This window comes from Bos taurus, chromosome 6 (assembly GCF_002263795.3).
Source record: "Bos taurus isolate L1 Dominette 01449 registration number 42190680 breed Hereford chromosome 6, ARS-UCD2.0, whole genome shotgun sequence".
Lineage (NCBI taxonomy): Eukaryota > Metazoa > Chordata > Mammalia > Artiodactyla > Bovidae > Bos > Bos taurus.
Window position 1 is genome coordinate 20,755,600 of NC_037333.1, and position 144,179 is coordinate 20,899,778.

Genomic DNA, 144,179 nt, shown 5'->3' on the forward strand with positions numbered 1-144,179 from the left:
AACAAAACTTCAAAGCAATCTTAATTAAAATACCAACACAGTTTAAAAGAGATGTTAAGTTCCTTATACATGGAGAATTACTAAACACAGGAAACCTACACTTTTTTTAAAAAAGTAAGTGGAGCAGGCTTATAAAGGAATTTTATCAGAAGGCTGAGGTTGCTGTGTTATGGAGACAAGGGGGAAATGCAAAACCACCAGGAAGACTGTGCAATAAGTACTATTTCCAAGATAGAGCTCAGAGCCAGAGCCTGGGGTGAGTGGACACCATGGCCAATATGCTTCCCTTGTGCCCTCCTGCTGGGGTCAGCTGTGAGAAAGCTTGGAAGAATATGATCTTCACACCAGCTGGGAAAAACCTGTTCATGAATCACTGAAACTTCCATGTTATACTTTTGTCAATCTCTTATCTACAAATTACGGTTGAGGCAATTTGCCTCCAGAATTAGAGAAAATTGGATTTCAGACTTTAAGGTCATGGAAGGTCTAATTCATAGTCCTAAATATCACTCCCACCCCAGGTACTTTTTACTTACTATATCATTTTCCTTCTTGCATTTTGTCACAATTTGTTTCTCCCACTCGATGCTAAGCTCTATGAGGGCAGGGACTTTATTTATTACTATGTCCGCTTTGTCTAGCATAGTGCCTGGTGTATATGGTATCAATAAATATTTGTGAATTGAATGAATACAAGCAGCATAATCCTGTATTGATTCAAAGGTAAATGCTTACTATAAGCCAGTCTATGTATAAGCTGCTAAACCTGTAGCAGTGAACAAGGCTGGCATTTTGAGAAGGTAGCAAGCTAGATCTAGTGAGATAGATAAATATGCAATTGTAATACAATGTGTGTGATACATGCTTAAATAAGGTAGGCACTAGGTGTTCTGACATCTCTACACAAGAAGAGTACAGATTTGGCTTTGGGGAAGGGAGAACAGTTTTCAGGAGAAGTGACGTTTCATCTGAAATCTGACAGGTGATCAGCAGTGAGAGAAATTAAAAGAAAAGGGAGGGCAGAGAATTTTAGATATTTAACAGCATATGCCAAACCTAGAACTGAGTGGACACTTGAAATATTCCAGGAAAAGCAGGTAGCTGGGGTCAGACCATAGGATCATGTAGAAACGAAGGGGATGCTAACTGCTATAAGAAGTAAACCACAAGTTCTAATCCTGGGGCAGGGGTAGGGACCGTCCTCCATGTCATAATCCAGGAATGTGCCTCCTTTGTCTTCTGGGATGATCCTTTCCTAAATCCTCACAGTCCTCTTTATTTAGCAGGCAGAAGCAAAAAAACACACCATGGGAAAGATACATCCGTTTTAACCAGTCTAACTCAGAAGAGACACATTATTCTTTTTTTTTAATTTATTTTTTTTTCTTCTTTTTTTTCTCTTTTTTTCTTTTTCTTTTTTTTATTCCTTTATTTCTCATGTGTTCCCCATCCTGAACCCTCCTCCCTCCTCCCTCCCCATACCATCCCTCTGGGTCGTCCCAGTGCACCAGCCCCAAGCATCCAGTATCGTGCATTGAACCTGGACTGGCATCTCGTTTCATACATGACATTTCACATGTTTCAATGCCATTCTCCCAAATCTTCCCACCCTCTCCCTCTCCCCCAGAGTCCATAAGCCTGTTCTATACATCAGTGTCTCTTTTGCTGTCTCGTATACAGGGTTATTGTTACCATCTTTCTAAATTCCATATATATGCGTTAGCATACTGTATTGGTGTTTTTCCTTCTGGCTTACTTCACTCTGTATAATAGGCTCCAGTTTCATCCACCTCATTAGAACTGATTCAAATGTATTCTTTTTAATGGCTGAGTAATACTCCATTGTGTATATGTACCACTGCTTTCTTATCCATTCATCTGCTGATGGACATCTAGGTTGCTTCCATGTCCTGGCTATTATAAACAGTGCTGCGATGAACATTGGGGTACACGTGTCTCTTTCCCTTCTGGTTTCCTCAGTGTGTATGCCCAGCAGTGGGATTGCTGGATCATAAGGCAGTTCTATTTCCAGTTTTTTAAGGAATCTCCACACTGTTCTCCATAGTGGCTGTACTAGTTTGCATTCCCACCAACAGTGTAAGAGGGTTCCCTTTTCTCCACACCCTCTCCAGCATTTATTATTTGTAGACTTTTGGATCGCAGCCATTCTGACTGGTGTGAAATGGTATCTCATAGTGGTTTTGATTTGCATTTCTCTGATAATGAGTGATGTTGAGCATCTTTTCATGTGTTTGTTAGCCATCTGTATGTCTTCTTTGGAGAAATGTCTATTTAGTTCTTTGGCCCATTTTTTGACTGGGTCATTTATTTTTCTGGAGTTGAGCTGGAGGAGTTGCTTGTATATTTTTGAGATTAGTTGTTTGTCGGTTGCTTCATTTGCTATTATTTTCTCCCATTCTGAAGGCTGTCTTTTCACCTTGCTAATAATTTCCTTTGATGTGCAGAAGCTTTTAAGTTTAATTAGGTCCCATTTGTTTATTTTTGCTTTTATTTCCAATATTCTGGGAGGTGGGTCATAGAGGATCCTGCTGTGATGTATGTCAGAGAGTGTTTTGCCTATGTTCTCTTCTAGGAGTTTTATAGTTTCTGGTCTTATATTGAGATCTTTAATCCATTTTGAGTTTATTTTTGTATATGGTGTTAGAAAGTGTTCTAGTTTCATTCTTTTACAAGTGGTTAACCAGATTTCCCAGCACCACTTGTTAAAGAGATTGTCTTTAATCCATTGTATATTCTTGCCTCCTTTGTCAAAGATAAGGTGTCCATATGTGCGTGGATTTATCTCTGGGCTTTCTATTTTGTTCCATTGATCTATATTTCTGTCTTTGTGCCAGTACCATACTGTCTTGATAACTGTGGCTTTGTAGTAGAGCCTGAAGTCAGGTAGGTTGATTCCTCCAGTTCCATTCTTCTTTCTCAAGATCGCTTTGGCTATTCGAGATTTTTTGTATTTCCATACAAATTGTGAAATTATTTGTTCTAGCTCTGTGAAGAATACTGTTGGTAGCTTGATAGGGATTGCATTGAATCTATAAATTGCTTTGGGTAGTATACTCATTTTCACTATATTGATTCTTCCAATCCATGAACACGGTATATTTCTCCATCTATTAGTGCCCTCTTTGATTCCTTTCACCAGTGTTTTATAGTTTTCTATATATAGGTCTTTAGTTTCTTTAGGTAGATATATTCCTAAGTATTTTATTCTTTCTGTTGCAATGGTGAATGGAATTGTTTCCTTAATTTCCCTTTCTGTTTTCTCATTATTAGTGTATAGGAATGCAAGGGATTTCTGTGTGTTGATTTTATATCCTGCAACTTTACTATAATCATTGATTAGTTCTAGTAATTTTCTGGTGGAGTCTTTAGGGTTTTCTATGTAGAGGATCATGTCATCTGCAAACAGTGAGAGTTTTACTTCTTCTTTTCCAATTTGGATTCCTTTTATTTCTTTTTCTGCTCTGATTGCTGTGGCCAAAACTTCCAAAACTATGTTGAATAGTAATGGTGAAAGTGGGCACCCTTGTCTTGTTCCTGACTTTAGAGGAAATGCTTTCAATTTTTCACCATTGAGGATAATGTTTGCTGTGGGTCTGTCATATATAGCTTTTATTATGTTGAGGTATGTTCCTTCTATTCCTGCTTTCTGGAGAGTTCTTATCATAAATGGGTGTTGAATTTTGTCAAAGGCTTTCTCTGCATCTATTGAGATAATCATATGGTTTTTGTTTTTCAACTTGTTGATGTGGTGTATAACATTGATTGATTTGCGGATATTGAAGAATCCTTGCATCCCTGGGATAAAGCCCACTTGGTCATGGTGTATGATCTTTTTAATGTGTTGTTGGATTCTGATTGCTAGAATTTTGTTTAGGATTTTTGCATCTATATTCATCAGTGATATTGGCCTGTAGTTTTCTTTTTTTGTGGGATCTTTGTCAGGTTTTGGTATTAGGGTGATGGTGGCCTCATAGAATGAGTTTGGAAGTTTACCTTCCTCTGCAATTTTCTGGAAGAGTTTGAGCAGGATAGGTGTTAGCTCTTCTCTAAATTTTTGGTAGAATTCAGCTGTGAAGCCGTCTGGACCTGGGCTTTTGTTTGCTGGAAGATTTTTGATTACAGTTTCAATTTCCGTGCTTGTGATGGGTCTGTTAAGGTTTTCTATTTCTTCCTGGTCGAGTTTTGGAAAGTTGTACTTTTCTAAGAATTTGTCCATTTCTTCCTCGTTGTCCATTTTATTGGCATATAATTGTTGATAATAGTCTCTTATGATCCTTTGTATTTCTGTGTTGTCTGTTGTGATCTCTCCATTTTCGTTTCTAATTTTATTGATTTGATTTTTCTCCCTTTGTTTCTTGATGAGCCTGGCTAATGGTTTATCAATTTTATTTATCCTTTCAAAGAACCAGCTTTTGGCTTTGTTGATTTTTGCTATGGTCTCTTTTGTTTCTTTTGCATTTATTTCTGCTCTAATTTTTAAGATTTCTTTCCTTCTACTAACCCTGGGGTTCTTCATTTCTTCCTTTTCTAGTTGCTTTAGGTGTAGAGTTAGGTTATTTATTTGACTTTTTTCTTGTTTCTTGAGGTGTGCCTGTATTGCTATGAACTTTCCCCTTAGGACTGCTTTTACTGTGTCCCACAGGTTTTGGGTTGTTGTGTTTTCATTTTCATTCGTTTCTATGGAAATTTTGATTTCTTTTTTGATTTCTTCTGTGATTTGTTGGTTATTCAGCAGGGTGTTGTTCATCCTCCATATGTTGGAATTTTTAATAGTTTTTCTCCTGTAATTGAGATCTAATCTTACTGCATTGTGGTCAGAAAAGATGCTTGGGATGATTTCTATTTTTTTGAATTTACCAAGGCTAGCTTTATGGCCCAGGATGTGATCTATCCTGGAGAAGGTTCCATGTGCGCTTGAGAAAAAGGTGAAATTCATTGTTTTGGGATGAAATGTCCTATAGATATCAATTAGGTCTAACTGGTCTATTGTATCGTTTAAAGTTTGTGTTTCCTTGTTAATTTTCTGTTTAGTTGATCTATCCATAGGTGTGAGTGGGGTATTAAAGTCTCCCACTATTATTGTGTTATTGTTAATTTCTCCTTTCATACTTGTTAGCATTTGTCTTACATACTGCGGCGCTCCCGTGTTGGGTGCATATATATTTATAATTGTTATATCTTCTTCTTGGATTGATCCTTTGATCATTATGTAGTGACCTTCTTTGTCTCTTTTCACAGCCTTTGTTTTAAAGTCTATTTTATCTGATATGAGTATTGCTACTCCTGCTTTCTTTTGGTCCCTATTTGCATGGAAAATCTTTTTCCAGCCCTTCACTTTCAGTCTGTATGTGTCCCCTGTTTTGAGGTGGGTCTCCTGTAGACAACATATGTAGGGGTCTTGTTTTTGTATCCATTCAGCCAGTCTTTGTCTTTTGGTTGGGGCATTCAACCCATTTACGTTTAAGGTAATTACTGATAAGTATGATCCCGTTGCCATTTACTTTATTGTTTGGGGTTCGAATTTATACACCATTTTTGTGTTTCCTGTCTAGAGAATATCCTTTAGTATTTGTTGGAGAGCTGGTTTGGTGGTGCAGAATTCTCTCAGCTTTTGCTTGTCTGAGAAGCTTTTGATTTCTCCTTCATACTTGAATGAAATCCTTGCTGGGTACAATAATCTGGGCTGTAGGTTATTTTCTTTCATCATTTTAAGTATGTCTTGCCATTCCCTCCTGGCTTGAAGAGTTTCTATTGAAAGATCAGCTGTTATCCTTATGGGAATTCCCTTGTGTGTTATTTGTTGTTTTTCCCTTGCTGCTTTTAATATTTGTTCTTTGTGTTTGATCTTTGTTAATTTGATTAATATGTGTCTTGGGGTGTTTCGCCTTGGGTTTATCCTGTTTGGGATTCTCTGGGTTTCTTGGACTTGGGTGATTATTTCCTTCCCCAGTTTAGGGAAGTTTTCCACTATTATCTCCTCAAGTATTTTCTCATGGTCTTTCTTTTTGTCTTCTTCTTCTGGAACCCCTATGATTCGAATGTTGTAGCGTTTAATATTGTCCTGGAGGTCTCTGAGATTGTCCTCATTTCTTTTAATTCGTTTTTCTTTTATTCTCTCTGATTCATTTATTTCTACCATTCTATCTTCTAATTCACTAATCCTATCTTCTGCCTCTGTTATTCTACTATTTGTTGCCTCCAGAGTGTTTTTAATTTCATTTATTGCATTATTCATTATATATTGAATCTTTTTTATTTCTTCTAGGTCCTTGTTAAACCTTTCTTGCATCTTCTCAATCCTTGTCTCCAAGCTATTTATCTGTGATTCCATTTTAATTTCAAGATTTTGGATCAATTTCACTATCATTATTCGGAATTCTTTATCAGGTAGATTCCCTATCTCTTCCTCTTTTGTTTGGTTTGGTGGGCATTTATCCTGTTCCTTTATCTGCTGGCTATTCCTCTGTCTCTTCATCTTGTTTAAATTGCTGAGTTTGGGGTGTCCTTTCTGTATTCTGGCAGTTTGTGGAGTTCTCTTTATTGTGGCTTTTCCTCGTTGTGTGTGGGTTTGTACAGGTGGCTTGTCAAGGTTTCCTCGTTAGGGAAGCTTGTGTGGGTATTCTGATGGGTGGAGCTGTATTTCTTCTCTTTGTTCAGTCGCGCTGTGGGGAGGGAGGGAGGGATGCTGCAAACAAATAACACTGGCGTGCGCTCGCAGTGCCTCAGCCACACTGGGTCTGCCCCCGCTCACGGCGCATGTAGCCTCCCTGCCCACTCTGCTCGGGCTCTAGGTTGTTCTGCTGGGAACAATCCGAGGCTGGCCCGGGGTTGCAGGTACCTCCCAGGTCCAAGCCGCTCGTTCAGGCACTCGGGTAGTCCTCAGAGGCGCAGACTCAGTTGGGCCTGAGTTTTGTGCTCTTCCCAGGTCCGAGCAGCTCAAGTGATGAGGTGTTTGGCGAGCGCCAATGCTGCGACTTATCGCCTCCCCGCCACTCGGTTATCTGGGTGTAAAAGTGTAAAACTGGCGCACCTTCTCAGGCAGATGTTAACCGTCCAGACCCCCAAAAAGTTTTAGTTAGCAAAGAAGCCTGCTTACAGTTTTATAGATAATGTCTCTCTGGGGCTGTGATTGCCCCCTTCCGGCTCTGGCTGCCTGTCACCAGAGGGGGAAGGTCTGCAGCCGGCTATCTCTGTTCAATTCTTTGTTCCGTGCGCGGGCCTGGCGGTCTTAGGTTAGGGCTGGCTTTTCGCGTGGTAGATACCCCACAGTCTGGTTTGCTAGCCCAAATTATTTCGCTCAGATAGTGCTCAGGGTATTCAGGCCAGATTCTTACTCTAAGCGGTGCAGCCCACGCTGCGCCTCCCTGCCCAGCCCCCGCTTGCTAATAGCGCGTGCAGGCGTCTGCGCTGCTTCTCCGCTGGGGGAGTTACTGTAGGACTCACAATCTTCGAGTTTTAATTGTTTATTTATTTTTTCCTTCCTGTTATGTTGCCCTCTGTGCTTCCAAAGCTCGGCACAGATTCGGCAGTGAGAAGGTTTCCTGGTGTTTGGAAACTTCTCTCTTTTTAAGACTCCCTTCCCGGGACGGAACTCCGTCCCTCCCTCTTTTGTCTCTTTTTTTGTCTTTTATATTTTTTTCCTACCTCCTTTCGAAGAGTTGGATTGCTTTTCTGGGTGCCTGATGTCCTCTGCCGGCATTCAGAAGTCGTTTTGTGGAATTTACTCGACGTTTAAATGCTCTTTTGATGAATTTGTGGGGGAGAAAGTGTTCTCCCCGTCCTACTCCTCCGCCATCTTGGCTCCTCCAATTTATTTATTTTTAATTGAAGGATAATTGCTTTGCAGTATTGTGTTGGTCTCTGCCAAACATCAACACAAATCAGCCATTGGTGTGCATGTGTCCCCTCCCTCTTGAACCCCAATCCCAGTTGCCTCCCCATCCCACACCTCTAAGTTGTTACAGAGGTTTCCTGAGTCATACAGCAAATTCCTATTGGTGATCAATTTTACATATGGTAATGTATATTACCGTGTTACTCTACTCTCTCCATACATCCCACCTCTATTCTTCCCCTCCCCCCACCCAATTGTCCACAAGTCTGTTCTCCATGTCTGGAGAACATTTTTCTTGTTCACCTTCCATTGGTCAGATTTTTGTCACATGGGTACCACAAATGGCAAAGAATGCTGGAAAATGTAGTCTAGCTCTGAGAACAGTTGGAAAACAATTGTTTAAAAACATTTTGTTTTGCCATTTTTATACAATTTTTAAATGTTACTTTCCATTTATAGTTTTGGCAATTGTTCATACTGCTGCTATGAACATTGGGGTGCATGAATCTTTTCAAATGAGTGTTTTTTTGTTTTTTTTTTTTCAGATATATACCCAGGAGTGGAATTTCTGGATATATATTTGAAAAAAAAAATGCAATTGTGATCTGGCCATTTCAACTTAATAAATTTAGAAAAAAAAATGTAACTCTTATGGAATAAATTCTTGGTCTTTAAGAATGAAAAAAAAATGTGTTTTAATGAACGTTTAGCAGCCTCTGCCATGGATGAAAGTAATACTTAAAAACAGTAAAGTTGGAGAATCAGACTAGAACTAGTTTATAAAGGATATTTTTGTCTTTAGACTTTACCCTGAAGAGAATTAAGTGCTACAGAAAAATTCTTAACTGAAGTATAATAATATCATATTTGGACTTTAGCAGAAAAACATTTATTTCTGCTTTATTGACTATGCCAAAACCTTTGACAATGTGGATCACAATAAACAGTGGAAAATTCTGAAAGAGATGGGAATACCAGACCACCTGACCTGCCTCTTGAGAAACTTGTTTGCAGGTCAGGAAGCAAGAGTTAGAACTGGACATGGAACAACAGACTGGTTCCGAATCAGGAAAGGAGTACTTCGAGGCTGTTTATTGTCACCCTGCTTATTTAACTTATATACAGAGTACATCATGAGAAACGCTGGGCTAGAGGAAGCACAAGCTGGAATCAATATTGCTGGGAGAAATGTCAATCACCTCAGATATGCAGATGACACCACCCTTATGGCAGAAAGTGAAGAAGAACTAGAGAGCCTCTTGATGAAAGTGAAAGAGGAGAGTGAAAATTTTGGTTTAAAGCTCAACATACAGAAAACTAAGATCATGGCATCAGGTCCCATCACTTCATGGCAAATAGATGGGGAAACAGTGGCTGACTTTATTTTTTGGGGCTCCAAAATCACTGCAGATGGTGATTCCAGCCATGAAATTAAAAGATGCTTACTCCTTGGAAGGAAAGTTATGACCAACCTAGATAGCATATTAAAAAGCAGAGACATTACTTTGTCAACAAAGGTCCATCTAGTCAAGGCTATGGTTTTTCCAGTAGTCACGTATGGATGTGAAAGTTGGACTATAAAGAAAGCTGAGCCCGAAGAATTGATGCTTTTGAAGTGTGGTGTTGGAGAAGACTCTTGAGAGTCCCTTGGACTGCAAGGAGATCCAACCAGTCCATCCTAAAGGAGATCAGTCCTGGGTGTTCATTGGAGGGACTGATGTTGAAGCTGAAACTCCAATACTTTGACCACCTGATGCGAAGACCTGATTCACTTGAAAAGACCCTGCTTTCCCTGCTGGGAAAGATTGAGGGTGGGAGGAGAAGGGGATGACAGAGGATGAGTTGTTGGATGGCATCACTGACTCAATGGACATAGGTTTGGGTAGACTCCCACAGTTGGTGATAGACAGGGAGGCCTGGCATGCTCCGGTTCATGGGGTCTCAAAGAGTCGGACATGACTGAGCGACTGAACTGAACTGAACTGAGACAACATATGCAACTGTTAATAATAAATTGGATAGAGCCAACTTAAAAATAAGTAATAATGCAGATTCTAGTCTAGGCAATGGTGGCCTGGATGGGGGTAGTGGCAATTACGTTGATTATAAAAGAGGTGTTACAAAAATAGAGCTTTTCTTGGTATGTGAGGGACCATGAGGAAGAGAGAGGAGTCATTCTTTTCTCGCTTGAGACAGTGGCTAGACAGTGGTGATATTTGTTGAAACAAGGGACAAATAGAGGTGGGCTGAGGAGTGGAGATATAGACGATAGTCTCAGAAAGAATGAGACTCTTTGATGACTGTGGTATATTAGCTTCCTCAATTTCTAATTCCTGTGTTGTATTTATTGTAGAACTCAATTGATACACTTTCATTGTTAGTCCAAATTGTGGTATTCACTGACTCAGATCTGATTGGCTATTTTGAATCAAAATTTCAGTAGAATGGAAAGAAAAACGTATACAAGAGAGTATCTAGGAAAGGTTTTGCTTCAGGGACGTTAATATACATGCTACAGGAATTTGGTTAAAGCCCACTACCTCCATTTTATAGTTATGTCAAAGCCAATATTCTAATAATATGGTTCATAACCTGTGAAAGTAAGCTCAGAAACATCTATTATATCTTTTTGGAGGTCTGTTTGTGATTCTTCCTTAAAATATGTTTCCAATGCATTCCATATTTTTTTATATACAGACCATTAGAAAAATAATGCTGTATGTATATGTACGTATACAGTATTGCTGAATTGACAGAAAGTTATTTCCTAATATTGACTTCGATAATGGAGCAAAGAGGCTTACTGAAGTATAAAAATTAATTATAAATGAAAGTATATCTAAAAAGCTTAGGTTTATCCAACAGAAGTCATCCCAGGGACTGAACAGTTATCTGGCAAATTAATGTAGGTGAACAGCCAGTTTGGATAACATTTTTCTGTTGCTACTGCTCTCAGTTTATTTCATACAAAGGTTTGGTGATAAAGAATCCACTTGCCAATGCAAGGGTTGCAGGTTCGATCTCTGGGTCAGGAAGATCCCCTGAAGAAGGAAATGGCAACCCACTCCATTAATCTTGCCTGGAGAATCCCATGGACAGAGGAGCCTGGAGGGCTACAGTCCATGGAGTCACAAAAGATTAGGTTGTAACTGAGCAACTAAACAACAGCAAATCCAGAGCAACTAGTTAATTCAAATTATTTTTGCTGGAATTAATTATTCAGAAGGATGGTACATATACTAACATCATTCCTAGATAAGTAATCCACTTTCTTTTAATTTTAACTGTCCACAACGCATTGTTATAAAGACTATAGACTCCTTAACAATGAAAATGAAACACAATTCTCTGTTTATGAACTCAGTTTATACATGGTACTTGTGTGTTTGTTGTATTACTTGACATTTGACAACCTGTTCCCAGGTCTTGTATGGGTTTCCTGCCTTCAACTACCTCACATTGCCCTTCATGAAGTTAATGAGGTAGTATGCATAAAGCTCTCTGAACCAAAATGAGAAAAGGATTATCTAGCTACAAGAAGACATGATAAAGTAGCCCACCATGATGAATGAGATTTTGCTGGAGGAATTTTGGCGGGATTTGTCTTGACACTTTAACTGCTATCAAACTCATTTCTATGAAGGAAAGGACATAAGAGAAACAGGCTGTTCCACATTTTGTAAGTCAACCCCTTTTCTCCAGGTATTATTTATAGGCAGATTGGAAAGATGATAAGAGGGATTTTTTTTTTTCTTAAAGAGTTGTGACATTTTCAGTCCATATGTGAAGAAAGTTCTTCAACAATAGGGCAGCCGCCATTGTCTTGTGGCTCCTGGAAACATAAGGAAATTCTAACTGCAAAACTAAATGAGTGTTTTGTTTGGATGTAACTGGGTTTGTATTGCTCACACTCAATCCTTCATTGACTTTTGTGAGTATAAGGCAGTAAAGGTTCATATCACTCTTCCCCACTGATCATACTAATATTTAGTTATAGCTTCATTTGATGAAGGCTTATTTTTATATGACATTTAAAGTAGAGCTGATCACATCATTATTTGCAAGAATGGACAGTGTGTGTGTGTGACTATCACACAAAAAGAATTCTGCAACAGTTTTTCTCTGTTACCTTCTAGACACATGGAAAACAATTTCAAATTGCAGAATAACTCAGAGGTAGAAAAGGAGGGGCAGAGGAGAATTTACCAGCATTTTGAATGGGGTTGTATTTGACTGCGATCCTCAGGAGATTTGAGTCAGGAATTTCATCAAGCACGATCTATAGAAACCAAATATTCAGTAAGGCCAACAAGTTTACCATAATGTTTTAGCCTCTCCTGAGCACACTCATTGGTGTGGTTATGTTGTAGCAAAGAAGCAGAATACCCTGGAACTACAGCTTTCTGCTTCTGCATGGATTACACCATTTTATTGTTTTTAATATTTTTAAGATTTTCTAAAATTTAATTTGATTTAATTCATTTTTATTGAAGTATTGTTGATTTACAATGTTTCAGGTATACAGCAAAGTGATTCAGTCATATACATATATATATATATATATATATATTCTTTTTCAGATTCTTTTACATTATAGAGATTTCATCATTTTAAGCAAATATTTATTTATCACCTAGTTTGTGTAGAGTCCTGCATAGGCTGGGGTGATATATTTTGTCCCTGTCTTCAACAGGAATTATAATCCAGCTGGTGGGCGAAATGTTAAATTAACACTAAATGTTAAATGAAAACACTAATTACCATATTCTAAAGACCAATTTAGTGTCTATAATAGATACCAAGTAACTATCTCCTATCCCATTCTGATGATGAAAATTGGCAGCTCAGAGCACTGTGTTTAGAAGGATTATGAAAGTAATCCTGAGTTCCAAAAAAAAAAAAAAAAAAGTACCTCGGTTAGTTTTTGATGTCTGTCCATGGTGAGGGAGAGAGAGGTTCAGCCTTATCTATGTACAGAAATGTACAAGTCACAAATTTCAGATGTCTGGAAGTTAATAATATTTAAAAATTTTATTCATTCCAATACCGAGTACTAAGCTATCTAATAGTCTCTTGTGAGTAAAATATATGCCATATTCGTCTTCACGGCCTCATTGGTTTGTCCTTTCTTGTGTGTGTCTTGTGTATTTTTTTTTAGGTTGGCTTGTATTTGAATTTTGATAAAGGGTACTCTTGAATTCACTTGAACATCTTTCAAAACATATGCACTCTCACACTGGATGCCAAATTGCAGTGAAGGCCACTGCAGTACATTTAGGTGTGGAGACTCAGGGGTGTTCTGGGGTAGAGTGATGAGAACAATTTGATAAAAAGAATGACTTGATGAAAGGTGAAAAGACAGACAAATGTTAACAATGTCCAGGGACCAACGAATTGGAGCAGAGGATTCTTGTAAATAAAATGTAAAGATAGGATTGCAATATTAGTTATGTTTCAGACAGTAGAAATTCTTGAACTGTATGTTGACCAGCTGGGCATTTACTATCTTGTGTGCCATGGAGACATGTTGAAATTATTTAATATTTTAGCAGAGGAGTGAAGTGGGCAAAGCTGAACTGAAAGATCTTATCAAATCTTGTAAGGGAAGATGAAGTATCTCAGTGTTGTAGATAAGTAGAATTTTTTGACTGCCTATTATGAGACTTTGCATTTCAAAGCTTTTACTGCATGCAGTCATTAAGTTTTGATAAACTAAATGCCACTTGGTATGTGTGTGTGTGTATATATATATAATGATGAATTTTATTGAAATTAAGATTTACTATAGTTAAATACTTTTGTTGTTATGGGCTCTTATAATTTTGGGAATATCTATCAAATGTATTTTGATTAGGACAGAAATTTTAAACTGTTCCTTGAAAATCTAGCCTCCTGCATAAGTAAGTACTTCAGGAAATCGCTTCAGACTCAATTGGAATTTTGCCGATTCTGACTTGGAAGTATCATCCAGAATCCCTAATATGAAAAACTTGCATTTACCAAAGCAGCAACTTTGTAGTAACTTGTTACTTGCATGATAATACATGTGAACTTACATTTACATGCCTGCTTTGGTCATGTACTGTGTACAGTACTTCTCCTTCCAGTTCATTGGGAAAAATATTGGTTTTGCTGCCCAGAACATTAGGGAATTGCCAGAGTTAAGCACGATTCTAGGCTGGGTTGCCAATCCTTTCTCTACCTACTACGTTTGTACATTTTATGTACCTCCTTTTTCATTCAACAAGTGCTGTTTGAAAAGCTACTTGTGCACCTTTTGTCTTTCAGCTCTGTTTCCACCCTTTATTGTTCTCCTTTGTATACCAACTACCTTTCTAGACGCCCTAGTCAGCTGGCTTTTCCTTTGGTTCTGCCAATGGGAGGCATTAGTTGGAGTTTGGAAGACAAAAGGAAAAGAGAAGCCAGTCCCAGTCCCAGCTGCAGGAGATGCTTCCTGCGGTAGCCAGTGGCAGGGAAGACAAGCTTCTGCTTAGGTAATGCTTTTCTAAGAGCAGAAGCAGCAGCACCTCCAGAGGGATTAGCGCAAGCTTATGCTCCTGGGTCTCCTTCTTCAAATGTGATGTAGTTCCAACAGTGCCAGAGTGGTAGTGCCTGGGCTCCTGGCTTCAGCTGGGTCTCTGGGTAATGCTCTTCTCTGTAGTGTATCACCAGCCCCAACTTTCTTCTTTTAGTTCCAATAGCTCTTTCTAACTCCCTAGTAAGGAGTTCTTGACATTAAATTCCCCTCTCCTGGAAACACCTTGAATGGCGTGTTATTTTTTTTTTTTAATCTGATTAGACATTGACTGATTGATGTGTCAGAGCAAGATTGTGTATTAGAGCTAATGGTGAGTGAAAAGACTGAAAACCAGACTTCACAGAACTAGAGAACACACCGAACTTCCTATGTAATACTTTAAATATTGTCTAGGTTATTCTCCTGTATTAGAATATAAGCACTATGTGGGCATTGTGCCCACTATTCTGGGCATTATATAGTCCTTTTGTTTGTAGAGCCTGTTACACACTGGCTGAGATGTAAAGACACCCAGTAAATGCTCTTTAGTTGGATCCATGGAAGTATAAAGGAAGGTGATGGGTTCAATGCCTCTCTCTATGAGAGGCAACTCACTTGCCATGTACTTCCCTTTCTTCTACTCTTTCCTTCTTCCTTATATTTGTGATTTATTTAGCCAAATACTGTATTCTTATGGGCCAAAATATTGAGATGGGGGGGGGGTGGTGGGGAGAAATGAACAGCAAAGAGGACTAACTCAAACAGAAATAAATAACATTGCATTTTAAATCTCTGTCTAGGATATTGATATCTCTTGGAAGAAAGGGCACAGAACTTGTGGAACAAAGCCTTTTTCTTTTAGATTTGCACAAAATGTCAAGATATGAAGCTGCCCTTTTATGATGCAAGCTCAGACTCTTCCTACATAATGGTTTGATGCTCAGTTTTGAATTATCTCTAATACCAGGTAGGAGCAGAAATGGTTGAATACATATTAACTTTATTTGGCTGGGTGGTGAAATTTACATCAGTGATGTTGATTGCAAAATAAAGATTTGATTATTTTAACTACCATGTTGGAGAATCTATTAACAAAAGGAACATTCGCAGTTTTCTTGGCTAGATAGACAAATTCAGGAGAAATTCCAATAGTTATTTCTCAGACTGTTTTAGCCATGGTAGAAGCAGTTGATATTTAATGAAGATAAGAATGCTGCGGAGTATAATTCTTTAAATATTTCATGTTAGATACAATTGTAGTGATATGATCAAAAAAGAAATGCCAAAAAGATGATGAAAATTTATCACAGCATATTTTTTCCAACTATGGGTGTAAGGATAATAAACAAAAACATTACCATTTTTTTCTTTTTGTCATAGACACTCATATGCCTATGCTCATTTTTACTGCACATTTTGTCATTGCTGTTGCTTATTTTACTACCTGTTTTACTTGGTTTAGGCTTAGAAGCCAATGTATTGATAAGAAGTCACCTTTGAAAATTATCCTTTTTACCTTGCCTTTTAGTCAGTTTTCTTAAAAACAGTTACTTTTATTCAGCCCATTTAGAAGCATAGGGCTTAACACTACTGCCTAGGTGTTGCTTCCCTCCTCCCTACCTTTTTTGGGGAAAAAATTTGTTAAAAGTCCTCATTAATAAAACTCCATCATAATTCCCCTTACTATTGCTGAAAGATTATAGCCACCACTTCACAACATTACACCTCCCTGGGAGATGCAGAAAACACAGATAATGTTTGTTTTTGCAAATCTCTAATTGAAGGGTTGAGAGAGGGAGGGATTTGGAGAGGGAGGAATTTGTAGACAGATTAGACTGCTGGGGATTTCTCCTGTTAGATCATAACTGTTTGTGTTATATACCCAGTTGAAAATTGAGCTAGCTGGCTTGTTTTCTCCACACTGGAGGGTCGAGAAAAAAAGAAATGACTCTAGTGGGGCAGCATTTCATAAACATTTACATTTTATTTATGGGTTCTTGGTGGTAACTTTAAATAAAGTTAGTACTTGGAATTCCATTTCCTCAACAAAGAACTCAGAAAGCAGTTTGGTGTCTTGCGCTTTGAACTTTTTTTTTTCCTTGTAATAATTCTGAAGTGCTGTTACAGATCAGTTAAAAACATACCTGTGGGTTAGCATCTCTAAAACAAAATAAGCGTGCATGAGAAAGTGCCTCGAAAGGGAGTTTCCAAGGTAACTTGTGCTGAGGAGTGTAAGAAGTTTAGTTCCTATTAAAATTATTTTAAAATTCAATAAATAAGTAGAAAAAAGAGTATTTCCTTAAAAGAGTACATCTCTCTCTCTCTTTTTTTATCCCCAAACAGTTGAGTCAATATCACTCAAAATAAATCCTAAGAAGCTTGGGGTATTTTTGAAGGCAGATCCCTAATGACCTGAAGGTTACCAGCCATATGCTTCCTTTTTATCTTCCAGCATCCAGCCCCATCTCCCTGATCTTATGCTACAGCCTCACACCCCATCCAGGGTAGGCCTGATAAGCAGTCATAGAGTGGTTTCAGAGGTTGTCAGGTGGATTGTGCTGTGCTAAGTGAAGTGTGTAGGGAAAGCAGAAAAGTAAAAAAAGAAAAAGAAAAACTGGAGTTATATGCCAGTTCCTCAAGCTTTGGTAGGTTGACAGCCTCCCAAGGCAGCAGAGGTGAAGGTGGCCCCAAATGATGGTCTCAGGTGAGCCCTTTCTTGATGTCACTCCTCTCAGGGATCTGACCCCAGCCTGGCAGTGTAAAAAGCCAGATGAATGTATGTGTGGCTTACTGGCCACCTCCCTCTTCCTCATTCACATTAATCATGATAATCCCATCACTGGTAATGATGGAGAACCTTAGTTGTTTCTGGGCCCTGCACCTCCATGCCCTGAGCCTCTGAGTACTAACCTGAAAACAAAGAGGAAACAACCCAGAGTCAGGAGGCAGGCTCCTTGTCCCCTGCACGCAACTCTAACCTAAGCCTCTTTGCACTGGGCTGGCCAAGAAGCGACATATTCATCAATGAGGCTGAGTAACACAGAAATTTAATTAACCACTTTCTTGCCCACATTTATCTCTAAATATCTCTACAGATATAAGAACAAATCACGACATGATATAATTGCATGATAGTGATAAAATTAATTTATGGAGTTATCAAGCAAAGAAAAGAAAAAAGGAAATCACTCATGCAATAATTTTAGTGAGAATAAATTATATGAAAAAAGACCATCTACAAAGGTGCTCTCATCTACTAGGAGAAAATGACTTTGCTTTCCATATATTATGAGTGTTTTCTCTTGTACATATAGGAATCAAATAAAATAAACACCATTTGGTTATAGAACTCTGAAGTTGCCAATTTAATTTCTAGTTGGGTCCCCTCCCCAAAAATAACACATCATGAGCCTTAAAATGCAATACCTTCCTGTGACTCTAAGTAAAAGGTAAAAATAACATTTCACTCCTTAAAGCTTTAAATTCCATCTTGTTTCTAATCAGTTGTCTGGAGTGACTATACAAGGTTACATGGACCTGACTGATTTATGAATATAATTTTTGTTTTAATTGAAACAGCAACATTTAGGTTCCACCTTAACAGTGCACCTTAAAAGATTATCTCGGTTATTTCACAGGCACCGAGCCGGCACTAATAGTCCAAGGCAGATATTGAAAAGCAGCACAGGGCCAGGCAGATCTATTAGAAATTCCCATCCACGCGCCTCATACATATTGATTTCTGACACCAAGCAGCAGTGAAAGCCCCCGTGGGAATAATATATTTAGCAGGGTTCGCTGCGAGGAGGTCACAGAGTGCATACAGATTAGCTTCAGAGGACCAAGGCTCTGGTGTTGGAGCCAAAAGCTAGATTTTATATCATTTTAATCTGAACTTTTATAATCCTTTTAGTTCTTCTTTCTCTGGATGGCAGAGAGAAGGCTCCTTCACATGTATCATGCATCTTTTTCTTTATTCCTCCTATAAATGTGCAAATGCCGTTGTAATGGGGAGGAATGTTCCTTAGCATAAGCAGCAGAGCCCCGACCAGATTTGCTTTTATAAACGGTGGTCAATTCAGATGAAGACATCTTTATTTAAAGATTTCTTTCCATGGGGGAGGGAAAAAAAATCACAAATCCGTATCTCCAGTTTAAAGATTGAAGCCTAAGACCTGCTCTTACTAAAAGAACCATTCCTCCCCTCCCCCGCCTCTGATGCTAGGGCTCATTGAGCAAAAGTTGCCTTTATACTGTTACATCTGTGAACACAAAAATCTAAACATTTTTTTAATTACCTTTCTGATGAGTAGGGTATGCCTGCTCATTATGCAAAGAAGTGTTGTGACTGTATCAGATAAAGGTGTCAGAGGAGAGTCAAACAGGCATTTTGGAGCCTGGAGAGATGCCAGCAGTGAGAAGGGAAAGGTTAAAGTGGACACACTCTGACAGAAGGGTGAAATACATTCAGACAACAAAGGGAAATAGGAGGTTTCCCTCAACAGACACAAAGGCGTATTGTCTTCCTCTAGACTGCATTTAAATTTTAGGTGTTCTATGAAAAGTTCCCATGATTACCAATAATCAGAAACAATGAGTACATCTTTTGCATCCCACTTATTTCTCTGGCATCGACAAGCATAAAAGGCTGGAGAAAAGGAAAACAGTGTAGGGATAAGCAAATAAGACATAGCTTTGAAAATATAACAATAATTATAAGGAAAAGGTGAATTTGAGTTTTATTTTATTAAGATTTGTTTATAACAAACAAATATATTTATACTATTAAAATTTGTTTTACCAATAAGGAATAATTAAAGTATCCAATTAATACCTGGAATTTTGCCTGTCCAATTACCTAACTACAATATGTCAGGCATTCAGATTCGTTTTTCAGGACTGTCTCGAAGATATTACGTGAACTTTTATTTTCTAATATGTTCAAGCTGAGCATGGACCAATAAAAGAGAGCCAGTAAGTTTGGCAAAGAAGAAACAAGGGAACTAAAAATCTCAAACAAAATTTTTAAAATGAACATATACTTAGGGTAGAATGCCTTGTCAGAAATGCTTGGCCAGGGTGCTGCCTAAAATCCATATTTAAATCACACAGTGAGGTAGTCAAAAACGTTAAACTTTGAATTTGGCTTTTTTATGGAATTATAAAGATCCTAAAAGTTAGAACAGACCTAGAGTTATCAGCAACTAGAGAAATGACAGAATTACGAATTACCGGATGCTGAATAATCTGAGAGCCTCTCAGTCAGATTTTTCTGGTCTGAAGAGATGGTACCAACACACTCAGATTAAAGGAAGCAGATGCAGAAAATCAGAGGGAACTGGATCACCTAAGCTAGCTGACAAAATAAGAGGGATGGAACTCTGTAGAAGTTCCTTCCGTTAAGAAAGGACAGTGTGTGTGTGCGTGTCTATGTTCACTCTTGTGTACTTGGTAAATTGCAGTGTAACAAAACAGGATATCTGGTATAATCAGTCACGTTTGCAGGCACATGGTGATCGATTTGAGAAAAGTCCAAGGTAGACTTTGACCTGAGACTAGATCATGTCAGTCTTCCGTAGTGGAAGTGAGTAAAAGTCGCTCAGTCATGTCTCAATCTTTGTGACCCCATGGACTATACAGTCCATGGACTTCTCCAGGCCAGAATACTGGAGTGGGTAGCCTTTTCCTTCTACAGAGGATCTTCCCAACCCAGGGATCGAACCCAGGTCTCCCACATTGCAGGCAGATTCTTTACCAGCTGAACCCTCCCTTATTTGGGACATTTTTGTATGTTGTACTGATTTCTATAATAAGTGACCGTCAGGCTCTGTGGATGCTCTTTAGCTGAGGGAGATGCCTTCTGGTTAGAAGAGGAGGAGTGGGCAATCTTGAACCTAAAGGAGCCTGGGATAAGCCTTCAGTCAGCAAGGACACACTCAGGACTGGGTGCAATCCATCAAGAATGCTAGAGAACCCTGTGGAAACAAGCTCCTTTATCACAGCACCAGGTAAAATCCTTGTGCAACATATGGCAAGGAGACCTTGAATATAATATCACCCATCTTTCCCAGTTGTCAGCACATTTCTTAACTTCCTTGTACCTAGATGTCAGTCAAAAAATATTAGATGACTTGAATAAATTATATTAGACAGAAATTATACCTGGGGGACAGAGACCAAAAAATAATTGGCAAAAAGCAAAAAGACAACAAAACAACAGATAGCAAGTCATTCATCCAGCAGTTCTGTCTTTAAGGTGTCCGACATCCTTCTTGACTGCTTCTTTCTGAACAGACTGTGGATCTGTGCTAGGTAGACAGTCTGAGACTGATGAAGCTGTTCATTTTTGCCTGAAAGGGGAGGGGCATATTGTCCCTCTCAGAAACAAGCTCCTGTTAGTACAGGGCAGGGTTAGTACAAGTATTGATAGCTGATCTCCTGAATCTGACTGGAGTTCCACTGCCCAGGTGTCAGTTCGCAATTTACATTCCATTTTTCACCCTGAGCCCACACTCCAGAGCTCTCTGTCGTATAATCCCACCTGGCACCAATAGTGCTAGCTATCTGTCCTGATGAAAGTTTAAAAATGGAATGTTACATTTCTTCCACTTGCACCTCTGAGCTTGTTTTAGTAGATGAATGGGGGATGTTACCTATTCAATGGCTAGTATCAACAACAGAAGAAGCGCCTCAGAGAACTAATCCAAACCTTTATGTCCCCTCCCCTCTAACCAGACAAGTAACACATCCTCCTATTTATTATGTTGCATTTATTTTTATTATACATGTTGATGAAACTCCCCAGCAGGGGAGGGGCCAACCACAATAGCAGGTGTTGGGAAGCTGGTTTGGTTTCCTATCAGCATTTAACCCCCCCAGTCAGACCAGAGGCTTCATCCTGCTGGCCATCATTTATAGGGCCTCCTTGGTAACTCAGAAGGTATCCTTGGGCTTAATGACAGCAGAATGCAGGTGTTTGCAAAGCATTTTCCCATGGGAAGAAAATTCAGGGTTTTTATTCACTGAATATACTATATAATCGTGGAAATCCTGAAGAAACGTGTACCTTAATTTTAATTATTTATATGAAATCTTTGCCTCAGTCAAAAGAAGAGGGGTGGTGGAATTTTTTTGGATGATTTTTTTGAAAACATAATACTTGATTTCTACATAGTTAAGGAAGTGTAAAAAATAAACTAGAAATTAAGTGGTGGGATTATTCCTGAAATTAATTTGGGCTCCCAGCCTTCCTAGCTGGGTTACATATTTCCTTTATCTCCACGAAGAGCTTAAAAATAATGGGCAATGTGTGTGAGGAAATAAAATGTGAAGGTATTATAAACCGAGAGCATAAACTATGTGTGTGTGGTCTACAATTCCAAATTCTGACAATGTCCACAGTGTAAGAGTAAGATGCAGAGAGAATATACAGATGCCTTTGTGAGCAGGAAACGGGGAAAAGTCCCTTTTAGTTGGGGGCAAAAATATGCATTTACTTTCAGCCGAAGTAGACACACTTAAATCCCTGCTGAGCGCTGGGGAAGGGTTGGATGAGCTGTCTAGAAAGCATTTTCTCTCTCTTTATGATGTTAGAAATCCTTGGACTGCATTGTGCATTGCAATGCAAGGATTCTGCCGTGTAAGAGCACATGAGGGCATTGAGAAAGGCTTAATGCGTTCTCATTAGAGGAGGACGGGGAGGGGGAGGGGAGGCGCCTTGGGGGACGGAGCCGAACTCAACCACTCTGGGAAGCCTTACAATTTTGTGCGTTCTCACTTCAACTCCCTCAATCCCCTAGCTTTACATAGCTCTTTCACAGACAGTTCAGTAAAATTCCTCCCAAGCCTCATGTAAAGAGAGCAGTGTTGTATATCGTTGCTTACAGTTTAACAGTTTGTTTGCTTGGGCCTTTTAAATATTTTTTTCCCTTCCCGGGCTGCCTCCACAAACCTTCTTTTTCACATTCACTTCTAATCAGAGGAAAACTGGAAAGGAAAAGAGGGCCATCTGATCAATGAAAGAAAATCTAGATGCTTTTATAGCGTTATTAAGCTCTGCAGAGCCGCCAGAAAGGAAAGTCCAGAAGGCGCCGGAAAATGGGTTTTATAATTGGGATTCTTCATAGCTGGTTTGATAACTGTAATCTTCCAGACTAATTTGCTTCACTTTTTTTTCCTTTCCAGTTTGCTTCTTTTCTAGGAAAAATCAAAAATAGGCTCTTTTCAAGAACATTTTTTGATTGGGGATTTTTAACTTAGAAAGATGACCATGTGGGAAGACTGCCCATGAAGACCAATTCATCTTATGATGAAGCCTCCTACAGCCAAGCAACCAAGTGAAGATAAGGTCCCTCAGGTATAAAGTGTTGAAAATAGCTGGTGACCCTTTGTGTTCTTTAGCTATGGTCCCTCCCGGAGGGACCATTGGAATTTTGTGCTACAGACACAGGGCTAGTCTACTCACTCTTGATATCAAGATTTCCTAAAGTAGATTAATAACCCAGGGAGTGGGGGGAGTGTGAAGTTCACTCTAGCCATTTCAGTTTTGAAATCTCAAATTACTCTAACAATTTTCTACTTGGAAACAATTATAGAAATACAGATAGTATGTATTCTCACAGAGAAAGCCACCAGACTAACTAGACTGCCCTTTGTGATTCTAGTGAAACGGGGTCTTTGGATCCGCTGCTGCTGCCGCCGCCAAGTTGCTTCAGTCGTGTCCGACTCTGTGCGACCCCAAGGAGCACGGCAGCCCACCAGGCTCCACCGTCCCTGGGATTCTCCAGGCAAGAACACTGGAGTGGGTTGCCATTTCCTTCTCCAATGCATGAAAGAGAAAACTGAAAGTGAAGTCGGTCAGTCGTGTCCGACTTTTCACAGCTCCAAGGACTACAGCCTACCAGGCTCCTCCGTCCATGGGATTTTCCAGGCAAGAGTACTGGAGTGGGTTGCCATTGCCTTCTCCGACCTTTGGATCTGACCTGGATATTTTGTTTTGATGAGTTTCCTAAGTATGGTCTCACAAGATTCACATTTATTGTTCCTGCCTCTACTGAAAAAGTGAATAGTTTCCAGCATTTATTTATTTTAAAAAGATCTGGCAAATCTGTCAGTCAACCAGTATATATTTGAAGCTCAACATTCTGAGATTTTTTTCTTGCAATCCTCTAGTTTGGGGAAATTAGCTAAGAACTGTTTGAATTTTTTTCTGGAATGAGGGTGGAGGGAAGAGGGGTGGCAACTGAGTACTAGCTGTGACTCGGCTGGTAAAGAATCTGCCTGCAATGTGGGAGACCTGGGTTTGACTTCCTGCATGGGGAATATCCCTTGGAGAAGGGAAAGGCTATCCACTTCATTATTCTTGGGCTACCCTTGTGGCTCAGCTGGTATAGAATCCCCCTGCAATGTGGATTCACATAGAACCTGGGTTCGATCCCTGGGTTGGGAAGATCCCCTGGAGGAGGGAAAGGCAATCCACTCCAGTATTCTGGCCTGGAGAATTCCATGGACTGTATAGTCCATGGAATCACAAAGAGTCGGACACAACTGAGTGACATTCACTTTCACTGAAATAGGGAGTAGTGAAAATTTTCAGACAAAATTCTATCCTTATTAATATAATTGGACACCTGTTCAATGAGGGGTTTATGGGATTGGGGAAGAATACAAGCATTTGGTAACTCAAAGTAGAAATGATCGCCAAAACTACTGGCTACTGACCAATAGAAACATAATTTCTAAGCTTTCTGAAGGATGACTATTTGTGTATCTTATTATCAAAATAGCTAAATACTGGACTCAGATGGGGAAACTAAGTTTGTACCCCATTTACATAACTGCAGTTTCACCAAAACTGTGCTACATATACAGCTGCCATTCGACTGAAATTAGAATGACATTACTATTATGTTTTGTATACGCCTTTCAAATTTTTATAATTGCATGTTGCTATGCATTAAATATGTTAAACAAAAACATGTTGAATATTTTAATAGGATGGATTTTATAGTTTTGGCCAAAAAACAATGTTGACTAATGTTTATGTATGTATTCTTAGAGATATAATTAAATTGAATATAAAAAATTAAAAAATTAAATCAATTTTTGTCCTCATTCTAACATTGTTTCCCAAATTATAACTTGTGCTGTGTGTGCTAAGGCACTTCAGTCATGAACTCTTTGCATGTTGAACTGTAGCACTCCATGGACTGTAGTACTCCAGGTTTCTCCGTCCATGGGATTCTCCAGACAAGAATACTGGAGTGGATTGCCATGCCCTCCTCCAGAGGATCTTCCTGACCCGGGGATCAAACCCATGTCTCTTAAGTCTCCTGCATTGGCAGGTGGGTTCTTTACCACTAGTGCCACTTGGGAATCCTAATTCTCATTATTTGAAGTTGAGCAATAATTTTTATTCCCATATTTTCAGAAAAGGTATCAAACATGACAAAACACTTTATCCAGTTAACTGAAAGCAAGCCCCAAATAAATGACAATGTAGCAATTCCTGTTATCTTAAAATATTAGATTAAAAAGTTTAAGGCAAATAAATAAATGACTAACATATATCTCTCTTTATTTTGAAATTTTCAATGCTGGCTATTAATTTATTAACTGTTGATTTAATGTAAAAAGAGAGGTTTTGGCTTTTGTTTCCTTATGATGATAATACTAATAGTTAACATACATTGAGTACCAGGTTCTATGGTAAGAGTTTTACATATGTGATTATATGTAGTCTTCACGTGGTGCTATGTGGTAGTACTATATTCTAATTTTAAATTTGAGGAAACTGTGGCATAACTAGATTAGATAATTTACCCAAGTTTGTAAAGTTCATAATTAAAGATATCAGGATTGAAAGCAGTTCCATTTGACTTCAAAGTTTTGTGCATTAATTCTCTAAAGATTAGAAAATATCATGAATCATCCATTTTATGCTATCCATTAGAGTAACTTTTCCTCAGAAGGTAAACAAAATTTTATCACTGATTGAATGGAAGCTTTTAGCTAATCTTTCCTCTTGGATAATCCATTTATTTATTTGTTCAAAAAGTATGGGGCACTGATGGTCTGGGTAATGTCACACTGCTTTAGGTATTGGCATGCCTCAAATCTAAATGAACAGCCTGAAAAGTGTCTGCTTTTATTGTATTAATATTCTATAGGAGAAATATTTATCTCCATGGGAGATAAATAATTATAAAAGTGAACAAATTTTTAAAAAAGATTGTGTCAGAGAATGATAAGTAGTTTGAGGACAATAAAACAAGATGACATCACAAAAGGTTTGGAAGGATTTATCTTAGGGTGAGTTCTCTGAGCAAAGGAAGAGTTCTCTGAGCAAAGACTTTAGAGGCACAATCTAAATGAAGAGGAGTCAATCACCAAAGAATCTGGTGAACTGGAATCTTCTGAGTTGTAAAGGCCGAGTACTGTGACCCTGGAAGGTCTAGCTTGGTATGAGTATACTGTCTTGTAAAGCATGGGAGTAACTGCATTCTATCTTAAGAGCCATGGGAAACCTCTAAAGGATTTCATTTAGGGTAATGCATGATTTGTATTATTATTATTACTTGAGGAAGCTTTCTCTATTACTGTGTGGAAATGGATTTTGAGGAGCAAAAAGAGGGCGTTGACACCAGGAAATGAAAGCTCTCCAGACTGTGTTATCTTCAACATTATATGTCAAATTACATACTATTTATAATGTTATGTCATAATGTTATGTTATGGTGTCTTCAATTATAGTCACAAGTTATGCCCAGTGGAGTTCTATGAGACAGGATAGCATAGTTGTTAAGGTCACAGAACCCTGAAGCCAAACAAACGGGGAGTAGAATCTTAACTCTTAACACTTTATAGCAGTGTGATCTTGCAACTTTTATTAACCTCTCTAAGCCACAGTTTCTTCATATGTAAAATCAGGATAACTAGAGACTCCATTGACCCCACCTCACTGGGTTGTTATGAGGAATAAATAAATTTGTAAAAAGCAGAACAGTTCTTGGAACCTTGTAAATCCTATAAAAATGTTTGTTAATTAAATACAGTAAAATGTGTGCTTGGTATCTCACCTCCAGAGGACTGGAGAAACTCTTTGAGAGATCAGAGAGGTGGGTTTCCGTCCTGGCTCCTCTGAATTTTGCCTTTTATTGAGCTCCCTGATTATATGTGGGCTTCTTCTGAGTGTACCATGCTGATCTGTTCTGGGCTGTTCTTTGTTATTTCAGGCCCCGCATTCCTAACCCTTAGCAGATGCATTTGTTTACAATTGCTGTTAAACGCACAGTTTTTATTGGAGGCATTACCACGGAAGCCTTCCTTCCTTCCAATGTTCCCCGTAGAATTCTGGCTGCCAGCTTCCTTCGTTACCCAGAATTGGCTGCGTGGCCTCCCAGCCCTGTGGCCCTGGGCACAGACTGACTCCTCAGCCAGCCTCAGTCTTCCGCTGTCCTTGCCTTCTGTTCTGTGTTAGTGGGGAGAGTTACCTCTCTGAGCAGCCAGGTCTGGTCTAAATAAATTGCTCTTGGCAGGAACCGTTTAAAGCCTACTGTTCCTAGGAGAGAGTCCCTGACTTTTTCATGTCATGACTTTATGGAAATGATCATGTATTATAGAGTATTGTGAGAAAATGGGCACAGCAGTTCAAGGTCTGAGGTGATACATGCTGGGATCTGGCTAACTTGGGTTTCTCTTATCACCTGGAGGCTGAAAAGATCACAGGTATAATCCAGTCACAGCTCACCAGTGAATCTCAGCACAAGGTGGGGAGAGTTCTGACCTATAGGATAAAATTGAAATCCTCTGGCATTTGATCTGTCTACCCTTCCAGGTTAATTCCTAACTGTTCACCCTTCACATGCATGCTAAGTCACTTCAGTTGTGTCCGACTCTTTGCGACCCTATGGACTGTAGCCTGCCTGGCTCGTCTATCCGTGGGATTTTCCAGGCAAGGATACTAGAGTGGGTTGTCATGCCCTCCTCCAGAGGATTTTCCCAACCCAGGGATCAAACCTGAGTCGCTTATGTCTCCAGGTGGGTTCTTGACCTCTAGCGCCACCTGGGAAGCCCGTTCATTTTTTAAGCATTTAAAATCCTACCATTTTAATTACCTCTGGGCCTTTGTTCTCCTGAATTTCCTTTCCTGGAATGCCCACTGCTCCCCTTCCTTTTGAGTTGACCCTTAGCATCTTTATGTCTTTGTTCAAGTGCCACAATTTCCAGGAAGTATCATGAAAGTCTTTTCACTCCCACATAATCAAGCTGGTCAGTTGCCTTTATTTCATACTTTCTACTCCCTATTCATTCATTTGTCATATCTCTTAACACACCATCTTAGTAAGTAAACCCCCTAGTAAGCTAATCTTATTCATGAGTGAGGGAATCTTCCTTTTGAACCTCTCGAAAAATTAACACAGTAATTAGTGAACAGTGAGTGCTCAAATTGTATCTGTTGAATGGAAACTTGGATGCCCCAACCCTTTTTAGATTTACTAATTATTTTCCCCAGTGATGGAGCTCAAGGAATTTCCATTAAACCACTCCTTGTCCATACAGGGTAATCTTAAATTTTTTTGTTATTTTACAAGTGAAAAAGCAGAGAGGTTAATGATGTGCCTCAGGTCATGTGGAATAGGCAGAATGGGGGCCTGGACCTAAGAAATTATGCACACAAATCTAGCAAACTGAGATCCCTTTAGCTCAGATAGTAAAGAATCTGCCTGCAATGTAGGAGATCTGGGTTCAATCCCTGGATCAGGGATTGATCCTCTGGAGAAAGGAATGGCAACCCACTCCAGTATTCTTGCCTGGAGAATCCCATGGACAGAGGACCCTAGTGGGCTACAATCCATGGGGTCGCAAAGAGTCAGACACAGCTCAATGACTAGCACTACTACACTACACATAAATACAAAAGTTATAAAACTATCTTTTCAAATTATATTAAAGCACCTTTTGTATTGGGCTTCCCAGGTGGCTTAGTAGTAAAAGGATCTGCTATCAATTCAGGAGATGCAGGTTCAATCCCTGGGTTGGGAAGATACCCCAGAGAAGGAAATGGCAACCCACTCCAGTATTCTTGCCTGGGAAATCCCATGGACAAAGGAGATTGGCAAGCTATGGCGGATATGATTTAGGTGATTTAGGCAGACATGATTTAGCAACTTAAAAACAACAACAACCTTTTATATTGGGCAATGAAAGGGAACAAAGAAATAATATCAATAGGTATTTTAATATATTTTGTCAGTTGTCTGTTATTTCATTTTTAGCATACTAATTAATGTATCTTTAATAATTATTTTAAAGGTAATCATCCTTTAGATAGTTTATAACTGGGTTTGGATAATATTTAACTATTGGGAAGTACTTTTGGAATTTTATTAATAATACTTTCAAAATTCACAATCTCAATAATTTTAAGAATCTTTCCCTACTATTAGAAATATGTGGAAATTGATTTAAATTTATATTTTTAATTAAATTTTTTATTTTATATTGGAGTATAGCCAATTAACAGTGTTGTGATAGATTCAGGTGGACAGAAAAGGACCTGAGCCATACATGTACATGGCTCCCCCAAACTCCCCTCCCATCCAAGCTGCCGCATAACATTGAGCAGAGTCCCGGTCTTATACAGTAGGTCCTTGTTAGTATCCATTTTAAATATAGCAGAGTGTATCTGGCTACCTCAGACTCCCTAAAGAATATCTAAAATAAAACAGTAGTTAGTAACTTTGCTTTTTAAAGGTTGTTTCTGAATAATATCTTAGTTAAGAATGTTCAGTTTAATTTTATAAGTTAGTGAATCATTGGCCAAGATTTTTCTCATCCTTTCTTTTTCTCAAACATATTCATAATACTAAAATAATGATTATGGTCTTTTCTGACAATAACTTTATATTTGAAGTCCAAATTTGAAACATTTGTAGAATTAACTTTTTTGATTTATAAAATGCTTGATTTTTATATTGTATTTGGAATTTAGAAAGCAATAGCGATATTAGTGGGATTTATAATTGGCTTGAAAATAAATTTGACTCAAATGAAAATAAAAAATTATATGTCATTAGTTTTGGTTTATTTCTTGGCCCAAAACAAATGTAACTTGCTGTTTTAAAAGTATCTGTGTGCAAATATATCAAAAATATTTTTAATTTTAAAGTAAACATTATTCTGCTTTAGGTAATAAGAAGGGGTAGCTCAGCTTGTAAGAAATCTGCCTGCAATGCAGAAGACCCTGGTTCAATTTCTGGGTTGGGAAGTTCCCCTGGAGAAGGAATAGGCTACGCACTCCAGCATTCTTGCCTGGAGAATTCCCATGAACAGAGGAGCCTGGCAGGCTACAGTTCATTGGGTCACAAAAATCAGACACAACTAGGTGACTAAACACACACACACACCTTTATATGCTTTTGACTTATTCCTCTGTCAAATATATTATTGTGGGATAAATGTAATCTTATTTATGCTGTATGTTTTGCCCTTTGAGGTCTGTGTTGATAAGATAAAATCACAAAATATAGATACAATCATTTCAAATAATTTCAATTTATTAGAAAAATTTTCATAATAACTGGAGACACTTTTGTTTTTTACCCATCTTATTTTTCTTTACTTACATTCTTGAATTAAAAATAACCACAAGATTTTTAAAAAATAACCTCTTTGGAGAGTATATCAGATTGGAAGTTAATGCATTTGATATTCCTTGAACAAAGACATAAAAATGACTTGGATTCATGTGAATATGTATCAAGAAAAGATGAACCCAAATGATTTGATGAGTAATTCTCTAATTATCAATATCACTTTCCCTGTGAATAACCATGTAGTGTGTAAGTGTTAGTCGCTCAGATCAGATCAGTCGCTCACTCGTGTCCGACTCTTTGCAACCCCATGAATCGCAGCATGCCAGGCCTCCCTGTCCATCACCAACTCCCGGAGTTCACCGAGACTCACGTCCATCGAGTCAGTGATGCCATCCAGCCATCTCATCCTCTGTCGTCCCCTTCTCCTCCTGCCCCCAATCCCTCCCAGCATCAGAGTCTTTTCCAATGAGTCAACTCTTCGCATGAGGTGGCCAAAGTACTGGAGTTTCAGCTTTAGCATCATTCCTTCCAAAGAAATCCCAGGGCTGATCTCCTTCAGAATGGACTGGTTGGATCTCCTTGCAGTCCAAGGGACTCTCAAGAGTCTTCTCCAACACCACAGTTCAAAAGCATCAATTCTTCAGCGCTCAGCCTTCTTCACAGTCCAACTCTCACATCCATACATGACCACAGGAAAAACCATAGCCTTGACTAGATGAATCTTTGTTGGCAAAGTAATATCTCTGCTTTTGATTATGCTATCTAGGTTGGTCATAACTTTCCTTACAAGGAGTAAGCGTCTTTTAATTTCATGGCTGCAGTCACCATCTGCAGTGATTTTGGAGCCCAGAAAAATAAAGTCTGACACTGTTTCCACTGTTTCCCCATCTATTTCCCATGAAGTGGTGGGACCAGATGCCATGATCTTCGTTTTCTGAATGTTGAGCTTTAAGCCAACTTTTTCACTCTCGACTTTCACTTTCATCAAGAGGCTTTTGAGTTCCTCTTCACTTTCTGCCCAACTCTTTGTGACCCCATGGACTGCAGCCCATCAGGCTCCTGTGTCCATGAGATTTTCCAGGCGAGGATACTGGAGTGGGCTGCCATTTCCTTCTCAAACTATGTAGTACATTCTTCATTTATTTATTTTAAAAATAAAGCAAATATAGCTATAAATACATAAAATTTGCTTTAATCTTCTTTATTTGCTTGTAAATAAGTTACCTTCTATCTTTCACACTCTATGAAACACTCAGAAAACTCTATCAGCTTAACTTGAAAATCTATCTAGAACACTAACCACTTGCACCATTTCCACTGCTACCATCCTAAACCACCTCACTATCATCTGTAGCCTGGACTATTGCAATAGCCCCTAAGTGCTCTCCCTACATCCCATGGATTTTTCCTTGCCTATGGACATGTCTGCTTGGCACCCAGAATAATCCTTTCAAAACAGATTCAGTTCCTGTTATTCCTGTTTCCCTTCCCAGTAACCCTGTCTTGCTTGGAGTAAAATCAGAATGCTTACAATGGTCTAGAAGGTCCTGAATGATTTATTTATTACCTAATACCTGCCTGAACTCATCTTCCCTCACTTTCCCCTTGCTCATCATCTCAAGAGCAATGACGTCTTATAGTCATTCTAGATTCCTCATTCTTTCCACATCATGCCAAGTACATTTCAACCTCATAGTCTTCTCTTTGCATATACTCTTCTGTTATACAAACAGCCATCTCCTCACCTCCTTCCAGCTTTTGTCCAAATGTCTCATTTTCAGTGAGGCTTTTATTGAATACCTTACTTAATTTAAAAAATATTCCCGCCCCAACTAGGAATTCTTATTCTTCTTCCTCCAGGCTGTATTTTGTTGTATGGCACCTCCGATATTCTTAACTACAATATTTGCTTTGCTTATTTATTTTGCTTATTGTCTGTCTTCCATCATAGAATGCAAATGTTATGGAGACAAAGCTTTTGATGTGTTTTATATTTGTCTGGAACAAAATAAATGCTTAATACATATTTGTTGAATAAATGGATGGATGAGTCAATGTAAAAGAGAAGAAGCCTTCAGAAAATGAAAATGCTTGAATAGGACTTGATGATGTTTATTGAGCGAGTGAGTTTAATGAAAATTCTTTTGAAAGAATGCTTTGTGGCAACCCTTCTTTGAGTGGTTTCAATATAATTCTTAAATAATAATTATTTTTTAAATGATTTTCTGAAATGAAAGTTTATTTATTGCCAGTCTTCAGCTTGAATCCGGTTATATCAAAAAGATGGAAATGTGATTAATAACACCTGAAATCCTTTTTCAGTGAAAATTGAAGTGTGGGGTTCTGATGCCCCAATATGCTGCTGGAATTTGCTTTTTCTTGGATCTAGGAAAGAAAGAAACTGGCACACTTGCCTCCCTGCTGCTGTCATGTTCAGCGTGCTCACTTCACAAGCTCCTGCGGATGAAAGTGTAATTGTGTGGAAGGTGAATTGATTGCAATTAACCTCAGGACTTACCCTCAGGCTGGGATATTCTACCTCCTTTTCTAGGAATGTGCCACCAGTGCTGTAATACATGGCTGATGAATACATATATCATACGGGGAAACACATATATTATGGGATAAAGTACATAAATCATGTAGAAAAACATGCATTATACTGAGATGATCAAATTATAAATGAAGCACATAAATCATAAGATTACACTGTTGAGTTGTATCAGGAAACATAAATTATATAGTGAAACCCCAGGGTCACTAGAGAGTTCACTGAATAATGAAATGAGCTCCTATAACTTAAGGAAAAGTGGAGTAACTCAGTGAAAAACCCATTGTGCATTACGTTGAATATTCCATTTAATTCAATCTAATTTCCTACATCTCTTGTACCCAAGGAATCAGCATTGTACAGCATGAGAAAGGGGAATAAACAAACAACGAATGCAAGATTGAATGATGATGTGCCATAAGCACACTCAAAAATATAAACTTGCAAATATAATGAACATTTATAGCCAAGTTTTAAGTCAAAGTTGGAAAGAATGGTGGTTCCAAAGTCAGCTACAAATAGCAGAAGGACAATGTCTCACTCTAAAATGAAGAATGTCTTGAGTCACAAGGAGAAGATCCTAAACAGAAAGAAGAGATGAAATTAAGATTGGCTTGCTCTCAATGTAGATAGGCAATTGAAATTTAGATTGATTCGTTGAATTAAATAATGAAGAACAAAATCACTTATTTTATATTATCCATATAGAAAGACTTTGCTTGCCTTCCTTTGGGAATCATTTTTCACGTTTGACTTTGTTTTTCCCCCTTTACTTCTCTGTACTTTTGTTCACACATGTAGTCACAGGATGAAAGAGAAGCAAGATGGAAAAGAGAATTCTTTAACTTAGTTTTGCTTTTTAAAAGAAAGTCGAGAGCTGGTAGAGACCATTCTGCAAGGCTTTAAGAGAAGCTCAGGCTACAACTGACTTTCACACTCAATACAGGACAATGATACAAATAGGACTGATTTTGCAAAGTTTCTCAGCGCAACGGTCATCTGTGTGAATTATGTTCTCACTAAAGCAAAGGGCTGGAATTCACATCCATTCCCAGCTCTGGTGAGTTAGGGTTATGGTCAAAGCTCAGTGTACTGAGGGATTCCTTAGTCATAAACAAAGTGTTTGACCCACTCTGTTCCTCAGGGCCATAGAGAGCCAGGGTGGACTGAATTTATACAGTGGGAATTGATAGTTTATTGCTGACCCTGGAGGGGCAGGGGCACTGCCTCACATCCTATTTCTGGCTTTTCTTGGCATTTGTTACTGCAGATAAAGGTAGATTGTGTCAAGATGTGCTGCTGGTCCTGGAATACAATTGTGTCAAAATGCAAGTGCTAAATTTTATCTGAAGGGAAGCCATAAATTGGCACCCCAAACACGCCCTGCCTTCCCTAAACATCATATTTCAATTTCTCACTGTTACCCTTCTTGAGTGCTGGTTACCACACCAGTAAGGATGTTAAAAGATAAACATTCTGTTAATTGTGTATAAGTAATTGTAGAAGAAACGGTAGCACTAAAGATGCACAGAACTCCTCTGTTTTGAACAGCAAGTGACATAACAATATATTAATTGTAATCATAAAGAGTTAATCCAGAAAAATGTTGAGTTTGCTATTTGTAAATTCAGCTTTGGCCTGCTAACCAAAGCTGGTTTGTCCCTAAAACATTCATAAATGGTTAAATCTGCTCGATATAAGGATAATCATTTTACTGTATGATCTATGTGTTTCATTAGTTGAGGTACACATTTTGCTATAATAAATGTGCTTCAGTAAATGATCTATGCATTTCTTTCTGAAATGTATGTGTTTCACTAGGAAAGGTATGTGTTCATCAACTATGAATAATGTTCCTAACGGCTCCACATTATATTACTTGGCTGGTATCAGCACGGCATTTCACATCCATTCCCTCATGACCGTGAGCACCGCATCCGCCAAAAAGACACACATCAGCCCTTGTCACTCTCAGGTGTTGGATGCCCGTGTGCGTGAACTCCGCAGGCTTGGGAAACACAAATGGGGTAGTGGGGGGAGGGGTCATTTTGTAGGTGAATATGTTTGTTAAATGAATGGGAAACAAGGGATTTTTCTAGTCCTGCCCTTTTACAACCCAGAGGAAGGAGAAAAACAATCTAGCAAAACACAGTTGAGATTTTACTGTTTCTCATAGGCAGACTTCCTTCCATTTACTTCAATTAAACATCATGGGTAAAGGATGAAATTATATAATTCCAAATTAAACATTAAAAATAGTTTTATACTTAGCTGACTTATATATGAAAATTCCACCAGTTTCCTGATTTCAGGATGAAGTGAAATTGGCTTTATAAAGTGAAATTAATTACTTAGGAAGTTAAATAAATTCTCCTTCTGTAAAAGGTGTTGTTGGTGTAGATGAGGGGTTTATGTTGTGCTTAGTCACTCGGTTGTGCCCAACTGTTTGCAACCCCATGGACCATGGCATGTCAGGTTCCTCTGTCCGTGGGATGTTTTTCAGGCAAGAATCCTGGAATGGGTTGCCATTTCCTCCTCCAGGGGATCTTCCTGACCCAGGGATCAAACCCCAGTCTCCTGCATTACAGATTCTTTACCTGCTGAGCCATCGGGGAAGCCCTGGTGTTTATGTTAGTTTACAATTTAAAGGGAAAAGAGTTTTTCTTAGGTATTCCAAAGCATATAGTGATTGAGTTTGCAGCATACTAAATTTCAAAGCATTTACCCAATTGAACTCACAACCAATTCTTTGTTGTTCCAATCTATATGGAAGCAATAACAACATTTTTAGATTATCTACAACAATCCTTTTTCACCAAGTATATGAGTTTCTTATGTCCAACTATCAATGTTTTGATTTTTAGATTATCTATAACATTTTTAGATTATCTATAACAATCCTTTTTCACCAAGTATATGAGTTTCTTATGTCCAACTATCAATGTTTTGAAATGTGCTTGACTCTCAGAGATTACCATTAATTTCATAAGTGTAACCTCTCCATGACTTTTTTTCATTGTGATTTAGAGCCTCTGCATAAGATACTTGTTAATATTACCATGAACAGACAGAATGAATTGTAATCTCTTCCTCATGTAAATGTGTTAATTATGACAGACTCACTTATTTTTCACAGATTAAAACTGTTTTGTATATGAACTTTCCATTTAAAAATAATTTTTCAATAAACACTGAACACTCTTTTACATATGACACCAAATAATTCATTATTCATGTCTCCATTTAGTGACCTAATTTTCTCTCTACTTTACATCTATCATTGTAGATACTTCTTCCATTTATACCTGCCTTTTACATTTTTTATTTACTGAAATGCCTGAAACTTGGGGGTTATTTTTCACTATTATGGGAATTAGGAATTTCTATAGATCTTATCAGCCGGAAAGTCATTTATCTTATATTTAAAACATTATATAGGGATAGTCTACATTAAGTATTGCTAAAATAATTAATTCAGTGCTTTTAGAGAATTACCACGGAGAAGAGAATGGCAATCCACTCCAGTATTCTTGCCCGAGGAATCCCATAGACAGAGGAGCCTGGCGGGCTACAAACTATGGGGTCACAAAGAATCGGACACAACTGAGCAACTAATACTTTAGAGAATTAAAATTTTTTTAAACAACAGAATATTTTGATGTTACCTTTGCTCTTATTTTTTGAAGAATTATAAACATGCACATATGAAAAACAGAAGGTTCTGGACAAAAGCAATCTTTCTGATAAAATTCAGTTCAGTTCAGTTGCTCAGACCTGTCTGAATCTTTGCGACCCCATGAATCACAGCACACTAGGCCTCCCTGTCCATCAACAACTCCTGGAGTTTACCCAAACTCATGTCCATTGAGTCAGTGATGCCATCCAGCCATCTCATCCTCTGTCATCCCCTTTTCCTCCTGCCCTCAATCTTCCCCAGCATCAGGGTCTTTTCAAATGAGTCAGCCTTTCACATCAGGTGGCCAAAGTATTGGAGCTTCAGCTTCAACATCAGTCCTTCCAAAGAACACTCAGGACTGATCTCCTTTAGGATGGACTGGTTGGGTCTCCTTGCAGTCCAAGGGACTCTCAAGAGTCTCTCCAACACCACAGTTCAAAAGCATCAATTCTTCAGCGCTCAGCTTTCTTTATAGTCCAACTCTCATATCCATACATGACTACTGGAAGAACCATAGCCTTGACTAGATGGACCTTTGTTGACAAAGTAATGTCTCTGCTTTTTAATATGCAATCTAGGTTGGTCATAACTTTCCTTCCAAGGAGTAAGCATCTTTTACTTTCATGGCTGCAATCACCATCTGCCATGATTTTGGAGCACCACCCCCCAAATAAAGTCTGACACTGTTTCCACATCTATTTACCATGAGTGACAGGACTGGATGCCATGATCTTAGTTTTCTGAATGTTGAGCTTTAAGCCAACTTTTTCACTCTCCTCTTTCACTTTCATCAACAGGGTCTTTAGTTCTTCTTCACTTTCTGCCATAAGGGAGGTGCCATCTGCATATCTGAGGTTATTGATATTTTTCCTGGCAATCTTGATTCCAGCTTGTGCTTCTTCCAGCCCAGCATTTCTCATGATGTACTCTGCATATAAATTAAATAAACAGGGTGACAATATACAGCCTTGACATACTCCTTTTCCTATTTAGAACCAGTCTGTTGTTCCATGTCCAGTTCTAACGGTTGCTTCCTGACCTGCATACAGATTTCTCAAGAGGCAGATCAGGTGGTCTGGTATTTCCATTTCTTTCAGAATTTTCCACAGTTTATTGTGATCCACACAGTCAAAGGCTTTGGCATAGTCAATAAAGCAGAAATAGAAGTTTTTCTGGAACTCTCTTGCTTTTTTGATGATCTATAGGATGTTGGCAATTTGATCTCTGGCTCCTCTGCCTTTTCTAAAACCAGCTTGAACATCTGGAAGTTCACAGTTCACATATTGCTGAAGCCTGGCTTGGAGAATTTTGAGCATTACTTTACTAACGTGCAAGATGCAGCATTAAAAATGGTTGGATTCAGTCTATGTATGAAACTGGGTCAGCTGCTAATATTTTAGGGACATCCAGAAGCCATTAAATAAATAAAAATGTTGATTTGTACATAGGGATCAGACACAGTACTTTTCTTCAATGCATGTTAGACTAAGTATTTTTTAGTGATTTTATGAATCAAGTATGAGTAGTATTATAATAACTTTCTCTGATATTTTGAATATCACCAACAAATTCCTTGTGGTAGCCTATAAGTTGTTGCTTAAATGCAGAAGCACGGAATTGCACTAAATGTGGACATGAGTTTGAGCAAACTCCCGGAGATAGTGAAGGACAGGGATACCTGACATGCTACCGTCCATGGGGTTGCAAAGTGTTGGATGTGACTGAGTGACTGAACAGCAATACTTGCAGAAATTCTCACAGTTTTTGAAGTCTATATTGAATTTCCTTCTAGAAAGTTGGATTAATATCCTTAATTACATACTGCATTTTAGTTAGAGTAAACCCTCACTGGGCTCATATCAGTCATATGCAAGTTCATAAGCAAGTGTCTTGAGATCTGAAACAGTTTGCATGTTAAACATTTAACCAATTTAATTCCACTTTGCATGTGATTATGTATTTAAGAAGAATCTCTTTGGTAAAGATTCCTTAAAGACCCATACTGAGGTTGACCTGAACTCTAAGTACTCCACTTTGTGATTAATAAAATAATAATATATATGTAAGATTTTCAAAGATATAATATTTTATTCACAGATTTCCACCACCATACAGCTCCTGTACACATATATCTGTAATATATTTGTAATGAAAGCGAAAGTCGCTCAGTTGTGTCTGACTCTTTGCGACCCCACAGACTATACAGTCCATGGAATTCTCTAGGCCAGAATACTGGAGTGGGTAGCCTTTCCCTTCTTTGGGGGATCTTCGCAGCCCAGGGATCGAACCCAGGACTCCCACAATGCAGGTGGATTCTTTATCAGCTGAGCCACAAGGGAAGCCCAAGAATACTGGAGTGGGTAGCCTATTCCTTCTCCAGCAGATCTTTGCAACCCAGGAATGGAACCAGGGTCTCCTGCATTGCAGGCAGATTCTTTACCAACCGAGCTATCAGGGAAGCCTTTTAGATATTTGTAATATCTAAAGATTATTCAAAGAATAATTTTTTGTTTGGTTTTTGCTTTAGTACAGATTCACTGTGATTAACCTGTTTTACTGGTATCATGAGGACCTATGTAATGTTTGCTGAATCCCAAATGTGATCTAAATTAGTGCTCTCTGCACAACATCTAGTTCTGGCTTTGTCTATGACCTGAATGTTTTCAGTTCTAAAACCATAGTATCTTTTCTGTGGCCTCCACAATACTTTTAAAGCTATGTCATAAGCTTTGATACCCTCCCCCCTAAAAAAAATCTTCAACCACTCTGAGGTGAAAAACATATGTTGAATATTAAATACAACTTGAGAATTCCTTTAAAAATTTGTGCAAATGACAATACATTTTAAAATAGGGTTAAAATCAGGTTATATTAGACCAAACACACCTTAGATTGCTAGAGTTCCACAATGACATTTTGGTCATCAACTGCAGCCATTATCTGGGGATAAATCAATTTTCAGCAGCTGTGGACAGCTATTTGAGTGTAGAGCAGAGCAGCTTAACTGTGGAAGCATGTTATAAGTTAAAAGGCCAGAGTCCTGCTGACTACACATCAGGAATTTTTTTTTAAGGCAAAACCATAACACAACACTGCCTGACTCAGAAGGCATCAGGCCACTCTTGTTAATTCATCCAACCTAATAGCTGGTTTGAAATGCTTTCTTTTTTAGCTTCCTTGTTAAGGATGGTGCATATTACAGAAACTTGTCTAGATCCTTTTTTTTTTTTTTTTTCCTTTTGGTAAATAATTCTCTTTAGAGGTTCAGTTAGTGCTTCTGGCAATGGCAGAACTAGCACTTTTACGGTCTTTTAATCTCTGAAAAAGATTGTCCTTGGTTTCTTTAAAAGGTCAGTATCGGGTACAGAGTTTTCAACTGTAAGCAGAACGGTGCTGTACTAAATACAGGGTTTGCAACAAATTAAAATGAAGGTGACCAATTTACCCCAGTGATACATTAACTTATTTACAACCTACAGTTTGTCATCTTTTTACCTTTATTTTTCTCACTTGAAACAATAGTAGTTTGTTTTCTAAGCTTCAGACCTGGAGTTAGGGAGTAAAATAATTTGCTATGTTGTGTTTTATTTTAAATTTCTGTATTGGTATATCTAGAAAATGGATAATGGACAGAGAAGAAAGGAAAGGTCTTTATAGAAAAAATAGCTTTCTGAATTAATTTGGAAATTATATTTACAAATCCAAGTATGCATCAACTGTGATTTATTAATAGGTTTACTTTTCACCAAGTAGCGCATCCTGTGTAACCTCAAATGCTTGAGACAATGTACAAAGATGCTCTATATTCTGTAGAGTGATGTAATCTAATATGGACCAGGTACTGTTGTTGAAGTTGGAATAATGATTCTGTCAGAGTGCAGGGAATATTCATTGTAAATAATCCCTGCCATTGAAGACATGATATAGTTGTGATTTGAGGCTTGTAGTGGGATAATTTCAATAGTCATCAGTCAAGAAAAAAAGGGATTTGAAATATCTGGCACATTTTTAGTGCTCCACCCAAATCTTAAATGTAATGATAAATTATTTATGTAATTTTATATTTCAGTTCAATTCAGTTCAGTTGCTCAGTCGTGTCTGACTCTTTGTGACCTCATGAATTGCAGCATGCCAGGCCTCCCTGTCCATCAGCAACTCCCAGAGTTTACCCAAATTCATGTCCATCGAGTCGGTGATGCCATCCAGCCATCTCATCCTCTGTCATCCCCTTCTCCTCCTGCCCCCAATCCCTCCCAGCATCAGGGTCTTTTCCAATGAGTCAACTCTTCGCATGAGGTGGCCAAAGTACTGGAGTTTCAGCTTCAGCATCATTCCTTCCAATGAACACCCAGGACTGATCTCCTTTAGGATGGACTGGTTGGATCTCCTTGTAGTCCAAGGGACTCTCAAGAGTCTTCTCCAACACCACAGTTCAAAAGCATCAATTCTTCAGCGCTCAGCCTTCTTCACAGTCCAACTCTCACATCCGTACATGACCACAGGAAAAACCATAGATGGACCTTTGTTGGCAAAGTAATATCTCTGCTTTTTAATATGCTGTCTAGGTTGGTCATAACTTTCCTTTCAAGGAGTAGGTGTCTTTTAATTTCATGGCTGCAATCACCATTTGCAGTGATTTTGGAGCCCCAAAAAATAAAGTCTGACACTGTTTCCACTGTTTCCCCATCTATTTCCCATGAAGTGATGGGACCAGATGCCATGATCTTCGTTTTCTGAATGTTGAGCTTTAAGCCAACTTTTTCACTCTCCTCTTTCACTTTCATCAAGAGGTTTTTAGTTCCTCTTCACTTTCTGCCATAAGGGTGGTGTCATCTGCATATCTGAGGTGATTGATATTTCTCCCGGCAATCTTGATTCCAGCTTGTGCTTCTTCCAGCCCAGCATTTCTCATGATGTACTCTGCATATAAGTTAAATAAGCAGGGTGACAATATATAGTCTTGACATACTCCTTTTCCTATTTGGAACCAGTCTGTTGTTCCATGTCCAGTTCTAACTGTTACTTCCTGACCTGCAATAGGTTTCTGAAGAGGCAGGTCAGGTGGTCTGGTATTCCCATCTCTTTAAGAATTTCCCACAGTTTATTGTGATCCACACAGTCAAAGACTTTGACATAGTCAATAAAGCAGAAATAGATGTTTTTCTAGAACTCTCTTGCTTTTTTGATGATCTATAGGATGTTGGCAATTTGATCTCTGGTTCCTCTGCCTTTTCTAAATCCATCTTGAACATCTGGAAGTTCACAGTTTACATATTGCTGAAGCCTGGCTTGGAGAATTTTGAGCATTACTTTACTAGCGTGCGAGATTTTATATTTAATTAATGGTAATTATATATGATTATAATTTGAAAGAAACAAAGGAAAGAAGGGGGGAAAAGCTGTTTCTTTGGGCTAAATATGCTTGCTGGAAATTTTAGTTTGTCTGATTCCAATGTTAAACTGGGGCTTCCAGGTGGCTCAGTGGTAAAGAATCCACCTGCACTATAGGATACTCAGCTTCAATTTCTGGGTTGGGAAGATCACCGGGAGAAGGAAATGACAACTCACTCCAGTATTCTTGCCTGGGAAATCCCATGAACAGAAGTGTCTGGTGGGCTACAATCCATGGGGTTGCAAAAGAGATACAACTTTGTGATTAAACAACAATGTTAAATTGAAATTTTAAAAATATATACATATCACAACAAATTCAGCTTCCATACATCTTGGTCACATGTTAACTTCTTTAAAATCATTGAGGTAAATTAGTGTAAATTCCTGATATGAGGATTATTTGGTGATTCTAAATATTTTTGTGAAAACATCAGAATCTGAGAGAGACTGAATCTAAGTGCTATTATTTTTAAATTACAGGCAAAAATAAAGAGCATATAGATTCATTTTTAAAGTGTGAGTATTTTAAGTTCACAAATGTATACTTTTAGTAAGAACCAGTCAAAACAGTGATATCAATTTAGATTATTGGTCAATAAGCACAATTCGTGGCTAAAGGCTCTCTTTTAAAATCCACAGCCATGCCCTTTATGCACTCTGTGGTAAAATCTTGAACTCAAAAATCCTGAAAAATTTCCTGGGAAAATACTTAATCTTTTTATTGGAGATTGAAGGAAATAGGGAGGCTCCTATTAACTGTTCTTCAAATGAAAAATGCACATTAATAATAATAACCAACATCCATTAATACCTAACTCATTGCCTGACAGTGTTCAGTAAAACTTTGTTGTGCAAGTTTGATCAAAATTCCTATTCTACAGATGAGGAAACTGATTCAGAGAGAGTGTAAATGTCTCAGCTATGGCCATAGGACAAATAAGTAATGATCTGGGGACTGCTGGTTGTCCCCCACTGTCCATTCTCCTCTTCTCCTTTCAGTGATAAAACCCCTAAATTTAGATTAGGCACATGGCTTAAACCCCAGCCAGAGACTCACATTTCCCATTCTCTCTCCAAGTTAGTTATAGCTAGCCACGATAGCTGTAACTGTCATGGAGACCTGGGGAGGGAGTTGTGAAGGAGGAGAAGTTTCCACACAGTAGGAAATCCTCTCACAGGCGGGTCTTTGGGGAGTTTTGGAATCTCAGAGGGCAACATAACCGGGGGTGGGGGGAAACCCACAGAATATGCACCTACCACAACTGCCATGATACTCCAGATTTTGTTAATAGTTTTGAACTAAAGTATGGTTGCAGCCTCAGAGTCGTATCTTTAAAGAGACTGGACCTTACTTGGGCACATGTCTGAAAGCTGTGTGTTCAGTAGGACAAAGCAACATAATGCAAGGAGCCTGAGAGGCTAATAGTGTCAAACCACAAAGCCAGACCAGGATACCCTGCTAGACTTTCACATGAAAGAGAAATAAGCGGAGAGGCGGTTCCAAGATGGTGGAGGAATAGGATAGGGAGACCACTTTCTCCCCCACAAATTCATCTAAAGATCATTTGAATGCTGAGCAATTTCCACAAAACAACTTGTGAACGCTGGCAGAGGACACCAGGCACCCAGAAAGCCAGCCCATTCTCTTCAAAAGGAGGGAGGACAAAATATAAAAGACAAAAACAGAGACAAAAGATTTAGGGATGGAGACCCAGGGAGGGAGTCGTGGAGGCAGAGAAGTTTCCACACAGTAGGAAATCCTCTCACAGGCGGGTCTTTGGGGAATTTTGGAATCTCAGAGGGCAACATAACCAGGGGGTGGACGGGAAGCCCACAGAATATGCACCTACTTCAACTGCCAGTCTAGAAGTAGCCCAAATGCTTGCGTCTGTCACCGGCAAGCGGGGGCGGGGCAGGGAGGTGTGGGCTGCATCATCGGTCCTTAGGGTAAGGACCAGGCCTGAGGACAATCTGAGGGAGCTAACGTGAGCTAGCAACACAAACCAGGGGATCACCTGAGAGACCAAAAAAAAAAAAAACCCTTTTCCCCCAAAGGCTCTAATGCAGCATGGTGGGCTCACAGAACAAAGGATTGAGCGAATACCAAAGGAGAGCTAGCCCACCCCACCCCCTGGGGGCAGAGAGGCAGGCATGCGTCGAGAAGGCAAGGGGCAGCTGCAATTTTGGCTCCAGAGAGGGCATCTTCCCTCAAACTGTGAGCAGATTCCCAGTTGCTAACCATGTCTTCTCAGGATCCTGCACGGTTGACATCTGCCAGGAGTGTTGCAGCCTGAGGTCAGCTCCCCAGAAGAGACACACGGCACACCTGAGATGGTGCTCTCGGGGCATACCTGGGAACGCAGGAAACTGAGTGGCCGGGACTGGGGAGGTGATTAAGACGCATGGCCCACCTGGGGCAGTGTGCTTCCCAAGTACCTGGTTGCCTGAGCTGCTCGTACCTGGGAAAGGGCACAGAACACACAGCCAGTCCTGGTCTGTGCCCTTGCAGAGTACCTGAGAATCTGAGTGGCTTAGTCCTGGGAAGTGCATGAAATGCAGGGCCCACTTGGGACAGTGCCCTTGCAGAACATCCTGGAGCCTGAGTAGTGTAGACCTGGGAAGCACGCACCGCTTGGGCTGTGGCAAACCCAGTGTGGTCCACACACTGTGAACACTCCCCATACATGCCAGTGGTATTTGTTTGCATTGTCCCTCCCGCCCCCAACACAACTGAACCTAAATAAGTGATCAACCGCCCCCTTGTGTCAGGGTAGAAATTGGACACTGAAGAGACCTGCAAACAGACAAAGCCAAAATAAACAAAGAAGAGGGAACCTCTCTGGAAGTGACAGGTGCAACAGATTAAAACCCTGCAGTTAATACTGACTGTGCATTGGAAGGGGACCTATAGACCTTGAGAACAAGTACAAGCTGAAACAAGGAACTATTTGACACTGAACTGACCCCACATTGCCCACAACAGCTCCAGAGAAATACCTAGATATATTTTTACAGTTATCACTTTTTAATTTTTTTTTAAATTAAGTGTTTTATTACTCCTTTAATTTTCATTTTTATAACCTTGCAAAAAAGACCCATTTTTCAGAGCAAATTTCATATTTACATATTTTTTAATTTTTGTGATTGATTTTGTTTTGTATTTTTTATATTGTATTTTTGAGAGTCTAACCTCTATTCTAGTTTTTTAATCTTTGCTTTTTGATATTTGTTATCAATTTTGTACCTTTACGAATCTAATCTTCAGTATCCATTTTCACTTAGGATTTGATTACTGGTTTGATTGCTCTCTCCCCTTTTGACTCTCCCTTTGCTCCCCCAGGTCACCTCTATCACCTTCCTCCCCCTTCTCTACTCTACTTAACTGTGAATCTCTCTGGGTGTTCCAGGCTATGGAGAACACTTAGGGAACTGATCACTGGCTGGATTGCTCTCTCCCCTTTTGACTACCCCTCTTCTCCCCCTGGGCACCTCCATCCCCCTCCTCCTCCTTCTTTTCTGTATGTAATTTTGTGAATCTCTCTGGGTGTTCCTCGCGTGGAGAATAGTTTCACCATTAACCTAGATATTTTATCATCTGTGCTGTATGGATGGAGAAGTCTTGAGGCTACTGTAAGAGAAGGACTGAAAGCCAGAAGTATAACTCCAAAACTTGAGAACATCAGAGAACTGCTGATTCCAAGGAACATTAACCATAGACACCCCCAAACTCACTACTAGACACTTCATTGCACTCCAGAAAGAAGAGATACTGCTCCAACCACCAGAGGACAGATGCAAGCTCCCCTAACTGGGAAACCTTGATAAGCCACTAGTCCAACTCCACCCATAGGAAGTAGACTCCACAATAAAGAGGAACCATGAATTTCCAGCCTACAGAAAGGGCACCCCAAACACAGTAATCTAAACAAAATGAAAAGGCAGAAAAATATTCAGCAGGTAAAGGACCATGATAAATACCCACCAAACCAAACCAAAGAGAAGATAGAAAGTCTACCTGAAAAAGAATTCAGAATAATAGTAAAGATGATCCAAAATCTTGAAAACAAAATGGAGTTACAGATAAATAGACTAGAGACAAGGATTGAGAAGATGCAAGAAATGTTTAACAAGGACCTAGAAGAAATAAAGAAGAGTCAGTCAATAATGAATAATGCAATAACTGAGATCAAAAGCACTCTGGAAGGAACCAATTGTAGAATAACTGAGGCAGAAGAGAGGATAAGCGAGGTGGAAGATAGAATGGTGGAAATAAGTGAAGCAGAGAGGAAAAAAGAAAAAAAGAATTAAAAGAAATGAGGACAACCTCAGAGACCTCTGAGACAATGTTAAATGCCCCAACATTCGAATCGTTGGTGCTCCAGAAGAAAACAAAAAGAAAGGGCATGAGAAAATACTTGAGGAGATAACAATTGAAAACTTCCCTAAAATGGAGAAGGAAATAGTCACCCAAGTCCAAGAAACCAAGAGACTCCAAAACAGGATAAACCCAAGGAGAAACACCCCAAGACACATATTAATCAAACTACCAAAGATCAAACACAAGGAGAAAATATTAAAAGCAGCAAGGGTAAAGTAACATATAACACACAAGGGGATCCCCATAAAGTTGATCTTTCAGAAGAAACTCTTCAGGCTAGAAGGGAATGCAGGACATACTTAAAGTGATGAAAGAGAAAAACCTACAACCCACATACATAGACCCAGCAAGGATCTCATTCAGATATGAAGGAGAAATCAAATGCTTTACAGACAAGCAAAAGCTGAGAGAATTCAGCACCACCAAACCAGCTCTTCAACAAATGCTAAAGGATCTTCTCTAGACAGGAAACACAGAAGAGGTTTATAAAATCGAACCCCAAACAGGAAAATAAATGGCAGTGGGATCATACTTATCAATAATTACCTTGAATGTAAATGGGTTGAATGCCCCAACCAAAAGACAAAGACTGGCCTAACGGATACAAAAACAAGACCCCTATATATGCTGTCTATAAGAGACACACCTCAAACCAAGGGACACATACTTACTTAAAATGAAGGGCTGGGAAAAGATATTTCATGCAAATGGAGACCAAAGGAAAGCAGGAGTAGCAATACTCATATCAGATAAAATAGACCTTGAAATAAAGACCATGGAAAGAGACACAGAAGGACACTACGTAATGATCAAAGAATAAATCCAAAAGAAGATATAACAATTATAAATATATATGCACCCAACACAGGAGCATCTCAATATGTAAGGCAAATGCTAACAAGTATGAAAGGACAAATTAACAGTAAAACAATAATAGTGGGAAAATTTAATACCTCATTCACACCTATAGATATATCAACCAAACAGAAAATTAGCAAGGAAACACAAGTTTGAAATAATACAATGGAGCAGTTAGACCTAATTGATATCTATAGGGCATTTAACCCCCAAACAATGAATTTCACCTTTTTCTCAAGTGCACATGGAACATTCTACTGGATAGGTCACATCCTGGGCCATAAATCTAGCCTTGGTAAATTTAAAAAAAAAAAAAGGAAATTATTTCAAGCATCTTTTCTGATCACGATGCAGTAAGATTAGATATCAACTACAGGGAAAAACTATTAAAAATACAAACATATGGAGGCTAAACAACATGCTTCTGAATAACCAACAGATCATGGAAGAAATCAAAAAGGAAATCAAAATATGCATAGAAATGAATGAAAATGAAAACACAGCAACCCAAAACCTATGGGATTCAGTAAAAAGCAGTGATAAGAGGAAGGTTCATAGCAATACAAGCTTACCTCAAGAAACAAGAGAAATATCAAATAATAACCTAACTTAATACCTAAAGCAACTAGAAAAAGGAGAAGTGAAGAACCCCAAAGTTAGTAGAAGGAAAGAAATCATAAAAATCAGAGCAGAAATAAATGAAAAAGAAACGAAGGAGACTATAGCAAAAATCAACAGAACTAAAAGCTGGTCTTTGGAGAAGATAAATAAAATAGACAAACCATTAGCCAGACTCATCACAAAAAAAAAAGGGAGAAAAATCAAATCAATAAAATTAGAAGTTAAAATGGAGAAATCACAACATAAAACACAGCAATACAAAGGATCATAAGAGGACACTATCAGCAACTATATGCCAATAAGATTGACAACTTGGAAGAAATGGACAAATATTTAGAAAAGTAAAACCTTCCAAAACTGAACCAGGAAGAAATAGAAAATCTTAACAGACTCATCACAAGCACAGAAATCGAAACTGTAATCAAAAATCTTCCAACAAACAAAAGCCCAGGACCAGATGGCTTCAAGGGTAAATTCTACCAAAATTTTAGAGAAGAGCTAACAGCTATCCTACTTAAACTCTTCCATAAAATTGCAGAGGAAGGTAAACTCCCGAACTCATTCTATGAGGCCACCATCACCCTAATACCAAAACCAGGCAAAGATGCCACAAAAAAAGAAAACTGCAGGCCAATATCATAGATGCGAAAATCCTCAACACAGTTCTAGCAAACAGAATTCCACAAGATTTTAAAAAGATCATACATCATGACCAAGTGGGCCTTATCCCAGGGATGCAAGGATTATTTGATATTTGCAAATCAATCAGTGTGATACACCCTATTAACACCATATTAACAAATTGAAAGATAAAAACAATATGATTATCTCAATAGATGCAGAGAAAGACTGAGAAGATTCAACACCCATTTATGATTAAAACTCTCTGGCAAGCAAGCATAGAAGGAACATACCTCAACATAATAAAAGCCAGAGGGATGGTATGGGGAGGGAGTTGGGAGGGGGGTTCAGGATTGGGAACACGTGTACACCCGTGGTGGATTCATGTTGATGTATGACAAAACCAATACAATATTGTAAAGTAATTAGCCTCTAATTAAAATAAATAACTTTAAATTAAAAAAATAAATAAAAGCCATCTATGATAAACCCACAGCAGACATTATCCTCAATGGCAAAAAATTGAAAGTGTTTCCTCTAAAGTCAGGAACAAAACAAGGGTACCCATTCTCACCACTACTATTCAACATAGTTTTGGCAGTCTTAGCCAGAGCAATCAGAGAAGAAAAAGAAATAAAAGATATCCAGATTGGAAAAGAAGAAGTAAAACTCTCACTGTTTGCAGATGACATGATCCTCTATATAGAAAACCCTAAAGACACCACCAGAAAATTACTAGAGCTAATCAATGAATATAATAAAGTTGCAGGATATAAAACTAATACCCAGAAATCCCTTGCATTCCTATACACTAAGAGGGAGAAAACAGAAAAAGAAATTAAGGAAATGATCCCATTCACCACTGCAACATGAAGAATAAAATTAGGAATAAATTTACCTAAAGAAACAAAAGACCTCTATATGGAAAACTATAAAACACTGATGTAAGAAATCAAAGATGACACAAATTGATGGATAAATATACCATGTTCAAGGATTGGAAAAATTAATATAGTGAAAATGAGTATACTACCCAAAGAAATCTATAGATTCAATGCAATCCCTATCAAGCTACCAACGGTATTTTTCAGAGAACTAAAACAAATAATTTCACAATTTGTATGGAAAAACAAAAAACCTCGAATAGCCAATCTATCTTGAGAAAGAAGAATGAAACTGGAGAAATCAACCTGCCTGACTTCAGACTATAGTACAAAGTTACAGTCATCAAGACAGTATGGTACTGGCACAAAGACAGAAATATAGATCAATGGAACAAAATAGAAAGCCCAGAGATAAATCCATGCACCTATGGACACCTTATCTTTGACAAAGGAGGCAAAAATATACAATGGAGAAAAGACAATCTCTTTAACAAGTGGTGTTGGGAAAACTGGTCAACCACCTGTAAAAGAATGAAACTAGAACACTTTCTAATACCATACACAAAAATAAACTCAAAATAGATTAAAGATCTAAATGTAAGACTAGGAACTATAAAACTCCTAGAGGAAAACATAGGCAGAACACTCTCTGACATAAATCACAGCAAGATCCTCCATGGCCCACCTCCCAGTGTAATGGAAATAAAATAAACAAATGGGACCTAATTAAACTTAAAAACTTTTGCACAATGAAGGAAATTATAAGCAAGGTAAAAAGCAGCCTTCAGAATGGGAGAATATAATAGCAAATGAAACAACTGACAAAGAATTAATCTCAAAAATATATAAGCAGCTCATGCAGCTCAATAAAAATAAATGACCCAGTCAAAAAATGGGCCAAAGAACTAAACAGACATTTCTCCAAAGAAGACATACAGATGGCTAACAAACACATGAAAAGTGCTCAGCATCACTCATTATCAGAGAAATGCAAATTAAAACCACAATGAGGTACCATCTCACGCTGGTCAGAATGGCCATCATTAAAAAGTCTACAAACAATAAATGCTGGAGAGGGTGTGGAGAAAAGGGAACCCTCTTACACTGTTGGTGGGAATGCAAACTAGTACAGCCACTATGGAGAACAATGTGGAGATTCCTTTAAAAACTGGAAATAGAACTGCCATACGACCCAGCAATCCCACTGCTGGGCATACACACTGAGAAAACCAGAAGTGAAAGAGACACGTGTACCCCAATGTTCATTGCAGCACTGTTTATAATAGCTAGGACATGGAAGCAACCTAGATGTTCATCAGCAGACAAATGGATAAGAAAGCTGTGGTACATATACACCATGGAATATTACTCAGCTATAAAGAAGAACACATTTGAATTAGTTCTAATGAGGTGGATAAAACTGGAGCCTATTATACGGAGTGAAGTAAGTCAGAAAGAAAAACACCAGTACAGTATATTAACATATGTATACGGAATTAGAAAGATGGTAACGGTGACCCTATATGCAGACAGCAAGAGACACAGATGTAAAAACAGACTTTTGGACTCTGTGGGAGAAGACGAGGGTGGGATGATTTGAGAGAATAGCACTGAAACATGTACATTACCATATGTGGAATAGATGACCAGTCCAGTTCGATGCATGAAACAGGGCACTCAAAGCTGGTGCTCTGGGACAACCCTGAGGGATGGGATGGGGAGGGTGGTGGGAGGGGGGTTCAGGATGGGGGACACATGTAGACCCATGGCTGATTCATGTCAATGTATGGCAAAAACCACCACAATATTGTAAAGTAATTAGCCTCCAGTTAAAAGAAATAATTTTTTTAAAAAGAGAGAAATAAGCCATCTGAATTGTCTTTTATACTTAAAAATATACATTTATTTATTGAGCTGGGCCAGGTCTTAGTTGGGGCAAGTGGGATCTCGTTCCCTTACTAGGGAATGAATGCAGCCCCCCTGCAAGGGGAGCACAAAATTTTAGCCACTGGACCACCAGGGAAGTCCCTTTTTTTATACTTATTAATTTAGGGTTCTCCCCTTATTTTCCCTCTCTCTCAGCAATCTGATAGGTATCCTAACTACTATGCATTGAGTTTCAAATTCAGATCAGTCTGAATCCAGAGCCCAAAGTCTTAAGCATTATAATACAACCAATTAAAATGTTCATTTATTAGGATTATCAAGGTCATTTTTGATATAGGATTTTTTTCAGTTAGTAATTTATGTCTCTAGGAATGTTGGATCAACTAACTTTAACAAAGAAAAACCAAATAGAAGAGCTATATGGAAGGAAAAACTAAGTTCTACTAATTCTTTTCCTGAATTAGTATTCCCCAAATACTTTGTTTGTTAATCAAAATACCCATCATTTATAGGTTCATTTTTATAGTGATGATGTATAGCATTTTCTTGACAAGATTATCTTTTTAAAAACATCACATGTAATGGCTTTCTTTATATATACATCAGAAAAAATAAAAAGTTTAAATGCTACTGGCTGAGGTGTTGAAGTGGTTTGTTATTTTTTAAAAAGTTGGTTTTGTAATTGTATTCATTAGAACAGGTGTGTGCATGTGCTCAGTTGTGACCGACCCTTTGTGACCCCAGGGACTGAAGCCCACCAGGCTCCTCTATCCACGAGATTTCCCAGGCAGGAATACTGGAGTGGGTTGCCATTACCTTCTCCAGGGGATCTTCCCCATCCCCTTTCCAGGGACTGAACCCATGTTTCCTGCATTGGCAGGCAGATTCTTTACCACTGTGCCACCTAGGAAGCCCAGGAAAACAGAATTCAACATCAAATCTAAGGTGTGGTGATTATTACTATGTAAAATGTTGTCTTATTACTATATTTCCAACAGCCACAATCTTGCTAACAGCTGGGCAAGCATAATACTGTAACCATATGACAGAAAAGAACAAATCAACAGCAATTTGTTGACCAGTATTCCAGCTGCCAGAAGAGTTAATTGCTTTGTCCAAAGTGCCTGGTTGCTTTCAGGAAAATGTTGAAAATACATCAGGAAAAAGTAGACTCATTATCTACTACATCTATGTAGAGATTAGTAGTATTAGAGACTTTCTAATTAAGAGTGGCCATGTTCACACAGCATTATAATTTGAGTTAGAATTTTTTATAATACATAGGTCTTAGGTATGCAATTCGAGGAGGTTTTAGAAACATATAAACCTTTGTGACTATCACTCTAATCAAGATATCAAGGTAAATATATCACCCAAGTCACCAGTGTCCCATCCTATTGAATTCACAACCCTATCTCAGAGCTAACTACTGTTGCTTTTTTTTATTACTGAAGATAAGTTTTGCCTGTTCCTTAACTTCTAAAGAATGGAACCAAACAGCACACATTTTTTTGAGGAGGACTTTTTTTGTGCAACATAATCTTTCTGAAATGCATAAATGATTTTGTATATATCAATCATACTTTGTAATTGCTGAGAAGTATTGAAACATAAATATATAAATATACCCCATTTTGTTTTCTTATTCTTCTGTGATAGATATTTGGATTTGTTCTAGTTTCCCAATATAATTAATAAATGTGCATGTGCTCAGTCCTGTCTGACTCTGCAGCCCCACAGAATGGAGACCGCCAGGCTCCTCTGTCCGTGGGATTTCCCAGGAAAGAATCCTGGAGTGAGTTGCCATTTCCTCCTCCAGGGGACCTTCTCAATGGAGGGACTGAACTTGCCACCTGGGAAGCCTATAGTGAATGAAGCTATTATAAATATTCTACCAAATTTTTTTGTGAGTTTATACTTTCATAATTTCCTACATTCCCAGCATCAGTGAATAAGAGTTCCAATTGCACTATATTCTTAGCAACATTAAGTTTATCAGTCTATTTTCATATTAGCCAACCTAGTAAATGTTTTAACTAATGACAAGTAATGATATTGAGCATCTTTCTCATATACTGATGCCATTCATATCTTTTCCTTTTAGAAGTACCAGTTCAGGATCAACTTTCCATTTTTTAATGGTGGTTTGTCCTTTTATAATTGAGTTACAGAAGTTCCTTATATATTCTAGACACAAGTCTTTTGCCAGCTTTATATTTTGCAAATAATTTTGTTCTTTGTAATAGTGATTATACTGATGAGCAGAGATTTTAATTTTTAATAAAGCCTGTTTTTATCAATTTTTCATTTAGTGGTGGGATACATTTTCCTATTCAAGAAATCTCTGCCTATACCAAAAATCACAAAAGTGTTCTACTGGTTTTATATATAGTTCTATGTTGGGTAAATTTGTGTGTGGAGGGTGGGGTAGGTGTTGATACTGTTTTCAGTATGTTAAACCATTTTTTCCTTGTGCATGTTAGTCGCTCAGTCATGTCCGACTCTGTGATCATTACCATTTGATAAAAAGGCTTTTTTTTCATTGATTTGAGTTGGGATCTTACACTGTGAATCTAATTCTGTTCTCTATATTCTGTTCTGTTGACCTATTAATAGTTAGATGTCTTCACATCAGCATTATGTTGCTTGATAATGGTAGTTTTATAATAAGGTCTTAAAATTAGACAGTGTGTGTACTCCAAGTCTATCCTTCAAGATCTTCTTGGCTACTTTAGGATGTTTGCATTTTCATGTGAATTTAGAAATTATTTGTCAATTTATTGACTCACATAAAACTTTTGGGGATTTTTGGTGGAGCTTGCATTCAATCTACAAATCAATTTGAAAAAAATTGATATCTCAACAATATTGTCTTCCAATTAATAAGAATGATATATCTTTCATTAATTTAGGTCTCATATTATCAGAGATGATTAGAAAACATCTCTTTTATTTTCTAAATTTTATTTATTTATTTTTGCCACACCAAATAGCTTGTGGGATCCCAGTTCCCCAGTCAGGGATTGAATCTGGGCCATGGCAGTGAAAGCCCAGAATCCTAACCAGTAGGCAACCAGGAAATTCCCTAGAAAGCATCTCATGAAATAACAAATCCATGAATTTAGTTCTAGGTGTTTTTCTTACACCTAACATATGGGCTTTCTAGACCTTAACTGAGTAGTCAAGTTGCTGAGCAAGGTCTCCTAGGTTGGTGATAACTTACAGTGTTACCATTCAGCAATAAATTTCACATGAAAAGATTACCTCTAGGTATTTTGGAGTCTTCTTCCTTGCATCCCCAGGTCAGTCTTTAGCAAGATCCATCTTTTAGATCCCCAGTATTCTGAAAATTCTGGCCACTTAAGCTGACTTGAACTCTTGTATCTGAATCTGAAGCTCAACAAGACTTGTACTCAATTTGGATTGAACAACCCTGTGCACTAGAGCAATAGATTATTTCCAGGCAGAAGCCAGGGTGGTTGCAATAATTACTTCAAAGTTTACAGTGTTGCATTGCCTATTGTTTAATGCCCAAAATAGCTGCTGCATATATTTTTATCTAGTTTTAGGGATTTTGCCTTTTGTAAGAAGGCAAATCAAGTACCAGTTATTGTTAAGACCGAAAGTGGAAATTCATAAATGCTTTGCCATAGCACTCTGATCCCATTTTGGGATTCTTATGGAGGCTTCATCACCTAGGCATGCTGCTGTTGCTGCTGCTAAGTCGCTTCAGTCGTGTCCGACTCTGTGCGACCCCATAGACGGCAGCCCACTAGGCTCCTCTGTCCTGGGATTCTCCAGGCAAGAATACTGGAGTGGGTTGCCATTTCCTTCTCCAATGCATGAAAGTGAAAAGTGAAAGTGAAGTCGCTCAGCCGTGCCTGACTCTTAGCGACCCCATGGACTGGAGCCTACCAGGCTCCTTCATCCATAGGATTTTCCAGGCAAGAGTACTGGAGTGGGGTGCCATTGCCTTCTCCACACCTAGGCTTGATAGACTATTAATTCCATTTCCAGCCTTATCCTCTCTTTAGAGAATAGGGCATGAGGATAAAAATTCCAATCTTTAATCATCTCTTGGTCTTTCTGATGACTAGTTCCTATCCAGGAGCCCACCAAAACTCAGCTCATTAGAACAAAAGATATTGTTATCACCCAGGGAATTCCAAAGGATTTAGGAACTCTGTGTCAGGAACCAGGGTCAAAGACCACATACTAGAACAATGACATAATGACTGACATCATTCTCCATTCCATTTTTATTATTGATGTTTTTGTCAGATTTTATTTTATGAAGGTTTTCCCTCAATTGGCATTAAAGTCAAAGATCTTTTCTGATTACTCTCCTATGTTCATGTTTCTTTAAAAGAACTCCTATTTCTGGGCAGAAACAGTATTGGAGCAATAATTCTTTTTTTCTCACCTCTTACTTCTCAAGAGAAGGAAGAATTGAAATCTAACTCTTAATGTGTTCCATATTTAGACCCTTCTGGCATAAAGTTAGAAGCTTCTTCTTAACCCAAACTGTACTAAAAATATAATAAATGAACATATTAGTCCCTATTGCTTGTGAAGCATACAGGTGACTGTAAATAAATTGATTTTAAAATAAACCTAATCAAATTACAAATGTGTAGTGGAGAAGCATATTCCTGTCTCACAAAGAGGGAGGGTGGCATTGTGCTGAGCAGATTTTCCACGAGGAAAGTCTCATGTAATTAACGTGACTCTGGCCCTTTAACTTTTAACATGCTTCCCTAATTAAGCTTTCAAGGCCTTGAACTATAATATCTGGCCACAGCAGCTAGAAATTGATTTATACTGGAAGATCATTGGAGCTTCTGACCTCTCTGTTAGGGAATTTTATTTAGCTTTTTGGTTATTTGTCTCTTTTTTTTTGCCCCAGAAGAAGGGTGGAAAAGAAATGATATAAATATTTGCATATGTTCTAAGAGGAGCTTTCACAATTTCAGTCTTCTTTTTTAGACTTATGTAATTGTACTCAGTCATTATTCTGTGAATGCAGAACTATAGCTATTTAATGGTATAAGCATTTACAAAATCATAAATAATGCACAGAAAATTTAGAGTTAGTTTATCTTACAAAATTAAAATAATGCAGTGGATACTTGCTCACATGATAAGAAATATTATTTCAGCCCAAATCCTCATGTAATTTACTATTACTATGATTTGGGTTGTTGTAACATTTCTAAAATTAATGTTTAAGTATTCACCTAATAATAGGTGGAACTGATCATCAAATGCAATTCTGTTTTGAGATGTGCTAAATAACCACAGTTCGTCACCATGGGTATAGGACCTGTATGGCCTGTTCCACTGGCATATTATTTTTCCCCATTTAAAAAAGAGTTTGCAAGAATTATATGTCAGAGACATGTCTGCTTTTTTAAGGAGTTGAAGACTAGCCTGCAAAGTCTTGACTCTGCTGGAGACCACCTCCTTGCACACACTACCTCATGTTTAAATGTGAGACTTGCCTTTCTTTGTCCGGGTCCTGGCATGTAGTGGCCCCACGGGACAAGAAGCCCTCTCTTGCACTCTTTTGCCAGCACTGCATTTTTCTTCTGTCACACCCTCCCCCACCCGCCCTTGGTCCCAGCAGTTGTAACAAACCACAGGTGTTTCAAACTCTAAATTGGAATTGGATGTTGGATTAAAAAAAAAAAAAACTCATGATAATTACACAGCTGTTTTAAATTGTGGTTAAGTGGCCGAAAACTGCCAAGAAACCCCACCCACATTCATTACTGTCTAAACGAAAAGGACGTGTATACAGTGATTATGAGGTTTCGTGTGAATCCCCCAAGCCATAAAGCAGACTTTCCTAATTGTCAGCTGGACTGTGCAGGGCTTGTTTAAAATAATTAGAGTGCAGCAGCAGCTTCAGCAGCAAACCTCGTTTTCCTTTTTTTTTTTTTTTTGTCTCCAAACCTCAGTGCAGGTTTTTATATCAGATACTATCAGCTTCCTGTTCATTTTGACACTATCATTCTGCCAGTGTGGAAAATGGGGAAGCGGGGGGGCGCGGAGAATTATCCGTAATGTACACAAATAATGCAGCCCCCAAAGTCAGGAAGATCCAGCCCCTTGTGTGAGATGGATGGAAACAATTCAGCAAACAAATCTAAACTGGGAGGAGAAAAATGTGATTCTCTTATTTTTTTCAAGAGGGATAGCTGAAATCTTTCTTAATTACCGCTTATTCCAATGACAGAATTGTAATTTATCATTTAGTTGTAATTTGACATATGTTCACACCTTTGCCATTTCCAATTTCCTCCTTCATTCTAATTGTCTGCTCCACTCGCCTGTCATGCGCTCCTCTTGGGATTAATTCGAGCTGTCTGTCTGCACCAGGCTACCAGCACACTTGGGGCTGCGGAGAGCGTGACAGTGTCAATGTGCACGCAGTTTATCTAAGGCATTACCCAGCCATCACACTCCCGGAGCCTCTCTTCCCTCACTGTTTACTGTTTATTCCACTTTGCATTTGTGACTTTCCCGTGTTTTATTAGACTCTAATTATGCTCTTGGCTGTCAGCTGTAAAGAGAAAATGTTACGTTAATTACAGTCGAGGGGGAGGTGCTTGGGATCAGTAATAAATGGACCAGTAGATGTCTCCCTCTGTCTCGAAAATCCATGCATGATTTAAATACTCTTGTTCCACTTTGGTTTGGGTTCTTGGTAGATACCTATACTCAAACACAAATATGCAGATGTTCAAGCTAATGCGCCTTTTGTGTGCAAAACCATTTTCCCCTATTTAAAAATTCTCGTCTAAGACTAGGTACATTGGCATTGGTAAGACAGAAACGTCAGCTTTCAGATAACCAAGGGTTTTCAAAGGTCAGCTGTTAATCCATGGATGGTGTCAAAACAAGCAACTTAGGGCTGATGGCGGACGCATATCCAGTGAGCGTTGACAGAGTTCAGCTTTTTAGAGGTAGATGTTTTGGTGCATTGGGAGCTGTTAATTTCTCCTACCTAAGAGCATCTCAACCCATTAAAATCCAGCAATAATTTATGCATTTGACATCATTTTTTTTTTTCTGGTCTTTTTCAGAAAAAATTCCTCCTGTTCCCAGCCCATCTAAACCATAATAATACAAGTTTTCTGTTCTCATGCTGAATAGATTTTCATTGTAGCTAAAACTTCCTGGTAATATGAACCAGAGGAAATATATCTTCCCCTTACTGGTTTAGTCCATTAGGATGGACAGTAATTCCTTGAATTAGTTGCATCATTCCCCCAAAGGTCTGAAAGAGTGAATGTGATACCTTTGAATATCTCATTTTCTATAAAGATAGACTTACATGTTATTTTCTTCTTTCAGAATTTCCTCAGTCATACTACAGGTAATGATGAGTGAGGATATTCAGTACATTAGATTTTTCTTCTTTCTCTCATAATCCCAGCAATTAAAGTTCTGCTAATTACAGTTTTTGTTTTTTTTTTTAAGCTTCAGACTCATAACTTCCATTCTATATGCTGTTAAAACATTGTGTAATATAATTCTATGGTCATTATGTCACATATTCTCAGCTTGTGAAATGGCTTTATTTCTTCAAGTAAACACATTAATTCATACGGCTAAATTAGGATTTTTTATGAAAAACTAATAAGTCATGGGAGAAGAAAGTAATGGTCTATAAAATATATTTAAATACAAAAGTTGTGAAATATTGTCCAGACTTTTTTTTAAAAAGTTTTAAAAAAAATGACAGACCACAAATTTCTGACCAAACCTAAACTACCTGATTTATACACATTATATACTAAAATGATTATCTGAGAATATTAACATCTCTTGTCTTTTTAAGATGAATTTTTGATGTTTCATTTTTATTCTTCCATCCTCACTCTAGAATAAATCAAAAATAGTGGTCTATATCAAGTTTTTAAAATATCAAGCAAATAGAATATAGTCTATTATGATCAGAATTTCAGCAACTAGAATTTTCTAGTATTTAATGTTTTTAGCTAAATATATTTAAGGATTAAAAGTTCAAGAATAAGGGGGTAGGTGTGAAAGGATGAAGACAGCAGATGAGGAATGACTCAGAGGACAAATGCGAGTAAAGGGCAAAAAATCATCAAATTAGCTATTATAAATGCAGTATTTAACCGAATAATCAAATAATGTTACATAACATTTGAGGTCTGCTTTCAAGAATTTTTTTAGACTATAAATGTCCTCTTCTGGAAAAGGAAATTGCAGCCCACTCTGGTATTCTTGTCTGGGAAATCCTAAGGACAGAGGAACCGTGATGGGCTACAATCCATGGGGTCACAAAAGAGCTGGACACGACTGAGCGACTAAACAGCAACGCTGTCTTCATTTGCTAGGTATGTTTTATTTTCTGAAAACAGTGCAAGACCTTAATTATCACATGCCTGTATTCCTGCAGCACATTTCCAGCTGGCCTTTTTGTCAAAGGTGGAATCTCTCAGTACATGTTGTTTGTGATTCCCTGATGAATCTAGCTCAGATATTATTTTTATTTACTGATACCTGCTTTAGCTCTTTTACTGGCTTTCAAGGTCATCCATATTTTGATCATGCTCTAAATATGCATAACTATTTTCCACTACTCCAAGATAAAGTACATGCCACTCTCATTATTAATAGATTGATTGGTTCATTCATTTATTCACGTTTGTTCAACAGGTGATATATTGTGCATAAAGCTGTGAACAAAACAAAAGCAGTTTCTACTTTGAGTTGACTAGCTTGTTCTTTGTATTGATTCCCAAGCGATTATTACTTTTGCCTCTATGCTCTTGCTTGTAATATTATATTGTCCCCCTTCCCATGTACTTCTACCAGCTCTGCAAATCCAACCTGTTCTTGAAGCTACAGATCAATTCTAATCTTCCAAATGAAGCCTTTCTAACTCACACTGTGCCAGAAAATTCAATTTTTAATTACATGTTATTTTATACATTTTAAAGTCTTCCTGATTTTTTTTTTCAAATTTACTAAGTCAAGACCTGTTTCTTCTGTATCCTCCAATGGCTTAAAGCAGTATTTCTCAGAAAAGACCATGCATTCCAATCATTTGTAGAACTCTTGAATAATCCACATGCTCTGAGTTATTGTACCTTAGGGATTAGGACCCCTGATGTTTATTTAAAACTGTCAGTCTGCTGATTAAGAGTCACTGCCCCAACCAACACTGGACACAGTACATGTTGATTAACAGATAAACTGATCTGGGCACAAACGATGGTATATCGCCTGCTCTACCTGGAGTTAACCAAGTTCATTCACTTTGCATGTGTCTTTCTTTACACATTTACTATAGAAACATGATAAAAGACAGGAATATTTGTTTGAAAGATGATAACATTCTTTAATGTCTTAGTCATTGTGTTATTTTTATTTAAATGTTTGGATAAGCTGATCATGCCCATTCTCAGTCTCTCAGTCATGTCTGACTCTTTGAGACCCCATGGACTATGGCCCGCCAGTCTTCTCTGTCCATGGAATTTTTCAGATGAGAAATACTGCAGTACATTGCCATTTCCTCCTCCAGAGGATCTTCCAGACCCAGGGATCAAACCTGTGTCTCTTGCATCTCCTGTACTGGCAGGCAGACTCTTCACCACTGAGCCACCTTCATGTGTGCATGCTCGCTAAGTCGCTTCAGTCATGTCTGACTCTTTGCAGCCCTATGGACTGTTACCTGCCTGGCTTCTCTGTCCATGAGATTTTCCAGGAAAGAATCCATGAGTGGGTTGCCAAACTATCTTCCAGGGGATCTTCTGGGAAGCCCCAAATTAATCATAGATGACTTTTAAATTGTATTAAATGATGAGAGGAAAATTACAAAGAAGTTTAATATTTATTTTATACAGAACAAATTTTCATGAGAGATTATGTAGTGAAAGAATAAATGAAATAGCATAAATAGGCAATAAGTGGGTTATAAATGTCATTACCAAATTTAAAAAAATCAAGATATTTAATGGAAAACAGGAGATGGAGAAAATAGTTATTTCTTAATGCCTTGTAGTTGAAAGACTTCCTAGCAGAATATGTGGTTTTATTCTGATCAATTGTGGTTGAAGTAATTTGCTCTGCAAAGTGAAGTTACAGGCATTTGAAATTATGACTAAGTGGCCAAGTAAGCAATTCAATAACCCATTAAGAAGGTATATGATAAGGTGCCTGCTCATTTGAGTGGGTGTGACTGTGGAAGGGAACATTAATGCATATCAATCTCAAAGACTGTAATAGGAAAAGATCAGGAGAGCTTACCCAAAAATTACAAGATGTAAACATAAATAGGATTGCAGATCCTGCTGGTATCAAAAATTAAACCAAAACTAACTTGAAATATATGATGTCTTTCATTAATTTGAGTTCTTTCAGGACATAGGAGAGGATATGTTGCTATGAATCTCCTTTCCTCCATCTGTATTTAGTGAGAAAAACGAGATTATGGACACACAAAGAGAAAAATTAAAAATTCATTTGGTTATGCCACATTAGCTTGCTGCAGATCGACATTCATAGTAAAAAATAATAAAAAATAAAAGGTAAAAGTAGAACAAAACTTTAAAAACAATATCTTTTTAAAGTCATCATTACAGAAAAAAAAAAAGAATGTATAACAAGTAAGACAAAGAGAAAACAAATGAGTCAACATTCAACATATCATGTAGACCAATCAGTATGAAGTTAATTAATAATTTTTAAAAGAGTGGGAAAACTACACTTCCCAGGCTGAAACTAGCTTGTTGCCTGCTTGCTTTTTTTTAACTGATAAAGTTTTATTGGAACATAGTCATGGTCATTCATCTGTGTATTTTCTATAGCAGCTTTCCGCTACAATAGCAGAGTTGAGTAACTGTGACACATACTGGATGTAACCCACAAGGTCTACTATATTTAACTCTGATTTTTTTTTCTTTTCTTTTTTTTGTTTTGTTTATTTTTTTTTAATTTTTTTAATTTAATTTTTTTTAACTCTGATTTTTTACAGAAAAAATTTACTGACTTCTGCTCTTAAAGACAGAGATTATCAAACTAGATTTAAGAAAATACAGCACTTAAAAATGCTATCAATCAGCCTAAATATAATTATGTGTATTGTATATTATATAAATATACAGGAAAACTGAAAGTAAAAAGATGGAAAAATATATATCATACAAACAGTATCTGGAAGAAAGCTAGTGGAGCTATATAAATATCAGACAAAGTAATCTTTAAGGTGAGAAGCATTACTTGGGATAAAAATGGATATTTCATAATAATAAAGGAAAAAGTAGAAGAGAAAATAATATTTATACATTTTTATGAACCTAATAGTAATATTAGTGGTAGCACCGAATAGTAATAGTAACTGATAGAATTAAACAGGGACATTTTATAAACACTCCTTTTTAACATTTCCATTATTAACTGACAGAACAATATTTCTATTAGTAAGTGAGAAAGGAAGAATTGAACCCCACAATTACAAATCACCTAACTGATGCTTGCTATCTATCTACCAACATACCTACCTATTTATGTAATCACTTCCAACCACAGAACAGACATTGCTTCCAAGTACATGTGGGGCATTTATCAAAATTCGCCATACACTGTGAAACAAAGCAAGTTGTACCAATATAAAAGAATAAAATTTGAATGTGTTTTCTGTAGTAGAATTAATCAAAAAATCAATAGCAAAGAGATCGTAAGAATATTGCTAACTCTTAAAATTAAGCAACAAACTTGCACATCACCCATGGATCAAAGAAAAAATAAAAATGTAAATTAGAAACTAGTTTGAACTGATTGATAATTAAAATATGACATCAAAACTAGTGTATGTGTACTTATATTGTGTCTATTTTGCTATAATAATAAAATTATTATAAAAGAAAAAGACTAAAATCAATATTCTAAAAGTATTCAACTCAAGCAGTTAGAAGACAACAGCAGATTAAACACAAAGGTAGTAGAAAGGAGGAAATGACAATAATAGTGAAAATTAATAATGTAGAAGGAAAACAATACAAAGAAAATGAAGAAAGTCTAAACTATTTCTGTGAAAATGTTCATAAAACTGATAAATTTGTTTAGCCTGACCAAGAAAGTAGAGGGAGAAAAAATTACTGTCAGAAATGAAAAAGAGGACAGCACTAAGACATTAACTATCATTGTTAAAATGATGATAACAGCAAGTTGGAAAGAACTTTATTCCATAGAAGTGGAAAACAGATAATATTGACAAAATCTTTCCCCTAAAAAAGAGCTGTGACAATATACCAAAACGGACACAAGAAGAACTGAAAAAATGAAAGCAATGGTCCAATATCTATTAAATTAGTTGGACCTCTAAATAAAAACCTTCTTCCAAGAAAATTTGACTGTGTTTATTTCAATAATGAATTATGCAAATAATTTTAGAAAACGTAACAATCATATATGAACTATATCAGAGAAAAGCAAAGAAGAGGAAATTTTCAATTTGTTTTACAAGGTCCATAGATTTTTATAAGAATGGAAAAAAAAAGACACCAATATTCTTAAGTCCCTTAAAAAAAGAGCAAAGCAAATCCAGAAAAAAAAAAAAAAAACAAAACAAAACTGAAAAACAACATCATAACCAAGTTGGATTTATTCTTGAATGCAAAACTGGGTAATCGTTAACCAATCAATGTAATGTATCACATTAATAAAATAAAGGAGAAAAATCATATGACTCTTTCAAAAGTTCCAGAAAAAATAGCTATCACAAAAACTATTCCTAAATGAGGAATAAAGAAAATTCCCCTTTAGATTAAATGGTACCTAAAAAATACTGAGAGTTAGATTTCCATCTGAAATAAAAAGTAGGATAAATATAACTGTTATCACCACTTCTGTTTAAATATATACGTAAGACTGTAGCCAGTGCAACATATTATGAAAAACAATAAGAATGCAAAAGGAAGAACAAAAGTGTCTTCTCCAGATTACATTATATCTATGTAGAAAATCCTTAAAAATCTATGGAGAAAATATTGGAATTAATGCCTACACTTAAAATGGCCTTTGGATATAAATTAGTAAACAAAATTCACTATTTATTTACATTTCTGTAAGTAGTCTACAAATACTTATAAATTAAAATTAAGAAAACTGTTATTATTTGTAATAACTCAAAAACCATTGAACAGGGGACTTCCTTGGAGTCCAGTGGTTAAGATTTCACCTTCCAATGCAGGGAGTGTGGGTTTGATCTCTGGTCAGGGAGCTAAGTTCCCATGTGCCTCCCAGCCAAAAAACCAAACAACATAAAACAGATGTAATAGTGTAACAAATGCAGTAAAGACTTTAAAAATGGTCCCCATCAAAAATTTTATTTTAAAAACCCATTGAATACCTAATAGTAAATCTCACAAAATTTGTACAAAAACAGTATATGGAAAAATAAAAATATTTTTGAAAGATTAAGGAAAGCCTTAATATGAGGAGGGCTTTACTGGTAGCTCAGCTGGTAAAGAATCTGGCTGCAATGTGGGAGACCTGAGTTCGATCCCTGGGTCAGGAATATCCCCTGGAGAACAAAATGGCAACCCACTCCAGTATTCTTGCCTGGAGAATCCCCATGGACAGAGGAGCCTGGCATATTATGAATAGAACTGTCATAATGATAATCGTCAAGCATATATGAATAACCGTCAAACATATATGAATAGTTTTTTCCAGATTGATCCATAAGTGTAATATCAATGGAAATTCTAGAAGTTTTATTTTGTAGAAATTGACAAGATTCTAAAATTTAATACAAATAGTCAAGAATAGCCAAACTTGAAGCAGAACAAAGTTTTAACACTCACACTACGAGATTGTAAGAATTGTTATTAAGCCACAGTTATAACGACAATGTAGATGTGGGTAAAAATATAAATAGGCCACTGACATAGACTAGAGAGTCCAGAAATCAAAGTATATAAAGCCACTTGACTTATGACAAGACAGTGCTTTAGAGCAATAGGGAAAATATTGCCTATCCAATAAATGATGCTGGTTCATTTGGATATCCCTTTCAGAAAATAGTAACCTCTCTCACATAATAAACTCCCTAATGTGAGCCCCAAGAGAGCTCAGGATGTGAAAAACACAGGATACAGGCCCAGGATAGCTAAGATGCATATGAAAGGAATGATTTCAGTGACCCCAGACACTTGCATCTTCCCATACATAGAAAAAATGCTAAATTCCTTAACTTGGGATATCTGGTTTTCTATAATTAGCAATAATCTTTTGATATTCAGACTCAGTTTAGTCTCTCAGTTGTTCCTGACTTTGCAACCCCAGGAACTGCAGCATGACAGGCTTCCCTGTCTATCACCAACTCTGGAGGCTTACTCAAACTCATGTCTATTGAGTCGGTGATGCCATCCAACCATCTCATCCTCTGTCGTCCCCTTCTCTTCCCAACTTCCATCTTTCCCAGCATCAGGGTCTTTTCAAATGAGTCAGTTCTGTGCATCAGGTGGCCAAAGTATTGGAGTTTCAGCTTCAGCATCAGTCCTTCCAGTGAACACCCAGGACTGATCTCCTTTAGAATGGACTGGTTGGATCTCCTTGCAGTCCAAGGGACTCTCAAGAGTCTTCTCCAGCACCACAGCTCAAAAGCATCAATTCTTTGGTGCTCAGCTTTCTTTATAGTCCAACTCTCACATCCATACATGACCACTGGAAAAACCATAGCTTTGACTAGACAGACCTTTGTTGATAAAGTAATGTCTCTATTTTTAATATGCTGTCTAGATTAGTCATAGCTTTTCTTCCAAGGAGCAAGGATCTTTAAATTTCATGGCTGCAGTCACCATTTACAGTGATTTTGGAGCCCCTCAAAATAGTCTGTCACTGTTTCCGTTGTTTCCCCATCTATTTGCCATGAAGTGATGGGACCAGATACCATGAGCTTCATTTTTTGAATGTTGAGTTTTAAGCCAACTTTTTAACTCTCCTGTTTCACTTTCATCAAGAGGCTCTTTAGTTCTTCTTTGCTTTCTGCCATAAGGGTGGTGTCATCTGCTTATCGGAGGTTTTTGATATTTCTCTTGGCAATCTTGATTCCAGCTTGTGTTTCATCCAGGCTGGCATTTCACGTGATGTACTCTGCATATAAGTTAAATAAACAGGGTGAAAATACACAACCTTGATGTACTCCTTTCCCAATTTGGAACCAGTCTATTGTTCCATGTCCAGTTCTGACTGTTGCTTCTTTACCTACATACAGATTTCTCAGGAGGAGATATTCAGAGTACCTTCCCTTTGTTGCAAAACTTCTATATAACCTGGCTCTTCCCTTTGCTCCTCAGAGCAGTTCTCTCACTGTTGCTTGAGTTGCTGTCTCCTGGGCTTGAAGTCCTAAAAATCCCAGTGAATAAAACATAATTCTTATAAAAAACCCTCCAAATTCTAGGTGGGTTATATTATGAATATACTTATTATTATTAAATTATTTTTAATATAAAAGATACAGCATAAAACTTTAGAAAATTACAAATGGAATGTATTTAAGGCTTTGGTATCGCTGACTATTTCTTAAACAGAAAACAGTTATTCCTAAGCACTAAGGACAAGATTGATAATTTAAATATTTTGAAATTAAGATTCCTATCTAGTGAAAGTTACTATTAAGAGAGTGATAAACCACAGTGAGGCAGAACATATTTGCAACATATGTAACTAACAAATTGTATATTTGTAGAATATATAAAGATCAGAGTCAAGTCATTAGGTTACACCTGGCATTTCTCTTTTTTAGGGCTTCCTTGATAGCTCAGTTGGTAAAAAATCCACCTGCAATGCAGGAGACCCCGGTTTGATTCCTGAGTCAGGAAGATCCCCTGGAGAAGGGATAACCTACCCACTCCAGTATTATTGGGTTTCCCTGGTGGCTCAGCTGATAAAGAATCCACTGGCAATGCGGGAGACCTGGGTTTGATCCCTGGGTTAGGAAGATTCCCCTGGAGAAAGGAAAGGCTACCCACTCCAGTATTCTGGCCTGGAGAATTCCATGAACTGTATAGTCCATGAGATCGCAAAGAGACAGACGACTGAGCAACTTTCGCTTTTTCACTTTCATAAAGAACTCCTAAAAATCAGTAAGAAAATAATCCCCAGACAACCAAATAAAAAACTTGGCAAAAATGCATCAAAAAGTGTTTCGGTTTGGTTCAGTCGCTCAGTCGTGTCCGACTATTTGCAACCCCATGAATCGCAGAATGCCAGGCCTCCCTGTCTACGGGAAATGCAAATTAAAATCAGAATTAGATACTATTATACACATACCAGAATGGCCAATGAATTAGACTAACAACACCATACAATGGCAAAGATGTAGCATAATTGGGACTGTCATACACTGTTGTGGGGGGTTACATTTGTAGTACCACTATGGAGATCAGTGCAGTAGTACCTAAACATCTGAATACTCTGGCTCAGCATTTCCATTCCTGGGTATACACCTATCAGACAAGTGCTGTCTGCATCCCAAAGCACATATACAGAAATATTTATAAATTGTGTTATTTGTAATAGTCAAAAGTGGGGGGGAGAATGACCACCAAAAATAAAACGGGTAAATAAACTGTGCTATTTTAGCATAATGGACTACTATAAGGCTATGAAAATAAATAAAATATTGCTACACCAACAATATTGATGAATCTCAGACTATTACTGTGAAGAAAGATAATGCTAAGTTGTGTCCAACTTTTGGTGATCCCATGAACTGTAGCCTGGCAGGGTCCTATTCCATGGGATTCTCCAGGCAAGACTACTGGAGTGGATTGCCATTTCCTTCTCCAGGGGAACTTCTGGACCCAGGAGTTGAACCCAGGTCTCCCGCATTGCAGGCAGATGCTTTACCAACTGAGCTACGTGGGAAGCCCTGTGAAGAAAAGCCAGACACAAAATAGTATGTATTATATAACTCCACTACATAGATTTTCTAAACAAGCACAACTAATGACATTAAAAACCAATTAATGCCATTAGACACTAGTATGGGCAGTGTGGATTTGAGTGGAACAGGCACATTGGAGTGACTGAGATTTTTGTGTTTTTTATTTACTGACATAGAAGGTTGTAATAGTTTACTTTGTGAAGACCCGTCAGTATGTGAATTCTCTTTGTCTTCTTTAGCCAGTGTTATGGACTGATCTCTGTTCCCCTTAATTCATATGTTGATGCCCCAACTCCCAGCTTGGTGGTCAATTTAGGAGCATGATTAGGTTAGACGGAGCTCCTGTTCTATGGGATTAATCCCGAGAGACACAAGTGAGGAAATTTTATGAAAGGACATAGAGAGAAGGTGGCCACCTGAAAGTCAGGAAGAAAGTTCTCACCAGGAACACAATGGGTTGGCACCCTGATCTTGGACCTCCCAGTCCCAAGACCAATGAGAAAAAAAAAATTTTTGTTATTTTTTAAGCCATCCTGTCTATAGTATTTTGTTATGGCAATCCGAACAGACTCAGACAGCCCAGAAGCTCCAGGAAGAGAAATACTATATTTTTAAATCTTGCATCTCCTGTTTGTAGCACTCTGCCTGTCTAAAAGTAGTCTTACAAGAGATATTTAAACACTTACTTCCTTTCAACATGCCCTTTCATGAGAGTAAAAATTTCACATCCTTTCTTTAATTTGTCTTACAAAAATGAAACCATGCTATCTACCATATAGAAAAATTACAATGAGTAACACTGAATCTGCTTCTTCAAATATACCACCTTACAGTTTCACTATATACTCTCACTATTGCTCCCACCCTCCACTCTTCTGGATAATTTACCACTGGTTTACAATTCTTTATAGAATGACTCACCTCACCTTCCAAAATCAGTACTGCAGCTCAGGTAGACATATCAGAATTTAAATCTCAACTGAAGAATACATGTTCCCAGGGCTGTATATATAATATACCTTCTTCTGTGGACCAAAAGGTATTATCTGGGATACATTGTATAATGTAGGTGATATATAAAGATAACAGCATGTATGATCATGGATTATTGGGAAATTCAATCCCATGTGTTCTGAGTCATTCTATGATCGATAATAATCTGTATGCTTTTGGTTTTAACTCAATGGCTGTGAAATAATGCAAATATTTCTAAATCTTTCATTCACTGACTTTCTTTTTTTTAGGTTTTTATTCCCTTCTCAGTCTTCCTTGATTACTTGTTTTTAGCCACTTTTGAATAGTGCTGCTAAAAAATGTATACTCAAATACGGACTGTATTTATAACACTCATTTTGTTTCTTTCAAAACCATCACTGTACTCCCAAAAAAGAGAAAAAAGGGGGAAACTATCCAAAGCAAGACATTGATTCTTTTTATATGAACATGAATCTTGAAATGCAAGGACTTCAAGTATAATATTTATAATACAGTGCTTTACTTTTATGTAGCTCTTTGCTTTCCAAATAGCATCACATGCTTTATCTCTTTGTATCTGCATATGTATTTTATTAGTATATTTTTGATGTGGCATATAAAGCATAAACATTTTCTTTTACCTATTCTTTAAAATAACCATGTTTAATAATTCTGTTTTCCAGTCTTACGTCTATATCCTGATCAGTTATCTGTTATTTGACCTTTCAAACAATACATTTCAAAATCACATGTTAAAGAGTCACTGTAAATAAAGTGTGTCCTTCTCCTGAGTTATTTCATACTTAACTGTGTGTCTTAATTGCATGTTTTATTCTTTCTGACATTTTTTCATAATAGCATTAATTCTATTTTTAAAATAATCATGGTATGTCTATTCTAAACAGCCTTAATTAATTAACACTTTATTGATCACAACTAATTCTTTATCCTCTGTTGCCCACTAGTTTAAAATCCTCTCATATTTGACCATCTTAAATTGTGAATTTTCAATATCTTTTATACCTTGATCTTCCAAACTTCTTCCTTGAGAAGCAACCTCATATGGACTGATTTTGCATCTGTCCCTTTTTTTTCCACCACATTTTGACCTTTGGCAAGAGTTTACCCTGAAACGTCATATCTCCTTTGAGCAGCAATGACAATCTCTGCTACAAGATTGAATCTCCTCCACAATGATTTCAATTGCGGTCTTTCAATTGTTTGGGCTTACTGTTCCATAAAGCAATAAAAAAACTCTCCACAGAGATATCCCACATCCAGTTGGTAGAAGGCAAACATAATTAATGGATAAAAGACAAAGGATTAAAGTTGTTTTATAGTACTGTATGTGTCTAAGAAAAATCCTCCCTTTCTTTTTGCTAAACCATCAACAAGCATGTATTGTACATCGTAATAAAAATGTTGATTGATAAGCTTATTACAGTCTCTCTTTACAAGTTTAGTGTATAGATTATTCCTAAAAATTATATAAAATATAGTAGCCAATTTTTAAATTCCCATTATATTTTCTTTATTTCTCATCACTCTAAACTAGTTTTTTTAATTGATTGTAGATGATATTAAAAATTTGCATTTATTTTCTTAAGAATTCTTTTCTGACAACATCCCTGTGATTCTGTTCTTCCAGTAGTTGCTAATAATGGACTTGGCATCAATATTTATAAATTAATTTCTTTATTATTCAGTACTCTGCTGTTAACTTGGGCCACTGTTTTGTCTTTGAAACTCTATTGTTTAATATATACAGACTAGAGGGCATCTTGGACTTTATTTGCACCATATTTTCACATCAGATCTTATATAACAAATCAGAATAACCCTGAAAAGTCCAGAACAGGAGGGTGGAAGAAACATGGCAATGCAGACAAAGACAGCACAGTTGGCTTATAATAGGCTGTGGATGTACCCTAGATTTATATAGAGACACAAAGTCCAGAGTCTATGTGATCGCAGTTGGAATTTCAGTTAGATCAGTGATTTAACCAGAAGCACTTCGGCTGCAAATGACAAAAATCTTAATCTAATTTAGCTTTTTTAAAATAAATGCTGACATAAATACATTCATACTGGCTTCAGGATTGTATTGAACCAGGGGTTCAAACAATGTCACCAATTGCCTCAAAAACTCCCTTAGGAGAAAGAGAAACTCTTCAGAGAGCTGAGACTAATATGTCCCTCTGAGGGTCCGGCCTGAGTCATGGGCCTGTTTCTGGAACAAGTGCAGTGCCTGAGGCATAAATAGTGTAGGGTCAGCCCCACCCCACCTCCGTGTAAAGTCCTCCTTCACAAGGAACAAGGGGCTCTGTTAGCTGAAGAGGGACAGGCAGTAGGCATGGAAAACCAATAGGTATGCAGCAGCTGGCCAAGTTCTGGATGGTTATAACTAAACAGTGGGCTTCCTGGATGGCTCAGTGGTAAAGAATCCGCTTGCCAATGCAGGAGACACAAGTTCGATCCCTGGGTTGGGATGATCCCCTGGAGAAGGAAATGACAACTCACTCCAGTATTCTTGCCTGGGAAATCCCATGGACAAAGAAGCCTGGAAGGCTTTGCAACCCATGAGGTTGCGAAGATTTGGACACAACTTAGAGACTAAACAACAACAACAACAACAAGACTAAATAACCAGAGGAAGTAGGAACTGATGCTATAAACATATATAATTACTATTGGGAGGCAGGGGGACAAAGAAACCCTGGCTAAGAAGGGTCAGAGCCTAGATGAGAAGGAAGGCTTGGTTGATAGCTCCAGAACCCAAGTCAGAGAGGTTGACTGACAAGGGTCAGAACCACAGCAGAAGTGTGTACAATGGACATGGAAACAGGCTGTGAATTGACAATGATAATGAACCAGTGTCTTTGGAGGCATGGGCTCCACATACACTTCTCTCTCAAAGCCTGAGTTGATAAACAGAAGTTATGATAGAGTGTGGGTGGAATTAAAGTCACAGGCCAAGCAAGTAGGGGGTGGGGTGGGGGGAATTCTTAGAATGGATGAATAGTCACAAACCTTCTTATAACATGTATCTCCAACCATATAAGCAAAATCTTATAATTTTCCTCAAAACAAATTTCATCATTCTTTTTTTTCCCAGCTGGTGTTTGATATAGAGGAATTTGTTCTAGACTAGTCCACATGTCTCCACCTAGTTAAGAAGCCTATATTCTTGCAATGACTATTAAACTTTATTTTCACACCATGTTTATTCATTACTTCCTTATGTTCCTGTTTTCCTAGGGAACATAAGTTATTCCAGCTCTACTGATTATTATTGCCTTGTGGGTTTTGAAGCTGATCTAGGGAAAGCACCCAGCACAGAGCTCAGCTCCCAGGAAACACACATTTCAAATTTTTTTTTTTTTATATAGGAAAGAATGACAAAATAACACAGCCTGTAATTTTTTACACTATAGCCAAGACAGTGTCTGAATTACCATATATTGATCAGGAATAACACAAAGACAGAGTCTCAGCTGAAAGAAAAATTCTGATAAATGGATGGGTCACTGTGTCTGAGTTATTTATTTTCATGAGTTCATAAATGAGGGAAGCTGATCCTTGGGGGACATGTCTCAGAGGAAGAGACAATGAGAGACAGAAGAATTGGGAATGACAGGATGGAGGCTTTTCTCAACTGGGCCTTAGAGTCCAGGCCTAAGTCTGTGATAGAAGAGAAAATAGTTTAAATAAGATTTCTTCATAAGGGGTTCCACGAGACTTTGGTACAGACTATGCTAAGAATCGACTTATTAGAAAAGACTCTTATGCTGGGAAAGATTGAGGGCAGGAGGAGGAGGGAGCAACAGAACATGAGATGGTTAGATGGCATCACCAACTCAACGGACATCAGTTTGGGCAAACTCTGGAAGGCAGTGAAGGACAGGAAAGCCTGGCATGTACAGTCCATGGGGTTGCAAGGAGTTGGACACAGCTTAGTGACTGAACAGTAGCAACAAATACTGTTTCTAGGGCCAAGCTGATAAAATTGCAACACAGACCTGGAGACTTGTGCTTTTTATAGACTTTTCATGATGTGTGCTTTGGCTGAAATTGAAGGACAATTTGTCCATTTGAAGATGTTGCAATTTGGGGAGTGCTAAGATACCGAGTTCAAGGGCAGTGCTACTCAAAGTGTGGTCTACATTTGGTCCCAGGCCATGGACAGAGAGTGAAAGCAGGCATTCAGAAAGTTTGATAGCAATTTGACATTGCTGTGACATTCACGAACATGCTATTTTTCATGAAGTTCATTTTACTTGTACTTTACAAAAGTATTGGTTTTATGTCAAATTAGAGGAGAAAACTCTTTCTTCAGCACAGGTAGTTTGAGGAGAACGACTGCTCTATGGAATGTTCTGTGTCTTGGAGATCACTGTCAGTTCTGGAGGGGACATGCCACCCCCGCCTTATCTGGGTTACTGGTTGTGAATATCAGTGATAAACTGAATGAATGAATTTGAATGAATTTGACCCTGAACATATGTGTGCTAAACACGAGAGTTTCGGTGATTTGCTGTGTGTAAACATAAGTGAAATGCATGTTTGTTTTCACTGTAGATAGGACACCCACTGGATTCCCAGAAAGCAGAAAGAACTAGGAGGAACTTGGGTCTGAGAATTGAGATCCTGCATCAAGAGGTGAGGGGCAATGAGTCAATAAAAGTTGGGTTGTTAATATTACTGTCAGATAGTTTGTTCCTGCCTAGGAATTTTGGAGTTACTATCATACCCTTTTCTACATAGATCTATAGGTAGTAAAATAATATCACAAGGAACAGTTGAACTGATTATTATAGGAGAAACAAAACAGAACCAAAGATAGCTGTTTGGTCTTCTCAATGAATAATAGAGTGAAGGGTTAGTCTAAGTGCCTCTACTGGCACAAAGGAGAGTCTAAATAAGAGAAAATCAGTGAGTGACGTGGGAGGAGGACACCAAGAAAGAGCTCTGGTTGTATTTATTTGAGGACATAAGCCAGACCTGAGAAAAGAAACCAGAGACCAGAAATAATTTATAGCTTTTTTTGTCAATTAACTCTGTCCAAGTACAAAGGGAAGTGGATTGCAACTAGGGGGATATTCAAGACTTTCACAAGCTAGAGAAAGGAAATTCCTGGTGAGGGATAGGCTTCTCTGGTGACTCAGATGGTAGAGACTCTGCCTGGAATGCAGGAAACCCAGGTTCAATCCCTAGGTCAGAAAGATCCTCTGGAGAAGGGAATGGCAACCCACTCCAGTATTCTTGGGGCTTCCCTGGTAGTTCAGACAGGTGAGAGATAGGCAGACCTCAGGAACTTAGATCCTACTGTCCAAAATATGCAAATCTTAAGCATTGAGATAAATCCTCTTCTCTTATGAGATGATAATTTCATTGGAGTATCAATTCATTCAAAAGAAAAAGAAGAAACAAATTCTGACCTGGAAGAATGCAAGAGTTTCATTATTTGATGGTAAATGGCATGAGCTTTGGGATAAAAAAATATTCCAAGAGACTGAATTGAGTTGGTGGGAAGAGTTTATTCCTAATTTCACTGGCTTCATAACTGTGAGTGAGTTACTTCGGCTCTCTGTTTCCTCCTCTCTGCGAGATGACAAATGATAATAGTGATTTTATATGTTCAGTTACAGAAAGAATGGAGGACATAGTGAGAAAGTGAAAATTAGTCCTGCTGGTGATCACATGTTCCTAACAGAACAGCAATGATATTTGCAGTGAGATATGATGAGGTCAAGAGAAAAAATGTTTTCAACAGGACCCACACAAGGCCACATTCAGCTGTGCAATAATACAAATCTCCTCCTTGTGGGTGACTGCTCCCTTTCACCAATGATATTCCAGATCTCCTTCATTTTTCCCTCCTGAAAAAGATTACATAGATATGCAATTGCTAGACTTGTTCTTACAAATCTAATCGTATCTGAACATCAACCAGCATAAACAATCCCTATAAAATACCCCTCCTTATTCTTCTCGCTGAGATACAACCAGGGGGTCTGTAGAATGCACATTCCCTTTGCTGCAACAAGCTAAATAGACCTAACTTTTTCCCTTGATGACAAGGGTATATCCTGTGGTCTCAGTGATATTTAACAATAGAAATTATTTAAATTAAGCATCCAATAAATAGAAATGCCGCATGCTGTCATGTAAGAAGGCCAAGTATTCGCCTTTCAGTTTACGGAGAAAACTAAAAGGGCTTATTGAATTCATTTTCCTTCTCAAGACATAGTAAATGGTTAGCATTAGGATTAACCAAGTGTCCAAATCTGATGTTTGACATTATTATAGAGTTTTTGTCAAGAAATTTGGAGAAGATAATGAAAGACATGATAAAGGGCCAGCAGCTGCTGCTGCTGCTGTTAAGTCGCTTCAGTCATATCCAACTCTGTGCGACCCCATAGACGGCAGCCCACAAGGCTCCCCTGTCCCTGGGATTCTCCAGGCAAGAACACTGGGGTGGGTTGCCATTTCCTTCTCCAATGTATGAAAGTGAAAAGTGAAAGTGAAGTCGCTCAGTCATGTCTGACTCCTAGCGACCCCATGGACTGCAGCCTACCAGGCTCCTCCGTCCATGGGATTTTCCAGGCAAGAGTACTGGAGTGGGGTGCCATCGCCTTCTCCGGATAAAGGGCCAGAGTGGACAATAAATCCTAAAAATTGCCAAGGAAACATAGGATGCCTAGCCAAGATGCTAGTCTAAATCTATTGCTCTCCTCAGTGTCATGCTAACATTTACTCTCCCACACCCTGCCATTCCCTGCTCCAGACTGTTTCAATTATGTTCAGCCATGGATGAACTCACTCTTCTGAAAGGGCTCTTACAGAGCCACAAAACAGTATCCGGTATCAATATTCTATTCTCCCCTTCTTAGATACACAAAAGGAAAAAGACTAGCTAGTTAGAGAAGAGGACCAAAGTTCAGGTCTCCTTACTATACAATGCTTTTCCATGATAAAAAGTGTCTAAATTAGTTCCTATGTTGTGGATTTTGCCACATCTTCTTCATTCACAAACATAGGTTTGCCTTTCTACAAGAACAGAATAACATTTCCTGAAAGTTGACCCAAACAGGTGATAATTTATCAAATCCCATGTGCAGACCCTGTGTTTCAAGACTTTAGCTTTTCTCTATGGCTTCAAGAATTTTAACAATTTTAAATTCTTCCTTTTAAAAATTATCTAATTTCTTTTATCTTAAGGAGAACACCACACTTTTTACTCAGCTTTCTCTCTTCAACAAATAGTGAAAAAAGTCTATAAAATGTATCTTATTTTTCACTTTATTTATTAATAATAGATTATTAAATCACTTCCATTTCATTTTAAAATGTTTATCATATCTACTAAAAACACTTTACTATCTTTGTTCTCTTTCTTAAGTTATGCTGACTTTTCTATGCACAGTTCAGTTTGGTCTCTCAGTCGTGTCTGACTCTTTGCGACCCTGTGGGCTGCAGAACGCCAGGCTTCCCTGTCCATCCCCAGCTCCCAGAGCCTAGTTAAACTTGCATTGGTGATGCCATCCAACCATCTCATGCTCTGTCATTCCCTTCTCCTCCCACGTCAGTCTTTCCCAGCATCAGGGTCTTTTCAAATGAGTTGGTTCTTCACATCAGGTGGCCCAAGTATTGGAATTTCAGCTTCAGCATCAGTCCTTCCAATGAATATTCAGGACTGATCTCCTTTAGGATGGACTGGTTGGATCTCCTTGCAGTCCAAGGAACTCTCAAGAGTCTTCTCCAACACCACAGTTCAAAAGCATCAATTCTTCTGCGCTCAGCTTTATTTATAGTCCAACTCTCACATCCATACATGACTACTGGAAAAACCATAGCTTTGACTCCATGGACCTTTGTTGATAAAGTAATGTCTCTGCTTTTAATATGCTGTCTAGTACTCTTGCCTGGAAAATCCCATGGACGGAGGGCCTGGTAGGCTGTAGTCCATGGGGTCGCTAAGAGTCGGACACGACTGAGGGACTTCACTTTCCCTTTTCACTTTTCCTGCATTGGAGAAGGAAATGGCAACCCACTCCAGTGTTCTTGCCTGGAGAATCCCAGGGATGGTGGAGCCTGGTAGGCTGCCGTCTGTGGGATCACACAGAGTCGGACATGACTGAAGTGACTTAGCAGCAGCAGGCTGGTCATAGCTTTTCTTCCAAGGAGCAAGGATCTTTAAATTTCATGGCTGCAGTCACCATCTGCAGTGATTTTGGAGCCCTGCAAAATAAAGTCTGTCACTGTTTCCATTGTTTCCCCATCTATTTGCCATGAAGTGATGGGACCAGATAACCATGATCTTCATTTTTTGAATGTTGAGTTTTAAGTCAACTTTTTCACTCTCCTCTTTCACTTTCATGAAGAGGCTCTTTAGTTCTTCTTCACTTTCTGCCATGAGGGTGGTGTCATCTGCATATCTAAGGTTATTGATATTTCTCCAGGAATCTTGATTCCAGTTTGTGCTTCATCCAAGCTGACATTTAGCACGATGTACTCTGCACATAAGTTAAATAAGCAGGGTGATATTATGCAGCCCTGATGTACTCCTTTCCTGATTTGGAACCAGTCTGTTCCATGTCCAATTCTAACTGTTGCTTCTTGATGTGCATACACATTTCTCAGGAGGCAGGTCAGGTGCTCTGGTATTCCCATCTCTTTAAGAATTTTCCAGAGTTTATTGTGATCCACACAGTCAAAAGCTTTGGCATAGTCAAAGCAGAAGTAGATGTTTTTCTGGAACTCCCTTGCTTTTTTGATGATCCAGGAGATGTTGGCAATTGATCTCTGGTTCCTCTGCCTTTTCTAAATCCAGCCTGAACATCTGGAAGTTCATGGTTCATGTACTGTTGAAGCCTGGCTTGGAGAATTTTAAGCATTACTTTGCTGGCCTGTGAAATGAGTGCAATTGTGCAGTAGTTTGAACCCTCTTTGGCATTGCCTCTCCTTGGGATTGGAATGAAAACTGACCATTTCCAGTCCTGTGGTCACTGCTGAGTTTTCCAGATTTGCTGGTATATTGAGTGGAGTGCTTTCACAGCATCATCTTTTAGGATTTGAAATAGCTCAACTGGAATTCCATCACCTCCCCTAGCTTTGTTCGTAGTGATGCTTCCTAAGGTCCACTTGACTTCACATTCCAGGATGTCTGGCTCTAAATGAGTGATCACGCCATTGTGATTATCTGGGTCATGTAGATCTTTTTTGTATAGTTCTTCTGTGTATTCTTGCCACCTCTTCTTAATATCTTCTGCTTCTGTTAGGTCCATACCATTTCTGTCCTTTATTGTGCCCATCTTTGCATGAAATGTTCCCTTTGTATCTCTAATTTTCTTGAAGAGTTCTCTAGTCTTTCCCATTCTATTGTTTTCCTCTATTTCTTTGCACTGATCGCTGAGGAAGGCTTTCTTATCTCTCCTTGCTATTCTTTGGAACTCTGCATTCAAATGGGTATGTTTCCTTTTCTCCTTTCTATGCACATCTCTCATTAATTCTTTGACCTTTGCTGCTTTTCTCACAGCTCTTCATATTTTGCCTGTGAATGTTTCTGCTGACCACTTCTCTAATTATATTTAAGTGTAAACAGTATTATATGGTTTTCACCCTCCTTAGTAACCCTAGAAATTAAGTCTAATAATCTGGTAAATGAAGAATAGTATTTCTCACTCTTAGATTTCAGATACTGACTTTACCTCACACAACTATAAATAAAATCTACTGAAGCCGAATAATTTTCTCCCAAATATCCTTTACAAAATTAATAACAGTATTAATCTTTATTGTATCTATCCTAAATTATACAGTTGTAAAGCACGGGAGGCAAATACTTGGCAATAGGGTATGCACCTCGCTTCCTATGGATGGTTTATAAAAGGCTCCTAAGAAAATCTGTGACTTCCCTAGTGGCTCAGATGGTAAAGCGTCTATCTACCATGAGGGAGACCCAGGTTCGAGCCCTGGGTTGGGAAGAGCCCCTGGAGAAGGAAATGGCAATCCACTCCAGTAGTATTGCCTGGAAAATCCCATGGACAGAGGAGCTTGGTAGGCTACAGTCTATGGGGTCGCAAAGAGTCAGACACGATTGAGCGACTTCACTTTCACTTTCACTTTCAAGAAAATCTGACAGCTTCTCCCCTACCTCTCAACAAATATACATCCTACTACTCAGAAATCACAAAGTTCAGTTCTTTTTTTAAAAAAATATTTGTTTATTATTTTCGTTTTTTGACTGCACTGTGCAGCATGCAGAATCTTAGTTGCCTGACCAGGGATTGAACCTGGGCCCTGGCCAGTGGAGTTCTAATCACTGGACTGCCAGGGAATTCTCTCAAAGTTCAGTTCTTTTAGGGGCTTCGCTGGTAGCTCAGATGGTAAAGAATCTGCCTGCAATGCAGACCAAGTTTCAATCCCTGGTTTGGGAATATTCCTTGGAGAAGGAAATAGCAACCTACTCCAGTATTTTTGTCTGGAGAATTCCATGGACAGAGGAGCTGGCAGGCTACAGTCCAGGGGGTCTCAAAAAGTCAGAAATGACTGAGTGACTATCACTCACTCTCACTCAGTTCTTTTATGTTTCTTTTGATATTTATCTGTGTGTGGTCTTCTTTTTTATTTTTTTAACTGAAGTGTAATTGATGCACAATATTGTGTTGGATCACAGCAAAGTGATCCAGTTATATGTATATATGTGTATAAACTGTATTCTTTTTCAAATTCTTTCCCATTATGGTTTATTACAGGATATTGAACTTAGTTCCCTATGATCATTGTTTATACATTTTATGTATGATAGTTTTCATTCAACTAGTCCCAAACTCCTAATCCAACCCTCTCCCACAAGTCTGTTCTGTGAGTCTTTTCTGTTTTGTAGGTAAATTTATTGGTGTCATATTTTAGATTTCACATGTAAGTGATATCATATCATCTCTATATTTTTAAATACCGTGTATTTACTGATACTAGCTTTGAGTCATGATGGTTTAGCCCTCTTAAACACTCCCTCATGTATGCCCATATTCTTCGTCCATCCAGCATATTGTAACTATATCATAATTGGTGTGCTTACACCAATGTTGAGTGCTTACATCTTAGGAGTATATCTGCTTAATTTAGAGCTAAGTCATATATTTTACAATAATTGCTCATTTTTTGCACAATTCTGTTTTGTGTACAATTAATATTGAATTTCTCTTTTCAGTGCTTAGTTTTTCATGAAAACATCACTAATATATTCCCAAATTCTTTCCCTATAAAAAAAAATCCCCTATCCATTAGTGTAAGTGTTTTGTTAATCTTTCAGTTTTATTTTCTGGTGCAGATACATCTCTCCCTAAGTTCTTCTGTATATACTGGTTGCTTCCGAAGCCTGATACCTTGCTTAAAACTCATCATCTTGAAATCTTTGAGTTTAGGGCTTCTCTTCAATATTATTTTCCTTTAAACACTGTGGTTTCTATTTCTTCATTAAGTTGTTCATTTTGTTGGACTATCTTTTTTATGAGTTTCTTGAGAAATTTTATAAGAATGGTAACTTTGAAATCTTGCATTTCTGAAGAACTCTTTAATCTACCTTCAGACTTGATTGACAGCTAATAGATTCTGGGTCGGAAATCATGTTTCCTTAGGTTTGTGAGGGGATTATACACATACACTTTGTTTTAGGGGAAAGATACCCACTGTACTTTTGACATGCAACAAGGTATACCTTGCAACATTTTCCTTTGTGACTTCTTTGTCACAGAGGAGCCATGTGCCTGGGATTAAGTGATATATGCCCTTTCCAGCTGTGCCCTTAAAACCACCTCATCAGCTGCCACAAACTCCCTTTACCCTCGGACTGCAGCCAATCCAGGGGGTCCAATGGAGATCTCCAGTGAGTCCTTAGCTGATAGCAGAGGCACTAACTTGTGCTCCTCAGTATTACCATTCTAGATAGGGCTCATTCAGATAGAACATTAACATTCGTTTTGTTGAGCCACTGGCATTTGAGAGTAGTTTGCTACAGACATCAGCCTTTCTTAACTAACAGACATATTCCATGGGCTTCCAGCTCCAAGATTTGCTGGTAAGACATCTAATGCTATTCTGATGCCTGAGTTTTTATATTAGTCTTTATTTTGTCCTTGCTACGTATTTTCATGGGTCTTTTGTTTTCCTTACTCTGGAAAGCCTATAAGCCACTTCAATTTGAAGATTCATGTCATTTAATTCTTGTGCTTTTCCTTTATTTTCTCTCACATGTTAATAGATGTACTATTAATTAGATATTTGACTTCCAAGAGTGAAGAGAGTGACTTCTGTTTGTGTGTTTGTTTATCTTTTCTTTCCAATGTTATATCTCTTTCCAGTTTTACATCTTCTACATTTTGGAAAATGTCCTCCAATTTAACTTTTGACTAAATTTATGATTTCAGTCATATTTAAAATTTTCCATACCTCTTTTTGTAGTCTTTGAATTTTACTTTAAAAATTATCTTCTGCTCTTATTTCATGGATTCAGTGTCTTCTCATTTCTCAGGGTTTATTTTTCAAAACCTGTTTCACTTGGCATAAAAGCTAACTGCTTACATTTTCCTGGGGCCCTTATAAAAGACCTCATACTATCTGACCCTGTTTTTCCTCTCTGACATCATCTCCTACCACATTTTCCTGTGCTTACTGTGTTTATCTGCAGTTTCTCTTTGTTTTATTTTTCTTCTTAGCACTTGTTATTTTGTTATTTATTCCCTTACTCATTGCCTTATTGTCTGCAGTAACATACATGCTCCATATTTTAAGTGATAATTCTCCAGTTCATAGAACTTTGTTGGAAGCTATTGTTGCTTATTAAATATCTTTGAATGGATATCAAAATCATATTTGTACCCAATGCATAGTAAGAAAGCTATAAGTTAAATGCAAATCAAAACCACAATGAGGTACCATTTCATGCCAGTCAGAATGGCTGCTTTCCAAAAGTCTACAAGCAATAAGTGCTGGAGAGGGTGTGGAGAAAAGGGAATCCTCTTACACTGTTGGTGGGAATGCAAACTAGTACAGCCACTATGGAGAACAGTGGGAGATTCCTTAAAAAACTGGAAATAGAACTGCCGTATGACCCAGCAATCCCACTGCTGGGCATACACACTGAGGAAACCAGAATTGAAAGAGACACATGTACCCCAGGGTTCATCACAGCACTGTTTATAATAGCCAGGACATGGAAGCAACCTAGATGTCCATCAGCAGATGAATGGATAAGAAAGCAGTGGTACATATACACAATGGAGTATTACTCAGCCATTAAAAAGAATACACTGGAATCAGTTCTAATGAGGTGGATGAAACTGGAGCCTATTATACAGAGTGAAGTAAGCCAGAAAGAAAAACACCAATACAGGATACTAATGCATATATATGGAATTTAGAAAGATAGTAATGATAACCCTGTAAGCAAGACAGCAAAAGAGACACAGATGTATAGAACAGTCTTTTGGACTCTGTGGGAGAGGGTGAGGGTGGGAAGATTTGGGAGAATGGCATTGAAACATGTATATTATCATATGTGAAACGAATTGCCAGTCCAGGTTTGAGGCAGGATACAGGATGCTTGGGGCTGGTGCACTGGGATGACCCAGAGGGATAGTATGGGGAGGGAGGTGGGAGGGGGTTTCAGGATGGGGAGCACGTGTACACCTGTGGTGGATTCATGTTGATGTATGGCAAAACCAATACAATATTGTAAAGTAATTAGCCTCCAATTAAAATAAATTTATATTAAAAAAAAAACATAAAAAGTTGTTTTTCTGAAAAGCCTGCAGATCTTAGGGAAAATAATCAATCTCTCTTTAGAACTCCTTAAATAGACGTAACATGAATTCTTACCAACGATAACATTTTCTGGCTGTAAAGTTTATTTATTTTGTTTCCTACTTTTTAATACTAACTTTCTGTGGCCATCCTAAAGAATGCAGTACCATCTGACTCAGCATGGCATTCAATCTTTCTTTTGTTGTTTGGATGATCCATAATGAGATTAGCAAGATACCACTTTCTTTATCCTTTTATTTTTGATACCGTTTCCATCCCTTTAATCATTTAACTTTCCTTTTGTCTTATAACACTTTCTCAGTTGTCTAATCTCCATTTATAAGTGCTCATTGTTTAGCAAATTCTGAGTTAGAAATTGTGGGATGAAGGAGTGGAGATACTGAAGCAACCAAAAATATGATTATTATTTCCTATGTTTCTTTACTTAACTAGATTTTCTTAAACAAATACTGAAGCAACCAAAAATATGATTATTATTTCCTATGTTTCTTTACTTAACTAGATTTTCTTAAACAATCAGCCTAACTTTTCTGTAAGTCTAGAGCAGGTATCCTGTTGCTTCTATATTTGATATCATTTACCTGATTTACTATAATTATAGACTATTGAATTAAATATTTCATTTTACATGTGTTACACATATGCTATTTTTTGATGATATAATATTAATCCTTCACTCACCTGAGGTGTAAAGTAGGATAAAGCTGGAACATATACAAAGGTCGTATGGGACCAGGGCAAGGGCACATTTGTGGAATTGAGGGGAGACTACTGTAATGGAAACCGCAGTCTGCAGCTCTGACCTCCTTTCAATGGAGATCTTTTTTAGTTCCTGGGAGTGCTGCCAGCAGATCTCCAGTAGCCATCAGCCCCTTTAGGAATTGCCTCATCTATAAGAAACCATCTCGACCAAGGCCAAATTTCTTCCTGGATAGCCTGCATCCAGTGACAGATGTGTGAGATTCAAAGTCTGTGCATTTTGGCTCTACTCAGGATAATTCTGAAGGGTAATGGAGCAGCAAAAGCTGCCATTGAACCTATGTGATACTTTGACTTCTCCTTCTACCAGTCCCTCTTCCTCCCCTTCTGTCCACAGTTGTTGATACAGAGCTGCACAGAAGACTTCAGAAATATTCAAAGGAGGGATAGAGACTGAGATGCTGGAGTTATATAAGGGAAAGCTTCCCTGAGGAAGAGATGCTTTAAATAAAACTTACGTACTTAAGCTTTAGAATATTAGGCAGCTTTCATTAGTCAAGGGCTTCCCTGATAGCTCAGTTGGTAAAAAATCTGCCTGCAATGAAGGAGACCCTGGTCTGATTCCTGGGTCAAGAAGATCTGCTGGAGAAGGGAAAGGCTACCTACTCCAGTGTTCTTGGGCTTCCCTGGTGGTTCAGCTGGTAAAGAATCCGCCTGCAAATGCGGGAGACCTGAGTTTGGACCCTGGGTTGGGAAGATCCCCTGGAGAAAGGAAAGGCTACCCACTCCCATATTCCGGCCTGGAGAATTCCATGGAGTCCATGGGGTCACTAAGAGTTGGACATGACTGAACGACTTTCACTTTTCATTAGTCAAGTGTGTTAGGCTGTGCTGTGGTAACAATTAAGCTTCAGCCACAACAACTGTTTTTCAAGCCATTAGAAATAAAATAACAATGGAAAAGGAATATGCTTCTTCCATCCTTGCAGGAAGACTACTTGGAATTTTCCCATCACATATCCACTTAGACCTCAGCAGCCAGATTTGCTTATATGACCAAACCTAGTTGTAAGGAAAGTTGGTCCTTTACTTGTGTGACAATACCCCCAGCTAAAATCAAATTTATTTTTGTTAAAGAATTGGAAAAACTATTTGATAGGTATTCAGAAATCTCTACTCACTATCTTTTCAAGTTACTGTCACCACCCTTTCAAGTTTATTTCACTCACTGTCTACTATTACAGGGTCCCTTCATATAGATTCATTTCTCACTTATTGTTTTACTAGGAAACACTAATTTTAGGGAAGAAACCATTCTCCTTGACTGGTGTTTCCATATGGAGCGCCCTCTCCACATGGCCTCTCTTCACACCATTCCCACTCTTTGAGGAAGGAATGAATTGCTAATTGGTCGTTGGCAAAAGTCTGACATTCATTGTCCAAGTTTCTTTTTTGGACAGAGCTAATCTAAAAAGAAAACGAAAGCTCTGGAGATTAGTACTTTTTTCTCCCCTCTCCGTCTGAGACCCATGTGAGGCAAGACTCTGGTGAGAGTCTGTTCCCTAGACCCTGAGTGGTCTGCACCTTGGTCCGTACAAGGAGGTGGGGGCATCTGCAAACACATTTTAGCACACATCGAAAGCCTTGCCTTTTAATTCACTTTTATTAAAACGGAAGCTGGTATTTTGATCTTTTGTTTCTGATTCTTTCTTGTTGGGTTATATGTTCAGGAGAGGAATTAGCACATGATTTATTAGCTCTCTAATTCTCCATCATCCTCCAATTCTAGAAATTCCCCAAACCATAGCCTATAGGAATCAGATAAAAACATAATGAATGAAGCCACTTCTTTCAAAAAGACAAACTGGAGAGTTTTAGTTTTGTAAAGAGAAAAGCAGTTTCTCAGTTCTATTAATGATTGATAGGAATTCAGACTCACAGTGGTGAGATTCTAACTTTTTGAGGAGAAACTAGAAATGTAGATTTTCATATTAAATCACCTGTTTTCAAAATATTAGCTAAACTTAACAAAGAAACTGAAGTGAACCAAACAAAACCTGTCTACAGATCTTTCAGCTGCCAGTTTTTCTAAAACCTTATCATTATGTAAAAATTCCAGTGTGTCTTAGAAGGGCAACTTATTCTTCTCCTCATTTAAAGGGGTTCACATAATTGTGACTGGTCACCTTAGATGAGAATAAGACATGATGTTAGGGAGAAAGTCCCCTAGCAATATGAAAATAGTCATGGCCAAAAATAAGGGCTACTAGGCACAGTCTATATTTAATGACCTCCACTAGCTGGAAAAATGATTTGTCTTTGAAGAATTTTTGTTTGATTTTTTTTGGAAGTAGTGACTGAATTTTTATAAAATTAAAACAAAGGAAATGCTGTTACAAATGCAGTCAAAAGCTTGCTTACCATGGCTATTCAGGTAGTAGAGAGGTAGAATATTCTTACAGATAAGGCAGCCAGCCTGTTTCAGAGGCATAGTAGGACTTTAAAAATAGAAACTAGCTAAGGTATTGTCATAGGGAACATCACGAAGAATCTGCAGTGCACTGACAACTCAGAGGAGCCAGGGAGTTTGGGTTTTCTCTCTCTTTCTTATTTCTTCTTGCTAACGGGGTGTGTACATTTCCCAAGAGGCATCGCATATTTTTTAAATTTCACCACACATTCATGCATCAGTGTCTGTTTTTTTCAACTTCAGGACACAAGGCTAAGTTTATTTTTTCAAATAATGGAGGTCAGGGATAAGCCATAGAGGTTGCAGCCTTGCTCTGGGAGGAATACTCACATTTCATTACCAGGTGATTTCAGTTAGCAAAGCACCAAATACAAGATTGTATATGAAATCTAGAATATCAACTTTATTCTATCTCACTTTTTTAATCTTTTTTTCTTTATACTTTATAATACATGCCAAATCCCAAAATGCAGCTTAAAAAAAAAAGATATGTGAGAATAAATCTATGGAGTAAATGACTTGATAGAATTTTAATTATTTTAGCTTAAACTGTCTGGAAAACTAATATTCCAGAGCCAAGATTTTGTCATTATTTATTAAATTAAATTCATTATATCATTTTTGATATATTAAAAAAAAACCTTTAAACTGATCCAATGAATGTGACTCAACAGTGAAAATGCAATCAGCAGACATGTAATATTTCCTTTTGTTCCTATTTCAGTAATAAGCACTTAAATTTTAATTATTCTTATTCCTAAATCTTATGTAAGGCATAGGAACAATTAAATTTCCTACGATCTTAAAGACCATTCAGGTGTTTTGTTCTCTGTGTCACCTGAACAATAATGTACTCGACAACTGAAAAACTTGTTCATGTTGAATAAAAAAGTAAAGGGCTGTCTATTCTTCTCTTGGGCAGGCTATTTTATGCTCACACCCTCCTGAGATATGGCATGATGAGGAAGTGCAGGCACCTTATACTGTAATGCTAGGCAGTAAGGTGAATGTCTGTAGGTGCAACTTCTTAAGGTAGTTTCTGGGATTTGTTGGATACTTTTTAAGGGAGTTGGCCATTCATATATTTGGTCAGTCCTTTGTCCCAGCAGATAGGACTGCCACATTCAGCTGCTCCCAATGTATCAGCCAGCATGTCAGGACAAATCTTCAGGTTCAACTTCCTGCTACCCTTCAGAGCTTGCTTGCTACCTGAGCCAGTTTGATAGCTCTCTGGACCTCTTTCACTTCTTCAACCTGGGTTGCTGTCTTCTGGGGTGTGTCTTGGCATCATATTTATAACTTCTTAGCCAGTCTTTCTCTTCTCATAGATCTATTTCCAGAATCAGTATTCCTTTTCATTGAAATATTTGTCTATGTGTTTATCAGCAACACATTGTCTTGATTACTATGCTTTGTAATAAAGTCTTCTGACCTTATTTTTTCAAGATTATCTTGATATTCTAGGCCCTTTTCATTTCCATATGCATTTTAGATATAACTGTTCAATATGTACAGAAAAACTCACTAAGATTTTAATTTGTGTTGCATTCAATCTATAGATCAATTTAAAGTTTATACATTAAAAATACTGAGTCCTTGCACTCATAAATATGATACATCTCTCCATTTTTTAGGTCTTTCTTAATGTCTTTCAGGTCTTTGAACCTATTGTTGTAATTTTCCTATTTGATACCCTGATACTGCTGTATATGGTGTGTATCTATCTCTGTTTCTCTCTCTCTCAGTGTCTCTTTCTCTTACAGCCCTTATTCTGAAAGAATTAATATTTGTTGATGGAAAGACCCACATGGCAAGGGTTTGCAACAGTCAGTGAAGACTTGAAACTTGATAACATTTATATGAGAGAGTTTAGAAGAAATAGATCCTCCTCTAATTAAAGATCAAGATGACTACAAGGCTGATCAACACCTTTGATAGCAGTCTTGTGAGTGATCCAGAGTCAGAGGCACCCAGCCAACCCATACCATACTATATCACCCAGGAAACTGGGAGGAAATAAATAGCTGTTGTTTTGATCCACTAAACTTTGGAGTAACAGCAATAGATCTCTAATACAATGGTTTCTATTTACAAAAGTATCACTGTAAATTACGTTGTCTGCATAACATTAAAATAATCGTTTCTTTTTTACTATTTCAATGTTAAATAATCACTACAAATAATTTGTACTACTACATTGTACAAATGTGGACATTTGTACCAATCATTTGATACCAACTAGATAGATAACCTGTTTGGGTGTAATACTAGAACCATCTGGTTATATGTGATACTAGAAATGATTCAACCTGTACTATAATACAACAAGCTGCCAACACTCATTATAATACAAGTCACGTCCAACATGATACAATGTTTAAAGTGAAATTACTCCAACCAAAATAATAAAAGTATGTTTAACGGGAAACATTTTACAATGCTATTACTTTTAATTTAAATTAATTAAAATTAATAATTAAGTTGATCAGTCTCATGTTCTACATTTCAAATGGTTAATCACCACATGTGGCAAGTGACCAAGGTTCTAACAGGGCAACCTTAAGATGTATACTGCTGGATTAAACTATCTCATTGATAGATGATTTGCTACGTTGACAGGATTTTTTTGAGATTACAGAACAAAGCAAAGACTGATTCAGAGACTCAAGTCACATCTGCTTTTCTCTGTTTCATATTATTATGCATTAATTCAGCCAGCTACTCCTCTATTGTATATATTTGTGTGATAAGAAAGCACAGTCTATGCCACATATAGTAAAGACTTTCAAATTCTTCACAACTGAAAAAAAGGCAAACTGGTCAAATCTAGGGAGGCTCAAAGACAATGATGGACAGATGCAATTTTCAAGACTTTTCCTGTTTGGAAGGTACATAGGCAGATATTATAGGGCTCACAAAGGCTAATATTCCATGGCAAAAAGACACTTTGTCTTATTTCTCATGTTCTGTATTGCCCTTTCTGAGCAAGGATTTCTTGCACAGGTTATGTGTCTCTCTTGTTCAGGTCAGACTTTGTAGTGCTTGTGGCATTAATTTAATAGGAACAGAACACGCTGGAATTCTCTAATGCTATTCACCTCTAGAAAAAAGGCAGTGCATCACAGTTTAGTGCTTTTATGGCCCTGTCTTGTTTGGTCAGATAACCATTGTTTAAAGAACATGTTGACACTTTTTATGTGAAAACTGTCAAAGTCCTCTACTTGGGTCAGATCCACATGGCAAATATGAAGTTAAAAGTTGCACAATTATTTAAAAATTTTAGGACATAATCTATTTTTTTCATTTACTTTGGCTATCAAATTTTCATTGCAATTGCATCAACATTTCTTCTTTAATTTTGGGTACACAAATATAAGTAAAATTCTCTGTGTATGGAAACAAATCAACACAAGGTTGAATAAACAATAGGACAGAGAGGTGCAAGAATATGAATTTATTTTATTTAACTTAACTGAGTTTGATCAGGAAATCCCCTCATTGTGGCTCAATATTTAGAAATTCAAGATTTAGATGTAGTCACTGAGCAGTTTAAAAAACTAACCCTGTTATTTCAGACAATTAAGAGTTTCTCCTCTTCTACCCTTTTTTCCTTCACTGTTTCCCAGCTGTCATCTAAGCATGGAGTGATGGCAGGTTTCATGGAGGATTGGGTGGGGGGCGGGGGCAGGGGTGGAGCAGATATCTCTGCCCCAATTTTTTCTGCTGTGTCCTCAGTTTAATCCTTTCTACCTCCACAACATGCAACCAGGCCCCCTCCTCGCTGGAGGGAATTGGGTGGAATTCCCTGTTCATGTCCTCAGTCTATCACTGAGATTGGATCTATCCCTGCAGGGAACACTCTCTGACTTCCTTGTCATGAAACCACACTCCATCCTGTCTCTCACCAACATGGTCAGCACTTTCAAACCCTTCAGAAGATCTTTTTGAAAATTCTAGATCTTTCCTGATGTCATCTAATTGTTATGAGGCATTCTCAAGCTGATATGTATGAAGTATGTTTCAGATACTTCTTTATCTAAGAGATTTATCATGCTACTACTTTGATTTTGCTCTGTCCATTCGATTTTGGCAAATGACAATCTGTAAGGCATTTCTTCCCAGAGTTCCAAACTGGAAGAGTATCACAATCCCTCTTTGCTTTTGTTTTGTTCCATTCCACTTTTTTGAATTTTCTATCATCTTACTCTTACCTGGGATCTTAGGTTGAACTTAAGAAATGTCATAAATCTTATGGGTAGAGAGCCCTAGGAGAAGTAGTCAGTAGAGATAATGCCAGGAAACAAAAGAAAAAAAAAAAAAACAAAAAACAGACAAAACAAAACCTCCGTACTAGATTCTGATAGATGTTTGCTTAGAAGTAGAAGGACACCTAAGAGAGTAGATAGTCCTTGCAAGAATGCAAAGATTTTCAAAGATGTGAAGCTGTAGAATGCAATAGGTAAATCTGGAGAAGTACACAGCTGTATGGGTGTCAAAAGGTCATTAGAGTAAACTGACAGCACAATATGGGACTTTGTATGAAGCCTCTGGGAAGAAAGGCCATGACTTTTCTGTAATAGATAAGACAAATTTCATTATAGCAGCCAAGAGAGAAGCTGAGATTAATCAGTGTCAGAAAAACTGTCAAAGAGAGGCCAGTGAGTATATCCCTTGCCCCACGTCACAAAAATACATAAACCATCCAAGAAATTAGCCCTGGATAATTAGAGCAGGAGATGTGGAATAAAAGAACACTAATTTTGAATAAAGTTACAAGAGTCTTAGTTTTTTTCCTAATTTTTTTTTTTTGTTTGTTTTTCGGTTTTGCTTTTGTCATTCTGAGACTTAATTTTAAAAAAAATCAACAAAATGCGTTTTTTAAGGGCAAGATTTAGTTTTGCTCTCACAGCATCTATCAAACAAAGTGGGAGCTTTAGATTTTATTGTTGTAAATTATTGAAAATAATGCTGTAATTATAGAATATATAGTTATGCATTTTATACATATTTAAAATACTCAAAGCTTGGCATATTAATATGCACTCTAAGGATGCCCTAAGAGTGACCCCTACGTCTTATCACAGAAGCATGGCTTCTCATCATTGTAGAGCTGAGGGCCCCAGGAGAGGCTCCCAGTCTTTCCCAATTTTTGACTTTTTTCCTAATGGGTCTTACAATTTAAGATAAATATTCTACTGAATTAGTAATGGAAGGTGTAGATTTATCTGAAACAAATTAACACTAAAAATAAATAATCAGGTTGACATAGCTTTGAAGAAACCCAGAACACTTGATTTAGAAAACTAATCTGAATGTTTGCTTTAGTTGAATTCTCTCACCTGAATTGATCTCCATCGCTGTTCCCATCTCTACTGAACAGCAAGCCATATTTGGATCAAGGCCTCTTTTCCTAGATTTTCTATCCAAAAATCACTCTCTCAAGGCGTCTGTATATACAACAGAGGTTGCTGAAAGTTTGCAAAGGGGTTATAATCATAATAATTAAAAATCCCTAATATTAAATAGCAGACATCTTTGTTCTTAGAAATTCTTTGGTCATGAATCATTGGTAATTTCTTTTTTTTTTGGAATTTTATATATATATATATATATATATGTGATATAATGCCTCTTCTTTCTTTTTTTTTTCTTTTTTTTTCTTTAATAGAAAATTATTTAATTAGTATACATGTGTTCTTTTTTTCTCTTTTTTATTTATTTTTAATTGGAGGATAATTGCTTTACAATGTTGTGCTGGTTTCTTCTGTACAGCAATGTGAATCAGCCATATATACACATATACCCCCTTCCTAATGAGCCTCTCTCCCGGCTCCACATCCCACCCCTCTATATCATCACAGAGGCTTAAAACAGCTTGAGCTCCCTGTGCTGTAAAACTGCTTCCCACAGTCTATTTTACATATGTGTATATGTCAATGCTACTCTCTCAATTCATCCTTTCCCTGCAGAATTTAGCTACATAATTCATTATTTAGTTCCCTTTCACTGTCCTCTGTCCTCAATTTTTGTTTCCTCTGGTGTTTTGTTTTTAATATGCTATTAAAAACTGTTATTCACAGTATGAGAACTGGGTTTTATGCACCCTCCCCAGGATGATATTCTCATGATTGATATTGAGGGGCCATCAACCCCTGACCATTTTAAATTATATCTTAAATGGGCTTTTCCATGTCATGTGATTTGTAAAAATTCAAACTGGCATTTTTAATTTTAAGATATCTTGCTTTTACACACTTAAGTATAAAACCAAACTAGCCAAATGCTCTTGCATCTACCTTTGTGGACAGATGTTTTTCTGGTTCACCATTTTACTTTACATACTTTGGCGTCTTACGGGACTCTTTAGTCTGACTCTTCAGAGTACATGAGCCCAAGGGCGTGTGTCTTTTTCCACATGAAAAAATCCTCTTGAAGGCAGGACTCTGAATTTGTGGAGTTGGTCAACTCCTCTAGGGTTTCACAGCTCTAGCACCTGCTTTGATGCATGGATTCAGGCTTTCATTTTATTTTCATCTTCAATGGAAGCTCCCTGATTACTTGCCAGCTCAGATGTGAATTTAACAAAATTAGAAGTACATATTCAGCCAAATTTCGTTTCATATGTAATGTTTTGTAGGTAGAGTTTTCAGAATACCTAGTCTACTGTGTTTCCAGAAGTTCCCGTCCCTCTCTTTTTCTCTCACTCACCACGTTTCTGCTCATCTCATAGGCAGAGCCATTCAGTTTTCATCTTTGTGGGGAGTCATACTTGAATACTGTAAATAGTCCTTCTGGGCCTTGCCTTCTCTGCACAAAGAAGCCTAAAAAGGTAAGATTTTAAGCCCAGACAATTTGGACTTTTGAAGAGACATCTGTGACATCTATTAAAATACTATTTCTTCATATGACTATATTATCTTCTAAAATTTTACCCAGAAATCATTAACACTGACAAATGGTAGCAATTTTGTTGTTTGGTCTTTTATTTTGAAGGATTTAAAAAAAAGTATTTGTGAATGGGCCAAATCACGCTTGGGCCTTATTTTATTTCATCTTCCTGGTGTCAGAGTTCCCCAGCCCTTGCTGTCTTAACCAGTGCTGCTCCAAGTGTGATCTGCTGAGTGGTATTCGTTCACAGATTCTTGTTAATACATGTTTTCTGGTCAGTAAAGTACAGAGATGAAGTGTTTAGAAACCTTTACAATTTGACATTGCAGAGATATGCAAAGACGTGGTAGGTGAACTAATCTTATTGCGCAGGACATAGACAGGTCGTGCTGATAGCAAGTTCATGTGATAATTTGTGTTTAGTAGAAGCTATGTGATAGGTGTGCATAGAACAAATTCATTTCAGTCCGTGAAAAATGGGAGTGGTGAAATAAAAACTGGTTCTTGATAAGAGATAGTTTGAGAAGGATTGGTGTAAATAATAATGGGTATTTTATACCTTTAGATGGATTCAAATAGTTATTGCTGTGGATATATTCAGTTATTTAGAATATATCAATTATAAAGCCCAATTCTAGATTTCTAGAGTGGTCAGTATCTTTAATCTGAAACTGTATTTCTACACCTCCTATGTGCATGCCACTGGAAAGAATGAACAAAAATTCCAGGTATAAGCATATGCATTGCACTTGAAATGCTTGTGCTCTCCTCGGCTGGTAATGGATGCTATTACACTATGCAAGATTAGCATAAAAGTTGGCACCATTCAGGAGTCACTCGAAGTTGAAAAATTCCAACTCCTAAACAAGAATGATTAGTTTCAATCACAAATTCCACTACTTAGTAGCTGTGTGATGTTGGATAAGTTACTTAAACTTTTTGAGCCTCCCTTTCCTTATCTAAGAAATGAAGATAACGGTAGTGGTTCCATGTCATAAATTTGTTTGGAAAAATTCTCAGTAAATGTTGTCATCATCATTTTTGTTCCTATTTCATGCACTTAGAGCAGAGAGGAATGCAATGGTACTCTTCATCCAGCACACATATATTAATTTTTGAGCTTTTACCGTGAATAAGAAAATGCAAGTATGAAAGTTTTGAAAGTGTGCTTTTACTCTCCTCTTAATTTTCCTAACCCAATTTGCTTTTTGTTTCTGGCTCCTAACTCTTCTCCAAGTTCTCTGTATCTTTGATCATCCCAATTTCCAAATTTCCCATTCTTGCTTGTCATCATTCTTTATCCAACAAACATTTATTAAACACCTGTGCCAAGCAGTGCTATTGGCTCTTGACATAAAAAGAAGAATCAAATATTGTTTCCGTTTTTGAGAAATTTACAATTTGGGCTATCGCATGTGTAATAAATGGTGGCTCAGACGGTAAAGAATCCTCCTGCAATGCGGGAAACCTGGGTTTGATCCCTGGGTTGGGAAGATCCCCTGGAGGAGGGCATGACAACCCACTCCAGGATTCTTGCCTGAGACTCCCCATGGACAAAGGTGCCTGGTGAGCTACAGTCAAAGGGGTGGCAGAGTCAAACATGACTGAGCGACTAAGCACAGCAGAGCATGGCATGTGTAATAAAGATCAGTGTTGTAAATGTTATGATAAATATATGAATGGAGTAAGAGATCAAAAAAGAGAAGTCTCAAAATTCTGCATGGAAGAATTATGAAATATTCTATACACTAAGCGCTGCTTCCACTGATCATCAACAATGGATGTGTATCCAAGAGCACTGGGCAAAAGGTGAACAGGTGGAATATTTGTTAGTAAAGGTAAACGGGAATGATTCCATACAGGCACACAGAGGGAACTTCTCTTTGAAGAGGAGGTTGGTGGCAAAGAAAAAGGAAAAAAAAAGTAAAGCTCCTCACAGTTAGACCCAAATCCCTGCCAAAGTTACATCCCCTAAATTTTACAAGACAGGAGAGAGATCAACATTTGTGCCGGTGTTTCCAGATCTTTCTTTTTCAGAAAATCTCTGATTCTCTGCATTCTCTTTCCTTCACGTTGTTGTGACAAAAGAAATAATCAGGGGGAAAAATCTTCATGAATTTGTAATATATCACAAAATGAAAATAAGCTGGTTACTTACTCAGAGTAGGGAAGCAAGGTGGGGAAACACACCTGGACAAGGAAAGGAGGGAGAAAGTAGCAGCTGAGCAAGAAAGGCCAGCCTGGGGCTGCGTCAAGCCTGGGAGCTGTAGAACAAGGGCTCAGGCATGCTCAATACAGAAGGCAGCTCTGCAATACCATGAACCAGGGGAGAATTTCTGGACTCAGTAAGTGACAGGAAAATGCCAAACCATAGGAACAGTTCTTAATGAAATGAATACTCCTGCAGCAAGTTATAAATTGAATATATTTAAATCTGCTACTGCTTTCCACAACTTAGTTCTGATTTCCTTGCATGCATTTTCAAGAAAGAAAGATCGGAATGGTATAAGCTAGAATTTTTACCATTCTTTTTATTCCTCTTTTCCTAAATTTCAATCTCATATATATACATATAACAGTGCTTTTACTTCTAATCCTTATTGCTAAGGCTAGACAAGGAAAAGCTTGTATACACAAATGAGCTAGTTGTTTTCTTTTTTATGTGATCACTTACTAAAGATTAACTTACCTTTATATTCAACCTGTTGGAGAAGGAAATAGAGACCCTGGCGGGGTACAGTCCTTGGGGTCACAAAGAGTCAGATATGACTGAATGACTGAACACACACATATATTCAATTTACACATATAAACACACACATCAATATATAGAAAGAAAATATTTTAGACATCCTCAATTAATACACTTCAACTAAGTACTTAATTTAAAGCTTTCCCAGAAAGTTGGAAAGGCAGGGATGGGGATGACAGAGGCAGGGATATTTTGGATTTCAGCTTTAATTTGTGAAAATTTTCTCTGCCTGGTGTGAGTCACAGTGGAGAATGGAAAAAGATCCCTCTATGAAAACTGGGTTTTGTGTGACTGACACATACTGCATTTTTAATAACACAGACTGAAATGCATTATTCAGAGTTCACTCTTGTCCAGCAATTCAGCTCTGCTGTAGATCTTCATACTTCTAGTAAGACTGTTGTCTGCAAAAATTCAAGTTTTTATTGTGATCAATACTAGTAGCCAAGATAGTATATGTCTGCCCAAGTAGAATGTAGTGAACTAGCACAAGGGATTATCATACCATATTTTGAAATCAGATAATTATGAATCAGTATTTACTGTGAGCTATCTCAGTGAATATCTAAATGTATCTAGCCATTTGAATTTTGATTTTCCTTTGACTGGTTTGAATAACATTTCATTTCTACAAGGGAAGTGTTCCATTTCAGGTAACAACACATAAGTATAGATATCACTTCTTAAAAGCAGTAACAGAGCCCTTAGAGAGTTCAAAAATTCTTGTAGATTGGGGATAGTATATTTAGAGGTGATGGTACTTATTGTTGTTTGTGTAATAATGAATATAATTTCAATTTTTCAAGACCAAACATATATATTAGAAGGTAGCTAAAACTGCCCAAACTAGTTCAATAACCCATGCCCTTCTAAAATTAATATACACACAATAAAACAATCAGATAAAACTTAGAAAGTTTTTAAAGATCCAACTTGGCTATTTGCTACTTATTGAGTGGGTTTAAGTCATTTATCTGATCTGAGTGTCATTTTCTTCATCTGTGACAGACAGGTTATAATAATCCCTACTTCAAAGATTCTGTGAGATTCAAACAAGATAATGTAATACATATGCTTTGTAAGTGATATAATAAATCCTTGTACAAGGTAAGCTTTATAATTATTGTTATTGCCAATGTTTTCATTTTTATCTCAAAAATATTTGCTCCCATAACTTTGAAGCATGCTTTCAAGATCAAAGTTTGCAGTGATTAACTGTCAGTGACTTAGACTTCCACCTGCCTTATGTTGATAAGTTTTTCAATCTCATACAGGAACAGTATATTAAAAACAAAAATAATTAGCACAACTTCAAAATACTTACCTTGTATGGATGCAGTTCTTCTGCCAGGATAGTGTGATCTGTAAACTGTACACCTTTGGTATTTGGTGTTTACCATTCTTGCTTATTCCTCTTCAAGAGTGACCATTGTGAGTTCATGATCTAGGGTAGTTTGTAATTAGAATAATAAAACCTACTCTGTGATGTTTTGATGAAGGATGAATAAAGTAATATTTGCAAAATTCTTAGTGTAAATCTCAATGAAACCTGGTAATATGTATCGTGTGTGTGGGGATGCAATCTCATAAAGTGAATGACTATAGGCTAGCATCAAATAACTGAATTCAAGAAGTGCCGGCAAAAAAAATAGAAGACAGAAAGACAGGAAGTTCATAGGAAATACATTTCAATTGATTGAGTTCTAAAGTGTTTTTCTTCTTTGTATGTCTTCCAGTAAAGAATATATAGTATTAGTTATGGCTCTCTGGAGAACTCTAATACATCAGTAATCCCACAAATTTTATCTTAAATCTGAATTGCTCAGCAAACTCTAAACTTAGATATCTAGATTCTAACTTGACCTCATTTGAATATCTAATAAGTACCTCCAAAGTAACGTGATTAAATATTTTTTCCCAAATTCAACCTGCTCCTCCTTCAGTCTTCTCCATATCAATAAATTTATTATATATGCGTGTATATAATAGTCTATGTGTGTGTATATATAAATATATTTACTCTACGAAATTTGCTCACATGATTAAGGAGGCTCCTGCTGCCGAGTCACTCAGTCGTGTCTGACTCTGCTGTCCCATGGACTGGAGCCTGCCAAGCTCCTCTGTCCATGGGATTTTCCAGGCAAGAATATTGGAATGTGTTGCCACTTCCTTCTCCAGGGGATCTTCCTGACTCGGGGATAGAACCTGAGTCTCTTGAGTCTTCTGCATTGACAGGCAGATTCTTTACCATTGAGCCACCTGGGAAGCTCCTGTGGAGACTGAGAAGCCCCTAGATTTGAATTTGGCAAACTTGAGACCCAGGAGTTCTATATATAGTTCCAGTACAAGTCTGAAGAACTGAGAACCAAAAGGGTCAATGATGTAAGTTCCAATCTGAAAGTCAGCAGAGACCCAAGCAAGAAGATCCAGCATTCAAATCCAAGCCCAAAGGCCATCAAGGACCAATGTTCAACTCAAATAGTTGTGCAGAAGGCCTAACTAACCCTCTTATTCAGCCTTGTTGTTCCATCAAGCAAGTCCTCTGTTGATTAAGGACCAGCCACATTAGGGAAGGCAATCTGCTTTACTCAATCTATGAAATCAAATGTTAACTTCATCTAAAAATACCCTCACAGACAAACCCAGAATAACGTTCGATCAAATATCTGGGCACCCTGTGGTTCAGTCAAACTGACACATAAAATAAGCTGTCATAATTACCAAAGATTTAAAGTCAAGAAACTGGATGAGATCTCCAAAGAAGATGCAAGAACTAAACCCAAGTAATGCTAATGATTAAAGGCCCTAAAAATTAGGGATGTTCAACATAAGACAGAGTGATAAGATCATGGTGACAACACACCACTCAGTAGAAATGGCCAGAAGGAAGTTTCGAATGATATGAAAGTCTTTGAAGGAATATTTGACAGGATAGAGAACCATGATGCTGAGCATATGTGGAAATAACAAGGAATCATCCTGGGAAAGAATGTATCTGTTGTCCATGTAGACATCATGTGTTAGTCATATTAAGACCTCTAACAAGTTGGGCTTTTTCTGTTTCAAAAGATAAAAGTGACACACACACGTATGTGTGCTCGATCTCTTCAGTCATGTCTGACTCTTTGTGACCCTATTCCTGGGATTCTCCAGGCAAGAATGCTGGAGTGGGTTGCCATGCCCTCCTCCAGCGGATCTTCCTGACCCAGGGATTGAACCCGTGTCTCATTCATTATCCTGCATTGGCAGGCAGGTTCTTTACCACAGTGCCACCTGGGAAGCCCAGAAATGACATACACACATGCACAGAAAAGATAGTAGAATAAAAGTAAAGGAAACGATGATCAGCTCATGTATCATCCTTACTACGTGCCAGACACTACTCCAAATACAGGGTGTATATTAATTCACCTAAGTCTGACAACCTCTGAAGTGAGTGTCATTATTATTCCTGTTCCATCCAGGGAAATCACAGCATGGGGACATTAGGTGAACTGTCCAAAGTCACACAACTAGTAAATAACTAAGCCAGGATCTGAGTCCAGGTCACACAGTGCCAGAATTTGTGCATCTAATGATGATGGTCTGTGTGGTGGAAAAGGCAAAGGACACTGCAAAAGGAGAAAATGGAAAATGTATGGGTTTAAACTTAGATGTAAGCAGGTAAATCAAATAGAATAACATATGGACTGGCTTTGATTCATATGGAGAAGTTTGTAGATAATTTGAGGATAGAGAATTCTTATAGAAATTTGAAGAGGGGTTAAATGTACATATGGATTTCTGAATTTAAAATGTGTTCTTCATGATGAAATTATATGTTAATTGTAAGCCAAAGAAATAGGGAAACCTGGAAAGTATCATAATAGTTTGAGAGCAGTGAGAACATTACAGCTGTGTTCTTTAGGGAGAAGTAATGTTTGGTCACCAATTAAAGACCTAAGCCTTCCACATCTTCACACCTTTGAGGATGTATATGATTTGTCAGATTCTTAACTGGAACTCACCACCCCCCCCAACACACACCCAAAGTCAATCTCAAATAGTAGCTCCTTCATGAACTCTTTTCCTTCCTCCATTAAATATATTCAGGCATTCCTTCCTCTGAGTCTTCAAAGTATTTTGTTCACACCTCTATCTTAGTAGTTAACACTGTACAAGTATCCCCTACTTGTAGAAAGTTTGCTTTATGCCACTTTGCTTTTATCAAAGACCTACTTAATGCCTGCTTTTGCTAACTGAGGAGGAGTTTTGTTTTTACAAGAGCAACAACAACAAAAAAAGCATAAATAGAAAATAGCATTCAGCATTTATTTTGCAGCGAGAGAGCACAAAGGCAGTATTCACCACAATACTGCGAGACTGGCCCCTCCAAACTCCTTCCCTGGAAATTACACTCAGCATCTCAGCAGCATCAAATCCCCCATAGCTCTGGACTGTGTCTGTGAACATCTCTGCTTGATCTGGATTTATTTTGTGCATCTGTTAGCAATATATGTCCTAAAGTAGTTGCTTCTTCAACTTTACGCTGTTTTCAGCTTTAAAAGGTTTAATAGGAATGCTTCACTTTTGGATCGTGGGGGAAGCCTGTATGGACATTATCCATAAAAGTGTGCAGGCTGCCTGGAGTGTACTGTTTTGACATCCCTTCAGGACTGAGACACTTATTCTTCCGACTGTGGCAAGGGTTGCCTGTTGACAGCTTACAGCTGTGTCCCTCTTGGTGAATTGCTCTGTGAGGAATGATACTGCTTCACCCTCTTCCCCCAGGGAATCTCACATTCAGTAACTGTTTGATGCAGGAGTACAAAGGCCTGGCCCATTTGCTCCCATTGGGTATAACCCTGAAGGGACATCGGAGCTTCAGAACTTCCTGGGGGATTGACTGAGTTTGCTGTTGCAACTGCACTGCAGCTCACTCTCACCTTCTGCCCGATGCTGTGTCATAGTTACAACTGGAGCACTCTGATGCCTACAAATCTCTGGTTTCCTAAAGAAACAAGTCTTAACCATGTGTCTGTCCTTTCCATTAGAATTTGCATTTTTAGAAGGAAAAGACGTTTCTTTTTTTCCATGGAATAATTTGTATGCAGCTAACATTTTGGGTGCCTGCTATGGCTTGAACACCATGATCTATAATTTTTTGCTATGCCTTCAACACCATGATCTTTCTATCTATCTATCTATCTATATCTATATATATTATCACAACTCTTGAGTTGGGTAGTGCCATATTTCAGTGATGCTAAGATCCATTGTTTATAAGATGCTTAATCAATTTGTAACAGCTGTTTATGATGAAATATGAGGACTTCCCAGGTGGCTGTTGTTGTTGAGTCACTAAGCTGTGTCCAACTCTTTGCAACCCCGTGGACTGTAGCACGCCAGGCTTCCCTGTCCTTCACTATCTGCCGGAGTTTGCTCAAACTCGTGTCCGCTGAGTCAATGATGCCATCCAGCCATCTCTGTCACTTCTTCTCCTGCTGCTTTCAATCTTTCCCAGCATCAGGGTCTTTTCCATTGAGTCAGCTCTTCGCATCAGGTGGCCAAAGGATTGGAGCTTCAGCTTCAGCATCAGCCCTTCCAATGAATATTCAGGGTTGATTTCCTTTAGGATTGACTGGTTGAATCTCCTTGCTGTCTGAGGGACTCTCAAGAGTCTTCTCCGGCACCACAAATTAGAAAGCATCAATTCATCAATGCTCAGCCTTCTTTATGGTCCAACTCTCACATCCATACATGACTTGCTAGTGGTAAAGAATCTGCCTGTCAATGCAGGAATCACAGGTTCAATTTCTGTGTCAGGAAGATACCCTGGAGCAGGAAATGGCAACCCACTCTAGTATTCTTGCCTGAAAAATTCCTTAGACAGAGAAGCCTAGTGGGCTGCAGTCTATGAGGTCACAAAAGTCTGGCACAGCTAAGTGACTGAACACACATGATTGTGTAACAGATCACAACATGTACTATCTGTACAAGTACATACAAATATGTATTTTTATCTTTCAGTTTTAATTTTTTCATCCTAAACCTCCTTTATTTGTCAGTATAAACAATCATCTTGAATGTGTTGAACCCTTAGTAATCGTCAGTGATATGCTGATATTCAGAGTTCACTGCTATAATTTTGACTGATTTAGCACCTTTCAAATGAATGGCAAAGTTCAAAAGCATATTTGAAATGCAGGGGGTTGACTATGTTTGTATCTTGAGACTTGTACAATTGGGTCCTTAATGGAAGCCATGCTTTCCTGACATTTAAACACTGCATCAGAAAAGCCAGATTACTTATAGTGGATAAATTAATAAATGAATGAGTAAGCTGATTAAAATGAACTTGGAGGGTTCAAGACAAAATATCATCTAAACATATTTCATACCAACACATCGTGATATGTAAGTTCAACTTCCCATAATGTTTGAAGGAAAATGTCATGGATTGCTAGAGAACTGACATTAGTCTGGTGACATAAAGAAGAGAACGAAGAGCGATAAGTGAAATGCATTGGAGACATTGAGAAATATGGGCTGAACCAAGAGTAATTCAGCAGGTTAAATAGAATGGTGTGAACTAAGGAATATTGAGGTCTATTTGCAAGTTTGTGTACATTAAATTTAAAAATATGAAAATTAGCATATTCATTTGGAACCTCTGGAGGTCATGAAGCTTTTTTAAGCATATTTTTTAAATTCATTGGTCATACCTGAAAGAAAAAAAAAAATCATCAGAAACTCATGACTTCACCTCTGGAGATTTAAAAGTTAGCTATTCCGGTAGGAAACACATGGATGAGGGTCCTTAGGCAATGATTTGTTTTGAACTGTGGAAGATTATATTGCTGACATTAATCAGGTGTGTGTATCATGACACCTGTACAACTGCTTAAGGCCATGAGGCTTTATTTAAAAAACCATAAATGAATATTTAGTTAGTTTATATTTTTTATTTATTTCAAATTCTTATCATTAAGGCACATAATTTTCTAGTAGAATCCTTTTACTATTTCAACATGAATTTTAGTAATGATTTTTTAAAGATGATTTTATGATTCCTGAGAGTTCAATGAAACTAGCTTTATAATCTCATCCAATTCTATTTATAAACTTTGAACTCAAAATCAATATCAGATATGACCACTTGGTATTATTATCAAGAATATTTGCATGGTAAGGCACCATGTGTAGTCTTGATATGAGGAATAGTTAAATATACTATTATGCTGTGAAAAAATATATCTGGAGATTATTGTTATTTACCATTATTCATTCTTTGGCATTGCCGTTTTTTGGGGTTGGAATGAAAACTGACCTTTTCCAGTCTTGTGGCCACTGCCGAGTTGTCCAAATTTGCTGACGTATCAAGTGCAGCACTTTCACAGCATCATCTTTCAGGATTTGAAATAGCTCAACTGGAATTCCATCACCTCCACTAGCTTTGTTCGTAGTGATGCTTTCTAAGGCCCACTGGACTTCACATTCCAGGATGTCTGGCTCTAGGTGAGTGATCACACCATTGTGATTATCTGGGTCATGAAGATTTTTTTTGTACAGTTCTTCTGTGTATTCTTGCCACCTCTTCTTAATATCTTCTGCTTCTGTTAGGTCCATATCATTTCTGTCCTTTATCGAGCCCATCTTTGCATGAAATGTTCCCTTGATATCTCTAATTTTCTTGAAGAGATCTCTAGTCTTTCCCATTCTATTGTTTTTCTCTATTTCTTTGCATTGATCGCTGTGGAAAGCTTTCTTAACTCTCCTTGCTATTTTTTTTGAACTCTGCATTCAAATGGGAATATCTTTCCTTTTCTCCTTTGCTTTTCACATCTCTTCTTTTCACAGCTATTTGTAAGGCCTCTCTAGACAGCCATTTTGCTTTTTTGCATTTCTTTTCCATGGGGATAGTCTTGATACCTGTCTCCTGTACAATGTCATGAACCTCATTCCATAGTTCATCAGGCACTTATCTATCAGATCTAGTTCCTTAAATCTATTTCTCACTTCCACTGTATAATCATAAGGGATTTGATTTAGGTCATACCTGAATGGTCTAGTGGTTTTCCCCACTTTCTTCAATTTAAGTCTGAATTTGGCAATAAGGAGTTCACGATCTGAGCCACAGTCAGCTTCCAGTCTTGTTTTTGCTGACTGTATAGAGCTTCTCCATCTTATCTCACATTCTAGTAAAGTAATGCTCAAAATTCTCCAAGCCAGGCTTCAGCAATATGTGAACCATGAACTTCCAGATGTTCAAGCTGGTTTTAGAAAAGGCAGAGGAACCAGAGATCAAATTATCAACATCTGCTGGATCATAAAAAAAGCAAGAGAATTCCAGAAAAACATCTATTTCTGCTTTATTGACTATGCCAAAGCCTTTGACTGTGTGGATCACAATAAACTGTGGAAAATTCTGAAAGAGATGGGAATACCAGACCACCTGACCTGCCTCTTGAGAAATCTGCATGCAGGTCAGGAAGCAACAGTTAGAACTGGACATGGAACAACACACTGGTTCCAAATAGGAAAAGGAGTACGTCAATGCTGTATATTGTCACCCTGCTTATTTAACTTCTATGCAGAGTACATCATGAGAAACGCTGGGCTGGAAGAAGGACAAGCTGGAATCAAGATTGCTGGGAAAAATATCAACAACCTCAGATATGCAGATAACACCACCCTTATGGCAGAAAGTGAAGAGGAATTAAAGAGCCTCTTGATGAAAGTGAAACAGGAGAGTTAAAAAGTTGGCTTAAAGCTCAACATTCAGAAAATGAAGATCATGGCATCTGGTCCCATCACTTCAAGGGAAATAGATAGGGAAACAGTGGAAACAGTGTCAGACTTTATTTTTTGGGGCTCCAAAATCACTGCAGATGGTGATTGCAGCCATGAAATTAAAAGACACTTACTCCTTGGAAGGAAAGTTATCACCAACCTAGATAGCATATTCAAAAGCAGAGACATTACTTTGACAACAAAGATCCATCTAGTCAAGGCTATGGTTTTTCCTGTGGTCATGGAAGGATGTGAGAGTTGGACTGTGAAAAAAGCTGAGCACTGAAGAATTGATGCTTTTGAACTGTGGTGTTGGAGAAGACTCTTGAGAGTCCCTTGGACTGCAAGGAGATCCAACCAGTCCATTCTAAAGGAGATCAGTCCTGGGTGTTCTTTGGAAGGAATGATGCTAAAGCTGAAACTCCAATACTTTGGCCACCTCATGCAAAGAGTTGACTCATTGGAAAAGACTCTGATGCTGGGAGGGATTGGAGGCAGGAGGAGAAGGGGACAACAGAGGATGAGATGGCTGGATGACATCACTGACTCAATGGACATGAGTTTGGGTGAACTCCTGGGGTTGGTGATGGACAGGGAGGCCTGGCATGCTGCAATTGATGGGGTCGCAAAGAGTTGGACACAACTGAATGACTGAACTGAACTGATCATTATTCAGTCTATTAATTCAAATGCATTAAAATATGAGCTCATAGAAAATATAACTATTTTTTATAATTACTTATGAATCATTTCAGCATGGTATAAAGAAGCTTAGTCAATAAAACAATATCATTTCCCTGTTCAGTTTTCAGCGGAATACAGATACTTGGTGAAGTGTGAGAATTACACTAATTGATTCTGTATTCCTGAGTCTACATAGTATCTGCTAGATTTTAGGAGATAATTTGGTGAGCACAAATTGAAATTAGTGGATAAGTGAAGCAAATATCATTCTGTTCCAGCTAGACTTGGGTAAGCAAAAACTGTCTGATACTATGGTTTCAGTTCAGTTCAGTTCAGTCACTCAGTCGTGTCTGACTCTTTGCGACCCCATGAATCGCAGCACGCCAGGCCTCCCTGTCCAATACCAACTCCAGGAGTTCACCCAGACTCACGTCCGTCAAGTCAGTGATGCCATCCAGCCATCTCATCCTCTGTCGTCCCCTTCTCCTCCTGCCCCCAATCCCTCCCAGCTTCAGAGTCTTTTCCAATGAGTCCACTCTTCACATACTATGGTTTACAATGACTCAAAGTACATTTTAATTTTTGTCAAAATTTTTCAATGTTTAAAATTAATATTTGATAATATTACTCTAAAAAAACATAAATTTGAATCAATTCTCTCCCTGGACATACTGGATGTAGGATTCACTGATGATTACATAGGGACACTGCCATCTATGTACCCCTTTATGTGATGAAGAAAAGTGTTGCTTCTTTATATGCTTAACCACCATACCCTACAACTAAGGAAAAAATCATCATCAACAGCAATAACGTAGCAATCAAATCATACCACAAAGGAGACTCCCCAGAAAGCTATGTACTCTCAAAACTAAAGAATAATTTCTAGCAGCTCAAGAAAGCATCTTAAATCTTTCAACTTTATTCTCCCCCTATGCTCACTTACAGACATGGGGAGAATCTTCTCCAATATCACTTAGTGTCCATAAACAGCCTGACTGCCCAGGAAAATACCAAGGATTTTGTAAGAACCAAGTGAGGTTCCATTATGTGAGAAAACACCATCATAATGATAGCTGGAAAATCACAATCACAAAATTAACCAGCACATCCCTACATAATCCAGTGCCAAAAAAATTAAAATGGGAATTGGATATCTTAATTAATTAAACTTTTTACTTTGAAAATAATTATAGATTCACAAGCAGTTGCAAGAAACAATACAGAGGGATCCCATGTATCCTTTACTCAGTGTTTCCCAATGGTAACATCCTGTAAAATTCAAACAAAATATTACAATCAGAATATTGACATTGATAAAGTCAAAATACAGACAATTTCTTTCCTTGCAAGGGCCCCTCATGTTGGTGTTTCATAACCAAATCACTTGTGTCCTGTCCCTAACCCGTCCTTAATCCTTAGCAACCAATAAATCTATTTTTTTATTTCTATAATTTTGTCATTTAAAGGATGTTGCATAAGTTGAATCAAACAGCCCATAATCTTTTGAGATTGGCTTTTGTTTTTCACACAGCCTAGTCATTCAGCTTGTTCTATATATCAATAGTTTGTACCATTTCATTAATTTTTCCATATTATAGGTGGACCACAGTTGGTTTAACCAGCCCCTGGGTGAAGAGTCTGCATGCAATGCAGGAGACCTGAGTTTGATCCTAGGTTGGGAAGATCCCTTGGAGAAGAAAATGGGAACCCACTCCAGTATTCTTGCCTGGAAAATCCCATGGACGGAGGAGCCTGGTGGCCTACAGTCCATAGGGTCGCAAAGAGTTGGACAAGACTGAGCGACTTCATTTTAACTTTCTACTGAAAGAAATCTGCTTTTTTCCTTCCATTTTTAAGCTATTATGAATAAAACTTCTATGAAACATTCATATACTGATATTGTATGAATATGTTTTAATTTCTCTGGAATAAATGCCTAAGAGTACAATTGCTGGGTTATATGGTTAGACTTTTAAGAAACCATTAAATTGTTTTACCGAGTGACTTATTTTATATTCCCACCAGAAATGTATGAGCGATCAAACTTCTCCACATCTTCACCAGCATTTGGTGTTGTCACTCGATGTTGTTGAATTAACTTTTCATCTGCCATCTGAATATTCTTTTGTTGAAATGTTTTCATGTCTTTTGCCTATTTCTAATCAAATTATTATTATTATTATTGAGTTTTGGAGTTCTTTATATCTTTTAGATACTCATCTTTTATTAAATTTCAGTTTGCAAATATTTTCTCCCATTGTTTAATTTATTTCTCTTATCATGATTTTTCTCAGAGCAAAGGTTTTCGATTTTGATGAGATCCAGTTTACCAAATTTTTTCTTATGAATTGTGCTTTTGGTGTCAAAGAGTAATTTGATAGTGGAGAAGTATGACCAACATTATCTGAACCAGTTTATCAAAGTCAGAATCAGTAGTAGTGAGACATGTTGATAGTATGTACCCTTGATAATGACATGATGAAAATTGTACTTTATGTCTGTGATTTCTGTCCTCAAAATAGTACACATAAGTTTTATCATGTGAAAAATGTCAGACAAATCCCAACTGAGAGATATTTTGCAAAATATTTTTCAAGGTCATCCAAAACAAGGAAAGTCTGAGAAATTGTCACAGCCAAGGGGAACTTAAGGAGGCATGGCTATTGAATGTAATGTGGTGTCCTGTTCAGGAATATGGAACAAGAAAAGTGCATTAGATAAAACTAAGGCAATGTGGGGAATAAAGCGTGGACTTAATTATAATTATAGTACTATACCATGTAAGACATTCATAGTAGGGGAATTCTAAGTGTGGTTTATGAAAACTCTCTGTACTGTCTTCACAATATATCTGTTAGTCTAAAATTGTCCTAATATATCAAGTTTAGGAAATACACATTTTTTTCAGCTCTGTCCATTGCAAATGCCTAGAAACAATGAACAAAAGAATTAACAAAAATAACTCTGGTGAATTACAAATAAAAAAATGTTGACTGTGTTATGATAATTGTTAAAATTGTGTGATGAATACACCAAATCCTTTTGATTGTTCTCTCTACTTCTATTTGTATTTGAAAATTTCAAATTTAAAAATTATGGAGCAATATTGCTGAATGAGTACTGTTTTTTATGACCTGAGGTTAGTTATACCTGGACATAGTTGGACCAATGTCATCTGCACATTGAATGGTTATAGCCACTAACCCGCTAGTATCATCCACTCATTCCCAGGGATTTAGGAGAAACCAACCAGTCTCTCTTGGAGACAATCACTTGTGAATCAAATTTATTTTAGCTAATGAAATATCATAGTCATAATGATTTTCAAGGAAGCATTATGTTCAGGGGAATACTGAAGCCTACTTTTACTGGGTGATATTCTTGGTTAACATTTTATAGAAGCATAATAATCTTTAAAACTAATCTCTCCCTTTCTATTCGGTAATCAAAAGTTTGCTTTTTGTGGACAAATGTGAATACAGATGGCATCAGCACAAGGTCAGCAAATTGTGTTTTGACATTCTGCTGTTGTTGAAGCATACATAAATGTACACCTCATGGCCAGGGACCATGCTTGCTAAGTGCTAGAATCCACAGTTGCTCAGTATCCTGCATAAATGCCAAAGAGCCCATCACAGCTTCTCAACTCTTTTTTTTTTTAATTGAAGTATAGTTTGACTTACAATATTGTATTACTTTCAGGTGTACAGCAAAGTGATAGATTTTCATATATTTTTCTCCATTATAGGTTACTATAAGAGTGAATATAATTCCCTGTCCTAAACAGTAAATTTTTGTGTATCTGTTTTATGAATAGTATTTTGTTATCTGTTAATCCCATACTCTAATTTATCCACACTCCCTTACCACCCTTTCCCCTTTGGTAGCTATAAGTTTGCTTTCTATGCCTCTAAGCCTCTTTCTGCTTTATATATAGGTTCATTTGTATTGTTTTTTAGATTGCACAAGTAAGTTATATCATATAGTATTTTTCTTCTCTGTCTGACTTACTTAACTTAGTATGATAACCTCTAGGTCCAATCATGTTGCTGCAAATGATAATATTTCATTCTTTTATGGCTAAATAATATTTGAATGCAGAGTTCCAAAGAATAGCAAGGAGAGATAAGAAAGCCTTCCTCAGTGATCAATGCAAAGAAATAGAGGAAAACGATAGAATGGGAAAGACTAGAGATCTCTTCAAGAAAATTAGAGATACCAAGGGAACATTTCATGCAAAGATGGGCTCGATAAAGGACAGAAATGGTATGGACCTAACAGAAGCAGAAGATATTAAGAAGAGGTGGCAAGAATACACAGAAAAACTATACAAAAAAGAGCTTCATGACCCAGATAATCACAGTGGTGTGATCGCTCACCTAGAGGCAGACATCCTGGAATGTGAAGTCAAGTGGGCCTTAGGAAACATCACTATGAATAAAGCTAGTGGAGGTGAGGGAAGTCCAGTTAAGCTATTTCAAATCCTGAAAGATGATGCTGTGAAAGTGCTGCACTCAATATGTCAGTAAATTTGGAAAACTCAGCAGTGGCCTCGGGACTGGAAAAGGTCAGTTTTCATTCCGGTCCCAAAGAAAGGCAATGCCAAAGAATGCTCAAACTACCGCACAATTGTACTCATCTCACACGCTAGTAAAGTAATGCTCAAAATTCTCCAAGCCAGGCTTCAGCAATAGTTAACCATGAATTTCCAGATGTTCAAGTTGGTTTTAGAAAAGGCAGAGGAACCAAAGATCAAATTGCCAACATCTGCTGGATCATGGAAAAAGCAAGAGAGTTCCAGAAAAATATCTATTTCTGCTTTATTGACTATGCCAAAGCCTTTGACAATGTGGATCACAGTCAAATAAACTGTGAAAATTCTGAAAGAGATGGGCATACCAGACCACCTGACCTGCCTCTTGAGAAACCCGTGTGCAGGTCAGGAAGCAATAGTTAGAACTGGACATGGAACAACAGACTGGTTCCAAATAGGAAAAGGAGTACGTCAAGGCTGTGTATTGTCACCCAGCTTATTTAACTTATATGCAGAGTACATCATGAGAAACGCTGGGCTGGAAAGCACAAGCTGGAATCAAGATTGCCGGGAGAAATATCAATAACCTCAGATATGCAGATGACACACCCTTACGGCAGAAAGTGAAGAAGAACTAAAGAGCCTCTTGATGAAAGTGAAAGTGGAGAGTAAAAAAGTTGGCTTAAAATTCAACATTCAGAAAACTAAGATCATGGCATCTGGTCCCATCACTTCATGGGAAATAGATGGGGAAACAGTGTCAGACTTTATTTTTCAGGGCTCCAAAATCACTGCAGATGGTGATTGCAGCCATGAAATTAAAAGACTCTTACTCCTTGGAAGGAAAGTTATGACCAACCTAGAAAGCATATTAAAAAGCAGAGACATTACTTTATCAACAAAAGTCCGTCTGGTCCAGGCTATGGTTTTTCCAGTAGTCATATATGCATGTGAGAGTTGGACTGTGAAGAAAGCTGAATGCCGAAGAATTGATGCTTTTGAACTGTGGTGTTGGAGAAGACTCTTGAGAGTCCCTTGGACTGCAAGGAGATCCAACCAGTCCGTCCTAAAGGAGATCAGTCCTGGGTGTTCACTGGAAGCACTGATGTTGAAACTCGAATACTTTGGCCACCTGATGCGAAGAACTGACTCATTTAAAAAGACCCTGACGCTGGGAAAGATTGAGCGCAGGAGGAGAAGGGGATGACAGAGGATGAGATGGTTGAATGGCATCACCGACTCAGTGGACATGGGTTTGGGTAGACTCCAGAAGTTGGTGATGGACAGGGCGGCCTGGCGTGCTGTGGTTCATGGGGTCACAAAGAGTCGGACAGGACTGAGTGACTGAAATGAACTGAACTGAATATTGCATTATATATATAATATTGCATTATATATAATATCACATTATATATATAATACTGCATTTTAAATATAATATTGTATTTTATGTATATATGTTTTCTATTTTTCACATCTTTTTGTCTGTGACTCTTAGGTAACATCAGCCTCTTTCTGCTCTTGTTGCCTCATGTTTGACCCATATGTTAAGATCATTCACTCTTCCTTAGTGTTTTACTTTGGAATTTTGAAATATATGTAAAAGCAAACAGAGTGTGTGGATCATTCAATATACATATTATCAATGCTGGTGGCTCTGATGGTCAAGAATCTGCCTGCAGTGCAGGAGACCCCTGTTTGATCCCTGGGTCAGAAGATCCTCTGGAGAAGGAAATGACAACGCACTCCAGTACTCTTGCCTGGAGAATCCCATGGGCAGAGGAGCCCGGAGAGCTACAGTCCACAGGGCCACAGATATGACTAAGTGCCTAATATTATCAATGCCAGCCAATCATCTTTATCAATAACCCCTGCCACTTGGGCACGAAGGTTACGTGGTACTATGACTTGATCATTTCTCTTGGTCTTTTCAGTGATCAGAACAAAGAATTGTTCAGTTCACTGTAGCTATAAGCCTAAGAATTCAACCTCAACCTGTAGTTTTGGAGGAATAAAATTCCATGATATACCAGTTATCAGGTTGGGTGTCAGGAAAATTTCGTGAAAAAAGAAGCTCCCATTTCACATTATTAAATGCTTTTCTTTTAAGGAAGTGCCACTCCAGGAAAAATTCCTGTTTGTTCCTTCACATTTAATGTCATGTTGTCTCTGTTAGGTTTCTTATGTAGTGTTTCCTGCTTTTTTTTTTTTCAGTATTTATGCTGAAAATACAATTTTCAAAAAAGAAACCAAGCAAACAAGAATAGAAATGAATTTTGAAAAGAGCAAACAAAATACAAACAGATCCCTCCATTCCTACCAGCATGAGCTTTCAATTTCAGAAATGCCTTTTACTTATGGTTCTTCACATGTAAAGAAGACCTATGAGGTCAGATAGTACAGATTTTCTATTTTTCACATCACTGAACTAACAAAACTACGGATTCCCATTTTATTAACATGTTAGAAAAAAAACACTCTCTTTTCTACTCATTCTGTTTTCATAGGGTTGGCTTTTCTTTTTCAGTCCAGTGAAATACAAAAATCATGTTCCTATACCGAATTGCCATAGACTAGCAGGCAGGCACACACATTTGACCATAGTGTGACAGGAATACTCTACATGCTGTGCTTAGTCGCTCAGTCGTGTCCGACTCTTTGCGACCCCATGGACTATAGCCCGCCAGGCTCCTCTGTCCATGGAGATTCTCCAGGCAAGAATCCTGGCGTGCGTTGCCATGCCCTCCTCCAGGTGATCTTCCCAACCCAGGGATCAAACCCGGGTCTCCCACCTTGCAGGCAGATTCTTTACCATCTGAGCCATGAGGGAAATACTCTATAACCCCACACTGTAATGAAAACCTATAAGTGAAGTTTGCACAAACAAAACCTCACAAACTAGCAGAATAAGACTAATTTGACAAAGCTATACATATATATATATATATTTCTACATATTCCTCTGACTTACATGCCCAATGATTTCTTCCCTAAAAGCTTTGAATAACGTATTTCACACTTTTTGAAGTTATTAGGCATCTCATTCCAATCTGTCTTTGGAATGAAAGCTTTCAACTATAAGCAACACATTTATTTTGTAAAACTTCAATAATATATAATAAAAAGTTCATAAATAGTACTCCTACTGAATTGAAACTTGAGGTTGAAAATTGGCCATTGGGAATCCCTCAAGATATCAAAACATCTAGCAGAAAAAGGAATGCTCTACTGTTTGGGGAAGGTTTTCTTAATTGCCAAGGTGAGATATGATTGCTACTACTTGATATGACTATGGAGAAGTCTGTTCATCTTTCAGAATCTAGGATTATATTTAAGGCAACTCTAGGATTTTCATTGTACAATAGAAACATATAATGGCAGATCTTCCAAGGATGTAGGTTTTGGGATTCATTAACAGGTTAAAAAAAGTGCCACCCAGCTTGAGGTATGACTGCAGGCAAAGCATATGGTGGAAATAAGGGTTTTTAAAAAACAACTGTGTCATCATAACCAGTTCCAGAAATAATAGCTGCAATGGACATTTTCTTTTTGTATTATTATGTACACATGTTTATATTAACCATGATCTCAACCCTTTCTTTTTCTATCCTATATTGTTTTCTGGAGCTAAACAACTTTAAAAGTTAGGTTTTTTTTTTTTTTTTTCACTATACAATATAAACATTGGGTTATGATTAAACTAAAATGTGTTAATATCACAGAGTGACTATTAGGAGTTTTGTCTTCTGATTTTGAGGGGTAAATGCCTTCATTTGGTATGCCTTTGTATTAAAATTAATTATACCTCACTACCAAATTGATGTTGTTGTTGTTATTTTTACTACAATGAAATTTTTAATATTTATTATGCTTAAGCTCAGATATGAAGGAGGATATTTTGACCCCTTAAAAGGGTGTCTTTTGGCTAAACATGGTCTTTGTGAAGCTTTTTTTCAGAGGTCTAGAGGTCTATTCATAGTACCACAGAGCCCCTTTTCCCATTGGTTTCCTTAATCCTTGGAGTGGTAATTTCTTTCGACAGTAACTCATCTCTGAGTTTCTTCAGCATCCATTTATGGCTTTTCCACCATCTGACACCTGGGTAATCAAATTTCTATTTTAAATCACTTGTGTGTAAAATTCCATGTCTGGTTTCAATTAGGAAATAATGATACCCACATTGATAAAATTTTTTTCTGAAATGTATTTAGTAAAATTTCCTGCCTTGAACTATATCCTTAGGGATATTGATAAAACCATAAATGAACACCTACTTTTTTAGTCATCCAATTATACTCAATTCTGGGAAGATCCTTCCATGGAGCTGATCTTAGAGCAACTCCTTGAGTTACAAAATATCACTATCACATCTAGCTTTTTAACCAAGAATTATGTTACCCAATTCAATTATCTTCCTTTATTTACCAAGCTTGATTGCAAATAGTTTTGCTATTTCCCCATTCCCCAAATATCAATATTCAAAAGATAAAGGAAGAAATAATTTCATAAATTTCCCAAGTTACCATTTTGAAGATAATACAAGCTGTGCATATATGTTTGTGTGTGTGTGTGTGTGTGTGTGTAGTATGCATGTATGTGCTCCTTTTCATTTATAATTTTAAAATTAAAGTTGGAATTTAAAGTTTAAATTTATTCTGTATAACTTTCAGTATTGGAAATTCTTCCTTACCCCAAATTCACACAAAAAGACCTTCTAAATATTTAAACAGCCTATATAACCATTCTTTTCTTTGGATTAAGTATTATTTTACTTCTCTGGTGGCTCAGACGGTAAAGATTCTGCCCTGAAATGCAGGAGACCTGGGTTTGATCCCTGGGTTGGAAGACCCACTAGAGGAGGGCATGGCAACCCACTCTAGTGTTCTTGCCTGGAGAATCCTATAGACAGAAGAGCCTGGCAGCCTATAGTCCATGGGGTCACAAAGAGCCAGACATGACTGAGTGACTAAGCACACACACATTTTACTTCCTTAATTATTTTTTTGTGAAGAATTTTACCATGGCAAAATACATATAACATAAAATTTGCCATTTTAACTGTTCTCAAGTATACAATTTAGTGGCATTAATCACGTTTCCAATATTGTGCCAATATCACTATTTCCAAAACTTTCTATTACCCTAATCAGAAACTTTGCAACAATTAAACATTTACTCCTCATTTTCCCCTCTACATCCCAGTAACCTCTAATCCATCACCTATCTCTATGAATTTGTCTATTCTAAACATTTCATTGAAGTGGAATTAATATTTTTTTTATATATGGCTAATTTCACTTTGCATAATGTTCTCAAGGTTCATCTACATTGTAGCAGAACTTCATTTCTTTGTACGGTTGAAAAGATTCTATTGTATGTAGATACCACATTGTGTTTATCCATTCATATGCTGATGGACTCTTGGGCTCTTTTCACCTCTTGGCTGTTGTGAATAATGCTGCAATGGACATTGACCATAAGAACCTTTTGAATTTCTATTTTTAATTCTTTTGGATATATATTCAGGAGTAGAATTGCTAGCTGCTACTGCTGCCAAATTGCTTCTGTCGTGTCCGAGTCTGTGCGACCCCACAGATGGCAGCCCACCAGGCTCCCCCGTCCCTGGGATTCTCCAGGCAAGAACACTGGAGTGGGTTGCCATTTCCTCCTCCAATGCATGAAAGTGAAAAGTGAAAGTGAAGACGCTCAGTCATGTCCAACTCTTAGTAACCCCATGGACTGCAGCCTACAGGGCTCCTCTGTCCCTGGGATTTTCCAGGCAAGAGTACTGGAGTGAGGTGCCATTGCCTTTTCCTAGAATTGCTAGGTCATATGGTAATTGTGGGTTTCCCTGTGGCTCAGCTGGTGAAGAATCTGCTTGCAACGCGGAAGACCTGGGTTCAATCCCTGGGTTGGGAAGATCCCCTGGAGGAGGGCACCCCACCCATTCCAGTATTGTTGCCTGGAGAATCCCAGGGACAGAGGAGCCTGACCGGCTGCAGTCTATATGGTCGCAGAGTCGGACACGGCTGAAGTGACTTAGCACACATACGTGAGTTTGAGGACTAGATTTTCTATTTCTGTCAAAAAGACATGGGATGTCCTTCCATTTACTTAAGTTTTCTTTAATTACCTTAAGCAGTATTTTGGAGTTTTCAGTATAGTAGTCAGTCTTTCACCTCCCTGGTTAAATTCATTCTTAGATATTCTATTATTTTTAGATACCATTGATTATTTTAGATATTATTGTAAGTGAAATTGTTTCTTTAAATTTTCTTTTCAGATTTCATTGCTGGTGGATAGAAACAACAGATTTTTGTGCCTTAATCTTGTATTCTGCAACTTTGTTAAACTTTTATCAGTTCTATTAGCTTTTTTGTGTGAATTATTTAAGATTTTCTATGTACAGAGTTATGTCATCTGTGAAGAGGCAGTTTTACTTCATTTGAAATTGAGATGCCTTTTATTTCTTTTTCTTGTTTAAGTACTCTGATTAGAAATTCCAGTACATTGTAGAATAGCACATAGTGAATGCAGGCATCTTTGTCTTGTTCCAAAATTTAAAGGAAGGCTTTCATTCTTTCACCTTTTAGTATGGCTTAGCTGTAGGCTTTTTATAAAAGTCATTTACAATTTTGAGGAAACTCCCTTCTACTCTAATGTTTGGAATATTTTGTATTATGAGTATGTATTGGATTTGCTGCATAAGTTGAGATGATCATAATAGTTGGAGACTATGTTGTGGCATTTGACAAGATTTCATTCCCTTTTAAGGCTGAATAATATTCCATTGCATGTATATATGTGTTCTTTATCCATTCATCTGTCAATGGCTATACGATTTGCTTCTACTTCCTGACTAGTGTGAATGGTGGGGCTATGAACGTGGATATCTTAATTTATTTTTGCAGTATACAACTTTGATGGCCTTATCATTTCCTTTTGTGTATTTTTTAAAGGTATTTCCTTACTTGTTAAAATAATGATTGCAACTAATATCTTAAATTTCTGATGGTCTAGTTTAAATTGATACAATTTAGCTGAACTGTCATTTAAAAACTGTGCCACTGTACAAGTCTCTCGTGCCTACTTTATGTTGTTATCACAAATTATGTTTATAGAGTTTGCAGATTAATATAGATTTATAGCTTCTTTTGCATTTATCTTTTAATTATAAAAAATAAAAAAAAAAGTTACAAACCAAAAATACCATAATCCTGGCTTTTCTATTTATCTATTTTTACCATTACTGGAGTTCTCTATTTCTTCATGCAGCTTCAAGTTTGTCCTGATATTTCAACCTGAAGAACTCCTTTTAGCATTTTTTGTCAGGCAGAGTTACTAACAACAAACTCCCTCAGATTTGTTTATCTGAAAATGTCTCATTTCTCTCTTATTTTTGAATAGCTTTGTCCGGTACAGAATTCCTGATGTATCTGGTTTCCTTTCTGCAGTTTAAAAATATCACCCCATTCTATCTGACCTCCATTGTTTATAATGAGTAATCCTCAGTTTTCTCATCAAGAATACTTTGCATATGACAAGTCACTTCTATCTTGGTGCTCTCGAGATTCTTTGTATTTGTCCCTTGACACTGACTATGTCTTGATGTGGAGCTCTTAGTGTTTATATTTTTTTGGAGTTTGTTGAGTTCACTGGATATGCATATTTGTGTTTTTTATCAAAATTGGAAATATTTTTTCCATTATTTCTTTAAATAGTCTTTCTACTCCTCCTGAGATCCCTATTATGCATATATGGCCCACAAGTCTCAGTCACTGTTCATTTCTCTTCATTCTTTTATCTTTCTGGTCCACAGAGTGAATAATTATTTTAGTTGATCTATCTTTAAGTTTTCTAATTTGTTTTTCTGCCTGCTCAAATCTATTTAAATCCTCTAGTGAACTTTTCATTTCACTTCTTGTAACTTTCAACAGAATTCTATTTAATTTCTTTCTCTTTTTTATAATCCACATTTTCTTTTCTTTGCATGGTTTATGTTTTTATTTATTTGTTTGTTTTTGAAAACGAAACCTCTTTGAGGTTATAACAGGGGTAACTGATTGTCTGCACCTCCCTAGAATTTGTTTTTGTTGACTACTATGTGCTGGCTTCCCACTTGGCTCAGTAGTAAAGAATCTATCTGCCAATGGAGGAGATACAGGAGACGTGGGTTCAATCCTTGGGTCAGGAAGATCCCCTGGAGGAGGAAATGGCAAACAGCTTCATTATTCTTGCCTGGAAAATCTCATGGCGTGGAGCCTGGTGGGCTACAGTCCATAGGGTCGCAAAGAGTCAGATGACTGAGTACACATATGGTTATTACACGCTACAGCTGCTTGTTTAGTGTTTTCTAAACTACTCTTGTGAGACCCAAATTGTTTTCATGTATGGTCTCTAAAAAGCCTGTTTCTTTAGCTTGTGTTCGGCTAGGTTTTTTTGCACACAGATTTGGCCTCTAAGAGAGAGAGAGAGAGAGAGAGAGAGAGAGAGAGAGAGAGAGAGAGAAAGGGAAAACAAAGGAAAACAAGAAAGAAGGAAAATTCTCCCAGTCTTTGTAGATTGGCTCTGTGCTTGGTCATTTCTTTAATGCTTAGCCAGACTGTTTACAACATTGCTTTAGCCTTCACTTCCTGTTTGCTGTGAGCCTAAAGATAAGCCAAAGGGAAAGCTTCAGGCTGTTCTGAACGTTCATCCTGCCCAGAACACGTGTGTCGCTTTGTAAATTCCTAAATCTGTGCAGGCACTCCTCAGTGGCCTAACTTTCCAAAGAAAGTCTCTCTCCAGTTTTCCTCCCAGGATTTCATCATTCTGTTCTTTGCCACAATTGTAATCTTTTGCCTTGAGAAGCTGCTGAATATTTCTTTGCCTTACATTGTGTTTAAGGAATGCCACTGCTTTTCCAGCACTGACTTTTCTTAGGGAGTTCTGAATTAGGCAAAAACAAAACAAAAAAAGCAGCAAAAACAAACAAACAAACAAACAAAAAAGCTGGTAAGTTCTTTGCATCAGTCCTTCAGGGAACCATTGTTCATACCAGAACAGATAAATATAAGTATGATTTTTTGAGAACAAGTTCTGTACTTCTGGAATCAAGAATCAGCGTTACACACTGGGAATACAGGCTGCCACCTTCAAGATTGCCACAGGTATACCACGGGGGAGGTGGGGCAAGGGCAAGTAAAAATGTCACAGAACTTTCCTAATTTTTTAAACTGCCTTTTTCTTGATTAAGCATCCCCTGTGTTGTTATAAACTTTTGACTTTTTCAGAATTCTGACTTAGTTGATTCTAACAGTTTATACAGGATTTTAAAAATCTTTGTGAGTTAAACTGGACAGTTGGAGCTACCTACTCCACAATTTTTGGTGATGTCTGATTTATGTACTCCAGAAATGTGTACTATATTTGTAGTTAATCTGCAGTTTGTTACACAAATGCACTCATCAGTATCATGACACTTATTTCCCAGCTGCTAGGCATGTTGACTGCAGATGGTTCCTGGATAAATCTCTCCCTTGGAATTTCTCTCAGCTGAGGGAAGATGCCTTTCCCAAGATTATACCTCTGTGGGAGCAGTTCATATCTAATGACTGGTTAATAAGAAGGAACAAAGACTTGACCCTTTTTCCAGGACCTGTGATGGTTCAGGGTGACTCTGAAAGTTCACTACACCTGAAAAATCTGTGGGATTGTTAAGCGTTTCTCATGCTTTCATGGATATGATTACTTCCCCAAAATTTCCACATGCAGAATCTGAGGAATAGGACATAAAACAAGACTTGAATTCAAATTCTAAAATTAAAAAAAAACTGAAGGAAATAAATTTAGTTTGTGATAGCTTGCACTTTCTACCCACATCCTTACTTCTGATCATTACTGATTATTTTCCTGCTGCTTCTGCTGCTGCTAAGTCACTTCAGTCGTGTCCGACTCTGTGCGACCCCATAGACGGCAGCCCACCAGGCTCCCCCGTCCCTGGGATTCTCCAGGCAAGAACACTGGAGTGGGTTACCATTTCCTTCTCCAATGCATGAAAGTGAAAAGTGAAAGTGAAGTCGCTCAGACGTGCCCGACTCTTAGCAACCCCATGGACTACAGCCTACCAGGCTCCTCCATCCATGGGATTTTCCAGGCAAGAGTACTGGAGTGGGGTGCCATTGCCTTCTCCAATTATTTTCCTAACTTCTTACAAATAATATCCATTTTTTAAATAAAATCTTTCTAGGTTGAATTTCATGTTATCTACCTTCTTTGCTTTTTTTTTTTTTTTTTAAATAGGGGAGAACTACCTGTATCTGTGTTTTATAAATTTATTCCAAAATTCCTCAGTGATTACTGATACAGCAAGTCATCTTATTTCTGTCTTCTTTCACCTCCTGTTAAGCAACTAGCCACAACATAAGATTTAATTTTTTAGAGTTATGGATTCAAAGTTTGCAGTGAAATTCCTGTTTATTTCTCCAAATAAAGTCTTATGCCATACCTTAAAATAAAATAAAACAGGAGAATCTATTTGTTAGCATAATTTTATTTTTATAGTCCATATCATTTTTTCATCCTGCAGGCAATTGATGAAAAGCATAAAGATATTTTGATTAATAGAAACATTTGAAATAGGAGCTTATGGGTGACAGTGATAGGCTTATTTCAGCCTTAGCATTAAAATTATTTCTGTACTTTTGTTTTATATGTACAATTTTGAAATAGCCATCATTCCCATTAATTCATAGTTTAAAGTAGAAACAGAATTTGTTAAAAAAAATTTTACTATGTAATCACATGTTATCTGTTGTTTAAATAGACTAATGGAATGTAAAGTTCCACTTTTTTACTAAAATTGTGCATGCAAAACCTAGGTAACCAAATGAAGACAGAATCTGGAAGACCACGCATGGCCTTCTAGTCTCCCAGTGTGTCTGAGCCTCTGATAACTTGATAACAAACTAGAGACACAATTGACAATAGGGAAACTAAAGCAACTCTAAAAGATGCTGCTGCTGTTGCTGCTAAGTCGCTTCAGTCGTGTCCGACTCTGTGCAACCCCATAGATGGCAGCCCACCAGGCTCGCCCGTCCCTGGGATTCTCCAGGCAAGAACACTGGAGTGGGTTGCCATTGCCTTCTCCAATGCATGAAAGTGAAAAGTGAAAAGGAAGTCGCTCAGTCGTGTCCGACTCCTAGCAACCCCATGGACTGCAGCCTACCTGGCTCCTCCGTCCATGGGATTTTCCAGGCAAGAGTACTGGAGTGGGGTGCCATTGCCTTCTCCTCTAAAAGATGGAGGAGTGTTAAATGTATGCACATGAAAAATTGAATTTCAATTGCTTATTTATTACTGAAAGACTTTACAATTCTGTTTCATTTATTGAATCAGAGTCTTCCATCTTGTTCACGTAAGTACACTTTCTCCTTAGCAGGTTTAAAAAAATTCAATGTGAAACACTGATATTTTAATGGGAGACAAAATTTCAAAGTGTAAAAGCAAAGTTTCAAGTACAAAAAGTTTTTATTTTTTCTTTCAGTTTTATTGAGATATAATTGACATACAACAGTATAAAAATTTAAGGTTATAGCATAATGACTTGACTTGCATAAATTGTGATATGGTTGCTATAATAAGTTAATACCCATCATATAGTTATGAAAAATTAAAAACAAAGTTCTAAACTCTTACAGACATAGTAAGACAATATACTTTGAAGATGAACATAACAGTTTTATTACTAGATATTCTAGAATAAACAGTTGATCAAGATTTAAATTTATTTGCTTTATTGGATTGTATGCTCTCTGTGTAACCAGTAGCCAATGTAATATTTGGTACCTGGTAGGTTTTCAAAAAATCCTTGTTGAATGTATAAATGAATTCAGGGTCTTTAAGTAGGAATAGTAGGGTTTTTTCCATAGATGAATAATTAATATGTCTTATAGCCACTGAGTATCTGTTCTTGTTGTTGTTTAGTAGCTAAGTTGTGTCTGGCTCTTGCAACCCAAGGACTGTAACCATAAGGCTCCTCTGTCCATGGGATTTCCTAGGCAAGAATACTGGAGTAGGTAGCCATTTTCATTTCCAGGGGATCTTCCCAACCTAGGGATAAAAACGGAGTCTCCTGCATTGGTAGGCAGATTCTTAACCTCTGAGTCACCATGGAATATTTGGCTGACAATTAAAATTCTATTTGTATTTTTCTGACTCTGTTTTCTGACTAGATTTCATGACAGGGACCAGATAGAATATTTCAATTCAGTTCAGTTCAGTCGCTCAGTCGTGTCCGACTCTTTGCGACCCCATGAATCGCAGCATGCCAGGCCGCCCTGTCCATCACCAACTCCCGGAGTTCACTCAGACTCACATCCATCAAGTCAGTGATGCCATCCAGCCATCTCATCCTCTGGCGTCCCCTTCTCCTCTTGTCCCCAATCCCTCCCAGCTTCAGAGTCTTTTCCAATGAGTCAACTCTTTGCATGAGGTGGCTAAAGTACTGGAGTTTCAGTTAGCATCATTCCTTCCAAAGAAATCCCAGGGCTGATCTCCTTCAGAATGGACTGGTTGGATCTCCTTGCAGTCCAAGGGACTCTCAAGAGTCTTCTCCAACACCACACTTCAAAAGCATCAATTCTTTGGTGCTCAGCTTTCTTCACAGTCCAACTCTCACATCCATACATGACCACAGGAAAAACCATAGCCTTGACTAGCCGGACCCTTGTTGGCAAAGTAATGTCTCTGCTTTTGAATATGCTATCTAGGTTGGACATACCTTTCCTTCCAAGGAGTAAGCATCTTTTAATTTCATGGCTGCAGTCACCATCTGCAGTGATTTTGGAGCCCCAAAAAATAAAGTCTGGCATTGTTTCCACTGTTTCCCCATCTATTTTCCATGAAGTGATGGGACCGGATGCCATGATCTTCGTTTTCTGAATGTTGAGATAGAATATTTACCAAATTTAAAAATTTCATTGTCATAATCTAATTAAGGGGTCAGCAAACTGTTGCAAGTGGGCCAAGGGACCACCAGTTTGGGCAAGTAAATATGCACCAGAAACTCCAACAACAAAAATAAAATGTTATTTCAAAAACAAAAGTTTAATTTGGAGAGGAGAATAAGATGGTGGAGGAGTAGGTGGATGTGGAGTGCGTCTCTCTCCACGGATACATCAGGAATACACCTTCAGACACAGAAGTGCATGCAGAACACCAGCTGAGGGTGGACAGGAGTACCTGACCAGTGGAAAATAATATAGAGAACCAAGCAAAACTCGGTAGGATGAAGGAACTAGGGGGAAAAACAGGAGTGTTGGTAGGAATGGACCTGCCCTCAGTGAGTGGGACAACTGAAACAGGCATCTAATCCCCACATCGGGGCAATTGTCTGAGTCAGAGGAGAAACATTAATGCCAAGAGTGAAACAGCTAATCTGTGGCAGCCTAAATGGAATGAGGATCAGACAGCCCTTCCCACAGCCTTACATATGCTGGACAGGGATGCAGGTCCCCCAGAAGGTGCAGTGGCTGGGAGCTGGAGTTTAGGGATTGTGGAGCAATCCCGGGGCAAGGGCTGCTGTTGACTGTGGAGAGACAGACTGAGGAGATGTGAGGGAGGAGACTGTGGTGGGAAATGCCTGTGGAGGAAAGCCAGCAAGCCATGGAAGTAAGGCGATACTGATGAGTCACGCATAGCGGGTGGAGCCATCACCATAACCTCTCTCCCCACATGCTAGCATTGGCAGCTGAACAATAGAGAGACTGACCCATTAAGCGCCTGACCCACAGAACTACAGAGTAGGACCCCACCCAGGGTGCTCCTTTAAGTGACTGATACACTGATCTACAGAGTAGGACCCCAACCAGGGGGCCCCCTCCATGTGCCTGATGTGGAACAACAGAGAAGGACTCCAGTCAAGGGAGCCCTCTAAGTGCCTGAATGGGCAGAGCTATGGAGAAGGACTAGCCAAAGAGGCCTTCTCTGGCCAGCTACCAGAGGCTAGAAAAAAGACTCTGATATGCCCATAAGTCCTGTGGCAGAGGCAGTCCATGTGTCTGAACACTTGGCACCACCAGAGTCCCCACAACCAAAGCAGCTGCACCACCTTCACACTCAACCCTCATTGGGGCAGAGCTTACCATTGGCAAATCTTGTGTCTATGCATACAGGATCACTCTGGTCGTGTCCAACTCTTTGTGACCCTGTGGACTGTGGCCTGCCAGGCTTCTCTGCCAGGGGGGTTCTCCACACAAGAATACTGGAGTGTATTGGCCAGTACTGGCTGCCATTCCCTTCTAGAGCACTTTATTTCCTGCTGCCCTAGCCGCCAACTCCCCCTGAGTACCTGGTGCTGCCAGAACCCCTGCGACCCAAGCACCACCTCCACACTTGGCCCTCACTGGAGCAGACCCATGTCCTCCAGGGCACCCTCAGGAGCAAATTCAAGTGGACAACCCACATGAAAGAAGAGGTGGAAATGAAACCACAACTGAAATTCAGGGGCAGTGTAGCTAAGGAAGAAGACCTAAAACCTTCCCACCATCCTTACAAGATTAAACCCACATGATCAACTAGGCAGACTCTGTGACTATAGAATATATAAAAGGACATTGATAGCTCCCACAAAAGAAAACACACTAGTTCTAATAGCTGTGGACATTGAAGGCAAGAACATACAGGAGCAGGACCAGGTTAGAATCTGAGCTGCCCCAACAGCAGGTCCAGAGACCAACAGAGTGTTGGAGGGCATCCTAGGGAGGTGAGGTGGACTGTGACTCCCAGCGAGGGAAAGGATTCTGACAGCAGTGACTCAAGAAAAACATTTATTATTCTTTTGTTTTGACTTGTTCTGCACATTTTTTTGGATTTTTTTTTTCTCTTCATTACCCCCCTCCCCTACCATTGTAGTTGTCAATTTTTTTGGCACTATACAATCTAATTAAGCTTTTGAGCTTTTTTTTCCCTCAGTCACATTTTTTATTGCTGTTATAAATCTCTGCCTCTATGTTGGGCTTCTGCAGTTCTGTGGAGTTTTCATTTTTTTTTTCTTTTTTGTACTTTTATCTTTTTTTTTTAATTTTAACTTTTAGCTTTTTAAAAAACCTATTATTATTTTTTCTACATTTATTCTTTTGCTTTTCCTACTATTCTTTCCCCCTTGCAGTTAATCTTTAATGTATATAAATCTTCTTTATCTGCCTCTATTTAACTTTGCACATCTATTCTTTCTTTCTTTTCTTTCTTCCCTTTTCCCTCAACATATTTCTTCCTTTTGTTTTCATTGCTTTATTCCCCACTTGACACCTCGCTTTAGTTTTGTTTTCCAGTTTGTGCTTTAGTTAGTTTTGTTCTTAACTAGTAGATATAATTTCTGGTTTCCTTTGTTCACCAGGTCAGTCTACTGTACTTTATTTTTGTTGGACTGTTTTGCTTTTGCTTATGGGTGTACATTATATGTGTATATTCCATTATTTTAATTGTTATTTGCCTGGTTTTGTAACAGCCATTTGTTTGAGGTTCATCTTTGGTTTCTCATTTTGGGGAATTAGTTTTAATTTCAATTAATTCCATAATAAACCACTTGTGGAATCTTCATTCCTGACCAGAAATCAAGCCCTGAGCCTTTGGAGTGGGAGCACTGACTCCAAGACCCTAGACTACCAGAGAGATGACTCTAGGGGGTATCAAGTAGTGAGAACACCCACAAAGGAAGCCACTTGAATACAAGATGCAGAATCACCCAAACCAGTAGCACCCTGTGGAGGATGCCTCATCTAAACAGCAAACAAAACAAAAATACAAACCAAATCATCAGCGGACAGGACTACCACCTCACTCAACCTTGCCCATCAGAAGAGAAACAAACAAACAAACAAAAAACTCAGCAAAAATCTCACCCTATACAAAACTTACACTAACCACAGGACAAACCTCAAGAAGGCAGAAACCAAAAGGAAGAAAGAATTCAACCTTGAAGCTTGGGAAAATGAGACCTCAAACACAATAAGTTTTTTAAAACAGTAATGAAAATGAAGAGAAATATTGCACAAATGAAGGAACAAACTAGAAACACAGAAGTCCAAATAAATGAAAATGAAGCAGGCAAACTACCTGAAAAAGAATTCAGAATAATGATAGTAAAAATGATCAAAAACCTTGAAAGCAGAATGGAGAAAATGCAAGAATCAATTAACAAAGAGCTAGAAGAATTAAAGTGTAAACATACAGAGACAAACAACACAATTACTGAAATTAAAAATACTCTAGAAGGAATCAATAGCAGAATATCTGAAGCAGAAGAATGAATTAGAGAGCTGGAAGATAAAATGCTGGAAATAACTTCTGAAGAACAGAATAAAGAGAATGTAAAGAACTGAGAATAGTCTCAGAGACATCTGGGACAATGTCAAACACATCAACGTTCAAATTATAGGGGTCCCAGAAGAAGAAGAGAAAAAGAGAGTATGAGAAAATTTTTGAAGAAATTATAGTTAAAAATTTCCCCAACATGGAAAAGGAAATAGTCAATCAAGTCCAAGAGGTGCAAAGAGTCCAATATAGGATAAAACCAAAGGGAAACAGGCCAAGACACATACTAATCAAACTGACAAAGACAAAACACAAAGAAAGAATATTAAAAACAGCAAGGGAAAAGCAAGAAGTAACATACAAGGGAAACCCCATACATTTCACAGCTGAATTTTAAGCAGAAACTCTGCAGGCCAGAAGGGAATGGCAGGATATATTTAAAGTACTGAAAGGAAAAAAAATCTATAACCAAGATTACCCTACCTGGCAAGGATCTCATTCAAAATTGATGGAGAAATCAAAAGCATTTCAGCAAACAAAAGTTAAGAGAATTCAGTACCACCAAACCAGCTTTACAACAAATATTAAAGGGACTTATATAGTCAAGAAATACAAGAGAAGAAGAAGATCTACAAAATCAAACCCCAAACAATTAAGAAAATGGCAAGAGGAAAATATATATCTATAATTACTTTAAATGTAAACATATTAAATGCTTCAACCAAAAGACACAGACTGGCTGAATGGATACAAAAACAAGACCCATATATATGTGGGCTACAAGAAACCCACTTCAGACCTAAAGACACACACAGACTGAAAGTGAGAGAATGGAAAAATATGTTCCATGCCAATGGGAAGCAAAAGAAAGCTGGGGTAGCAATCCTCATATCAGACAAATAAACCTTAGAATAAAGAAGATTACAAGAGATAAAGAAGGACACTGCATAATGATCAAGGGATCAATCCAAGCGGAAGACATAACAATTATAATATCTATGCATCCAACACAGGAGCACCTCAATACATAAGATAAACACTAACAGACATAAAAGGAGAAATTGATAGTAGCACAATAATAGTAGGAAATTTAACACCCCATTCACACCAATGGACAGATCATCAAAACAGAAAATTAATAAGAAAACACAAGTCTTAAATGATACATGAGATGAGATGGATCTCATTGATATCTTCAGGACATTGTATCCAAATGCAGAGGCATACACCTTCTTCTCAAGTGCACATGGAACATTCTCCAGGATAGACCACATCTTGGGTCACAAATCAAACCTCAGTAAATTTAAGAAAATTGAAATCATATCAAACATCTTTTCTGACCACAACACTATGAGACTAGATATCAATTACAAGAAAAAACCTGTAAGAAACACAAACACATGGAGATTAAGCAATACATTTCTAATTAACCAACAGATTACTGAAGAAATTGAAAAGGAAATCAAAAGATTTCTACAGACAAATGACAATGGAAACACGACAACTCAAAACCTGTGGGATGCAGCAAAAGCAGTTCTAAGAGGGAAGTTTATAGCAATACAATCCTACCTCAAGAAACAAGAAAAACATCAAATAGACAAGCTAACTTTACACCTCAAACAACTGGAATAAGAACAAAAAACTCCCAATATCAGAAGAAGGAAAGAAATCATAAAGATCAGAGTAGAAATAAGTGAATATGAAATGAAACAATGGTAAAGATTAATAAAACTAAAGGTTGGTTCTTTGAGAAGATAAACAAAATTGAGAAACCTTTGGCCAGACTCATCAAGAAAAAGAGAGAGAAAAATCAAATCAATAAAACTAGAAATTAAAATGGAGAGGTTGTAATAGACAATGCAGAAATACAAAGGCTTATAAAAGACTATTATAAACAACTATATGGCAATAAAATGGATAACCTGGAATAAATGCACAGATTCTTAGAAAAGTTCAATCATCCAAGACTGAACCTGGAAGAAATAGAAATTATGAACAACCCAATTACAAGCACTAAAATTGAAGCTGTGATAAAAAATCTCTCAAAAAACAAAAGTCCAGGACCAGATAGTTTCACAGGAGAATTCTATCAAACATTTAGAGAGGAGCTAATGCCTATCCTTCTAAAACTCTTTCAAAAAATTGCAGAGGAAGGAACACTTCCAAACTCATTCTACGAGGCCACCATCACCCTGATACCAAAACCAGACAAAGACAACACAAAAAAAGAAAACTATAGACCAATATCACTGATGAACATAGATGCAAAAATCCTCAACAAAATTTTAGCAAACAGAATTCAGCAACACATCAAAAAGCTCATACACCATGATCAAGTTGGGTTTATTCCAGGGATGCAAGGATTCTTCAATATATGCAAATCAATCAATACGATACACCATATTAACAAATTGAAAGATAAAAACCATCTGATAATAGATGCAGAAAAAGCCTTTGACAAAGTTTGGCACCCATTTATGATTAAAACTCTTCAAAAAATGGGCATAGAAGGAAACTACCTCAACATAGTAAAGGCCATATGATAAGCCTACAGCAAACATTATTCTCAATGGTGAAAACCTGAAAGCATCCCCCCTAAGATCAGGAATAAGACAAGGGTGTCCACTTTTGACACTATTATTTAACATAGTTCTGGAAGTCCTAGCTACAGCAATCAGAGAAGAAAAATGAACAAAAGGAATCCAGATCAGAAAAGAAGAAGTAAAGCTCTCATTGTTTCCAGATGATTTGATACTGTACATAGAAAACCTTAAAGATAGTATCAGAGAATTATTAGAACTAATCAGTGAATTCAGCAAAGTTGCAGGATACAAAATCAATAACAGAAATCACTTGCATTTCTATATACTAACAATGAACAATCAGAAAGAGAAATTAAGAAATCAATCCCATTCACCATTGCAACAAAAAGAATTAAATATCTAGGAATAAACTTAGCTAAGGAGACAAAAGAACTGTACACAGAAAATTATAAGACATTGATGAAAGAAACAAAAGATGATACAAACAGATGGCGAGATATTCCATGTTCCTGGGTAGGAAGACAATATTGTGAAAATGACCACACTACCAAATGCAATCTACAGATTCAATGCAATCTCTATCAAATTGCTGATGGCATTTTTCACAGAACTAGAACAAAAAATTTCACAATTCATATGGAAACACAAAAGACCCTGAATAGCCAAAGCAGTCCCAAGAAAGAAGAATGGAGCTGTAGGAATCAACCTTCCTGACTTCAGGTTATACTACAAAGCTACAGTCATCAAGACAGTATGGGACTGGCACAAAAACAGAAATATAGACCAATGGAACAAGATAGAAAGCCCAGAAATAAACCCATGCACCTATGGGTCCCTTATTTTTGACAAAGGAGGCAAGAATATACAGTGGGGCAAAGACAGCCTCTTCAACAAATGGTTCTGGGAAAACTGGACAGCTACGTGTAAAAGAATGAAATTAGAACACTTCCTAACACCATACACAAAGGTAAACTTAAAATGGATTAAAGACCTAAATGTAAGACCAGAAACTGTAAAACTCTTAGAGGAAAACATAGGCAGAACACTCAAAGACATAAATCAAAGCAAGATCCTCTCTGATCCATCTCCTAAAGTAATGGAAACAAAACCAAAAGTAAACAAGTGGAACTTGATTAAACTTGAAAGCTTTTGCACAGCAAAGGAAACTCTAAGCAAGGTGAAAAGACAACCCTCAGAATGGGAGAAAATAATAGCAAATGAAACAACTGGCAGAGGATTACTTTCCAAAATATGCAAGTACCTCATACAACTTAATACCAGAAAAACAAACAACCCAATCAAAAAGTGGGAAAAAGACCTAAAGAGACATTTCTCCAAAGAAGCCATGCAGATGGCTAACAAACACATGAAAAGATGCTCAACATTGCTCATTATTAGAGAAATGCAAATCAAAACCTCAATGGGATATCACCTCATACCAGTCAGAATGGCTATCATCAAAGTCTACAAACAATAAATGATGGAGACGATGTGGAGAAAAGGGAACACAAGGCAATGGCAACCCACTCCAGTCCTCTTGCCTGGAAAATCCCATGGATGGAGGAGCCTGGAAGGCTGCAGTCCATGGGGTCGCTAAAAGTCGGTCACGGCTGAGCGACTTCACTTTCACTTTTCACTTTCATGCATTGGAGAAGGAAACCGCAACCCGCTCCAGTGTTCTTGCCTGGAGAATCCCAGGGACAGAGGAGCCTAGTGGGCTGCCGTCTATGGGGTCGCACAGAGTCGGACACGACTGAAGCGACTTAGCAGCAGCAGTAGCAGCTTGCACTGTTGGTGGGAATGTAAACTGATCCAGCCACTATGGAAGACGGTATGGAGTTTCCTTAAAAAACTAGAAATAAAAGCACCATATGACCCAGCAATCCCACTCCTAGGCATATACCCTGACAAAACCAAAGTTGAAAAAGACACATGTATCCCATTGTTCATTGCAGCACTATTTACAGTAGCTATAACATGGAAGCAACTTAGACGTCCATTGACAGATGAATGGATAAAGTTGTGGTACATATACACAATGGAATATTACTCAGTCATAAAAAGAAATGCCTTTGAGTCCATTCTAATGAGCTGGATGAACCCAGAGCCTATTATACAGAGTTATCTATGTCAGAAAGAGAAAGATAAATATTGTGTACTAATGCATATATATAGAAGGGGAGCAATGAAGAAACAGTTATAGAGAATAGACTTATGGACATGGAGAGAGGAGAGAAGAGGGTGAGATGTATGGAAAGAGTAACATGGAAACTTACACTTCCATATGTAAAATAGATATCCAACAGGAGGGAGTGAGGTATATGGAGAGAGTAATATGGAAACTTACATTACCTTATGTAAAATGATAGTCAATGGGCATTTGCTCTATGTCTCAGGAAACTCAAACACAGTCTTTGTATCAGCCTAGAGCGGTGGGATGATGGAGATGCGAGGGAGGTTCAAAAGGGAGGAGATACTAATTGGGTATTCCTATACTCAATTCATGTTGTGATTTGACAGAAAACAGCAAAATTATGTAAAGCAATTATCCTTCAATTAAAAAATAAATTAATTTCAAAAATAAAAGTTTAATTTTATGTTTACCTGAAAATTGTGAAGGTAATATAAAGAATTGTTGTATGTGAGGTTGTATGTGAACCATACAACCAGTTTTATCTATTAATATTTTATATTAATAGAATATATTTATTAGAAATGAGCCCATATTTATACATCATCATTAACTAAAGTTTATATTGTATTCAGAATTCTGTAGCTTTTTCCTAATGTTCTTTTCTGTTTCAGGATCCCATCTAAGATACCACATTGCATTTAGTTGTATGTCTTCTTGGTTTCTTCTTTCCCAAGACAGTTTCTCAGACTTTCCTTGCTTTTGATGACCTTGACAGTTTTCAGGAGTACAGGACAGATATTTTGTAGAAATTCTCTCCACTGAGATTTGTCTGATGTTTTTCTCATGATTAAATGAGGGTTATGTGGTTTCGGAAGGAAGACCACAGAGTTGACTTGCCAGTCTCATCACATCATTTCAAGGTACATACTATAAACTTTCTCTATCACTGTTGATGTTGACTTTGATTATGTAGCTTGAGGTTGTGTTTGTCAGGTTTCTGCACTGTTCAGTTAATCTTTTTTTTCCCCTCCTTTCCATACTGTACGCTTTGGAAGAAAATCACTATATACAGCTCAACATACACAGAGAAAGCTATGCTTCAAGGGTGGAATATCGACACAAATTATTTGGAATTTTTCGTGAGACATTCGTCAATTCCCACATTTATTTATGCAATCATTTCTTCCTATTCCTGTGGATTCATGAACATATGGTTTTTACTTTGAGCCATGATCCAATTTATCTTATTGCTCACATTTTTCCTGCTTTAGGCATTGGGATTCTCTCAATTTGGTCATGTATTCTTTTGACATACTCTTTATTGTAGACTTTTTAGATTTTTTAAAAAGTATTTTCTGGCATTATAAAATGTTCCAGGTTTCATGGTCCTAGAATTAGCATTTCTCCAAGGAATCTTGGTTCATATTATTGAGAAATGGCATTAGAAATTGAGTTCCGAGTGCTAGGTATGCTTGATTATACTCAAAGATTATTGCTCTGAAGCCCTCTCAACTAAAAGAGCAAGGCAGTGATACATATATATAGTAACCTATGTATATACATATGTCCATAAATATTTCTACTCATTACCATCTCTATCTGTAGTAAATAAAAATGAGTGTATTCTGATGTATCCGATGCTCATCCTTATCACCTAGAACATTCTAGCCTTCTTCCCTTGCTCAACTGTAACCTCCAACTCCAGCAGTGACAAATCTGGCTTTCACCACCCACCACAAATTTACTAAATTGTTCAATTAAAGTATACATGTATGTTTTCAGAACTGTTAACCCACACTTCCATGAGCAACAACTTTTTAAAAAATAAATTTATTTATTTTAATTGGAGGCTAATTACTTTACAATATTGTATTGGTTTTGTCATACATGCACATGAATCTGCCACGGGTGTACGTGTGTCCCCCATCCTGAACCCCCCTCCCTCTTCCCTCCCCATCCCACCCCTCTGGGTCATCCCAGTGCACCAGCCCCGAGCACCCTGTATCATGCATCTAACCTGGACTGGCGATTCATTTCACATATGATAATACACATGCTTCAGTGCCATTCTCCCAAATCATCCCACCCTCGCCCTCTCCCACAGAGTCCAAAAGACTGTTCTATACATCTGTGTCTCTTTTGCTGTCTTGCATATAGGGGTTTTTAAACTGTAGTATTTATATACAGTTTCTTTTGACTTTGCTGTTACAGATTACACTTTTTCAAAGTTACTTGGATCAGAACTTGATTGCCTTACACCCTTTTTGAAGGTGTTTAATACATTGGCAATACATTTAGATTTTCTTCTTATTCTGTATCCCATCTTGGTAATTGTACCAGAATACAATTAACAAGATGGCAATAGTAAATTCTAATAGCCATCTTCTTAAGAACTGGGTTAAAAACTCTGCCTGAATTCCTCAGCCTCACCCCTTTAAAACTCTAATCTCATATCCTTATCCATTATAGTCAGCCATATTGCCTCTTTTGGTGTTTCTAAAAATCCCATTTTCGTCCTTCAAACACTTTGAGCTTACTTGTTATCCATCTGGATGGCTACTTCCTTGTTCAAATGTCCCTTTTTCTTTCTTCCTCTTTGAGGATTGCACTCTAAACTATTTAAAGCTGTCAAGGCTTCACAGCCCCCAGAACTTTCCATCTTTCTCTTTTAATTTTTCCTTACAACAATTTAAATATATAAATAATATATATTTTGTTTCATTTAGTATCTGTCTTTTTTCATTTTTTAATTTATTCTTTAATTGGAGGAAAGTTGCTTTACAACGTTGTACTGGTTTCTGCTGTTCAGTTCAGTTCAGATCAGTCGCTCAGTCGTGTCCGACTCTTTGCGACCCCATGAATCGCAGCATGCTAGGCCTCCCTGTCCATCACCAACTCCCGGAGTTCACCGAGACTCACGTCCATCGAGTCAGTGATGCCATCCAGCCATCTCATCCTCTGTTGTCCCCTTCTCCTCCTGCCTCCAATCCCTCCCAGCATCAGAGTCTTTTCCAATGAGTCAACTCTTCTCATGAGGTGGCCAAAGTACTGTAGTTTCAGCTTTAGCATCATTCCTTCCAAAGAAATCCCAGGGCTAATCTCCTTCAGAAAGGACTGGTTGGATCTCCTTGCAGTCCAAGGGACTCTCAAGAGTCTTCTCCAACACCACAATTCAAAAGCATCAATTCTTCGGCGCTCAGCTTTCTTCATAGTCCAACTCTCACATCCATACACGACCACTGGAAAAACCATAGCCTTGACTAGACAGACCTTTGTTTCTGATGTACAACAATGCAATTCAGCGACGCAGCAGCAGCATACATATATCACCTCCCTCTTGCGCCTCCATCCCCTCCTCTGTATCTGTCTTCTTTATTTTTTTTTTATTCTAAATTTTTTTTAAATTTTATTTTATTTTTAAACTTTACAATATTGTATTAGTTTTGCAAATATCGAAATGAATCTGCCACAGGTATACCCGCATTCCCCATCCTGAACCCTCCTCCCTCCTCCCTCCCCTACCCTCCCTCTGGGTCGTCCCAGTGCACCAGCCCCAAGCATCCAGTACCGTGCATCGAACCTGGACTGGTGACTCGTTTCATACATGATATTATACATGTTTCAATGCTATTCTCTCAAATCTCCCCACCCTCTCCCTCTCCCACAGAGTCCATAAGACTAATCTATACATTGGTGTCTCTTTTGCAGTCTCGTACACAGGGTTATTGTTACCATCTTTCTAAATTCCATATATATGCATTAGTATACTGTATTGGTGTTTTTCTTTCTGGCTTACTTCACTCTGTATAATAGGTTCCAGTTTCATCCACCTCATTAGAACTGATTCCAATGTATTCTTTTTAATGGCTGAGTAATACTCCATTGTGTATATGTACCACTGCTTTCTTATCCATTCATCTGCTGATGGGCATCTAGGTTGCTTCCATGTCCTGGCTATTATAAACAGTGCTGCAATGAACATTGGGGTACACGTGTCTCTTTCCCTTCTGGTTTCCTCAGTGTGTATGCCCAGCAGTGGGATTGCTGGATCATAAGGCAGTTCTATTTCCAGTTTTTTAAGGAATCTCCTCACTGTTCTCCATAGTGGCTGTACTAGTTTGCATTCCCACCAACAGTGTAAGAGAGTTCCCTTTTCTCCACACCCTCTCCAGCATTTATTGCTTGTAGACTTTTGGATCGCATCCATTCTGACTGAGTGAAATGGTACCTCATAGTGGTTTTGATTTGCATTTCTCTGATAATGAGTGATGTTGAGCATCTTTTCATGTGTTTGTTAGCCATCTGTATGTCTTCTTTGGAGAAATGTCTATTTAGTTCTTTGGCCCATTTTTTGATTGGGTCATTTATTTTTCTGGAGTTGAGCTGTAGGAGTTGCTTGTATGTTTTTGAGATTAGTTGTTTGTCCGTTGCTTCATTTGTTATTATTTTCTCCCATTCTGAAGGCTGCCTTTTCACCTTGCTAATAGTTTCCTTTGTTGTGCAGAAGCTTTTAAGTTTAATTAGGTCCCATTTGTTTATTTTTGCTTTTATTTCCAATATTCTGGGGGGTGGGTCATAGAGGATCCTGCTGTGATCTATGTCGGAGAGTGTTTTGCCTATGTCCTCCTCTAGGAGTTTTATAGTTTCTGGTCTTACGTTTAGATCTTTAATCCATTTTGAGTTTATTTTTCTGTATGGTGTTACAAAGTGTTCTAGTTTCATTCTTTTACAAGTGGTTGACCAGTTTTCCCAGCACCACTTGTTAAAGAGATTGTCTTTAATCCATTGTATATTCTTGCCTCCTTTGTCAAAGATAAGGTGCCCATATGTGCGTGGATTTATCTCTGGGCTTTCTATTTTGTTCCATTGATCAATATTTCTGTTTTTGTGCCAGTACCATACTGTCTTGATGACTGTGGCTTTGTAGTAGAGCCTGAAGTCAGGTAGGTTGATTCCTCCAGTTCCATTCTTCTTTCTCAAGATAGCTTTGGTTATTCGAGGTTTTTTGTATTTCCATACAAATTGTGAAATTATTTGTTCTAGCTCTGTGAAGAATACCGTTGGTAGCTTGATAGGGATTGCATTGAATCTATAAATTGCTTTGGGTAGTATACTCATTTTCACTATATTGATTCTTCCAATCCATGAACATGGTATATTTCTCCATCTATTAGTGTCCTCTTTGATTTCTTTCACCAGTGTTTTATAGTTTTCTATATACAGGTCTTTAGTTTCTTTAGGTAGATATATTCCTAAGTATTTTATTCTTTCTGTTGCAATGGTGAATGGAATTGTTTCCTTAATTTCTCTTTCAGTTTTCTCATTATTAGTGTATAGGAATGCAAGGGATTTCTGTGTGTTGATTTTATATCCTGCAACTTTACTATAATCATTGATTAGTTCTAGTAATTTTCTGGTGGAGTCTTTAGGGTTTTCTATGTAAAGGATCATGTCATCTGCAAACAGTGAGAGTTTTACTTCTTCTTTTCCAATTTGGATTCCTTTTATTTCTTTTTCTGCTCTGATTGCTGTGGCCAAAACTTCCAAAACTATGTTGAATAGTAATGGTGAAAGTGGGCACCCTTGTCTTGTTCCTGACTTTAGAGGAAATGCTTCAATTTTTCACCATTGAGGTTAATGTTTGCTGTGGGTTTGTCATATATAGCTTTTATTATGTTGAGGTATGTTCCTTCTATTCCTGCTTTCTGGAGAGTTCTTATCATAAATGGATGTTGAATTTTGTCAAAGACTTTCTCTGCATCTATTGAGATAATCATATGGTTTTTGTTTTTCAATTTGTTAATGTGGTGTATAACATTGATTGATTTGCGGATATTGAAGAATCCTTGCATCCCTGGGATAAAGCCCACTTGGTCATGGTGTATGATCTTTTTAATGTGTTGTTGGATTCTGATTGCTAGAATTTTGTTAAGGATTTTTGCATCTATGTTCATCAGTGATATTGGCCTGTAGTTTTCTTTTTTTGTGGGATCTTTGTCAGGTTTTGGTATTAGGGTGATGGTGGCCTCATAGAATGAGTTTGGAAGTTTACCTTCCTCTGCAATTTTCTGGAAGAGTTTGAGCAGGATAGGTGTTAGCTCTTCTCTAAATTTTTGGTAGAATTCAGCTGTGAAGCCGTCTGGACCGGGGCTTTTGTTTGCTGGGAGATTTTTGATTACAGTTTCAATTTCCGTGCTTGTGATGGGTCTGTTAAGATTTTCTATTTCTTCCTGGTCCAGTTTTGGAAAGTTGTACTTTTCTAAGAATTTGTCCATTTCTTCCACGTTGTCCATTTTATTGGCATATAATTGTTGATAGTAGTCTCTTATGATCCTTTGTATTTCTGTGTTGTCTGTTGTGATCTCTCCATTTTCATTTCTCATTTTATTGATTTGATTTTTCTCCCTTTGTTTCTTGATGAGTCTGGCTAATGGTTTGTCAATTTTATTTATCCTTTCAAAGAACCAGCTTTTGGCTTTGGTGATTTTTGCTATGGTCTCTTTTGTTTCTTTTGCATTTATTTCTGCCCTAATTTTTAAGATTTCTTTCCTTCTACTAACCCTGGGGTTCTTCATTTCTTCCTTTTCTAGTTGCTTTAGGTGTAGGGTTAGGTTATTTATTTGACTTTTTTCTTGTTTCTTTAGGTATGCCTGTATTGCTATGAACTTTCCCCTTAGGACTGCTTTTAAAGTGTCCCAGAGGTTTTGAGTTGTTGCGTTTTCATTTTCATTAGTTTCTATGCAAATTTTGATTTCTGTTTTGATTTCTTCTGTGATTTGTTGGTTATTCAGCAGCGTGTTGTTCAGCCTCCATATGTTGGAATTTTTAATAGTTTTTCTCCTGTAATTGAGATCTAATCTTACTGCATTGTGGTCAGAAAAGATGCTTGGAATGATTTCTATTTTTTTTAATTTACCAAGGCTAGATTTATGGCCCAGGATGTGATCTATCCTGGAGAAGGTTCCATGTGAGCTTGAGAAAAAGGTGTAATTCATTGTTTTGGGATGAAATGTCCTATAGATATCAATTAGGTCTAACTGGTCTATTGTATCGTTTAACATTTGTGTTTCCTTGTTAATTTTCTGTTTAGTTGATCTATCCATAGGTGTGAGTGGGGTATTAAAGTCTCCCACTATTATTGTGTTATTGTTAATTTCTCCTTTCATACTTGTTAGCATTTGTCTTACATACTGCGGTGCTCCCGTGTTGGGTGCATATATATTTATAATTGTTATATCTTCTTCTTGGATTGATCCTTTGATCATTAGGTAGTGACCATCTTTGTCTCTTTTCACAGCCTTTGTTTTAAAGTCTATTTTATCTGATATAAGTATTGCTACTCCTGCTTTCTTTTGGTCCCTATTTGCATGGAAAATCTTTTTCCAGCCCTTCACTTTCAGTCTGTATGTGTCCCCTGTTTTGAGGTGGGTCTCCTGTAGACAACATATGTAGGGGTCTTGTTTTTGTATCCATTCAGCCAGTCTTTGTCTTTTGGTTGGGGCATTCAACCCATTTACGTTTAAGGTAATTACTGATAAGTATGATCCCGTTGCCATTTACTTTATTGTTTGGGGTTCGAATTTATACACCATTTTTGTGTTTCCTGTCTAGAGAATATCCTTTAGTATTTGTTGGAGAGCTGGTTTGGTGGTGCAGAATTCTCTTAACTTTTGCTTGTCTGAGAAGCTTTTGATTTCTCCTTCATATTTGAATGAGATCCTTGCTGGGTACAATAATCTGGGCTGTAGGTTATTTTCTTTAATCACTTTAAGTATGTCTTGCCATTCCCTCCTGGCTTGAAGAGTTTCTATGGAAAGATCAGCTGTTATCCTAATGGGAATTCCCTTGTGTATTATTTGTTGTTTTTCCCTTGCTGCTTTTAATATTTGTTCTTTGTGTTTGATCTTTGTTAATTTGATTAATATGTGTCTTGGGGTGTTTCGCCTTGGGTTTATCCTGTTTGGGACTCTCTGGGTTTCTTGGACTTGGGTGATTATTTCCTTCCCCATTTTAGGGAAGTTTTCAACTATTATCTCCTCAAGTATTTTCTCATGGTATTTCTTTTTGTCTTCTTCTTCTGGGACCCCTATGATTCGAATGTTGTAGCATTTAATATTGTCCTGGAGGTCTCTGAGATTGTCCTCATTTCTTTTAATTCGTTTTTCTTTTATCCTCTCTGATTCATTTATTTCTACCATTCTATCTTCTAATTCACTAATCCTATCTTCTGCCTCTGTTATTCTACTATTTGTTGCCTCCAGAGTGTTTTTAATTTCATTTATTGCATTATTCATTATATATTGGCTTTCTTTTATTTCTCTAGGTCCTTGTTAAACCATTTCTTGCATCTTCTCGATCTTAGTCTCCAAGCTATTTATCTGTGATTCCATTTTGATTTCAAGATTTTGGATCAATTTCACTATCATTATTCGGAATTCTTTATCAGGTAGATTCCCTATCTCTTCCTCTTTAGTTTGGTTTGGTGGGGTTTTATCCTGTTCCTTTATCTGCTGGGTATTCCTCTGTCTCTTCATCTTGTTTAAATTGCTGAGTTTGGGGTGTCCTTTCCGTATTCTGGCAGTTTGTGGAGTTCTCTTTATTGTGGCGTTTCCTCGCTCTGTGTGGGTTTGTACAGGTGGCTTGTCAAGGTGTCTTGGTTACGGAAGCTTGTGTCGGTGTTCTGGTGACTGGAGCTGTATTTCTTCTCTCTGGAGTGCAATGAAATGTCCAGTAATGAGTTATGGGATGTCTATGGTTTTGGGGAGACTTTGGGCTGCTTGTATCTTGGAGCTCAGGGCTGTGTTCCTTGCTGCTGGAGAATTTGCTTGGTATGTCGTGCCCTGAAACTTGTTTCACCCAGAGAGATTTACAGCGTTATATGGAGAAGAGAAGAGTGAGGAGGGAGTTAGAGGTGACCCGAATGAGATGAGGTGGAGTCAATAGAGGAGAGAGTGGGCTATTCAGTAATCTCTTCCTTATGTGCACTCCACAACTGGACCACTCAGAGTTGTTCGCAGAGTTATACAGAGAAGAGAAGAAGGAAGAAGGTGGCATAGGTGGCCAGGAGGATAAATGGGGGGAATGAAAAGGAGGGAGACAGATCCAGCCAGTAATCAGTTCCCTAAGTGTTCTCCATCGTCTGGAACACACAGAAATCCACAGAGTTGGGAAGAGTAGAGAGGGGTTAGGGAGGAGACACAGGCGACCTAGTGGAGAAAAAGGAGAGTCCAAAGGGAGAGAGAGCAGTTAAGCCAGTAATCTCGCTCCCTAGTGAAAAATGGGTACTGAAGATTGGGTTCTTAAAGGTACAAAATTGGTAACAAATACATAAAAGCAAAAATTTTAAATCTAGAGTAGAGTTTGGAATTTCAAAAATACGATGTTAAAGAAAAGAAGAAGGAAAAGAAAGAGAGAAAAAACGAACAAACAAAAACAAACAAGGTCGCAAAAATTATAAAGAAAATATAGGTACAAAATTGATAACTAATACCAAAAAGCAAAAATCTAGAGTAGAGTTTGGAATTTCAAAAATACAATGTTAAAAAAAGAAGAAGAAATAGAAAGAGAGAGGAAAAAAAAAAACAAACAAGAACAAAGTCGCATAAATTATATATATATAAAAAAATACAGGTACAAAATTGATAACTAATACCAAAAAGCATAAATTAAAAATCTAGAATAGAGTTTGGAATTTCAGATATACAATGTTATTTAAAAGAAGAAGAGAAAGAAACAGAGAAAAAGAACAAATAAAAAAGGGTCACAGAAATTATATACAAACAAAAACAAAAACAAAACTATAGTTACAAAATTGATAACAAATACTAAAAAGCTAAAATTAAAAATCTAGAGTAGAGTTTGGAATTTCAAAAATACAATGTTAAAGAAAAGAATGAAAAAGAAAAAAAGGTCAAAAAAATTATTAAAAAAATATATATGAAGTTTGCTTTAAAAAAAATAGGGTCTTCTTTTTTTTTGCAAAGTAATTGGTTATAAAAGTGGAAATTAAAGGAATAATAGAGGACTTAAATTTTTTTTTTTTTTTATAGGCTCACTTGTTCAGTCGCACTGAGGGGAGGTAGGGAGGGATGCTGCAACAAATAACACTGGCGTGTGCTCACAGTGCCGCAGTCACACTGGGTCTGCCCCCAGTTCACTGCGCGTGTAGGCTCTCTGCCCACGCTGCTCAGGCTCTAGGTTGCTCCGCCACGAACCATCCGCGGCCCACCCTGGGCTGCCTGTACTTCCCAGGTCCAAGCCGCTCAGGTTCAGGCACTCGGGTAGTCCTCAGAGGCGCAGACTCTCAGTTGGGCCTGCGTTTTGTGCCGTTCCCAGATCCGAGCAGCTCAGGTGATGTGGTGTTTTGAGCGCGGGATTGCTGCGACTTATCGCCTCCCCACTGCTCGGTTATCTAGTTGTGTACCGGCACACCTTCTCAGGCAGATGTTGACCGTCCAGACCCCCAAGAAGTTTTAGTTAGCAAAGAAGCCTGCTTACAGTTTTATAGATAATGTCTCTCTGGGGCTGCGATTATCCCCTTCCGGCTCTGGCTGCCTATCACCGGAGGGGGATGGTCTGCCGCCGGCTATCTCTGTTCAGTCCTTTGTTCTGTGTGCGGACCTGGTGGTGTCTTAGGTTAGGGCTGGCTTTTCGCGTGGTAGATATCCCACAGTCTGGTTTGCTAGCCCAAATTCTTTCGCTCAGATAGTGCTCGGGGTATTCAGGCCAGATCCTTGTGATGCAGCCCGCGCCGCACCTCCCTGCCCAGCCCCCGCTTGCTAATGGCGTATGCAGGCATCTGCGCTGCTTCTCCGCTGGGGGAGTTACTGTAGGGCTCGCAACGTGCGGGTTTTAATTATTTATTTTTCCTCCCTGTTATGTTGCCCTCTGTGCTTCCAAGGCTCGGCGCAGATTCAGCAGTGAGAAGGTTTCCTGGTGTTTGGAAACTTCTCTCTTTTTAAGACTCCCTTCCAGGGACAGAACTCCATCCCTCCCTCTTTTGTCCCTTTTTTTGTCTTTTATATTTTTCCCTACCTCCTTTCGAAGACTTGGGTTGCTTTCCTGGGTGCCTGATTGTCCTCTTGCCGGCTTTCAGAAGTTGTTTTGTGGAATTTACTCGGCATTTAAATGTTCTTTTGATGAATTTGTGGGGGAGAAAGTGTTCTCCCCGTCCTACTCCTCCGCCATCTTAGCTCCTCCCTCAGTATCTGTCTTCTTGAAATAGAGTGTAAGCTCCATGAAGGGAGAAAAACAACTTTAATGATTATTTTACTACATTATCCATAGCACCAAAAATAGTGGACTTTTAGAAGTTAATAATAAATATTTGTGAAATAAATGAATAAATGAAGAAAGGAAAATAAACATGCACATATACACTAGAATTCAAATATATTCATGGGGATAGAAAATTTTATATTTCAAGTTTTGCACCTATATGTGTATGTATTTTCATATATATGTGCAAATGTGTTATTAAGATCAGCAGTTTTGATATGTTTAAGTCATATTCTGTATAAATTAAACTTGTTACAATAATCATAATTTGCATTTATATAGTTTTGTATGATTTTTCAAAGCACTTTTCATATATTGTTTCTCCACTGGTATTATTGTTATAATCCCTCTTTTCATGTAAGGAAACTGAGATCCAGTTTCATGCCAGAGGGCACTTATCAAATGAGTGTCAAAGCCTAAAATTAACTCTAGGTTTTATTATTTAAGTCTATTTTCCTTTCTTTCACACAGTGCTTTTGTGTTTCTTCATTATTTGTCATGATTATAATTACATAGTATATTTCTATCCATCACACAGGGTGAGTTGAAATCTGTCATGTAAAGAAATATTAATATAAAACAATTCAGTGAGTATGATTGACATGCTAAATAACTAAAAGTTTCATTAATTGAAAAGCTAAAGAAACCCTTGTATACTCAAAAACTCCATTGGTGCTTTTAGGAGGAGTTTTGCTCAGTGTCCCTACGACTAAAACTAGGATAAATGATGCTGCAGCATCTCCTCCCTATTCAGATTTTCACTTTTTCTAAACCTGACTGTACTTGTTGTTTTGCTTTCCTTGTTAATGGTGTCACTCTCCACCAATATAAGAAACCCAAGAAGTCTACTTAATTCCTACCTCTCCTAACATCACCACTAAAACCAGATGACTAAATCCTGTTAACTTTGCTTATGAAATATTCCTGGAATATGTGTATTTTTCACTTGTATTCTCACTACAATAGTTGAGGCCCTCACCATCTTTCACCTGACCTTAACTTTTCTTCCTCAAAAAGTCTTAACCAAATCTTCAATATATTCTCCATTCAGAATGGTACATCTGTACTCCAACCTCATTGTATTATCTTTTCATGGATGGATAGTAATTATTTTAGGCTTTGGGATGTGCAGTCTCTCTTACAGCTACTAAAATCTATCATTGCAATGGGCTTCCCAGGTGGCACTAGTGGTAAAGAACTTACCTGCCAATGCAGGAGACATAAGAGACACAGGTTCCATCCCTGGGTCTGGAAGATCCCCTGGAGGAGGGCATGGCAAGCCCCTCCAGTATTCTTGCCTGGAGAATCCCATGGACAGAGGAGACTGGTGGGCTACCCTCAATGCTACTGCTGCTGCTGCTAAATCGCTTCAGTCGTGTCCGACTCTGTGCGACCCCATAGACGGCAGCCCACCAGGCCCCGCCATCCCTGGGATTCTCCAGGCAAGAACACTGGAGCGGGTTGCCATTTCCTCCTCCAATGCATGAAAGTGAAAAGTGAAAGTGAAGTCACTCAGTCGTGTCCGAATCTTAGCGACCCCATAGACTGCAGCCTACCAGGCTCCTACATCCATGGATTTTCCAGGCAAGAGTACTGGAGTGGGGTGCCATTGCCTTCTCCCTGGCTACCCTCCATAGGGTTGCAAATAGTCACACACGACTGAAGCGAATTAGCATGCATGCATGCATGTTTGCAGTATAAACCAGGCATAAATGATATATAAACAAATGAGTGGCTGTTTTTGATAAATTTTTAATAACCAAAGCAGGCTGTGAGGTAGTTTTTGTCCATGAGCATTAGTTGTCAATTCCTCTTCTTAGAGAGTGGGGTCTTTGACCATCAGCATCTAGACAATCAGCATCTAGAAGTTCCTCAGTATACAGTGGGAGCTAAATAAAAATTTATTGGAAAGTAAATGAGTGATTACAAAAAGGAATAAATAATTAGTGATTACAAGTCAAACATATACCTACAAGAGCCGTTAGGTATAAACTGGGGTATTGATTTAGTCATTCACTTACAAACTGTCCACAAGAGAAAAAGGTATAATCTTCATGCTGTACATAATTAGAGTTTTTCATGAGATAGCTAGTGTGTTTGGTAGGTTCTGGACTAGAGATATAAATCTTGAAAGTAATAGCATAGCTGCTGCTGCTGCTGCTGCTGCTGCTAAGTCGCTTCAGTCGTGTCCGACTCTGTGTGACCCCAGAGACAGCAGCACATCAGGCTCCCCCATCCCTGGGATTCTCTAGGCAAGAACACTGGAGTGGGTTGCCATTTCCTTCTCCAATGCATGAAAGTGAAAAGTCAAAGTGAAGTCGCTCAGTCGTGTCCGACTCTAGCGACCCCATGGACTGCAGCCTAACAGGCTCCTCCGTCCATGGGATTTTCCAGGCAAGAGTAGCATAGCAGTGGTATTTAAAGTCACAGCTTTGGGGCAGCTGAGTGAATAGAGAACCAAGGTTATAGGTAGAGATTATCAAGGACACAAGTAAAAAAGGACAACTTTTAAAAAGCTAACAAATGAAATTAGATTCTATACAAAGATGTCTGAGGG